This window comes from Pseudochaenichthys georgianus, chromosome 11 (genome assembly GCF_902827115.2).
Source record: "Pseudochaenichthys georgianus chromosome 11, fPseGeo1.2, whole genome shotgun sequence".
NCBI classification, from domain to species: Eukaryota; Metazoa; Chordata; class Actinopteri; order Perciformes; family Channichthyidae; genus Pseudochaenichthys; species Pseudochaenichthys georgianus.
In genome coordinates this window covers 10,560,377-10,704,555 of record NC_047513.1, presented here as the reverse complement: position 1 = coordinate 10,704,555, position 144,179 = coordinate 10,560,377, and the positions used below count along the sequence as shown (strand labels likewise).

Here is a 144,179-nt window from a genome sequence, read left to right as displayed (position 1 = left end):
CCTGAGTCAAAATTGTTTGACTAATTCGTCTAATAAGCTACAAGGTCTTTATACACTACGGAAGTAATACATATCAACCTAAAAATACATCCAAACTAATGATTCAGTAGCAATGTGAATTTGTAGCCACTGCAACATTTGTTTAAAAAAAAAGGCTGCAATAGATTTGTGAACAAATAAATGATGGATTCAACATCATTCTCTATCTTATTGAGTATCTTATTAACCACAATGTTAGTGCATTTGAGTTCTCTTTGGTAAAGAGTTAGCCATAGTAAATATCTAGGGATTTTTTGCTAAAGGGATAGGAATGGATATTGTGGAGCTGGCATGAGTTGCCTTTGTCAAGGTTGAAAACAAGATTAACATGTTCAGTTTTTTGCCTGACAACACACAGTGTGTTATCATAAAGTCATCAAATGATAACACTATCCTACAATACTATAATTAATGTTTTGTTAAACCGACATCCGCAATGTGCAACGTGATTGGCCGATGCCTTCATTCGTAATGCAAAAGATAAAGAAAAATAGACCTTTTTCCAGTAGAAGAAAGTTGCTTTTTGGGTTAGAAGAATGCTAATGCAGAATTCTAAAGTTTTTTAAGAAAGTATTCATATTGAAGTGCAAATTATTGACTCAAAACCCCCCGCCCTCTGTGTGTATAGGCAATACAAGGTAATAAAAAGAAAAGGTACAAAAAAAAAAGATTCAGCTGTGTTTGTACATACTGGATCTCTTCTACAAAAGCATACCGTATGTCTTACCTGCTCCTGGCCCAGGATGAAGGTCCCTCCTGATTTGATGGGTTGCCAGCCTGACAGGTTTTGCCCCGAGCCTTTCTTCACCCCGTCCTGGTAGGCCTCCCAGACACCATCACGTGTCGTCCACGTTACGCATAAATGATGCCATTTCCCATCCGTCATGCTTATGGGCAACGTCACTGCCTAAAAACACAGGTAAACAGAGACAAACATGCCATTAAAGGTGAGGACAGGGAACGTTCCTCTTCTTCCATCTGTAGGAGTCTTTTGGTAAACATCACTAAATCATTGTGAAAACTAATTTCCATGACGAACCTTTATTGGATGAGCCCCATAAAAAAACTCTTCATCTTCGCTGTTCATCCTCATTAACTATTACGATCAATTGCAGACAGAGATTAATCTGCATATTGTGTCATTTATCTGATTGGGAAGCAAACATGGCACTGTATCCCTCCTTGTAATGTCACTCCTACAGAAAATTAGGCCAATCAATTACAGTAATCAGATGACCTGCTTTGCTGATTTGTTTGTTTAGCTCACAGCAAACAGAACTAGGGCAAGGAAGGAAAAAAAAAGCTGTCCTCCGATATCAGTTTAACCGGGAATAAATGATAAAAAGCCCAATAGAATAATTTCATAATTTAGTTAACGTTAGTTTGTAGGTTTGTAAAACGGGTCAAATGTTATTTTTTTCTAAAATCATATTAATTGGAAATTGAATATTTGTTGCCTCTAAAGCATCAGATGGATTCAATATTGGTGAAAAAATGTATTATAACATTTGTTTCAACATTTACATTATGTGTAATTTCTCATCTCTCTCTCTCTTATGTGTTATGAACAGTCTGAACCTCACCATCCCTTAAAATAAAGGATATTTAGGCTTCTTTTAGCAAAAGATTCATACAGGGCCTAATTGTGATACTTCCCTTTATACACAGCGCAAGTTCACCATCAATTGGTTTTGAAACGGTAGCCTCATGTTGTTATTTATTTTCTCTGAAATGTTATTGTGCTTTGGCAGTAATAAGGTCTGTAGTAGTAGAGTGTTTTTATAGCAATTGATCGCATCCGCGCTGCTGCGCCAGAGCGTGCGTGTGACATATTTATTAACAGGATGTGCATTGAAAAATAGGGCTCCCCCGAAAGCAGATGGGTAATTCGAACACTGCTGTTGACTCAAATCACAAACTGTAGCTGTGCCCTCATGAAAATAAATTAGCTAACTAGCTGGCTAATGTTTTCACTAACAGTGCTTAATCATTACAGACCGCTCATATAATCCAATTAAATGAATGAATCAGAATCAGAATGGTGGATTATTTCCAAGACAGTAGTTGTACATATATTATAAGTAAAAGAAAAACACTAACAATGTCTACATTTTAATTTGTATAGTGCTTTGTCCATCATATCATTCACATGTGTGGCTGGTAACACCTGTAACATAGCTAAGAGTACTTTTCCCCGTACTTTTCCCATTTAGTTCAGTTACCCCTTATTTTGCGTTCACACCAAAAGGAGTACTTAGTGCCTGGAACTTTTATCCCCATTTTTAGTGCCTGCTAGAGAGGTGGTACTATCCTGGGGAGAAAAAAGTACCAATTTCTATTGGCTGGGCGAATTGCAAACCACGCCCCATAAAACTCTGAAAAGTTTAGTGAAGCCGCCATTGTATTTGCTGGCATTAGCATTATTAGCATTAGCCCCCCGCACCAACGGAGAGAGAATAACTTATTGCAACACAAAAAAAAACATGGGAGCGGTGGAGCGATGAGGAGGTGTCGGCGTTCTGGCAATTTACTCGGAAGGCTTCAGTAGAAGCTGCTGGGAGTCCCAGCAGCTTCTACTGAAATTCTACTGAAGCCAGTCCCCAACTCCGGGGACTTCCGGCCGGGGACTTCAGGTGGCAGTATACGCCGTGAAGTTGTTTGCGGCCTGCCAGTAAACCCAAAGCAGAAGAAGAAGAAGTGACGTCAGCGGCTCATTTACGTAATCTTCCCTCAGGGAACTTATTCCGGTGTGAACGTGATCTGTACTTAGTTCCATGGGCGTACTAAGTGCCGGGGCACTAAGTGCCGGCACTAAGTGCCGGCACTAAGTACGGCAAAGTACTTGGTGTGAAAGCGATTTTTAATCCAAAAATGCAGCACCGGTGTTTTCTCATAGCAGAATCATTAGGGACCACCCGCCACAAACAGGCGTGAACTTTAATTTGCTACAATGCTTCTCAGCTTCCTTCAATGGCTACCACTGGCTGCCCGAATCCGCTTCAAGTCACTGGTACTGGCATACCGTGCTGTGAAGGGATCCAGTCCTTCCTACATGCAGTTAAACAAAAACTCAATTTCATCGCGGGCCACATTAACATTATGGTTGCATTCAAAAGGCCGGTTGTAACTTTAAGACTATATAAAAATACATGTCACTTGTTAGATGCTTTTATCCAAAGCGACTTACATACTCAATACTGTGGACAATCCCCACAGGAGCAATTTGGGGTGAAGTGTCTTCAGGGACACAACGACATGCTGACTGCAGTGGGGTTTGAACATGTGACCCCCTGATCCCAACACCAATGCACAACCCACTACACCACACGCCACCAATAACGTATCATATTACATTATTGCCTGTGTATTGCATTATTTTCGGATAGGGTAATAACTTCATAATTAACTACGTCTGAAAGAAGAAGCCTAGGGCAAGTATTTTCAGTAAGAATGTCACAAAATGATTTAAAAAGAAAAGCCAAATTCTGGAAAAAAAGGAAGTGACATTTTTGAAAAAAGCAAATTCTGAGACATTTTCTACTAGGAAAAAAGGCATATTTTGAAGAAAGAAAAGTCAAATTCTGAGAAAAATGTAAAATTTGAGATGCATTGTGGGACATGTAAATCGGCCTGTAACCGTATAATAAATATATTATATTCTTTGCAAGCTCTTGTGGGGCCACAGAAAATGAAGTCAAGGGCCGGATTTGGCCCCCGGGCCTTGAGTTTGACACGCCTGCCCTACACTCAACCACATGCACTTTGCTCCAATATTCAGCCAATTGGCTTGCTACTCCCTCACTGTGAGATGGACCCAGGTACCCCTCAACTAAAATACGCCTGATTGCTATCCTGGCTCCAAAATGGGGGCACAAGCTCCCCACTGACATCAGGAGCACAGAAAGTCTACATATCCTCCATCGCAAACTGAAACATCATCTGTTTCACTATTACCTTAGGCATTAAACCGAACCATGCAACAAAGCGCATTTGAAACAAATTCCCCCAGCAAATATGAGTGCATTTTCTTGTTGTTCTGAGTTTTTATCTTTGCGGTTTATTGCACTTTGTTGCTTTGGAATGTAATGTTAGAAGTTACAAAGAGTTTCTAAGTGTAGGGTTCTCAACATTTTCTGTCCTTCCAACTGTTCAGGATGTATATGTTGTTGCTTTTACCTTGTCGTTGATTAGCAACTCCATTGGGTTGGTGCCCCATTTGATGAGCACAAGCTCGTTGGCTTGTCCAGGCACAGCGTAGGAGAAGGGAGTACCGAGGCCAGGCCCTTCTCCTGCCTTCAGCCACAGGCAGATGGTCATTGCGAAGACTTCGTTGACCACCGCCCGCTTCATCCTAGCATACATGTAGTTTGTCTTCATGGGAAAGTCGAGCATGAAAGCGCTGGGGCTCTTTAGCTTTTTGCCGTTTGCTGGTGAGACAGAAGGTGCAACATTTAGATCCAGTTAGGACTACATGTACCTTTCTCCTACCAGCGCTTGGTTTCATTTGAACATCCGTTTCATTAAGTAACCGCTACAGGCAGATTTCTATAGCAGTTTCGTTACACAGTTCTCATTGACTATACAGTATACTTGTCTTACTATTTATATTTATCAAGCAATGACTACAACAGAGCCTAAACTGTACAGTGTGTGTGTGCCTGTGTGTACCAAGATCAGTGTTGCCATGGTGTAGTTTGTTGAGCACTGCCTCCAGCTTGCTGTGGCCCGCGCCCCGCAGAGTTGTCTCTTTGCTGCTGGAGGGCAGCTGCGGAGGGTTATGATCAGTATCATAATGGTCGTCGTGATGGTTGGTGCCGTGGTGGTTATCATGGAGATCCTCATGGTGATCATCGTGGTGGTAACCAGGTCCGTGGTGATACTCATGATGGTCATCGTGGTAACCAGGTCCGCGATGATAGTCATGGTGATCATCGTGGTAATCATCGTGGTAATCATCGTGGTAATCATTGTGGTAATCTTCGTGGTAACCAGGTCCGTGGTGATCATTGTGGTGATCATTATGTTGGTCATTATGGTGGTCACCATGGTGGGTGCTGCGATGGGAGCCAGGCTGCCGATTGTTCGATCGCCTGTTGTAGTGGTTGTTATGGCGATAATGGGGACCAGTGTTCCTGTGGCTACCATGTTGGTTGTAAGGATGGCTGCCGTGGTAGCCGTCAGAGTGACCGGTACCATGACGGCCATTATGGTGGTTATCACGGGGACCAGTCCCACGGTTGTCATTGTGGTGGTCGTCATGGTGGTTATCACGAGGACCAGTCCCACGGTGGTCATTGTGGTGGTCGTCACGGTGACCAGTACCATGGTGTTCATCGTGGTGGTCATTACGGTGACCAGGGCCTTGGTGGTCAACGTGGTGGTTGTCATTGTGACCAGTTCCATGGTGACCAGTGACGCCATGATGGTCATCATGGTGGTCTTCGGTGTGGCTGCTGCCATGATTGTCGTCGTGGTGGTCATCATGGCGATCGTCATGGTGATCCCTGTAGTAGCTGTGCAGCTGCTCTTCCAGGGCGGTGATCTTCCGCTGGAGGAGTTCTCTCAGGGAGCTGGAGTAGGAGCTGGAGGAGTTCCTGGCCTGCAGAAGTACAAACACATAAGTCAGAATATCTGACTGTGCATACAGTGGATGCAAAAAGACCCCAAATCTGATGTATTTCGAGTCAGAAAGTTATAAAACTGTTTGTTGAGCCTTTTCGGCACTATTTTAACTTTTTTTATCCACAAATTCTACTTTCTTACTCAGCTGTAAACCCCCCAGAATCGGGGGATTTATTTAATGCAAAATACAATTTCTACCACAGGAATATACAGCAGTAATGTATTTTAACTTTGTTTGTTTGATGTCCTATGTCACTCACGTCAATAGTTGTATCATGATGCAAATACATGCTAGACGCAGGTGAAGATCTCCACTATGGCTCTAATTGCAGTCAGATTGTCCCAGTTAGGATTCCTTCTTTTGTTATTTGTTTATAGTGGCGGCTAACTTATCCACAGAGGTCTTCTGATATCAGAAACATTTTGACCGTGTTATTATAAAACTAAAGTAAAGCAGTTTCACATTCAAAGTCAGTGTTTTTTAAATATTGAAAGAGAGTGATAAGGAAAGCTTCCACCATAGATCAAATCCTCCCCTCCCTCTTTAACATCATCATCATCATCATCATCATCATCATCATCATCATCATCATCATCATCATCATCATCATCATCATCATCATCATCATCATCATTAATATGGACTTTCTCTAAGGAAGTAACAAGAGAAGAAGATAAATGCCTTACAGTACAGTACACAACATCTTGGTCATTGTACATTCTTGGAATTTGAACTCTTATTGTTGAATTTCAAGCCACAATGTAGATATCCTACAAGTGACAAGACAACTGAGCAAACATGATATGCTGATGAAAATGTTGGATAAAAAAGAAAGGTAGAGGACGATGAGCTGTAATTGTTTTGTTTACCACTATTTTCCAAGGTGAAGGATAAACTCTCATGCTTCAATAATTGGCATATTTGACAAGCTCTCAGTTTGAAGGAAATAAAGAAGAACATATGTTTGCAATACATTTAGTTATTTGCATTTGAAAGTAGAAATATGGAATAATTTGCAGGAAAATAGTTTCTGTCCCTCCCTCTTCTCCTTTGCTCATCCTTGTCTTCATCACCAACGAATCCGGCTTTGTTCCCTGCCAGCGCACACTGATTAAAAGCCTCGTCAGGCAGGATGAAACTAATTGAAGGGGAGGTTGGCTAGCGCCCTTCGGCGCATAGCCAGAGGCTAGAGGTGTAGACATCCTGTTAGAGGGGGGAGTGACGAAAGCTAAATCTTGGCTCCGCTTCTGTTTTGTCTCACACCTTCTCAGGAAGATTGATAACATGGATTTCACAGGCCAGCGGGCAGTAGGGGTTTAGTCTCGCTGTATGCCACCAGCATCATTAAATGTTGTAAACTAAGCAAGACAGAACCACATGCATCCCTTGTTATAGGTGCTGAAACTCAAATTATTGAGAATGTACCACTTTCTTTTGTAAACTATGCGATGTTTACAATAAAAATACCAATTCTTAGAGAGAAATGGAAACAGCTACAGTACTAAAGTGCTTCTGTCTGTAAACGTTTTTTTAGATGTCTGAAATGGTGGTTTTGGCCTGTGACCATTTAAAACAACTTAAAGTTAACTTACTTAGCTTGGTTTTGCAAAAAAAACAAATACTTAACCTCATGCGAATGAACAAGGATGTATCAATAGTAAGTTCATGTAGAGATAACAATTTCTCAGAACCTTCCCTATTCCTTTTCTGAGCTTTACTGGTCTCACTCCAACACGTGATAGATACAGTAGTTTTTTAAAGTCAGGGGTGAGGGCTAATTAATTTAGATTAGCCTCCTGTTTGAGCTCTTGCTACTGATATCCAGCAGGGAGATCAAGAGTCGGAAGTCTTATGGGAGAACATGGCTCAGAGACAACAGACAAACAGCTGTGATATTTTCTTTGGTGGTCTGACAATGACTATCATGGATTGGTCTTCATGTGTGTTTCAGAGGTTTTCCCCCAACTTCTCAATCTTACTAAACATTTTAGATTTTTCCAAAACTACAGATTATCCACTTAAAGTGAAACTAACAATTAAAAAAATATACCACCAAACATTTAATGCATTATACTCTAACTGTATCCAATGGGTTACCATGCCTTGATGAAACACTTCCTCTTTACAGTATTTTGGCAGCAGCAGGCACAAACAGCTTATTCAGCAACTGAGCCTTGACCCTTAATGACGCAAGATTTGACCCCAATTAAGTCAAACCTTTGATAGGCTTCCCTGCAGACTTCTCAGCCTCTCCTGGCTTACAAATTACCAAGCATCTCAAACATGTTTGAATGCGCAGGTGGAGTAAGTCCTCCTTCCGGAGCTCTCACAGAATGTTTACCCTTTTCACCTGAAGCATCACAGCTTTAATTACAGCCATATGAATACATTTAGATAGGAAAGATCGCTGTGCCTTGCTAGCCCTTCAGCATGTTTGTATAGTTAAGGAAAAAAAATATTTTACTAATTAAAAAATATATATTTAACAACTTCTGTAGGAAGCAACTTGAGAAAGAGCAGAACCCTGGAGCACCAACGTAAGGTTCATCAAAATACATAAATAAATAAGAATAAACTTGACCTTTCTGCAAGCCTATGTAGTTGATTAACTTTTTAACTGATTCAACTCTTTGTTGCCCATTACAAAAGGGGTCCAAAGTAGTTTTTTTGGTAAATATGTTAAGATAAATTATATTAGCGACATGTCTATAATGCTAAAGTTTGTTTTGTTTGCAGATGACACCCATTTATTTACTTCTGGTTGACATTGTAAACAGAATCGAAAACTTTAAAACTCTACACAAGAGGCAACCATATATATATATATATATATATATAAACCTGACTATCCAAAAGGTAGCCAACTAATTTCTGTGTTTATTTCCTACCTGTGATGCAAAAAATACCTCTTTGAATTGCAAAGCATGCATTTCAGATCTTTGCACTCACCTGCAAACTTTCAAGTCTTTCCTTCAATGTCTGCAGTGTCTTGCCCGTCTGCTCAGGGGAGAAGGAGCTGTGTTTTCCATACGACATACCCTTCCTGCTGTGGGGGTCTGATCTGTGCGGGTCTGATCTGCCATGGGGGTAGTGGTGATCACTCGGGTGATACGTCCCATGGTGTGACGATGAAGGCGTGTGGTGGGTGCTGTGAGGCCCATGGTGATCATCATGGTGGTCATCATGATGGTTGTCATGAGTATCGTGATGGTTGTCGTGACGGTTTTCATGGTGATCTGTGCCATGGTGACCACCAAAGGTCTCGCACAAGGTGAGCTTGGCGGTCAGCTCCCTGATGGTCTCTCGCTGGTCCAGGATGGTCTCCTTTTGCCTCACTAAGCTCTCACGCAGGTGCAAGATGGTGGCTTTGGCCTCGTCGGACATCATGCCTCGCCGGCTGCTGCCATTGTGACCATTAGTGTTGCCGTTATTGCTTGGCCCATGGGGAACACTGGGTGGGGAGTAACAGCTGGGGTCTGCTTCTGGGGGAATTGGGGTGCAGACAAATTTGGGGCTAATCCCATAGTCATACTCTATACCAGGCAAACTTCCTGTTGCTGCTACTGCACATGACAGAAAGAAGTAGACAATTAGAAGACGTCGAGGGAAGAAGGGGAGGATACACCCCAGAGAAGGTCCAAGCCATTTCTGGTGTCTTGCAGACAGAGGCCTGAGGCTCAGAGGACTCACGTCTCTGGCCATTTTCGGCCGGAGTCCAATTTATTCCTTGACAAAAGACAATCCTCCCCCGCCTTAGCTGTGTTTTGAAGAACACCATGAATGGAGGTCATTAACGTTGGATTGAAAGATGGTTGGGCAATTCATGTCAACCCTAAAATCACTGATGAAATCTCCTCCCAGGCTTACTCCCCAAATGTATTTTAGAAGTCAAGCAAATAAACTCAAATGGTAGTATTCTGAAACCGCACAAAGGGTGATGCCAAACCCATAAGCGGTTTGCCTACAACAATGCAGCATTACCCAAGATTTGTTGGCTCCATGGTAAGTTTACAAGCCATGAAAGCTGGACCGATGTATCTTGATAGGTCCTGCTGTTTGGAAAGAGGTGTTGGGCGCCAGCCAGGTGATCCCTTTTGAAACTTCTGTGTCCGACAGCCAAGAGTAACCCCTTTAACTTCGGCTTCTAACCGCCCATCAAATCCTAGGGTGCTCTTACCTGTGGGACAGAAAATCGATTACACTCAGATAAGAAAAACTATGATGTAATATATCATAAATGGCTTAGTCAAACTTTGGTTGGTTAAAATGTTGGAGTATATTGCTGATTGTTTTGAACCATCTATAATTTACATTGCTACCAATAAGAACATACTAAAACAACAACTAGAGATAACATTAGATAAACTAGTCAAGATGTGGCTGTCTGTCATTTGATGATTGAAACTTGAGGTAGACAATGAAAATTGATTAAAGGGTATTTGGGTCATGACGAATTATAGATAGATACAAATATAATTAGATAGAAAACAGGTAAGTGCGTAAGTGACAGCTGATCTACATCAATAACAACTCAACTCCAATTATGAAATCACTCCTTCACTCCATCAGCATTTCCTTCCTGAACTGACCTGGCAGACTATGCTCAGTGACGATAACAGGCAGGTAGACCACATTAAGGGGAGGGTCAGTAGCTTAGCAGTTCACGTAATAAAAGCTTACTTCATTTAAAACATTGGTGATTGGGCAGTCACATCAGGGCCCTATGAATCAGCGCCAGAGCCTGGGGTCAGCATGTTTATTGGTTATTTTTAGACATTACAGTAAGGGAGAGTGTAAAATGGGAAGGACAAACTCAGACGGATGATAACGCATGATAACAAACCAAGAACCAAAACTAAATATCCAGAAGTTGTACATAGCTGGGTCGTTTAACCACTGTATGAGTTTAAGACACTTTCTATGAATATGTCATATTTACCTAACTATAACAGAATATTGTTCAGTTCAACTTTTCCCACTTGCAAGTCCCCATCTGGCAAGTATTATTTCTCATCTGCTCCACATATACAGTCAAAAAACCCTAAATAATCACACCATTCTAACCTAATTTCGGAAGTTTTCTTGACTATTATAGCTATTATAAATGTGTCCGTGGAAAGTCAATTTCATTGTAAGTGGTCAAGGAAATCATGTATTCTAACATGACTGTCAATTCACATTTTTAAGGGGGAACATTATATTTTACTATTATTTTAGTCTTTATTTGACAGAAGACAGTGTAGAAATGGGAAAGCAAGAGAGAGGGCCATGACCTGGATAAAGATGACCACAGGCCGAATTCAAACCAGGGATGCTGAGGTTATTAGGCATGCGCAATAACCACCATTTTTGAAAATGTAACGAACGACAGCTATTGAAGACACCAATACTATCTATAACAAGTGAGCACAACCAATGTTATTAAATGTTTCCAGCTTAAAAGTAACTAAACATCCCATCTGTTTTAAAGCATATGGCAAGTTTTGCATGTCGGGTCAGCCAAAGAACAAGATGCAAAGCCAATAAGAAGAACACACAGGTACCGTTCACTCTAAGGTCATAATCTACACATCCTAACACCAAGTGCATCGCTTCTCAAATTCGGAGAAAAAAACGTTGCTGGGAATTATAAAAACTGGAAACAATGGGAAACAGCTAGCCTGACTTTGTGAAAAGGTGAACAATCCACCTACAGGGCCCCCTTATATTGACAAAGCACATGTGATACCTTGTCGGTTTAATCTGTACAGAAAGAAAGTGTCAAATTAAATATTGAGATTGTATGCTGTGCTAAAATATGTCATGGGAAGTTGCCAGTTTGGAGTGTCTGCTTATTTCCCTGACAATCTTACCAAGATAACATGACTTAAATCTCACATGCTGAAGAAATTACCTATTTTTTCTCATTTAATAAATAGACCCAACTAATTGCTCTTCATTTGGGATTTAAATAATGTAAGGAACGTGGTTGTTATGTTGCATACATATAAGATAATCACTATTAAAATCGCAGAATCAAACCAACATTGATTGACCTTCCTTATCCACCCTAAACACAACAAGTTGGTTCAATGAGTGCAGTTTAATAAGGTGTTCAATGCAATGCAAGCGCAACAGATGAAAGCCTTAATCTTACAATGAACCCTGCTGTCTGGTACTTAAGGACAACATTAGTGGACCATATGGTTTGTGTTTATTCAATACAAAACATATATAGGTCATGATAGTAGGACACTATATAAATAATGTTAATAGCTTTTTCTCCTGGGCAGTGAGAACAATAGCCTATCAGACCTTTTTGGTTGTTTCAAACTCTTTTGGTGTTTATATGTATTTAATGTCAGTTTCTCTAATATTATCTTGATATCTGTTTTAAATGTTGACCAAAAGTAAAAGGGACTAAGCAGTGGGATGTTGTCCTAAGCAGAGGCAGAGCTGACCACAGGAATACATTGAGCCTTACCCCCTCCTCTCAAGGATGACGGACTTAAAGGATTGGTTGGATTTAGTGCTATTTAACGAAGGATTGACTGCAGGGTCTTTGTTCGGCTAGAGCAACATGCCCTCCACTCAAAAAGTCAAGTCATTGTTGTCACACGTGTCACTGCAGAAAAAGAACATGTGCGTGACATGCAGCAGCCGCTGATCATTATGAAGCAACCAACAAAAAAAACAACACATATCTTGTAAACATTGAATAATGTTCAGATTGCATGAATATTCAGCTATTTAAATGATTACTATAATTATAATTATTTAGCTGTCTATATTATCTGTTTATACTACATAAAGAGATATCCTCATAATTATATATTTCATTTTATATCCTGTTTATCTTATTACATCTTATTTTATATTTTTCCTATTCCTGCAACTTACTTGTTCCATTAAGTATCTTGTAATATTTGATTGCACTATACTATTTATTTTTGTATGAAGTATATTGTATGTTGCAATGTTTTAGGAGCCAAAACTAAGATATTTTGCATCCACCTTAATAAACTTAAGGTAACATAATAATAATTTCCAACTCCTGCTTGCTTTTGTTTGAGTTTATCCAAGCTAACATAGAGTACAGTGTCCGGACATGGTTCAGTTTTCAAAGCCAATCCCAGCCCCCTCACATGGATCAATTATCCAGGATGATTGGATGTACGTCCAACAGCTCCTCCTCCTCCTCCTCCTCCTCCTCCTCCTCCTCCTCCTCCTCCTCCTCCTCCTCCTCCTCCTCCTCCTCCTCCTCCTCCTCCTCCTCCTCCTCCTCCTCCTCCTCCTCCTCCTCCTCCTCCTCCTCCTCCTCCTCCTCCTCCTCCTCCTCCTCCTCCTCCTAACCTGATCTCACCTTTTCCCTCTCGCATCACATCACATGAGTCAATCTGCCCTCCCCCTGTCAGGTGACCCGGCTTGATGGGGAGTCATGTCAGTCTCAACGTGACACTAAAACCATCGGCCCCTCGAGGACACTGTCAGAACTAACAGTATTCATTTCTTTAAAGACTATGGGAGAGCGTTTTAACACCTACAGTAGATGGACATTAAATCTCACCTAGGCAATTAAGGAGCACAATGTGTTAAAAAAAAACGTTTTTTCATGGAACAATAAACAAAAGGAGAATACATTTGATTCATTGTGTAGAAGTTGTTGAATATATTTGTTAATGTTTTCACAATTTCGGATACATTTAGCGGCTTACGTTTAATTTTGTATTCCTTTTAGCAGATTTTAGAAAATTCATAGACGTGGATTTATGTGATAAAATGTATGAAAACATCAATTATAATTGATTATAATTGACCAGAAAACACTTCAAGGTCATACATATTTTTAAGATAAGCTTCTTTAAAAAGAAAAACCAAAGAAAAAGTTCTGAGTCAACCTTTAGCACAACTTCATTTTAAAAGGTATACCGTGACATGGCGATTTCTACTGATCATAATTCCATTGTTGAGGTCTACTAGAATAGATTTACATTCTTCAATGTTCCAAAATCACATTCGTTTTCTCATACAGCATCTCTGGATAGTATGTGTATTCACTCTATCCTAAACGGCTTGTTGGAGCTCCTGCCCCTCCCCTCCCTATGAGCCCACTGTGCTCCGATTGGTCAGCTCGCCCACTCTCTTCTGATGAGTCCACCACCGTTACAGCGGAACATCAGTGATTATGTGTTACAATGGCGTGTGCTAGCAACCAGAAAAGGACACCAGTAAGGACAAACAGATGGGAATGCTGCGTGGGGTCTGGGTGCCGTGTTGGCGGGACGTTGCGGGGCTCGCTGCTGCGCCCTTTGAGGCTCGAGGAGCGGACAGTGTGAGCTGGATTACTGGTGTCGTTTCCTCGTTGCTGCGTGGGGTCTGCGAGACAGCGAGGGTGTTTCTCAATGTCAGGGAAGGATCCCTCAGAGCCACTATTTCAAGGATGCTACGTCATCGAATCCCGCCGAAGGACTGTTCCAATGTACAGGATCCTTGGAATTCTACCGAGGATTGAGTCCTTCATTGCGGGAAATTTCGAGGATGCACATGTGTATCCTCGGCGGTCTTAAAAGACCCACAATGCTTTGCGCATGGACCAATTTCCAAAACCTTTGGCGGAAAATGGCTGAATTCAGGCAGTACACATTTAAATGTAAGTATCAGGTGTCTTCACAGGTCTCACTAAAAAATCTATTAGAAAGCTGCAGCTGATTCAGAACGCCGCTGCTCGAGTCCTCACTAACACTAAGAAAGTGGATCACATCACTCCTGTTCTGAAGTCTTTACACTGGCTTCCTGTGTGTCAAAGAATAGATTTCAAAATATTGCTGCCGGTTTATAAAGCACTGAATGGTTTAGGCCCAAAATACATTTCTGACCTCCTGCTAAATTATGAACCATCCAGATCTCTCAGGTCTTCAGGGACTGGTCAGCTTTCTGTCCCCAGAGTCAGAACTAATCATGGTAAAGCAGCGTTCAGTTATTATGCTCCAAATATCTGGAACAAACTCCCAGAAACCTGCAGGTCCGCTGCAACTCTTACTACTTTTAAATCCAGGCTGAAGACTTTTCTTTTTGTCGCTGCTTTTAATTGAACTATTCATATCTTAAACTGCACTGTAACTTTTATCCATGTACTTTTTCTTTTAATGTTTAATTGAACTATTGATATTTTAGACTGCACTGTAACTTTTATCCATGTATTTTTCCTTTTAATGTTTATTTTATTAGCTTTTCTTTTTTAATGCTTAATGTCTTTCATTTTTTGTAAAGCACTTTGAATTGCCTTGCGTTGAAAATTGCTATATAAATAAACTTGCCTTGCCTTGCCTATGTTCAGTGGCGTAGTAAATGTGCGCATGACTTGTGTTTAAAGTTTATAGTCCGTTTGAGTTTTGCCCGTGTGAACGCAAACCGAACCTTCGGAAAAATGAAACAATGTAACAAACTGTCGTCTGGTGTGCACCAGAGAAGCGAACTATTAGGTTTGAATGAGACCTTAGAGCGTTTTGCACCTAAATAAATAATCAAAACGAACCTCGATGTGCACCAATATGTGTAAAAAAGGTTTGCAGACATCAAGTATGATATGAATACACTAGGGGTGTAACGGTTCACAAACATTTCGGCTCGGTACGTACCTCGGTTTTTAGGTTACGGTTTGATACGTTTTCGGTACAGCAGAACAAATTATCAAAAAACATAAAATATTTGTTGTTTTTTTTTAATTATTATTAAACTAATAATAATGTATTCACTCAAATACAAAATATAATAAAATAAACATTAAGGTGCAGCATTTCGATGAACTGAAATAATCTGTATTTTAACTTTACTGTAGGCCTACCAGTAGGCTACTCACAAAACATAAACTATTAGTTTTGGGTTTTTAATTATTATTAAACTGTGAATATTCACTCAAATAAATACAAAATATAATAAAATGAACATTAAGGTGCAGCATTTTGATGAACTTAAATAATCTGTATTTAAACTGTACTGTACTAGTACCTAAGCAGCCAGTTTGACATTAGGCTTGTCATTGTATTTTCATGTTTTTTTTAAGAAAAATTAACTTGTCCACATTGCTTGCCGAAAGGGCAGATCTGCTGGCACTAACAATGTCTCCTGCTGTGGAGAACACCCTCTCACAAGGGACAGAGGTAGCAAATACAGCCAGGTAGCGCTTTGCTAACATGGCAACACAAGGATATTTGGCGTTTGTAATAGCTTTGGCTCGGTCTGAACTTTTTGCGAGTGGTGGAGGCTTAAATGCTAGTTGGGTTTGCACTTCAGTCTTTTGGTACCGGTGATATAGAGTTTGGCAAAGTCCCTCCCCTTCCGGTGGACCTCCATGGGACCTTATTTTGAAAAAAATATGTATTGAAGTCAATGGAGAGAGAAAGATTATCTTTCGATCCTGTTTAATTGTGCTACGAATTATGATGTTTGTCAATTTAAAAGATAATTTTGCAAGTCAAAAAAAAAAATAATGTGTTGCAAAACTGTGAAGTAACACATTTGTTTGTGTGAAACGCTGAATGAACTACATCTCTGGTCTCACAGAACAACACATGTCACCAAGATGGCCGCACTACTGTCTTGTCAACCAAACGATTGACTACCCTCACTATCACCACAAGGAAACACATCCAGAAGAATGTCATGCAAAGCTGCCTGCCTGCCTTCCTTTGATTCTCTCTGAACTGCCTGGTCTTTTTTAATGTTTAATGTCAACCATTTGTGCAGATAGCATGAAGTAGAAAAGATCGGCGATCGGCGATGCTAGCGTTAGCATTTCTCCCCGAGCTTAAATTGTGTATTATAGAATGAACACACCGGTGACAGTACTCTTCAAAGGGTTCACGAAATATGACTACTACTCTTACTGTTTAACATTTTGGGTTACTTGATGTTACTTCATGTTAAGGCTAATACAAATGACAAGGCTGTAATGCTAACTAACGTGCTAGCTACTAGCTAGGTAGCTAACTTGATCCAGCCACTCCTGGTCCTTTCATCAGACGGGAAGTGAAAGAATGAGCAATTGCTGGTATGATAACAACCTGGTACTAAGCACACAGGCATCTTGATGTTAAAGTTATCTTATTTTAGCCAGCGCCATATAGATAGATTATATCTATATGGCGCTGATCTTAGCTATCTCTTAGTGGAGGAAAACAATTGTGACATCACTTACGCGACTCTGGGATTTGTAGTCTTTCTAGTTGCGTACTTTTCATAGTCTTATATTTCAACAGTTTTACGACAAACTGTGACTTTTTTGACATGGAAATTATTTTTTAAGATTGACAAACATCACGTGTAATTCATGGCACAATTCAAACGGGATCGAAAGATAAGTTTTCTCTCTCCATTGACTTCAATACATTATTTTTCCGAAATAAGGTCCCATTGACCGGAAGTAGATGGGCGTGACTTCGCCACTCTATTCGCTCTTGATGATGCCTTTTCAAATGAGTGTGCAAGTTTGATGTATTGCCAGCCGCGTAACCCATTTTAGTTGAACAATGCCGACAAACAGCTTTGGTTCGGTCCACCTCTCTTTGTCCGTCATCCTTGTACGTAACTGCGAAACCAAAATGTTCCCAAACCGGAGACTTCAATGATGCTGGAGGATTTTCGAGCTCAACTTTATCTGCGTTCGCCATTTCCTCAAATTACTGACTAAATTTCAACGCATCCCTGTGACCAGCTCTCATACTGTAGTATGCCCCTTGTCCAATGAAATGACTTGGTCGCTCTATGACGCGTCGAACCCAATATGAGCAAATTACACCGAACGCTGCGACGCAGCACCTGAGATTACTTCCAAAAAGTTGTTCACGTTCTTAATTTTTTACGTTTAACGTTATATTAGTTGGGTACACTTCGGTACACACGTGTACCGAACCGAAGGGTCCATACCGAATAATTCCGGTACGAATACGTATACCATTAAACCCGTAGAATACACATTTTATTATTGATTGGTGATGGTGATTCTATGATTTTCTTATGGTTGCTTATCCTCCAGGACTTTTTCAAGGCTGCAAACAGAAGGAGAACGTTTTATGTTAGTTTAGCGGTTCTGTCCTGGAGAGATGATCATTTTACAAAATACAGTTACTCAAGTACATCTTTGATCTTCATAAATCAGTTATGAGGCTTCAAACAAATCACGCTAAATAAGGCGGGGCCTCTCACATGACGCACACCTGCTAGCCTGTTCCATTCTTCGTTCTCCGAATGCCAGGAAGGATTCTTGCCTAGCCTAAGGACCTGACTCGGAAGACATGTCCTACCAAAGAAGCGTCCTCGACATTGAGAAACACCCCGAGACAACTCAAAACTCAGCCTGAACTCAGGCTGAGTTTCGCTGTGTCTCGCTGTCTCAGGCTGAGTTCAGGCTGAGAAATCCGCGGAGTGAGTGAGTGAGTGAGTGAGTGTGTGTGATGAAGTCCACGGATTTGTCCATTTGGACCAGTCCGCGGAGCCGTTACGTGACTGTGACCCTTACGTCGCTACGACCTGGAAGAAAAAAAATGAAAAAAGAAAAATCTCCAACGAGGCGTTCTGGGGCAGCATAGACAGGTATTTTCTGTGTTAGAGTTTTACTGGCTACATGGTGTACTTTGAGGGTTTGTGACGGGTAATAACCAGAAAAGCATGTCATGGGACCTTTAATGCACTACATTTATTATAACTATATTTAATCGATAAAATACTATATGAGATTAAACATGTTTTTCCCACGCAAACAGCATGAGAAAGAACAAGCTGTGTCACTATTTCATACACTGAACAAAATGTAAATGCAACACTTTTGTTTTTGCTCCCATTTTTCATGAGATGAACTCAAAGATCTAAAACATTTTCTATATACACAAAATAACCATTTCACTCAAATATTGTTCACAAATCTGAAAAAATCTGTGATAGTGAGCACTTCTCCTTTGCCGAGATAATCCATCCCACCTCACAGGTGTGGCAAATCAAGATGCTGATTAGACAGCATGATTATTGCACAGGTGTGCCTTAGGCTGGCCACAATAAAAGGCCACTCTGAAATGTTCAGTTTTATCACACAGCACAATGCCACAGATGTTGCAAGTTTTGAGGGAGCGTGCAATTGGCATGCTGACAGCAGGAATGTCCACCAGAGCTGTTCCCCGTCAATTGAATGTTAATTTCTCTACCATAAGCCGTCTCCAAAGACGTTTCAGAGAATGTCAGTTTTATATAATAATAATAATAATATATTTTATTTATAAGCGCACTTTTCATTTGCGTAAACAAAACTCAAAGTGCTACAAAATAAAAAATTAAAAAGGGTGAAACAAAACAACAAACACAATAAAAACAATATGTCTCTCTATTCACATAAAACCATCACTCTGCACTCTCTATAAACACACTAATTGAGTGCAGAAATGTCAACATTTACATACATTTACATTCAATCCTTTAGGAAAGAATAAATTAAAGAATAAATTAAAGTATTTTATTTATCAACAGCATAATTTGTGTCTTTAATTTGGAGATTTTTTGTATTTGAAAATGACCTTTCAAATATGGTGGCTTTTAAATGCCAAGTTTTTTAAATAAAGTACGTTTATCCTGAGAACTTTAGCTTGAGAGAACTTTTAATAATACAATTTTAGATGTGCACACTTTAATTAGGGGGCATTATAGCTGTGAGAATCTTTAGTTTAAGTGCATTTTTCTAAATATATTTTAAAAGTGATCCTTTTTATGACAATTGATTGTCAAAAGGACCAATAATGGTGAAGACTTTTGGTTGGTTTTCGGTTTAATTGCCTACATTTTTTGTCGTGAGGGCAGAAAAAGCCATCTTCAATCATTTTTCCATGATAAAAATGCCCTTACATAAAGAACGTCTTCTGTCATGTCGGTAATTACCACGGCCCTGTGCGGTCCATCAAAGCTAAGAGGGCGATGAAATATGACCTAATTTAAGAAGTCCATATGCAACAAATTAGTGTGATGATTTATGACTTGGTGTCATATTGCCTGTTTAACATAGCTGTCCTACATATTTCAGTATTGTCAGAAAAGCTAAACCAAATGATCACATGATGGATCCAACACGGTTTACCAGCATAATAAAACAGTAGTTTATAATTAATTTCAAGTTATAAAACGTGCAGTACTCCTTTGGTAGAAATACTTCTTAAACACACCTTGTTCTAAGATGGCTATAATACTGAATAAATGCTATTACTCCTACTTGATTAGTTTTTTCGCAGTGTTTTAGCACCTAAGCTAATACATTCTATATATTTTAAAAGTGTTCTGTGTACCAGAGAAATCTAACACACTGTAACATATCTCCACTATCTCTGATAAGAGTTTATAACCAGCTGAAAGACAAACAAAAACTATCAAGAATGACAATATCCGCTTCTTATAAAAAAGAACAAATTAGAAAATTCAGTATATAGCAGGAAAAGTGAAAAAGGACGATTTACCTATTGTTTGGAACCCAATCTCGCCCAATTACTAAATATAATCACAGTGTAGAGCAAGGGTCAACAGCTTTCAGTTGTCAAGCCGCTAAGTGCCATATTTGGTGAGTGCTTTTACTACACCTTTGCACTTTCTTATTTTAGCACATTTGGATGAGTAATTGGGTCTTTTGTGATTTCACAAAGTGTTGTCATTCACTTCACTTCATCCATTAGCCTGAACAGACAAAAGCAACAGAAGCAGCAGACAGTAGTTCTCTGAATGGTAATAAAAAACGCTCAAATGTCTCTTCACCTCCTGGCTTTGCCATCCCTCTATAACTGTCTGAAGTTACATAAAACAAGCAAAGCAAGACCTGACTGTAACCCAAACCTCGGCATAACCATTACCATTTTATTATTTATTTAAAAAGCAATAGAACATCGGGATATTAATACATGCTTTATCACGAGGATCCCAATTCACTCATTTGCAATTATAAAGCCAACATAAATAAATATTGTACAACTTAGATCGTTCTAATTATCAAAAATGCATTTTCACATTTTCATACATACACAGAACACAAATCAGTTCATCTAAAGTAATAAATAAGGTACTGCTAGTTAAAATGTTGTGCCTACAGCAGCTTTTTTAGAAAAAGCAGTAAGAATTCAGCTTTTTCTCTGGAAGCACATGTGGAGAGATGCTTTATTGCAAATGTGCACTTGAACTCAGGTTAAATCCTGCTGCTAGTTTGGGTGAGGCTGAGGTCAGCGCCCTGCCCTTACCCTGAGGTTAAGACAGCCGTGAGTTTACACACTGAGGACTACATCGCAGACCTTCCTGCCTGGGGAAGCTCTCGCCAATCCGGTTGGGAATACTTGTGATGCTGTTGAAGTGTAGCGGCTAATGTGACAATACGCTGGCTTAACGCAGGCAGCTCAGGTTTCTCAACAGGTTCACACTTTCTATTTCAACAGAGAGACTTCAATGAGTCGTTATCCCAAAAGGGTTAAAAGTCAACAGCTTACTAACAGTGACACAGAGTTTTGCTTCTTTCACATTCTGAACACAACAAGGGACTAATCATGATGTTTTTATCCATTGTATCGTTTTGTGAAGCGCTCTAGTTCAACAGGCCCTTGGTGTGAAGTTGCAGCAGCCACTTAAACATGCATTAGTCACATATTTTACTCTGCAAACCCAGAATTAGAAAGTACTCATCCTAAGCATGTTGATGACTGATGGTAGTGCTTAACATTTGGTCAGTTGTAGAACCTACAATACTGGAAATAATCTTTGAAATTATACCATCCTTTATGCAAATGATTGGTTGGCCGCCACACTTGTCAAGATTTCAGATGTAAGGGGTGATGGATGTCACATTTTGTTTGTATCCTGTAAGCTGTCTCTGGCCTAGCTGCAACTGATGAAGAGGAGTCAGAGCAAGGTCCCAGCACTGCAGGTGATCCCAAGTCCATCCGCTCTGCGTCCACTGGGCCAAAAGCTCAGCAGGATATACAGAAAGGGAACTAGAAAGGATGCTAGGGTCACCACAACAAAAGACTATGTATGTGTGTTTGACCCATATTGCTAATTTAACGTTGGTTGAACATTTTAAGTGCAACAAAGGTAGATTAACTCAAGCATTACAGTTTGTTTGCTAACACTAAGGCAAATTCTGAGAAAGAATTTTGGTGGAAAATGAAAAAATACCATAACATTGGATTTCAAATGAATACATTTGCTACAGTACAGTCTTTCTGAGTGTCAGTACTACACATAATGTGTTAATACTTGTGAATACGGGAGCTAAAACACATAGGGTGATAGCATGAAGGCTTAATGACGAGGTGTCAAACACCTGAAGATTTAAGCAGCATGTCATAGAAATCAAAGGCATTGAATACAATGGTGTTGCACATGTAGAGATGGGGATATTTGTTGAATTAGCCAGATAAATCAACAATAAAACAAAAAATTGCTCCTGTTTGGGTAATCCAACTAGGGAAAAAAAAGAAACCCACCTTATAAAAATGAGACAATGCCAATAAACGCATGTTTATGATTATCTGACTCGGAATCCAGTTATTAAAAGACCTTTTAAAAGTACATCAAAAGTACACAGAGTTCAGAAAAAACGCAAATGCATTTACCTTTTGCCAGTGTTTTCTCAAAAACTACCTTGATCGCCAAAAGTTCAGTGTTTTATTTTATTTTAGAGAAAGTTCAGATGTATTTCCAGGTGCAATTAAATCATTATCGCTGCTTTACTGTGCTTAATATGCAGTATTTACATATAGCACATAAGCTCACAGCTTATGGGCGACTGTCAACTTGGTCCACTTGAGAAAATCCTTGAGTGCATTACATAATAAATGTTTTTCTTACAATATTGAACAAATAGATGAAGAAGTTTCCCTTAAAAGGGGAGCTGATTTGAACATATTATACTGACATCTCATTCAGTCTGCCGGAGCATTATTTACATCATGTGGGTCACTGTAAACAAACTACCTTTATGAGTCCCAGACAAGCACTGCTGAAACAAGTTTTAGCAGTGCAATTACAATTCATTCAATTACATGTTTCCCAGATCCAGAGACTTGCTTAACAGGAAATAAGAAATTATTTTATAGGAAAGAAAAACAAATGTTTCTTACCTGCCTGCAAGTTTGAGGTCCGCAAGCTGGTTAGTCCATTCAGCACACTTATCAGCTTGAGAGGGATTGGCTTTAGGGTGGATACTTTTAACTCTCCCTCTCTCTCCCTTTATCTCTCTCTCATCCACTCACACCTCTTAACTGTATCTTCAGTCAGACATGCTCATAACTGCCATTTTGTGTCAGGCTTTCTTACTTTTTTTAATGACTTGTTTTAATGCAAACATGCAGTTCTGTACTTCAATTAAAGGACATTTGTCCTTCTTTCAAAGAAAGTTAAACATGCTTTCAGCAGAAAAGTACTCCGTGAATGAATTAGATTTATTTTAGGAGCAAGTTAAAGACCTAGCAAGAAAACCAAAGCAAAAACAAAGCAAAAAAAAGGTCTCAAGATGAATTGACCACCAACAGTTGTTGTACTTATACAAGCTGCTCTAAGTAAATCTAGTAAACTGACATAGGTCTCCAGATGTTCAATACTTTTTTTCAGTTTCTACTCAACATATTTAAACCGTGTTAATTTACCATAAATAAATTGCAATGTCTTAAACTGTCAGTAAGTGCTTGCTGTTAAACACCTAGTTTAAACTGGGTCCAACTGTATTTGAAGTCACTTTGGCATTTGAAGACCTTTTAATTGAAGATTAGGGTTGAGTCTTTAGCCTGGATCCAGTCACCTTGAAGGTCAACTACGCCCATCTATTTACATTTTTGAGTGTATCCCAGGAGCTGGACCGGCCCACTGTCACAGATGTAATCCTGAGAAGACCCACGTCACTGATTGGCCGAATGACAGAGCTATAGTCATGATGCCACCAGAGTACATGCATGCAGCAATTTGTGTGACAGTTCATCTTCTCATTTAGGAGAAACAAGGTTCGACTCAATTTGACTTGCTCTTAAGACATGTGGATTGTATTTGGTAAACATTTTTGGTACCTGTGTCGATGTTTGCTGTACAATTCAAACAAATGCAGAAACCGTTGCTGATGACAGCGTTCAGAGAGTGTTGCAAAGCAGGACTCAACAAGCATGGCGTTAAAGATGATGTAACAGTAGTTAATGCAGTGTGCATCAGCTGATCAGCGGTGTTACTATCTGCATTGAAAATAGAAACGGAGAAAAGGACGTGGTACCTATATAGAGTCGAGTCAAGTTAAGCCAAACCATGCATTGGAAATGAAGTATTAGTTACTGTGATCAGGATGGGGGCATCGAACAGGAGGAAGAGAGTTTGAGGTTCACCCAACAAGTCATCCAGATTAAATAACAAAGAATTTGTCTTACAACATACCATGATTTCCTATCTATAAATGATTAGGGGACAATCATTGTAATGACAATTGTTATGGAACAATTATACTCATGGTTTAAAATACTTTTTTGGTCTCTTTCCGCTTTGTAATGTTACCTGACTTTCTCCTTTTATTCTGTTGAAATTACTACAGCTTCTATACAGTAGGGCTTTCTTATTTGAACACAAACATCTTTCATTTTGGGGAACTTGGTAATACAACTAATGGTGTTTTACTTATTGGAATGACTGCCTCAACTCTTCTACGACAAACCATCATTTAATAGTTTAAGGAATAAAGCATAGGACAGAAAGAGACTGGCTGAGTAGTGGTTAAGTAGATGTAAAGTAGCTACCTTGTGCCCTTCTGCAGCACTTTAGATTTTCTAAAACTCCCCAGCTTTTACATGTGTTGCATTAGGTTGTGAGTTTTGCATGTACTGTAGGTGAAGAGGCGTATTGATAGTAAGAACTATGAAAGCCTATTCCAACTCCACAAAAAAGTGAGAGCTACACAAAGAGGTATTGTGTCCTTCTTCTTGTCTATTTTCTGCAACGTGAGTGTAGAAAAAGCTTTCTGTGTTTCTCAAAAGGATCTCTCCCTGAAGATCTGTATTAGCTGTAGAAGGAAACAATGGTTTTATTTGTGTGGGATAAACACTTACTGTACTTTCATTTAAGCAAAGGCATATTAACTTTGATGCAGTGACTTTAATGGATAGTGAGGTGGGCTGAAGATCGGAAGGTTGTGAGTTCAAATCCCGCCAGGATTAGTGTGCCCTTGAGTAAGGCACTTAGCCCTCAGTTACTCCAGGGAAAATGTCCCGGTAATCGGTCATTGTAAGTCGCTTTGGATAACAGCGTCAGCTAAATGAAATGTAATGTAATGTAATGATAGATCATGACCACTGGAAATAAATATAAGTCTCTCAGCCTGTCCTTCTCCAAAACAAGACCAAATAGGTCGATTGTTCAGCAGCTTATTACGACCTATAGTCACGTTTTAAAGTTTAGCACCTCTAGTGGTCGTGTAAGAAACAACAATTTGCGGTAATTGGGTTGATGCTCCCATTGATTGCAAACGCTCCGGAGGGTCGTTTATTCACAAATAACCCTCTCTGGAAAATCCTAAATTGTAGAATAGTTTGGCCATTAAAATGCTTTTTGATTTGATTTCTAGCGAGAAGTGTATATTGTACTTTTAGAATCCAGGTCCAGCAGATGTGTAGGATCTATAGTTTGATAGATATTACGTGGATGATTTGAGGTCTCGCCAGGAGAACGTGTACATCTTTCCCCTATTCATTTCTATTGATGGCAGCGTCCATGTAAAGTTGGCGTCAACCCTCACGGGGTGAAAACAGTATTTCCGGTCTCGAAGTTTTCATAATAAAACCGGAAGTATTCCCCTCACTGTCAAATGATTACACAGTGATATCTGCTGTATTCATCCACTAAAAAACATCAGTTTATCCTTGTTAATTACACAACATTGGTTTAAATTGTGTACAATGCTTTTGTGTTTTTAACCTTCGATTTGGAGAAACAAATAGTTTTTTCAGAGTTTAGGATGGCCGAAGACACTACACTACCCATAATCCTCAGCTATCGTTTGGGATTACAACATCCGCTTTGCTTTACAAACCCAGTGATTAGACCTCAAGCTCTGTGATTGGATGTTGGAGTGGCTGTGCGCCAAGGTTACGCCGAGTGTCAAACAGCTCTTTGAAATGGAATGAATTATTAAAATACATTGCATTTAGCTGCCGCTTTTATCCAAAGCGACTTACAATAAGTGCATTCGACCAAGAAGATACAAACTTGAAGAAAACAGAATCATATAAGTACATCAGGTTTCATAGAGCTAAAACATTTCAAGTGCTACTCAACTGGCTTTAGATAAGCCAGCCCTTTATTAGTATATAAGTGCTTTGTTAATAATTCTATCGCTCGAAGTGGAGTCGAAAGAGATGAGTTTTCAGTCTGCGCCGGAAGGTGTGTAAGCTTTCTGCTGTCCTGATTTCAATGGGGAGCTCATTCCGCCATTTTGAAGCCAGGATAGCAAACCCACGTGTTTTTTCTGATGGGAACTTGGGTCCCCCTCGCAGTGCGGGTGCAGCGAGCTGTTTGGCTGATGCAGAGCGGAGTGCACGTGCTGGGGTGTACAGTTTAACCATGTCCTGGATGTAGGAAGGGCCAGATCCATTCGCAGCATGGTACACTAGTACCAGTGTCTTGAAGTGGATTCTAGCAGTTACTGGAAGCCAGTGAAGGAAGAGGAGGAGCGGTGTGGTGTGGGAAAATGTTGGAAGGTTGAAGACCAGACGAGCCGCTGCATTCTGGATGAGCTGCAGAGGTCGGATGGCACATGCAGGCTGGTCTACCACGGCAGACGGCAGACTATCCAGAACTGGACTTTAACGGGTCCAGCCCCACCCCCCACCCCACAGAACTACACATGCTGGCCAATTGTGTTTCGCAACATGTTCTATGGCACGTCTCTCCTGGGAATTGTAGTTTTAAAAGACGTTTTCGTATTTCCCATAATTAGAAGTTGCCAGAATTAAACTGTGTACATCCCTGGAGTTGTAGGGGATACGAAACACAGTGGTATTATCGAATTTAAAAGATAATTAATAAATGGCTGAAAATGGCTTGTGTCCATAATGGGCAGCATTAATATATACCCACATGACAGCTATGGTCAGAATAGCCTTATTTAACCAGTTAAGCCCCATGCAATATATTACGTTAAGTACTTTGTCAGGCTTATTTATCTCTAGTTACCCCCAAAGTTTTTTTCTTATTCAAAAGAAGACCTTAAAGTATTCTTTAATGTTTAAATAAATATTAGTTTGTCTGTTTTGCACATCTTTGGACGTCCTGCACTAGCTGTTTTATTGTTGAGATCACTACAGTATCTTCTTGATATTTTCTATTCTATATTTCTATCATTGACCTTCTACTTTCCCCCTATTTTGTATGTAGGCTACTCTTAATATTTTCATCAAATATAACATTCAACAAAAAAATGCAATAACGTGTTTTAACCACAAGACAGTGCAGGTTAAAAAACTGTCAAGTTTTCAGTGTTAAGGCAATAAATTATACTTTCCACTATAATTTCCAGTTTAGTTTATGACGGATTTATTTTGTTATCCACATATATTGTTTTGATATTTGTAACACCAAACCGACAGAAAAGATGGTCTTAACAACATGACCCAGTGGTCTAGTTAAAACATAATAATATCAAACATAATATTACTATTAACTTTATTGTGAAATTAAAACAGAACGGTAAAGAAAAATACAGTTTCAGTCTCTCGATTTGAAGCTTATGCATTGTACCATGAACCTATATCGACCTGTAACAGTCAACTGGTTGCAGCACTGCTGTTGCCTTATCTTATACCTAACCTTATCAACAGCCCGAAAATGCATGTTTTTGAAGATAATCTGACAATTATTTCATGCTGATATCTACAGTTTATCTTGACATTGTGTTTGAAAACCGGGTTACAAGAGTATGCTGAATAAATTAATGTAAAATATGGGACAGGCATTACATAAACATTTAAGATTTGTCTTACAATAAAGGTAGCCATTTTATTATGAAAGTTTTAGCACCTCTTTTCACCCTCTGTCTGAAACCAGAGCCCAGTCTGCTCCGATTGGATAGATGGCTGGCTCTGTTGTGATTGGTCAACTGCTTGCAGATGTGCCACCCGTTAGCCTATCATGTACAATTTGTTGGAGTGCTAGCCAATAGAAGCACAAGTGTTACATAGTGATGTCACTACGTTACGGTAGTAAACAAAGGACTACAATGGAGGCATTGCAGGGCAGGAGAGAGAACATCTCTCTGGATGGAACTTTGGGATTTTTGCCTTTACAGACAATTTACATGCACAAAAAACATTTTAACACATTGCATGAAAAGGGAAACTCAAAAAGCATAATAGGGCCGATTAAGAATTATCCATCAGTTTATATTATACACTGTTTCCTCATAGATATAGTGAAAATACCATTGATTCCTTATATTCCCAATTTGCAGTTATACTTAGGCCGAAATGTAAAACATTTATTAAGCCAGAAACCATCACCATCATGTTTTTTAACCATCACCGTCCCTCTTTTCAAGTACGTGTGCAAATCAAATGACTCTTGTGGATGATAGATTCTCTATGTAGGGACTTAAGTACGGTGGCCATGAAGTGCAAGACACCACAGCATTTCACAAAACACTACAGCATTTCACAAAACACTACAGCATTTCACAAAACACTACAGCATTTCACAAAACACCACAGCATTTCACATTGGACGGAAAGGGTATTCCTTTAGGGAGAACACTTCTTGTTTGTGATTGGACAGAGCCAGCCAGAGAAGCACTGCTGTGATTGTTTGTTTTTGCTGCCAGTCAATAAATGACGCTTCGTGATTGGTCAACGCCGACAGCGCAATATGTCCCAACCGGTCCCAACCGGTCCCAACCTATGGTCCAACACATCAGCCGTTAGCACACACTCAGAGCTCACAGCTCAAACCACAGACTGTCTATGTCATGCTTTATTTATGTCTGTATGATGTTGTTGTGAGTGTGGACGGAGCAGCTACAGGTTAGTTTAGCCTGATGGATCCGATTCCATTCAGAAAACACGCATTTTAAAAGCTTTTCGCCTGCCGTCTTGTCTGCAGACTTGTTAAAGCGTTAATTCGTGGTTTTTACTAACCGTTATCAGTATGTAGTTGCTTCAGCATCACTTTGAAACATGTATTACAATTAAATCACGGTCAAATTGGATTTACATGGAGATACGCCCCGCCCCCTCTCCAGCGTTTCTTGTTTGAATGACAGGAGCAAACACAGCCGACAGCCTCGGTGAAACTCGAGCAATGCGAATATTGGGTGGTCTACCACAGTATTTACATGGAGATAAGCCCCTTAAAAACCATGAATTAATAAAGCATTAATTCTGTGTTTACTCCTGTGATTCAAACAAGACGCTGGAGAGGGGGCGGGGCGTATCTCCATGTAAATCGGAATCGGATCGATCAGGCTAAAACTAACCTGTAGCTGCTCCGTCCACATTCACAACAACGTCATACAGACATAAATAAAGCAGCAACTGTATTCACCATGACATAGACAGTCTGTGGTTTGTACATGTTTAACTTTTGTCCAGTTTCTGAACAGATATGAGGAGCTGTGAGCTCTGAGTGTGTGCTCACAGCTGATGTGTTGGGCCAATCACGAAGTGTAATTTCTTGACTGGCAGCAGAAACAACCAATCACAGCAGTGCTTCTCTGGCTGGCTCTGTCCAATCACAAACAAGAAGTGTTCTCCCTAAGGAATACCCTTTCCGTCCAATGTGAAATGCTGTGGTGTTTTCTGAAATGCTGCGGCGTTTTGTGAAATGCTGTTGTGTTTTCTGAAATGCTGTGGTGTCTTGCACTTCAGGGCCACCGTACTTAAGCACTCATACTTATAATTGTTCTCCAATAGATAGTGTAAGAAATTAAAATCAATATTGAATGACGTAACTTAGTTTAAACAGAGTAAGCTTAAAACAGTTTTATTCTGAAAACATTTCCGGTTAGCATTGGCTTGTGGCTAACGTTGTTGCTAAAGGAATGTACAGTTTCTTTTGAAAAGCTTTATTGAAAGGAGTCTACATTGAGAACAGTGACGTCACTTCGGGTTTTACGTTAACAACGATTACAGCCGTTAAAATGCATTAAATAAAAAGTCATGAATGAGTGTATAAGGAGAAAAGGCGTGTGGAGTTATACAATGAACACACTACGTCTAAATCCTCAGTTTTACGCGATATCGGACACAGAAGAAAGTGGTGGGAGGACCCCCATCGTCAGACCCGCCATTGAGAGGATGAGCCAAGGAAGAGATATAGAATGAGAGGCAACGTTATCTCGGCCTCTCTTCACCCCGACCACAGCTGTGTCACTGTATCGCTCTGTTTGTTTCAAAACCATGTTACTAAGAGTACCCATTTGAACCTTTTCTGAGACTACATAGTCTCTTATTTAACTTCCTCCTGGACGCGAGAACAACGAGCACAAATCAACAATAGCCGTTGAGTGCCTGGTTAAAAAAAATGATGCTGTTATTCTACTCTCCCTTTTGTTAGATAATATTTTAAGGATGTCTCTTTGTATTTTAAGATTCTCAGTTCTTCTTGCCTGTGCTCTGTCTGTAACTAGAGGAGGACAAAGGTCAAAGAGGTCTTCTGCTTTCCTGTGGGTGAGGGGTTTGAAGGCGTATATAGAGATGTCTATGTTTTTGGGGTCTGGTGTTGATTACCAGAGGCCGAAAAATAGGCCACTCCTTATGGTTATACAGACCATGTTTTTGTGCTATGTCTTCAGAGATTGCAAGGTGGCCGACATGAAAATGTGACTATGCTGTGTAATCTCTCCCGGCCGTTGGATCTCTCAATAAATCCCAGTGTTTGACATTCAGAATTCCTGCTCCTCCCGTGTCTCTCTGAGTGCTGATTTCCATTGCAACAGAAGTTTCTCTTACACCTTTCTCTAGTGCTTTTTAACGAGATCATTTTAACCGCAAAATGGAATGGAACAAAGCTCTTTGCGTGGTAAAAGCATTCCAGTCGCTATACGACTGACAGATACATTAAAGGTCTCCTATTATACTGTTTTTTATCAATATATTATAGGTCTCAGATATGGGCGGTGGTGGCGAAGTCCATAGGGACTTGGCTTGGCAACTGGAAGGTCACCAGTTCAAGTCCCGGAAAGACCAAGTGCTACCGAGGTGTCCCTGAGTAAGGCACTGTTCCCTACACTGCTTCCCGGGCGCCGTACATAATGGCAGCCCACTGTTCCTAACACTAGGATGGGTCAAATGCAGAGAAACCGTTTCGTTACATGGTACCTGTACTGTTTGATGACAATAAGTTGAATCTATATACAAAACATGTCCTTGTCCCCTCCAAACAGATCATTGTAGCATCCCATAATCCCCTCTGTTTCCAAAGTGCTGATTTTCTGTCTGTTACTTCATATGAAAATAAGGAGCCCCTCCCCACGCCCCTCTGAGAGATATGTGGTTAAAAAGGTTACCTTGGTTGGTGATTGGCTAATGGTTACACAAGCCAAAAAATCTTTTGACATCATAATGTAGCCAAAATCTGATCAGCTCATTTTCAGACAGGTTTTTATATAAATGGATCAGGACAAAAAGAGAGAGAATCTTTGTTCCTGAAACTTTCAGAATCTCTTGAGGGGACACATGTTTATGTATAAAAGACATGAACAAGTAGATTTTGCATAATAGGTGACCTTTAATGTTTCAGAATGAGAATGAGCACATTCCAAACACAACCACACAGAAATATAACTATGAATATATTAAAATATTTCTCTTCAAACCGTGAAATAGAAAACTGTATGATAAAACATTTGATTGACAGCTTACACAAACTGCAAAGCTATTAAAAGGGCATGACCTCTGAGAAGCTCAGCCTGTAGATAAATGAGAGAGAATACAAGTTCTTTATGCATACAAATGCGTTTCATTAGGGCTATGTGATGGCAAAGTTGTAAAATAACAAATGTTATTGTGTTGTTGCTCTTGGAAAATAGTTGTTACTTTAATGATGATGTGTTCTTTATTGCTGCTGTTAACATATTTTGTTTCATTCACAAAATACATTTTGAGTTCAGAAGTGACTTGTCGAGTGTCTGAGGTATTAATAAAGTACAACCATTTGTGCTTCTCAGAAATTAACTTTGTGTGATGGAAAGACTTTGCCACTGCTGGTTAGGGTTGACCCCTAACCCCTAACCCTAACGCAACAATATGAGAGTGGCTAAATTAACCAACCATCTGACCAGGTATACTCTTTTGTAATCCACATTACCAGCGGTTTAAGACACAAAGGATCAATGATAATCATATTGTGCTCATTTTAGTGGCAAAGGAGACATATCATCAGGGCATCAGCTTGGGAAAATAACACAAAAACAACTGTGTGCATTGTTTCTGTGAATTTCTTTCCTAATTGTAGTTTGTGTTACAGAGACCCAAAAGCATGACTCACAGACAGGCAGGTTAAGATAACGCTTTACTTTGACACTCACTGCAAACACAATGCCCCCTTTGTCTTGTTCTGCCATAATGACCGTATCACATGATGAAGACACTGGAACACTTCCACATTACGGTTATCAATACCGTCCATCTCTGACGCAGATAGATAATTATGTCTAATTATCTTTTATACGTGAACCGAAGACGAGGAGCGCAGCTGATTGAAGGGGTGAACAGATGAATAACAAGGTCACAAAGAAAATGAAGAACAACATCAGAATAGGTTATATTACCTTACACATACGAGGAATTTGCTCTGTTATATGTTTATATATGTTTGTTCAGAAAAGTTCTGGTCTGTGTTTGTGTGCAGTTGCTGCAGTTATGATCATCAGAAATCACAATTTAGGTGATCAGGCATTAGAGATGTGTTTGATTAGACATAACAGCCGGCAGTCATTATCTCCGTTTGTTTCTTCAAAAGTGCTCTTTTCATATCTCTCTGCTTTTTCCCCAATTATTTTCTTTGATGGCAATCTCCTTTTCTCCCTTCGCATCAGCAAGTGCCTTAACTCAATCTGAGAGGCACATGAAAAGTAGCTGACACAGCTCTGCTTTCACTGTGGTAAGAATACGATATGACTTCTTTGGAAAAAAACACGAATATACAAATTCCTCAGCAATTTGAGCTTCATAATAATAATAATACATTGGATTTATATAGCACACTTTAAAGAACACTTTGAAGATGAGAAATGATTGTATATGTATGTATAAATGTAAATGTATGTAGGAATAACTTGCATAATGATTTAAAGGATAATCATTGATCAAGTAAGGGGTGGGAATTAATAAGCATTTGCTTCCTCTTACTCCCTTTCGGACACATATGATTTATTATTATTATTAATATGAAGACATTTGTTTTTTTTGTTGAATATACAAATTATTACCATGAATGTGGATAAATACTGTATTATAACAATACGGTATTCTGTTTTTCACATTTGTTATTTTTTAATCTGTTCGAAATAAAGACTGAAAGAAAGAAAGAAAGAAAGAAAGAAAGACAACGTCATCTCAAGGGGCTTGAGACATTTTGAACATTGAGTTTAAATCTGTAAGTCTAGTCTGATTCAGTTCTGATCCACAGTCTATTTAAGGCAGTTATTTTATATTAGTTATTTTCATGAAATGAGTCTGGTAAATCGATAGCTGTGGAATTGAATGTCCCAATTCTTAATCCTACCTACACAGCTGTTTAGTATCCAATTGGAAAGATAGGCAGCAATTTAGCGGTATAGAGCCAGGCTAAACCTTAGATAACCTGCTTTAACCTGCCAGAAAAAAAAAAAAAAAAGTGTATTTCTCAAAGCATACACAAAGAGTTAAATGTACCCTTAACTGCTTTCTCTGCACTCCTGTGCTTTTTGCATATAGGCAATAATGCAAATAATCCTCACTGAAAATATAATCTCAAATATCAGTGCAAATTGACAATAAAACATTTTTTAATTCTCTGATTCTGTTCTGCCTACGGTGTTTGCCGATTTGCAAGATTTGTTTCTTGCCACATGGATAATTTCAATCAGATGCCAAAAAGGGCACATTACACTCAGCTACAAAAGTCTACGGCCAGTTTGGGATTTAATTTCATTAGCTCAATATCTTTGTTAAATCAGAGTATGAAGCGGTTGCAAATGAAGAGGACTTCATGGTGCTATCAGCAGCCGCACTCCATTCTTTGTGAATTCACCCCTCAGTTGGTAAACATGAACGACAGTGCGCTTCACCCCCAACAGCTTTGTGTAGTTGTAATCCCATCAGACCTCCCTGATCTCTCTGCACGTCTGAAGGATCAGAGCAGCTCAACTGCCACACCCCCCCCCCCCCCCCCCCCGCTTGTGAGGGAGTGCCATCTTATGGTTCAGGCTCACTACTGCATTGGGGACTAGTGCACAGGTGGATTTAATAATTTAAATCTTCATAAAAAGAGAAGTGACTTTTTTTAATAAAACATTTCTTATAAAAAACTAATGCTGATTGGGACACCAGAACAGGAAGTTAATTACTCTCTTTTTCCTGAACACTGAGGCCGTTTCTCAATCGCGACGATGCATGCTTGGTAGCACATGTCTTCTCCGAGTCACTTCCTTCAGAAGCTATGCAAGAATCCTTCCTGGCATTCGGAAAACGAAGAGCGGAACAGGCTAGCAAGTGTGCAGGTGTGCGTCATGAGAGGCCCCGCCTTACATTTTCCGCCACAGATTTGGGGAAATTGGTCCGTGCGCAAAGCATTGTGGGGATTTGAAGGACGCGAAGTCTACCCATGTGCAGCCTCGAAATTACCCCCAAACCAAGGATGCGGCCTTGGTAGAATTCCAAGTATGCTGGAGATTGGAACAGTCCTTCGGCGGCACTCGATGACGTAGTATCCTTGAAATATTGGCTTGGAAGCCAGTTTCCTCATGATTGAGAAACGGCTTGATTGTCCCATTGTCCTTGATCAAAGCACCCAACCTCCAGTCGCTCCTGTAGACCAATAGCTATCAAGTATGTTGTAAAGGCACATGTTCTGATTGAATAAATGGTCAAAAACAGTAAAGTACGTTTTTCCAAATATAAATCTATTGCTTGTTCTTCAATTAATACGGTCAAACCTTTTTTATTTTCAGCAGTGACATTTTCACCAGTGACAGTGACAATCAGAACAAGGGTTAACTTGTAAAAAACTAGTATTTTAGAACAGCTGACTGTTAATCAATGAATTACTCTGAGCTCCTCTACATTACTCTCCAACCTCAGCATGCTGTGCATTTTAATTTGGCCACTCCTGCTCAGCAGTGAGGTAACTGTCTGATGCTGTGTCCGTGTGTCCATCACTCTCTGGTTCTTCTCTTGCCTCTGTGTACTTGTCTTTTACTGATTTTCTCTCTCTGTCCGTCTTTGTGTGTCTGACCTTCTTGTTTGCACACAGGATTTATCACAATGCAAGGCACACCTGACTGCAGTATTCTCTCTCTCACCCTTTCTCTGCAGGTGTCAAGCATGACCCTCTTATCAGATGGAATGAGAAATGACATGACTCATATTTTTATGATTGTGTAAAGCCAGTGTTTTAGGGTTTATACTGTAGGTGCTATATCAAATTAATTTAGTAAGTGAATGCTAGGATTGCATAGAAGCATTGTAGCTGTTGTTTATGGTGATTTTCTTATCATTCCTCATGGTAAAGTTATCTGATGTTGGATATGACTGTCAAGAGTAATAATGATGAGCTGCAATAATTGTCAGACATATTGCAGTTAAACAATGAACTAAAGAAGTGCTCCTTGGTGCTTGGTGGACAGACTACAGTATGTAATCGCAGCCTACTATTGCTACTATATCTTTGACGGTCTACTTTATTGCTACTTATTGTTAACTTAATATCTGAGATTGTTTTTTTATATTCTTGCCCTGGAACATGAGCAGTAAGTAGCCAACATGGATTTGGCTCTGCTCCACATTTAGTTACAGAGGTAGATTGTGAACAGCGCTAAAAACAGCCTGTGATTGGCTGCCAATATGACTGGACATGTAGCTTTTTTCCCAATGTGACCTTCCACTGAGGGTCGCGGCTTATTCAGGTCATGCAGTTTCATGGCATCAATACATTTTTACATTAAAAACGATCTTACCTTATTGAGCACAAGACTATGGCCCAAAACACTGCAAAAACTTTTTTTTACGATGTAAATATAAAAAACAAATGTGCCAAAACACATGCAAATGAAGTTACATCTTCACCAAGTGACAACACATGCGCAGCTTTTAGAAAACATTCTGTCAGGGTTCAAGCAGTAAAAGTATTACGGCAGGTATTTATGACAAAAAACAAGCTTTTCTGAACAAACAACAAAAAATCAAAAAACAGGGGAACAAGCCAAGATAGAAAAACTACGGAAAACTGAACATGTACAGACCAGGGAGGGCACGAGGAACAGGATCTCAGGGAAACCAGACACGGCCATAGACAGGAACGAAGATGACGACTCAACAAAGAACACAAGGAAAGACAAGCCTATATACCCAACCCAAGACTAATCACAGTGATAAAACACAGCTGGAGAGGGGAGGTGAAACACAGGGGCAGCAGGTGAACCAATCAGACAATCACACAGGCGGGAAAACACAGAAAGTGAAACAGGACAAGACACAAGGAGAAAAGTCATTTCAAAATAAAACAGGAAACATTAAACACAAAAAAACACAAAATTCATGACACATGTCGCCAGCGTGACGGACCGCTCCAAGAATCTCAAAACACAATGGAAACGGTGATATTAAAAAGGGATGCACACAGCTGAGATCGGAACTGATTTTGATATTATTATTATTAGGGCTGTCAGTCGATTAAAATATTTAATCGCGATTATTTGCATGATGTCCATAGTTAATCGCGATTAATCGCAAATTAATCGCACATTTTTTATCTTGTTCCTTAGAGGGATATTTTTCAAGTTTGTAATACTCTTATCAACATATGAGTGGACAAATATGCTTTATGCAAATGTTTGTTTATTATCATTTGAACAATGACAAATATTTCCAGTAACCCTAACCCTTATGGATTGTTTTGGAACGTTTGCATTTGTCGGCCCCCATACAAGTGTTAACAATTGAAAGTTTAGTTTTAAGAGTTGCTGCTTAGTAGGAAAAAACTGCAGATACATTTCTGCATTGCCTATGTCAGCAGACAGTGCGGTGTCTCGGGTTTCAGGTTAGGATTGTGTGAGCCAAGCAGCAGTGTAACTTGTTTTCGAGGTGATGAATCTACAATTCCCTCTTTAATCAGCGGGATGGTAGACGGCTGCAGACAGGAGCCTCACAGCCAGAGTGGAGCTGACACAAGGCCCCCACCGAGCCCTTTCCCCTGGGTCGGCTTTAATGTCATTAACAGGTGTGGGGCAAAAATAGATGTAAGAGAGGCATAACATGCACATACACACACAGAAAAGGAGTTAGGGTTGTGTGTGTGTGTGTGTGTGTGTGTGTGTGTGTGTGTGTGTGTGTGGTGTGTGTGTGTGTGTGTGTGTGTGTGTGTGTGTGTGTGTGTGTGTGTGTGTGTGTGTGTGTGTGTGTGTGTGTGTGTGTGTGTGTGTGTGTGTGTGTGTGTGTGTGTGTGTGTGTGTGTGTGTGTGTGTGTGTGTGTGTGTGTGTGTGTGTGTGTGTGTGTGTGTGTGTGTGTGTGTGTGCGCGTGCGTGTGGTGTGACACATTTCCACACCGGTACATCTTTTTCACCTCCTCCCACCCGTACACTTTCAGACCCCCCCAATCCTCCCTCGGGACGTAACACCGACTACGACCTCCGCCCTCTTTTCCCCTTCCTCACCCGCCCACCTCTCTTTCTCTCTCCCTCTCTCCCCTCTCACTCCCTCTCCTCTTCTCGCCTTGCGCTCCGTCACTTCGAGCAGAAGCACACACACAAAAACCAGGTCAGCAACTTGTTAAAATCATTGTTGTGATATTTGTGAAGTGGCGACGAACGTTGTGAAGCACACGTGCAGCACCTGATATGGAGAAAAATAAATAAAGCTAATGTTTCTAATTTCAGCATGATATTCAATGGCTACTGTTTGGGGGGGTATGGGCTGGTGGGGGGTGTGGGGAACTCTTCAAACACTGCCTGCACAGAGTGTTTATGGAGTCCAGTTTGTTTTGATATAACGCAATAACTTTCTCCTAAGGGTCAATGTCATGTTAACTGATTTTTGACGACAGTAAGACGTATTGTTTTCACATTTTTAAAAGCATTTGTCGCTGCCACTGTACCTTTCTCGTGTTCGATGCATCTGTTTCCATTGAGACCAGTTGTATGCCTAATAAAGCCAGCCATGTTCAGATTTCATGACTAGGGGACAGCAGAGTTTGCTTTATTTCAAGTTCCATTTTTTACTGCTAACACCAAACTTTAACTAACCAACTTATTCTGCAATGGCAGATGTAAATGTCTTTTTTTGTTTGTCGTGGTTTTAGAAATGTATGTCCATAATGATTAAGTATGCCATTTTGGCGTTTTGCATGTACTCTTCTTTTAGGTATAGATTATTTGTTTGTGTGACATTTTCATCACTGTTTCCTTACCGTTGTCATATCAGGAACTAATAAACCAGTAGTAAAACATTTTGTGAGTATTATTGGTAATATCAGTATGGCATGTTATCTCTTATGTAACATAAAGGTTGCAAGTTCGATGCTGGCATCTGATGAATGTGCCTGTCAAACTGCCTTTGAGCAAGATGCAAGATGTCTGCCTGCTTCTCCATATCTCTTTGGATTACTGCAACTGCCTGGACCTACAAAGTAAAATATACTACAACTAACAACTAAATACTATACATTCTACCTCTAAGCTTCTTCTTATGTCAATTACCATCCAATATGTCGTTATTTATTCATTACTTTGGGTTGTCATTTCATATTTGTCTTTGGTGTAATCGAATGACTTCAATTCACTTTAATATCCCGTTAATTTCCAGATTTGTTTTGTTATTTATTATAATTAGTTGTGTCATCTACCCAACCAATATATGACCTTTCTTCCTTTAATATGTACGTAAATATAACATTTAAAACATCAAAATCAGACCTTTTCCAACCCTGCAATGTCATAGAAAAAAACACGAAACAATGAAAATAACAAGTATAATCTTTACATTTACACAGTTTCTGTGACAAATGTACATTTAGGGCTTTTGTATACACTTAGACTTTAAGACAATTGAAACCTAAGTTGTTGTCTTTTACAGTTTCTGTATGCATTATCATTGAACACCAGTGTACTGTGTACTGCTGCAGCATACAAATTATCATTCATTTTTTTCTTTTTGAGATATTTGGTGACTGAATCCAAATAGTATCGTCAAGTGTTTCAATTAAGCTGTCTATATAACGATATGGTAAAAAAGTGTTTTGGATGTATTGTAGTGTGCATTTTGTTTTATCAGAGCTTTGCGAGACAACAAAGCTAAACTTCTACTGTGGCTTGTTAACGAGACAGACGCTGATGGGAAAGTAAAGCCATAGGCGCATTAGGCGCATTCGCACTGCGGTACTTTTCCCACAAAGGTTCATGCGAACTTAGTTCATGCGAACTCTTTAGTTCGCATGAACCACAGAAGTACAGATCGCGTTCACACCAGAAAAAGTCCCTGGGGGTGGATTAGGAAAATGAAGCCGCTGACGTCACTTCTTCTTCTTCTGCTTTGGGCTTACTGGCAGGCCGCAAACCACTTCACGGCGTATACTGCCGCGCAAAGTCCCCGGCCGGAAGTCCCCGGAGTTGGGGACTGGCTTCAGTAGAAGCTGCTGGGAGTCCCAGCAGCTTCTACTGAAGCCTTCCGAGTAAATCGCCAGAACGCCGACACCTCCTCATCTCCATCGCTCCCATGTTTTATTTTGTGTTGCCATAAGTTAGTCTCTCTGCGTTTCTGCACTGGGCTAATGCTAATGCTAATAATGCTAATGCGAGGATAATAAAATGGCGGCTTCACAAAACTTTTTGGGAGTTTTACGGGGCGTGGTTTACAATCCGCCCAGCCAATCAGGAATATAGCTCTTTTCTCACAAAAGAGCCACTCGAAAGTCCCTGCTCTCTAGCAGGGACTTTCGAAGGGGTAAAAAGGTTCGCATGAACTAATTTTAGTACCGGCTCTTTTTGGTGTGAACGCGATCATGAACTAAGTTTGCATGAACCTTTGTGAGAAAAGTACCGCAGTGTGAATAGGCGCATTCACACTGCGGTACTTTTCCCACAAAGGTTGCTGGGAGTCCCAGCAGCTTCTACTGAAGCCAGTCCCCAACGCCGGGGACTTCTAGCCAGGGACTTTGTGCGGCAGTATACGCCGTGAAGTGGTTTGCGGCCTGCCAGTAAACCCAAAGCAGAAGAAGAAGAAGAAGAAATGACGTCAGCGGCCCATTTGCCTAATCCACCCCCAGGGACTTTTTCCGGTGTGAACGCGATCTGTACTTAGTTCATGCGAACTAAAGAGTTCGCATGAACTAAGTTCGCATGAACCTTTGTGGGAAAAGTACCTCAGTGTGAATACGCCTTATGTGTCCTCCCCAGTGGATGTGTTTCATTTTTTGCTAACAAGAGGGGGGGCATGTCTTGTCTGTTGTCACCACTTCCTGGTGGAACGCAGCAGGACAGCTGCTTCATTCACCCTGCAGACATAAAGAGTTTAAGATTCGATTCATCTGCATTGTATCTGCGTGACTTCTCCATCACAGAGCTTCCTGGAATAGATAATTGGTTATGGTTTGAACATGAGTGTTTTTGTGCCGCTGATGTTCCACAAAGCGTCTCAGAATAGATAGCAGGTTGTGATTCCAGCAACTGTTTTCAGTTTTCATAACATCTCAAAATAGATAATTGGTGGTGATTTCACTATGCTAAGTGTTTAATAGGTTTTTCTGTCCTAATTGAAAAGTAGAACCGACAGCACAGATAATTGTTTATATTCGGAGGAAGCTCTCTCCAGTTCTGAGCTTTTATTCCATCACAATCCCACAGCCATGAAGCTTCTGAATTCGGGATAAACGTGCACTTTAAAATAAATACTTATTTTGTTGTAGTTTTAGATGTGAGTTGTTTTTGTTAACTCAGCACCAATGCTTTTTAATCTTACGTTACTTCGCAGCAAGTCCACCTCAATTGTTGTTACAGATGTGTGTTACAAATGTTTTCTGTTACATAGGTATAGTATTATGTAACTTAACTTAGGTGGCAAACACCATTTTGAACCATACCATTTGAACCATGATATTTGACTAAATCTAACCTTGTTGCAATTCAACAGTACCCAGTGTTGTAGTGGGGATTTTTTTACTGGGGGGACGCTATTTTAAATTAGGTCATCCCAAACAAGTGCGCACGCGCGCAGTGCACTCACAAAACGGGCAGACAGGTCCACAGAAACTACCGGTATGCTTAGTCCTACTTTACTTACTGTACTGCAAAAAGCAGACGGCGCTGTGCTCAACAGACACACACAGACTCAAAACCATGGACACACTGGCACATAAACAATGTATAGGCCTAAATTGCATAAACTACAGTATTGCAACTAAGCAGACAGCGCTGCTTTTCTCTCTCTCTATCTCCACTTTCAAAATCTATTTAAAACTCATAACAAACAAACAAAATTCCCAAAGTTGTCCTGAAATTAACTTATTAAATAAACAAAACGAAAAATATATATAGCCTACTAATGCAAACATTGAATCTGGACTGGAAATTATTCTGATTAGGCCTAGCCTACATTGCAAATAAGCAGACAGCGCTGCTTTTTTCACACACACACACACACACACACACACACACACACACACACACACACACACACACACACACACACACACACACACACACACACACACACACACACACACACACACACACACCTTGCGTTTTGAAGACTGAGTTTCGCCCAGTTTCCCAGCTTCCCAGTTTCCCAGTTTCCCAGCTTTGCAGTCTATCCACGGGTATGCCTCTTGTTTCCTCCGCCACATCTCCTCCGTCCATACCTCTGGGAAAGGTGAGCTTGAGCTAGCCAGGGGAACGTTGCTAGCGCAGCTAACGTGCACATTAGCTAGCATTATCCACGTCTTTAGGCGGCTCTTGTGATGATGTACTGTAGTACTAGTAGCAGCTTCACTTGTAGCTTCGGTGCTGCTAGACTCTTTCTTCTTGTGAATTATATTCTTTTTAGAAAAGAAGTCAAGTCAAAAATGTTTGCCTGCCATTATAGAGCTTTTTCGTTAGCGTTCTTGAGGGAAAGAGCTGCCGCAAAATCGGCGGGCGGTAAGCTGGCCGCGGGTGTGTCACTGACACACCCCCAGCTCGCCGCGGGTGTGTCACTGACACACCCCCAGCTCGCCGCGGGTGTGTCACTGACACACCCCCAGCTCGCCGCGGGGTCACGAGCCTGATGACTAATCATAATTCTTTAAGGAAATGGTTTTTATTTTTTATTATAATTGCTGTGAAATGTATTATGTTTTTGTCATTATTACAACAAATACACACTTGCAACTGATAAGACTGGCAATGATTTTATATTTATTAGACTATTACAAAAAAGATCATGCTCCAAATAAGTGGGGGTACGGCGTACCCCCGCGTCCAACGCCCACTACACCACTGACAGTACCCTAATGTTTATAGTTGACCATAATCCTGGAGGAATTCCCTCGAAATGTAATTGAGAAAGTAGTTTCATTTGATGGGATCATAACATATTCAGAGTAGGGGTTCCTTTATAAAACTGGTAAAATACGTCAACCTTGCCAGGTCAAGGGAAGCGAGGTGTCTGAGAAAATAGTTAATCTTTCTGTCACGGATGAGTGAAGGAAGCAGGACCCAAATGCAGATAACTCTGATAAACCTTTATTTCAAGGATAATGAAACTAATACAGACAAAACAGAACACTCACCGGTGAACTCAGTCACCAACAAAAGACGAAGCGACAAAGACAGACAGAAAAACCAGAACTTAAATACACACAAGACTAATCATACAAACAAGACACAGGTGAGGAGGGAGGAGAAAACACGGGGACACCAGGTGAACACAATCGGGTAAATTAGACACACCAGGGAAACACAGACAGATTTAAACAAGATACAACGCAGACAGAAAACCAAAAATAGATCTAGACAAGACACCATAGAGACAGATCGTGACAGTACCCCCCCCCTCAAGAGACGGATCCCAGACGTCCCAAAAAAAGAACACAAAAGTCGAAAACCTCAAGCAGGGTGGGTGGAGGGGGTCCAGCGGAGGGACGTATCACTAGGCCACCAGGGTGGGTGGAGGGGGTCAGGAGGACGGGACTGAGCTGACCGCCAAGGAGCACAGCAGAGGACCAGAAAGGGATCTCGGGCGGACGGCCCGGGGGCAAGGCAGAGTTCAAGGTGGGGGTCTCAGGCGGACGGCCCGGGGGCAAGGTAGAGTCCATGGAGGGGCGAAGACCACAGCGGGCAAACTCAGGGGGCCGAGCAGGAGGGCGAAGACCGTGGCACTCAGGGGGCCGGGCTCGAAGGCGAAGACCACAGCTCTCAGGGGGCCTGGCTCGAAGGCGAAGACCGCGGCTCTCAGAGGGCCGGGCTCGAGGGCGAAGACCAGACAGCTCCGGAGGCCGGGCAGGAAGGCGCTGATGGGACAGCTCCGGAGGCCGGGCAGGAAGGCGCTGACGGGACAGCTACGGAGGCCGGGCAGGACCCGGTGTCGGCCGGACAGGAACCAGAGCCGGTGGAACAGGCTTCGGCAGGTTCCCCCACGGAAGAGGACCAGGAGTTGGCAGGACCCCCGGCGAGACAGGTAACGGCGGGACCTCCAATGGAACAAGACATGGGATTGGCAGGACTCTCAGCGGGTCCTCCAATGGAACAGGACATAGGGCTGGCAGGACCCCCGGCAGAAGAGTCGGCGGCGGGACCCCCAACGGGACAGGACACAGGGTTGGCAGGACCTCCGGCAGGAGAGCAGTCGTCGGGACCTCCAACGGCACAGGACACAGGGTTGGCAGGACCCCCGGCAGAAGAGTAGTCGACGGGGCCTCCAACGGGACATGACACAGGGTTGGCAGGACCCCCGGCAGGAGAGCAGTCGTCGGGACCTCCAACGGCACAGGACATAGGGTTAGCAGGACCCCCAGAAGAAGAGTGGTCGGTGGGACCTCCAACGGCACAGGACATAGGGCTGGCAGGACCCCCGGCAGAAGAGTAGTCGGCGGGGCCTCCAACGGCACAGGACATAGTTGGCAGGACCCCCAGCGGAACCTCCCATGGCACACGAGTAGGGACTTGAGTGGAGACTCGAGAGGAAACTTGAGAGTCGACTTGAGAGATGACTTGAGAGGGATCTTGAGCGGGATCTTGAGCGGGAAGTTGAACGGAGACTTGAGAGGGGACTCGATAGGGAACTCAAGAGGAGACTCGAGAGGAGACTTGAGGGAACTCGAGAGATGATTCGAGAGGGGACTCGAGAGGTGACTTGAGAGAGAACTCGAGAGGTGACTCGAGAAGTGTCTTGAATGGGAACTCAAGAGGTGACTCGAGAGGGGACTTGAGAATAGACTCGAGAGGGGACTTGAGAGGGAAGTCGAGAGGAGTCTCGAGAGGGAACTCGAGAGGGGACTTGAGAGGGGACTTGTGTCGGTCGGTACGCCGACAGGACACAGGGAGCTGGCGTCGGCTGGAGAGCCAGCAGGAGACGAGGTGCTGGCGTCGGCCGGTACGCCGACAAGACTCGGGGAGCTGGCGTCGGCTGGGGAGCCAGCAGGAGACGAGGTGCTGGAGTCGGCCGGTACGCCGACAGGACTCGGGAACTGGCGTTGGCTGGAGTGCCAGCCCTGTAGCCGAAACTGGAGTCGGGCCCATGGCTTCTGGGACCGGTACTGAAGCCGGAACCATGGCTGCTGGGGCCGGAACTGAGGCCGGAACCATGGCTGTGTCGGCCAGTTCTGTTGCCGGAACCATGGCTTCTGGGACCTGTACTGGAGCCCGAACCATGGCTGCTGGGGCTGGAACCAGGGCTGGAACCATGGTTGCTGGGGCCAGGACTGGGGCTGGAACCATGGCTCTTGGGGCTCGGGCTGCTAGCTTGGCCTTGCGACTCCTCTTAGCAGCCGCCTGAATACTCCGTGGACCTCCATAAGCCAGACGAGTTCCAGAATACGACTCCTGGACAGGAGCAGGAACTGGGGCAGAAGCATGGGTTGACTCCAGACGGAACACACCGAGACGTTTGTAGTCAGCAGGCTGGAAATTAAACACCCAGAGGAAGTTCAAAATCCAGCCAGGTAAGAATTTCACCAAGTCTGGTTTCTCCATAGCCAACCGGTGCGCCTCTACCAGAGCGGCCTCCTTCTGCCGAACACTGGACGCTCCCTTCCACCAATCATAGCAGCAAGCCAAATAAAAGGAAAAATGTTGTAGTTCTACCTCAAAAGGATCATCTGCTGGGTCCATTTCTGGTCGGTTCGTACTGTCACGGATGAGTGAAGGAAGCAGGACCCAAATGCAGATAACTCTGATAAACCTTTATTTCAAGGATAATGAAACTAATACAGACAAAACAGAACACTCACCGGTGAACTCAGTCACCAACAAAAGACGAACCGACAAAGACAGACAGAAAAACCAGAACTTAAATACACACAAGACTAATCATACAAACAAGACACAGGTGAGGAGGGAGGAGAAAACACGGGGACACCAGGTGAACACAATCGGGTAAATTAGACACACCAGGGAAACTAACGACAGGGAACCACAGACAGATTTAAACAAGACAAAACGCAGACAGAAAACCAAAAATAGATCTAGACAAGACACCATAGAGACAGATCGTGACACTTTCCTTTCCACTATTCCTTTACTGCATGGGCAAACTGTACAGATTCACAACCAAGATCTAAACTAAACATTTAAGTCACACCACCAGCTGTACAGGGCAACAGGGCAATCCAGTCTTGTTTGATCAATACAGCTGCAATAGCTTGGTTTGTCCATATATAGACCATAAAGATGCAGATTGAATAATGCCAGGTTTGAATAAAGGGGGGCGGGGGGGGGGGGAATCTTGATTATAGACTCTGATAGTTGTCTAGAAGTATTTTCACTTCAAGATGTAACCCTGGATTCATCTATATTTCCCTATATTTACCTTTCTTTTGTCCTTTCTTTTTCCTCTCTAGGAAGCACCACTTCATCCACTCCTTACTTCTACCTCTACAGACTCTCAGTGGCATTATTCTTCTAAACACATTTTCCTGTCTTTTGCTTTTTTTCACTATGATACATTCATCAGTTTTGCATCTGTTGTCTAAGCCGCCATTTCATCTGGGGCTGTTTTACAAGAGAAGGCTGATTCCTGCTGGTTCTTGCTAACGTTTTCAGAGACATTGCTTGTTCAGTTATTGTTAGCAAAGACTTTGGGTTTAAACTTTTTATTCTACTTTTGTATAACACTTTTTTTCACTCAGTTAGTTCTCAACACAGAGTCTTCTTGCTTTTCTTCATTCTACCTCCTGTGCTTGCTCAGCAACACCAGTTATTTCTTTATTTTACTTTAATATTGTCTCAGGTGTTTTTCCTGTTTTCTTTATGGGCACAAACTGAGAACAACAACATTTTTCTTCAGGTTTTATTTACGTCTGTTTTTTTATTTTGCTCAAATTTGAACCAACCCTAGCGAGGGGAAAAGCCCAAGGCATTGCTCCCAAAACATGTGGTCTACCTTTATGGTGACCGATGAGGAGGGCCGCACAGTGGGTCCGGCGGCGTCAGGAGGAGCGATGATTGCACCGGGAGGAGCACCCCCGGGGCCCGCCGCTCTAACCGGCATGATGACTGGACGCAGTACATTCGGCGGGAACAAGCGCCGCAGGAAAACATCAACAGGACACGCCATGAGTGAAGCCCAGGAGGGGAAGGTGACTGCTTTCATATTGTGTGAATGTGTGTTCTTCCTCAGGCAGTTTGAAAGTACTCTGGGGCTCTTGGAACCAATCAGTCATACAGTAGCTCTTCCACTGAAATCTGGCCTGTCCACAGGGAGGGAAACACTCAACAAGAGCAAACCTCTAATGTTAAAAAAAAAGTTTGCAAAGAATCAAATGCAGTTATTTGACAAAGTGGAGACACACTTTATAACCATGACAGTAATCTGCAAGTAGGTTATAATTGTTCAAAGGTGACTTAATCAGATTAAATGTCATCCTCTTCAATGTAATCACCTTATTATTTAGAGGACCTTAATTCCCTTCCATAATATTCTAAACCTAAAGGTTTTAAAAGGCCAGACACAAACATCTTCATTCTCAAGTACCACCCACACACCTGCTTGTTGGGGGTTGATGTTTCATCTGTTGAGGACATTACAAATAACAGATTGTTTCTTCCCTTTGGTGTTGCTTACCTCACAAGAATTCAGGATATCTCCTCTTTGCTTTTATTAATTGCAAGTAACGTGGCTCTCTTTGGATATATCACAGCACACTGGCCTAGGTCCAATGCCCATGTGCTGAACTTAACCTGTTAACCCCTGAGCCTGTTTTTCAGATCTAAGGCTCGAAAATGACATTCCCAGAACAATTGACTATATCTTCACATCTAAAATGGGTAAATTAATAATATTATTTCTCAAAGCAAGGTTACACCTGTGAGTTGGATGTAGAAAAATCTGAATTAATATAAAATGTTTTTATTTTAAAGTAAATTCAGATTGAACATGGTAAAAAAATGTAAATTATAGTGTCCGTCCAAAAAAAAAACATTACTTATAGTGAAAAGCACCCTTGAATGATGGGATAGTAGACTAAAAGCTTTAGGAATCCAAATAACATATAATAAGTACCCTGTATCAAGATTGATGCAAAACAAGTGACATTTGACCTTTATAGAGAGATTTAGAAAAAGTCATTTGGGTGCATTTTCCACATCTTTGGCCCCCCTCGGTCGATTTTGACGATTGGCACCTCTTTTTAACCGTTAGAGCCAATGGAATCGAGGGGAAGTTCCTAAAATCCATCTAAACATTACCCATTGGTGAATGAGTGATGCGTAGCCAGAATGCCTCGGAACCGGAAGCTGTCATACTCTCGTAGCTATCGTTAGCAGCTATGAAAACGCCGGTATTGACATAAAAATGGAATGATGGATTATCAGTAATCATTTCAAAGTGACACAGACACATTGGATTAACCTTCAGCAGCGTTTTTATTGTTTTAATGCCATTGAACACAACTTTTGATCAGAACAACAGCAACGGTGAGACTCATTTTCCGATTTGGTCCCATAAAGCACATTTTTTTGTTGTTGTTTGTTGTCGTTTCGCCGCGAGAAAATTGATACTTGAGATCAACTTATTTTTGTTACAGCACATTTTTTTAGTTTATTCCAAATACATTTTTTGACCTCAAAAAATGTATTTGAATTAAGTAACAAATATTGCTTCCATCTGAGATATATATTTACATTCACACAAAGTAATAAGATAATTAATTCTGAAGATCGCACAAAATGTATTTCCTTTTGGACTAGCCTCATATTTATTATTAGATCTAAGTAGAGGTTTTAAGTTGGAGAAAAAAAAAATTCTTCATTTTGTTGCAGGCAATATTTTTTATCATAGCTTAATATATTTTCTTTTATTACAAAGAAAACACTTAAATGCACATCTACAATACTGTGTTTTGTTTACTGTAAACAAATTACATTTTGACTTAAACTTATAACACTTTGTTTAGCTCAGTTCACATAGACAGGAATATTCTCTTCAAAAGACCTTAACATTTATTGGGATGTCTTTAAATTATGTATCACCTATTCTGTTTTATAATAAAATTAGGGCTGTCAAGCATTAATATGGCGTCAACATTGTTTTAATGCCACTAATTATGTTAACGTGCGTAGTTTCAGAGCCCAAAGGCTTGACGTTGTTGTTGTTAGTTGGATGGTGGGAGATTCTAGCGAGACATATGGATACAAAAAAGGTGTTTTAAACAGCAAGCCAAGCACACAGCTGATGCTGACAGCCCCACTCCTGCCGCTCGCTTGCGGCAGACCACGCTTGACAATTTGCCGGGGAGACGCCTGGACAACAACAGTGAATGCTAAATGGGTGGCTACAGCTTAAAGGGGACCTATCATGCAAAATGCACTTTTGTGTCTTTTATACATAAATATGTGTCCCCGGTGTGTCAGGGAACTCACCAAGTATCAGAGAACACAACCCTCTCTCTTTTCCTCCATACCCAAATATCTAAAAACGGGGCTGCAACGGAGCTGATACAGACGTTAATTTTTCTGACGTCAGGAACGAGGAGCTCCGCCTATATGGGCAACTCTCCACCTATCAGGGGAATGAGAGGTTGGGTCACGGCCACTGCCACTGGAAAGCACTGGAGATGCTGTAGTACATATGCCAGGCCTCTAAGTGGCGCTGTAGTCTGCCACAAAAGCAGCGAAGAAGACTTCCCGCGGATGGTTTCCATGGTTGCCCTTCTGTTTATTCTCCGCTGTGGACGCTCTGGCTCTTTTTCTCCCTCCCCGAGGCAAGCGTTTGCTCCTGCTGCTGTAATTCAATGCAATCCCTTCCCGTCGAGGCAAGCGCTGTAATTCTCTCCGGTAGTCCACCAGCAGATGAAAAACACCCACCTCTCCGCCTCTTCCAAGGAACGAGGGGACCGTGCGGTAGAGTTTCAGTTAGATTTTTTTCCTCCGGTCAACATTTCCGTTAAAGTTTAAATCTTCCGGACAAAATTAGAAAAGTGCCGGTCAAAGGTCTTCTTTGTTATTTATTGAGCTTTAAAACAAATGCATAACAATTCTATATAATAATATAAGAATAATACACGGAGGACAGAGCCTCTCTTTTCCTCCCCCTCTTCTGAGAGCCCAGCAGCTGATCTCCCTCTCGCCGACAGGCTTGTCTGTTTGAGCAACTAGCTCAGTGCAAAGAAGTACACAGGGTTGGAGAGAGTGTAAGAGAGAGAGAGAGAGAGTTTACCAGGTTGTTGTGTTGAAAATATTTAGGAGAATATTTGTCATTGTTCAGAGGTTGTTGTGTTGAGAATATTCAGGAGAATATTTGTCATTGTTCCAATGATAATAAACAAACATTTGCATAAAGCATATTTGTCCACTCACTCGTAGTGATAAGAGTATTAAAGAGTTGAAAAATATTCCTCTAAGGTACATTTAGAACAGATAACAAATGTGCGATTAATCGCGATTAACTATGGACATCATGCGATTAATCACGATTACATATTTTAATCAACTGACAGCCCTAAATAAAATACAATATTTTTTAATAAAAAATCCTCCTCCTTCGCGTCGAAAGGAGCCAGTTGAGGTGGTTCGGGCACCTCTTTAGGATGCCACCTGGGCGCCTCCCTAGGGAGGTGTTCCAGGCACGTCTAGCTGGGAAGAGACCAAGGGGTAGACCTAGGACCAGGTGGAGGGATTATATCTCTTCGCTGGCCTGGGAGCGCCTTGGGATCCCCCAGTCAGAGCTGGTTGATGTGGCCAGGGAAAAGAAAGTTTGGGGCTCTCTGCTGGAACTGCTACCCCCGCGACCCGACCACGGATAAGCGGGAGAAGATTGATGGATGAATGGATGGATGGATGGATAATAGAGTAAATTGTGCAAGCAATTTGCAATTATGTACAAAATAAATAAAAGTATAAAGTAAATCAAGATCACAAAAAGAAACCTTTACAAAACTCTCCTTAACCATATACATCAAAAATATGCATATGAACATGTTAAAGTTCACATGTCATGGCCATTTCTACTGATCATAATTGCATTGTTGAGGTATACTAAAATAGATTTATACTGTGCAATTTTCCAAACTCACATTGGTTTCTCATACAGCATCTCTGTAAAGTATGTGTATTCACCAGTATTCACTCTCTGTCCTAAACGGCTTGTTGGAGCTCCTGCCCCCCCCCCCCCCCTCCCTGTGAGCCCAGTGTGCTCTGAGAGGCTCATTGCTGCTCGCTGCTGCAAGGAGCAAGGCTTCCGTGTCGGCGATACAGGAGAACAAGCCAAACTCATCCTGAGCACACACAAACACTCACAGCCGAAGTAAAAACATTAAGTGTGGCTTGATATTGAGTAAGAAAAATGTTTATATCGTTGTGAGAATGGGTCTGCGGAGAGCATTTCTCGATCCCAACGTAGTAGCCCGAAACGTTCACCCATTTAAACAGTCGTGGTAGATACCTTGTTTGTTTTAAACATCATAAATACACAAACAACAATGAATAGTTTACAGGTTGTGTACCCAAATCTCCCGCTGGTCCAAACAAAGTAGGAACAGCATCGTTCTTCAGTGCCCTACGCTGTACATATCCGGCATGAATCGCTGAAAGGTTTGGGAAGCTTTGTTTCGTGAAAGGCTGGCAGAGGGTGCGGCCATAGCTCTGGGCGTGGCTACTGGGTATCCCTACGTAGTGATACTGTTAAACTCAAAGAGCGCTACAGGCGGAACCCTCAATACAAGCACGGAAGAGAGGAGACGTGAGTATGGAAGTAAAATGATTTATTTCCAATTCAAAACTCACACCATACTGCTGGGGAATTACTAATCCGGATCTGGGAATTACTAGGGGGGGGAGAGTGGAGGTCCGTAGTTGATGATCCGGAGGATGTCGGAGAGAGCAGGCTGGAGCCGGGGTTCGGAGATTTGCAGCGGAACACGGGTGAGATGAGCCGGGGAATCAGAGTTCAATAGAGTGAGCAGGCTGGAGCTGGTAGTGATAATAATCCGAGGTTCGCTGACGAGGTGGTGTTGGCTGGACATGGCAGGCAGAGTAGTTGACGGATTCTGGGCAGAGAAATACAGGTTTTAGTATAAAACTTTGACTTGGAAACTAGGTTTAGTTTTCTAGAAATCACTACGTGTTACCAGTGTATCTTTCACGACGAACTGGTGAATACTGGATGAGGAAGCCGGGTATTTAAGCAGGTGTGGGTGAGTAGATAATCAGGAAGATGAGTAGCAGCTGCGGAGGTGAATTGACGGGAACCGACAGTAGGTCAGCCACGCCCAGCCAGGAAGACAGACAGATAAACAAACATGAAACAAAAAGAGAAGCAGAAGAAGGGAAAACTGCACATCCTTACAGTACCCCCCCCCCCTCAACGGGAGCCTCCTGGCGACCACCAGGCTTTTCGGGATGAGCCCTGTGGAAATCCCTCTCCATAACGGGGTCCATTATCCGAGATCGAGGAACCCAGCAACGCTCCTCCAGGTTGTAACCCTCCCAATCCACCAAGTACTGTAAGCCCCTACCCCGGCGTCTAACATCCAAGAGTCGATGCACGGTATAGGCAGCATGATCATCAATGACTCGGGGGGGGGGGGAGGGGGGAATGGCCGGAGGGCACAAGTCACTGGTGTGAACTGGCTTGATTTGTGAAACATGAAAAGTGGGATGGATCCCGATGATCCTGGGGAGCTTCAGGCGGACAGCAGAGGGGTTGATTATGCGCTCAATGGGGAAGGGGCCAATAAACCGGGGAGACAGCTTCTTGGACTCGGTAAGGAGGGGGATGTTCTTGGAGGACAACCAAACCGATTGTCCAGGGGTGTAAAGGGGAGCAACAAGTCTGCGGCGGTTGGCTGATTACTGGGTCTTGGCGGAAGTTCGGAGGAGGGCAGATCGAGTGTCTCTCCAGATCTTACGGCACCGACGAACATGATGCTGGACAGATGGAACAGCCAACTCAATCTCCTCTTCGGGAAACAAGGGTGGCTGGTACCCTAGAGAGGCTTCGAAAGGAGAGAGTCCTGTAGCTGATGACGTGAGGGAATTGTGAGAATATTCCACCCAAGGCAGATGAGAGCTCCAGATCTTCTGATTCCGGTTTACAACACAGCGGAGGGCAGATTCCAGGTCCTGATTGGCCCTTTCGGTTTGACCATTAGACTGGGGGTGGTACCCGGAAGTTAAACTGACCGACGCACCCAGTGAACGACAAAAGGTCTTCCAAACTTGGGAGGTGAACTGAGGTCCACGGTCGGAGACGATGTCAGCCGGGATTCCATGTAGGCGGACAACATGCTGGGTGAGAAGTTGGGAGGTTTCCAGGGCTGAGGGGAGCTTGGGTAGAGCAACAAAATGAGCACACTTAGAGAAGACTTAGAGGAGACTTTCATTGCCCTCTCCCGGTTTCCTCCCGGGGTCATATTTCTCCCGATTTCTGACAAAATCAGATTTACTCACGACTGTTTCCACTCGGACTTTAATACAGCTACACCATTGTTTGGTTTCCATGGTACCGCGTCTCTTTAGCAGCGCACGCAACTCAAAGTTTGAGAGGGTGAGGAAGATGAAAACTGAACAAGAATCGACAACTCCACCCTCTGCTCACTCCTTTCCTGTAAAATACAGGTCCAGCCCACACATATGCTCCATGGAGCTACAGGCATTGCCCTTACAACTACAATAAACATGAAAATGTTAATCTAGAGCTCCGGCGATCCACTAGCACCGTAGTCTCCACCTGCAGACAACTACTGTGGCGTCACCTTGGATACGAGTCCAAACAACTCACAGACACACAGGCCAGGGCGCTGACACGGCGCCCTTTAAGCATCAGATCTGACGACGCTGATTGGCTGAAATTATGTTTCGGCGGCATAGTATACAGATAGCAACAGTCAGCTTGTTGGCTGCTGCTGCTCTGGCTGAGGGCTCCTTTCTACCGCCCGGACGAGAGAGGGTAATGATACACGCTGCGGCCAGGCAGGAAACATGTGACTTATCAGTAACTTTAGACATCGTAAAACAATTTTAAACGAGATTTTATTGTAGATTATACATTTTACTGATACCAATTATATAATATTTACCTTGTAGAAATAAAATAAAAATATATTTTTTTAAATATATTTTTTTATTTATTTTTAATTTTTAATGACAATCAAACATGTGGGAAGAGGGTGGGCGGCGCCCCTAGCGCCCCTATGGGCCGGCCGCCACTGCCTGAGACACAGTTTTGTGAAAACCCCCCCCGGGTTGAACAGGTTAATGGTCACATAAATATGTGTCCCCGGTGTGTAAGGAGACCCATAAAGTATGAGAAAATACAACCCTCTCTCTTTTCCTCCTTACCCACATCTCTAAAAACGGGGATACAACGGAGCTGATCCAGATTTGCTGCGGTCATGATGACATTACTAAAATGTGGGCTGGCATTACATTGAACTCCTGCCAACATTCCGCTCTGGGCCCAACCTATCGTCCCCTATCAGTAACGTCGCTGTATCAGAAACAATGCGTTTTGGAAGTAATATGGTCTGTGTTTACATTAGCAAGCATCGCTAACACTCAGAGCTAACGCTGTACTGGAGAGAGTATGTGTAAAAAAGCAGGATATAAAAGGTACTCACCTTGTGGTAAACCCGCGACAGAGAAAGCGTTTGAGCTCCATGCTGTTTCAGAAATAATGCTTGATGTGGTTTCCAACATAATATGGCGTTAAATCACGGCAGCGTTTAGCTGAGTTTCTGCTGGTAGACAGCCTTCTCTTCACAGCGCTCACTGCTTGCCTGCGTGCTCCAAAGGGGCATGGCCAGCAGCAGATCGGTAACATTTTAAACTACAGACCCAGAATTAGCACTTTAGTAAAAGGGCTGAAATAGAGGGTGATTAGACAAGCTACAATGGGTTATCTGTTTGGTATTTTTAGCAAAACACTTCAGAGACATGTTTTGTATAATTATGGCCTTATAATATGTTGTTCAAATATAGCATAATAGGTGAGCTTTAAAAACAGACATTCAATGACGCCAAGGGCATCGTTGTTGGAAGTGCCAGAGAAAATAATATTGCAAGCAGGCTATATAAAATGTATTTTAATAAAGCTTACAACTATGAGCATGTAATATTGCAAGTGTGTTATTTTAAATGATTCCTGCATATTCATTAAACATGGCACACTGCTTGGTTTTGTGTTCTGTCACCAGATCAAGTTGGCTTTCTTCGTGGCCATTGTAGGCGTTGTGCTGACTGTCCTTGGGGTGGGGACAGAGTTCTGGGTGGAGCTGTCACCGTCAAAGAGTTTCTATAACAACCAGGTGAATTATTGGATTTACTAACCAGGGCCTTTGTTCGTATCCTTAATCCAGAATGCTGCTATTTCACTAAGTTCGTTTGAGTGCATCTGTTTCTATGTGCATTTTTACCTAATATAAAATACCCTAAGTAGAAGGTTTTATTTTCTAAAATATTCAACAGATTTATGCTTGGTTGGTATTTAGAAGCAAAATGCATGTATAGGAAACAGACTAAGTTATTTAAGATGTCTTACTTGAAGGATGTGACTTCAGCATCCAAACAATATATATATACACACAACAAATAGAAACATTAAAACGGGCTTCTCTTTTGCTACAATTTTGAGAGGGGTCTGCCTGCAGGCCTCCACTCTCAGGACAGTTCCGGTGCAGGCTCCACTCTCAGTACAGGAGGTGACAATTCTGACGAACAAGTTTTTTTCCTCGCCCCCCGAAGGACTCGTCTGATGGAATTTTTAAAATCACAATGGAGACTCATCACGGAGGTGATGAGTCCGCTCACCATGCACTTTGGGTCGGCCTTGGTCAAGCCCTTTTGACCCCCCCAGCCTGGTTCTCGTAAAAGTTGACTTACCCCTAGATTCCACCGGGTCCGTCTGCGTTGCGTTACGGCTACGCCGCGGCGTTCGCAAAGATCGCGGCCACTCTAGTCAATGGGTGGGCCGCATTACGGCTCAGAAGCATCCCAGAAGCGTCTTGGCGCTGGGCTCCGCTCAAATTAGGATTCAAGTCTATTTTTCTACGCGACACGAGGCGTTGCAGAGGCACCGGGCAGGAAGTGGACCGGTCAGAGCTTCCGGCCCATCCCCAAAATAAACAAATGTTCCAGACCCTATCCCTCCGTAGTCTTTCAAGTAGGAGGAGAAATGCCAGCGTTCTCCGGTTGCCGGTTTACAGGCACTGTGTAAATTAAATATATAGAATAATTATGATGATGATGAATGCATTTTTTTACCACTAAAATACAGCAACACATCTTTGATTCATGTCGTTTATAACTGGAATATTACAATTATTATTAACTTTGTCTGTACAAATTAGCTTGTCCTGGAAATATGCCCAAATCAACCAAAACTGCGAGCCGGCAGGCAAGACGCTCCGCTTCTGAAATGCTTCTGAAACGCGCCCGGTAGGGTATGACGCGGGAGGAGGTCAGACCAAAACTGCGGCGCAGCCCTGACGCGATGCAGACGGACCCGGTGGAATCGAGGGGTTAGCCATTTTCCACTCAAATGATAACATGGAGGAATGTAACAGGAGTTGACAGGGGACTCTGCCTGCCTCACGAGTGCCTATTTTCGGAGACTTGTTTTTCACTTTTCCCCCTATTTTCCTATTTTTTGGCTATTTCACCCGGCTACTTCTACCGGGGACACTGCTCGGTCTCGGGTGTCCCCCCACGGCCTGTGTCCAGCCGTTCACCCCCACTCATCCATATATTAACGGATTTTGACAATTTTTGTTGCATTTTTCTCCTATCCTCTCACTGATCGAATAGCAAACACGACCCCCCGTCGGAGGGCCTCCGCCGGACCGGCCTAGTGCCGGTGCTCTGGAAGTCGGTTCCTCCGAACTACGGGTTCGACTCTGATGGCCGGGAGGGTGTGCTGCGTTGGGGTGGGGGACTTCCCCCACTCTGCGTGTCTCTTCCTTCCCAGGCCGGCCGATATTAAGCGTGACCAAGACGCACCGTCTGACTCAGGGGTCCCACCACAGGTCCCGCAGCGGGGTGGAGGTTCCGGGCTGGAACCTCCCCACCTCCGCCGCGCGGCACCCGGCAAACACGGTTGTTTCTCGAACCCTCCACTGTTGTCTAGCGCAGTGGTTTCCAACCTGGGGGGAGCACCCCCCTTGGGGGGGGTGCCAAAGATTGCAGGGGGGGCTCCAGGCCTCAGATGATTTGAGGCCAAATATCATATTTAGACTTTATTTTTACACATAATTTTAACGCAATACATGATTGTCACTACAAGCCTTGTCTCTACATTATAATAAAATATAAAAAATAATTGATTAATTAATTTGAATACAAATTCAAGTTAGTAGCTATTAAAGGAATAAAAAGACAGAAATATATAATTCTTTCTTTAATATAAATGTTTCTTCTGCCCGTAAAGTGTCCAAACCTGGCTTTTCTGGATAAGAGCATTTTTAAAACATAGTCATTGTCCATGCCGGTTTCAGTTGGATTATTTGTCACAGTTATTTACGACTTTTGAATCCACATCGGCAAAATCTGGCTTACTTTGAGCATGTGTTTTAAACAGTTTAATCCCTTTGTGAATTGTTTCCACTTGCGCCGTCCTTTAATTTCTTCATACAGCGGGAATCCAAATGAATTAAGCCTGAGTCCAATAACCATCAAAGTCACTCCAATAGTGCTCCTTAATTACGCTTTCATCCTCCTTTAACAAAATACTTCACATTCATCCAGTTTGTGACAGTAGTTGTAGCATTTTTGAGACTTTAATTACCGCTGTTGCGCCCCCCCCCCCACCCCCCCCACCCCCCTTGTGTGTGGGGGGTGGGGGGGGGAAACTTCCAACAGGAGTAATTTGGGGGGGCTCCTGGGAAAAAAGGTTGGGAACCCCTGGTCTAGCGGGTGTAACTAAAATACAAGATGTCGTTGTTTATATATATATATATATATATATATATATGTTTATAATAAGTGTCAGTACGATTTTATTTTGTATTAGTGTGCATTTCCTGTTCGGAAATTGGCGCTGTACTGATTTTATTTTGTAATTCTTAGCGTGCACAGCTTCCTGTCCTGAGAGTGGAGGTGTCCTGAGACTGGCTCCCATGACAATTTTAGCAAATTTATATTCATCATTTTTAACAGTTTGAGGTTTGACTATTGTTGTTTTGATCACGTCTTGTTGTAAATTCTTCTTCTTCTATGGTTTCCAACAAAAGATTTGCACCATCAACTGCTTGATGAACCAACTCCTAATATTAAAATACTGGTAGTGGATGGAAACAGGTTCATTCACATTGCCAATTTTCCTCAGATTTCAATTTAAAAAAAAAAATTTGCTGATTACTAACTGTCCCTTATATTATCAACCAGACCTGACATGTTTATGCAGATAAAAGACATGGGGACAAAAACACAAATAAACAGTGTTTCCTCTTAGAAATGAATCACTGGTGTCTCGATGCACCATGAGGGATGGTAAATAATTATTCATAATATTAATATGAATGCTGAAAAACCTCTTTGATCTTTTTTGCAGACATGTCTGACAGCTCACTATGGCCTGTGGAAGGGCTGCACAAAGTCTTTGTGGGTGTCCGAAATCGACCCAAATAGAGAGAGCTGCGGACCTGCTGAACTACCCGGAGGTGACTCACAGAAACAGTGACCAGTTGGGTGGATGACTCTCTAAGTTTGATGATAGCTGACTGGTCTGTGTGAGGGATGGAGTTCTTATTTTTTTTTTAACATTTATATTTTATTAGAAATGTTCAAAGACAAAAACATAAGGACAAGGACATAGCTCAAACACATCACAAACAGGACAGGACAATAACATGAAGGGTGGGAGGGTAGGGGGATTACATTGTCATTTTATGTATGCATATGGCGTTGTATTTATGCATGATTTGCTTCACAATATAGATATACTTTATTGTTTCCTCATTATTATTATAAAACAAAAAAATGTATAATAGATAAATAAATAGATAAATAGTCAAATAAATAAATATATATATATATGCACACATACACATTCCTTCCATTTCTGATTAATTCACCTCTTCATCCATTTCCCATTTAATTTCACTTCTTTCATTATTATTACCATTATTTTTCTGTTTCTTCATAGCTTATTTCTCTTTATTTATATTTATTTATTAATATTATTATAATTATTTGTTGTTGGCTGCCGAGATGGTTTGAGTCCAGGAAAGCCCTTATCTTATCCCAAAGCCTGTTGTCTGGCTTAACCAAATATAACAGGGAGAAAGCAGCTTCTTCCATACTTAAGATGCTTAGGAAGTCCTCCAGCCATATATTTAAATTGAAGCAGTTGGGATTTCTGACTTTCCAGGTCATAAGAACGAGGCGTTTAGTTGAAAGGCATGCTAGGGCTATGAGTTTACTTGCACATTTTGATTTTATGCCATTGAGCGGGATCTCAGCGAGTGTATCTCCAACTACGTCCCAAAGAGATTTTACAGCCGGACAAGACCAAAGACAATGTAAAAGGATACCCACTTCCGCACAACCATGCCAGCATAGGCCCGAGAGTGTTTGATCCATCTTTTTGAGTCTACCTAGCCTCCTTTGTACATATTTAACCACACTGATAGACAATTTAATTAATTGATTATTCAGACTGGATTTGGAGCAGTACCATAATGAATTTAAAGATATTGATTTATTGTTTTCTTTAATTATTTGTCCTTCCAGCCAATCCCAGTTAGCTTTTTTCGGTGTCGCTCCATAACCCCATACTATAGGGAATCTGGAATTATATGAGAGATAATATAAGTATAAATTGGGTACCCCCAGTCCACCTGTTCTCCTCGGCATAGACAACTTTTTATGGTTGATTCGTGGTTTTTATCCTTCCATATGAATTGAGTGAATATAGTGTGTATTTCTTTAAACCAATATTGTGGGATTTGAAGGGGAATTGAGGATATTATATGGGCCAATCTTGGTAGGACATTCATTTTTAACACATCCACCCTTCCCCACAGCGATAAGGGTAAAGAAGTCCATCTTCTCAAGTCATCTTTAATAGTTCTAAGTAAGCCTGGACCATTAATTTCGAAAGTCTTGTTACAGTAATTGGTGATCTGATGTTTATGCCCAAGTATCTCAATCCATCAGCTTTCCAAACAAAAGGAGCAGAGCTTAAGTGATTAGAGTGAGTCTGACAGTTTAGTGGCATGGCTTCACTTTTACTCCAATTTATTTTATATCCTGAAAATAAGCTAAATTCTCTAATAACCTCTAGCACCTAGAGATTAGAGGAGTTCTTATCTGATGATTGACAGACCAGCGGGCTGACTGGACGTTTTTCAAACTCTTAGGCTTGTTGGACTGCTCTGTTTGAGGGAGTGAGTTAGCATGAATGAGAGGTCTACCTGATTCTCTGTCTGAAAAACAACCTTGCTTCACTGGTTGATGGATTGCTGAGTGACAGCTCTGACTGACTTACTCACTGAGTCATTGATACACGAGTGAAAGAGCAAGTCCACACATTTGATGGGTCAAGTGAAAGGATACAGCATTTGGATTTCGGAAGTACTCTAGGGAATCGACAGCCATATTTCTTGGTGATTTGTCTTGACGAGTATTTTGTATGTGTATTCACAGTTGTCAAAGTTCTGCTTCTTGATAAACTTTATTTTACATTTAGTTTAATGGAGGTCAGAAACCTACGGAGCCCTGGAGGGTTCATAGAGAGAAAAATAAATAAAACGTGGCCACGCTTTAGTAACTCGTGCGCACGCTTTAGTAACTCGTGCGCACGAGTTACTAAAGCGTGCGCACGAGATACTAAAGCGTGCGCACGAGTTACTAAAGCGTGCGCACGAGTTAATAAAGCGTGCGCATGAGTTACTAAAGCGTGCGCACGAGTTAATAAAGCATGGCCTCGTTTTGTGTGTGTGTGGGCATTTGTTTATGATAGTATTGTACGTTCCGGTGCACTCCGGCAGGACTATAGAACATCGAGATTAAGATTAAACGAATTTTTTTCACTTGGGAATACACATATAACTATGGAGAACCAGATTTGTGTAAATTACTGTTCGTGGTAATTTGAAAACAAATGCCGGGGGTGTCGGACACACACACACACACCGAACACGCACACACAGAGCGGAGCTGAGCACACACACACACACACACACACACACACACACACACACACACACACACACACACACACACACACACACACACACACACACACACACACACACACACACACACACACACACACACACACACACACACACACACACACACACACACACACACACACACACACACACACACACACACACACACACACACACACACACACACACACACACAGCATGCGCCCCGGTGACAGGACATCTCCTTCATAAAACGAGGGGGAATACTCTGGTAGTTCGATGTGTGTAGAGGTGTGTGTGGTTAAACGTAGCAGCCTCGATCTCTATTCAGCGGTTCTAATGCAAGTGAAGAAACGCAGTGAAGTAAACAGTAAAAGGCACCGCTCTTTGCAGCTGGTGCTGCTCTTCTCAGATTCTGCTGAATTACACATTACTGCCTCCAGTGCCCTGTACGACGAAGCCAGTTCAACAGACCCTGGATATGTTTGATTTACCCGGCTTAACTAACCCTAACAAACGCGATGTCGCTAAACGGTCCTACGAAGCTGGTTATCAACTCAGCAAATCAACCAGGGTTTCTCTGTCCGGTTGAGAGTGCGTTCACGTGAAAGGGACGGGGCAGAGCCGTATAATTGCCCGCCATGAACTTCCGGGGAACGATCCTCGTCTACATGAACCACGTGACGATAACCGTTTTTTGACTTCCGTTGTCGTAACTCTTCTATTATACGGCTCTGGGACGGGGACAGCGTAGCGTCATACTTCATGAATGAATAGTGTAAATAGCAAATCCTGCTTCGTAGTACAGGCCACTGGTGCCACAGAGATTTCATAAAGTGAAGGATGTTTTCCTTCTATAAAACAGCTGTGGGCAGCAGATTCTGTGAGTCACGGACAGGAATCCCTCAATTTAAATAAAACGAGGCCATGCTTTATTAACTCGTGTGCACGCTTAATTAACTCGTGCCAACGAGAAAGTAAAACGTGGCCACGTTTTATTTATTTTTCTCTCAATGAACCCTCCAGGGCTCCGTAGAAACCGATAGAAGAAGGAAGAAAAAGGATAGAAGACCTGGCCAAGAGGTGTACTAATCATAAAACAAAGACAAACCATATTTAAATATAGAAGAAGTAGAAAATGGTATTTCACAATTAATACAATTATAAGCTATAGAAAAAGATTAACAGTTTGAAAAAGTTACCAAAAAAAAAAGCACTAACATGATCTCATCCCCTCACGTCATATTTTGTAGCATAGTCCAGTGTGAAAAGAGATTATTAAAGCAATTTGCAGTTTAGTCAGTTTCCATGACTCACCTGTTCGAGCTTCCCTTCAAAGAATGACCCATCAAAAACAGAGTCAGACTGGGAAATGTCCACCAAGAGATCTGTGTATGTTTATCATAGGTTTCAGACAGGACACCCATTTGATTTGCAATCACTTTCATCTACAACAAGTCAGAGAGACTCAGAGGGTTACTGGCTTTGTGGTTCAATGTGTGAAATAGTCAGTGTTGGGAAAGTTCACTTTCTAAATGAACTAGTTCAGTTCACAGTTCACACATTTTAAAATGAACTAGTTCAGTTCATAGTTCATAATTCCAAATCTTGAACTAAAGTTCATGGTTTCAAAAATGAACTAATTTATAGTTTATAGTTATTTTTTCAATACGTTGCTGCGAGCTATTATTTGTCTCCTGTACGATGTTAATGGGATTTGGGTGGTAGTGGATCTGTTTTGGCTCTCTTTTTTATTCGCCACTCACACATACCGTGAAAGGCTAGTCGTGTGCTTATTCTCAATGTGCCGTTTGAGGTTTGTTGTTGACGTCGTCGATGTACGGACTTGCTTTTTCAAACCGGGTGGACACAGTTTACACACAGTTTTTTCCGTCTGAGTCAGTACTGACTTTAACGTAAAACTCTTTTAAATGCTCATACGCCGACGCCGTAGAGCAGGGGTCTTCAACTAAAATTCAACGAGGTCCAGTTAGAGAAAATCTCCCCATGCAAAGGTCCGGAACATCAAAATGTCTAAGTTGCTTCATGAATTAGTGTGATATATATTGAAGTGACCTGTAGCTTTATCAACGTCTGCATGTAATCAACAACTGACTGCCAATCAAATAAAGAAAGTACAATTAAAAAAACAACAATATTTATTGTCAATTAACATTACTTAAATACTGTGGATATGTGTAATGTTTAAATATTGAAGTTAAATGCATCACTTTGAGAGCAACATTAAGAGATCTATGGATACATCTCTCAACACCCATATGAAACAGAACTGTAGCATATTTTCCTTTTTGGATATTTTACAAATCACTCCCCTTTTAAACTAAATTTTATACCTGTTTTTCATTTAGTCTCATTAATAACTATAATGATCATATCAAGGTGTGCCTTAACCTCACTGAGCTGAGGTTATTTGAGCCTCTCAGGAGATAGCTCTCTTCCACCTGGTTGTAGAAAAGTACGGTGGCCCTGAAGTGCAAGACACCACAGCATTTCAGAAAACACCACAGCATTTCAGAAAACACCACAGCATTTCAGAAAACACCACAGCATTTCAGAAAACACCACAGCATTTCACAAAACATCACAGCATTTCAGAAAACACCACAGCATTTCACAAAACACCACAGCATTTCACAAAACACCACAGCATTTCACAAAACATCACAGCATTTCAGAAAACACCACAGCATTTCACAAAACACCACAGCATTTCACAAAACACCACAGCATTTCACAAAACACCACAGCATTTCTCATTGGACATAAAGGGTATTCCTTTAGGGAGAACACTTCTTGTTTGTGATTGGACAGAGCCAGCCAGAGAAGCACTGCTGTGATTGGTTGTTTTTGCTGCCAGTCAAGAAATGACGCTTGTGATTAGCCCAACACATCAGCCGTTAGCTCAGCTGTTAGCACACACTCAGAGCTCACAGCTCCTCATATCTGTTCAGAAACTGGACAAAAGTTAAACATGTACAAACCACAGACTGTCTATGTCATGGTGAATACAGTCGCTGCTTTATTTATGTCTGTATGACGTTGTTGTGAGCGTGGACGGAGCAGCTACAGGTTAGTTTAGCCTGATGGATCCGATTCCGAAATGTGAAATGCTGTGGTGTTTTGTGAAATGCTGTAGTGTTTTGTGAAATGCTGTGGTGTTTTCTGAAATGCTGTGGTGTTTTGTGAAATGCTGTAGTGTTTTGTGAAATGCTGTGGTGTTTTCTGAAATGCTGTGGTGTCTTGCACTTCAGGGCCACCGTAGCAGCTCTTTAAATTCGTTAGCATAGCTAGCTAACCAGATGCTAATAACAACAGATCGCCACTGTGCTTACAACTAAAGACACAGCCACGCAAACACTGCGGCATGTGTACGGCTCCTTATGGGTACTGCAATATTTTAAGGGCTGGAGCGGCGTTCCGGTGCTCAGCACTCCTTTCAGACGAGACATATACCACGTGAAGACACGTTACGCTCGTGTTGTGTTCATGAACCTGTCCTTGGCCAGGAAAAACAGGTACTCGCTTGTTTAATTATTTTTGCGGTCTATATTTCTTCTTCTTTTTTGAAGTGAGAAGTTGTCCGTCTGTCGGACTGACTCCCTCCCCCCCCACCCCCAAAACGAAAACTCTTCGGTTCTCCATGAATTACACAAGTCACCCAAATCAGCGTCCCTATTAATGTATTGATTATAGCTCCGGGTCCGTATAGGTCGGCGTCTGGGTCCGGATCCGGACCGCGGTCCGCCTGTTGCCGACCCCTGCCGCGAGTGCTGCTGCAGCTGCTCTCGGCTTCGTCCATACTAATTCATTCATTCATTCAATGCTCGCCAGTTCCGCGGTTCCACATTGTTTGTTGTGAGGAGTCTGATATATTTAGTATATTTATATTTTAGTGCGATAGCCAGGGCTGACAGGCGCGTACGCGTCACAGGCAGCTTGCTGTTGCCAGATTGGGTGGTTTTCCGCATTATTTTGAAGCCTGTTTACGGTGTGTTTTAACTGGGTTTTCGGCTGAAAGGCATATGAAATCTGGTACACTTTTGAACGCCATTATAATACAGTGCTGCGAATGAACGCACTTTTGAACGCCGTTATACAGCGCTGAGAATGAACGCGTTCTCAATTACGTTCATCTAGCGGAAATACAGTACGTTCAGTTCACGTTCGCCCAAAATATGAACGCGTTCATGAACGATCGTTCATTGAACGCGTTCAGGTACATCACTGGAAATAGTGTCCTGTAGTTGGATGTGATCAGTCCATTAAATTAGTATTATACCAGTGCTAATCATTGGTTGGAAGAGGCCTGCTGCTGTTCTTTTAACCTAATTAAAGAAGTATAGATTGACAACATCTACATATTATCGTATTTGGTCACTAGTAGTCATTCATTCAGAGCAAAGTGGTAACTGTTTTTGGGTGTAACACCTGTGTGTTAATAGAAAATCAATTTAAGCTACATTATTCAGTAAAGTGACATATCCTCAGACTATTCAGTTGAGATTTTACACTTTGTCATTCTTACCTCATTCACATCACACCAACGGTGTTTCAGGGCCGGTTCGGAGCTGGAGCTTGAACACCGCAGCGGAGCAGCCTCTTAGCTCCGGAATCCGGTTCGTTTCAAGCACCAACAAATTGTCCGGCCAGAGCAGGCCCGGTTCTACGGGGGTGCATAAGGGTACGTTGCACCCTCAGTTGAGTCGTTATGCACCCTCATTTGAAAAATGAAAAGTGAAAAAAAAAAAAAAGTGAAAAAAAAAAAAAAGTGAAAAATATTACATATATAATAATAATAATAATAAGAATAAGAATTTAGTTGAAATAAAATAAATTGTAATTGTGGTTAAATTACATTGTCTGCATTTATTTGGTCAATTTTAACGGTAAGTAACATTGTTATGTCAGGTGTGCGTGACCTGTGCCGCTGCGCGTTCGTCATTTGCAACAGCAAATCACTTACACAGCAGTCAGTGATGGACATCAGAAAATGGTTAAAACAACCAGCCCTTATCGCCAGCAGTAACACTGCATCTACTGCAGGTAATAACAGTTCAGATCATGGGGACATTACGTTACCCGCGGCCACTGTCGTGGACACTAACGCCCGACTCGCCGGCTTTGCCCGCCTCGCCCGCCTCGCCCACGGAGGCGGAGCAGCCGCAGCCGTCTATGTTGCCCCAAACACCGCCACCCCACAGCGGCCGGCAAGTGCCAGAGGACCTCAATACAGAGCCTGCCCAGGTATATTTAAAAAAGTACCCAACTCGCCTGTACAGTGGGGTAAGGCGCTCATTTTGCAGCTCATGGTTTCAAAACAGAGATTGGCTGGAATATTCATGTAAAAAAGATGCCATCTTCTGCTATGCATGTAGACATTTCGGTTCAAGTAAGTCAGATGCCTTCACCACAACTGGCTACAACAACTGGCGCCATGCTCTTATAGGCTACGTAATAGGGACTGGGAAGGCATGAATCAAGCAAAGAGCACATAGATCCATCTCTTCATTTTGCTCTCAAAGTGCACCAGATTGATGCTTTTAACTTCAACATTTAAACAAATCTTCCCGGGGGAGCATGCCCCCGGACCCCCCTCGAGGAGGTGAGGACCCCCCTAGAGGATGTTAGGTCCACTCACCACTTATAAAAATAGCACTTTACCACTGCACCCTCTCTAATCTCAGATGCACCCTGAGTCATTTTGTTCTGGAACCGGGCCAGAGCAAAAGCACCACATACGTGACGTCACGCTTACGTCGAGGCGGGGGCAGGGGCAGATCAACTCCTGAACAACAACAAAAAGCCCGCGTTTTATCCAGTTTGTACACAACGATGGAGAAACTCAACAAGAGTTTCAGAGTTTCGGTGTTTCTGCCATAGACTGTATATATAAAGGTTTCTGCTCATGGTGAAGCAACGTGTCTGCGTGTTAAGGTGGAACCTGAGCAGTCACATTGATCACCTCTCATTATAAATCTATAAAACTATAAATATTAAACTTTACTTCACGTGTTCATTTGAGAACAGCTGTTACCTGGGTGAAAGTTACAGTTCATTTAAATGAAAGATACAACGTTCCTCCACACCTTTATACAGTCTAAGCTCCACACTCATGGTTCAGTCCACCTTAAGAAATAAGACCGACCTCGGAAGCAGTTGTGTTTTAAAAAAACCTTTATTGACACGAGTACACTTTTTTATAAGAATATAACTAAACCACAGAAATGACTCCGGAAAAGCTGCAGATAGAGCCATAAGAAATGAATGCAACTGATTTCATCCGCGCGGTTTGGCTTTATGAAGCAGGCACGCAAACGGTTACGTCATGACGCAAACGATGACGCAACGACGCAGCACCAGTCGGACTCTGGCCGGTGTGAAAAGAGTCAGAGCTAAACCGAAGAACTGGTTCTGAACCTCAAAAGCTCTAGCACGGAGCTTGAACCGGAGTTGCGTTGGTGTGAATGAGGTATCTGAGTGGTTGTTAATGACTCAGGGGCCCACGATAGAACAACATGAGCCATTCATAGAAAGAGGTGTACAGAGAAAAGTCAAATGATTGTATGACTGGCCGGTTGCAGAGACCCCTCATTTGATTTGAATATGTGTTGAAAGGATTTGTGCAGAGCCCCTCTCAACGCTGTAACACTGATAGCTGTTGAGGGCAAGCAAACAACCTTTGAATACTCTGAGGATGTGGCTTTGATTACACTAATTAAGAGTGACGTGTGTGTGTGTGTGTTTTGCTTGTGCTTGTGCAAACGTGTGAGGGGAACAGATAGAGGTGTCACATTCCATTTGACGGCCAAAGTCTAATTACTGTAACACATCAACAGGACGGCACAATGCGATTAGTGCAGGAAGCATTGGATTGTCACCTTGAGATTGTCATTGTGATTCACGGCTGATTATGTTTGATGAAGAATTTCTGAAACAGAGCTGAGAGAATTGGTGACTTGAATGCTAATATGCTTTTCATCAAGATTATCTGCAACTACAGATTTTTGATTGATTGATTGATTGATTGATTATCTGACAATGAATGTTTATTTATGGTACCTGTTTCTTTCCTGCATCTTATTCCCTCTAGCATCTAACTGCACCTACTTCAAGTTCTTCACCACGGGGGAAAATGCTGTGCTGTTTCAAAAGACAACAAGGAAAAGTGAGTCATGCTGCTCTTATGGCCTTTTTGATCCGCTGTCCAACCTTTCCGCCCACTCCCTACTTTCTTTATTCCTTTTCCTTTTCCTCTTCTCCACCTCTCCTTTTCGCTGCCTCCCTGCACCCTCTTTGCCCTTTCCCTCGTCTGATGCTCTTTCTTTGCTCTTCAGTCCCCTGTCTGTCGTCTCTCCCACGATCCATCCCTGTCATTTTCTCTCCGTCCCTCACCTCCTCGCTGCACTCTTTCAGGTTGGCCATTGTCTGCTCTGTTTGTGTTTGAAATCTATTCCGCCTACGCTGCGTTCAAGTGTCTCCGAGCTGCCGTCTAACCTCTCATTTCACTGGCAGCTCTATAATGTATTAAGATCCCACAGTACCCTACGCTGAATGAAGAAAGACAGACTACATTAAAATGTCATTGTTTGCTGGTGCCACATCGCTGTCATGTTGGATTTCATTTGTTATAATTGATTGTGTCTTACTTTATTTAAATCTTCTTTTAAGATTGAAATTACACACTATCTTATCCGATAAAATACAACGACAACATTCTTGTTACTACAGTATAATAAATTAACTTTCAAAAATGTACTGTGGTGGGAGACCTTGTCAACAACCAGCTGACATCATATTATTATTATTATTATTATTATTATTATTATTATTATTATTATTATTATTATTATTATTATTATTATTATTATTATCATGAGTTCTGAGGGCAAGCTTTTCACATGAGTGTCATTCAGGGTTAGGGTTAGCGATTCTCTTTTGTCTCTTTTTCATATGATTGGACCAACCCATTTTGATTTTGATTGTTAACATTTTAGAAGCTTTGTGCATCAGCTCTTCTGCGAGCGTCCATGGCCAATGGTTACCTATAATGCTCTTCGATGCGTAGATCTACAGAGATGCTTAAATGTATCCTTACATACAGTAAATATTATATCTGTTTTTAGCAACTTTCAGACTGAAAATATTGAAAAAAGGGGCAGGATATAAGGAAGTCCAGTTAAAATATATCTTAGAGATTTTAAGTTGATCAAATACCAAAACTGAGCAGAGCATAGTTAGCACATTTTACAGCTTGGAATTATTACCTTTTTTATCTTAACAATTGCAAGCTTACCAGTTGTTATACAAATGAGTCCACCAGGAATATGCATTGGCTCATATTTGATTGGTCAATGCAATGCACAAGATTTATGTTGAATTGTGTAGCAGCAATTCAGAATCCGAATCTGAATACTTTTATTCGTCCTAAAAACGGCTTTCTGTTTTCTATGTTCCTTATACAGTACAAGGAATGTAACAGTTTATGATAACAACACTACCTTCTTTCCCATGCAGATCTGAACGTAGCAGCAGCCATGTTGGCCCTGTTCAGCCTGTTCCTGATGGTGATGGGGGCCATATGCATCACTATGGCTCTCAGTAAAGAAATCATTTTCTTCCTCAAACCAGCGTCTGTCTGCTTTATTATGTCAGGTCAGTGATGGCATCAAAACAGGGCAACCTTGGGGATTTTAGTACACAAGATCTTTCTTGTTTTGAATGCTAGAGGTTGCTAATTGTTTGTTTTCCGCAGGTGTCCTGGTGCTTCTCTCTCTGATTGTTTTCCACCAGTCTGTCCTTGCCTTCCTGGCCAGCGACCACACGGTCCCACTGCAGCACAACCTCTCCTGGTCAGTGTCGTGTGTTGGCTGTGCCGGGGTCGTGCTAATCGTGGGTGGGATCCTCTTCCTGCTTCTGGCGCTGCCCTACAGCCCCTGGCAGAGGTGTCTCCCTCAGAAGAACAGCAGCAGCTAGTGGCCTGGAGGTGGTGTTTGTACAACACAGTCTCACTCCCTGATAGTCCAATAGCGACGCTTGGTCAGGGTCCTTTGGCGTGCAGTTGTGACGCGTCAAGTCTCCTTCAGCTTCATAGGCAAGGCAAGGCAAGGCAAGTTTATTTATATAGCACTTTTCAACGCAGGGTAATTCAAAGTGCTTTACAAAAAAAAAAAATGAAAGACATTAAGCATTAAAAAAGAAAAGCTAATAAAATAAACATTAAGGAAAAATACATGGATAAAAGTTACAGTGCAGTCTAAAATATGAATAGTTCAATTAAACATTACAAGAAAAAGTACATGGATAAAAGTTACAGTGCAGTTTAAGATATGAAAAGTTCAATTAAAAGCAGCGACAAAAAGAAAAGTCTTCAGCCTGGATTTAAAAGTAGTAAGAGTTGCAGCGGACCTGCAGGTTTCTGGGAGTTTGTTCCAGATATTTGGAGCATAATAACTGAACGCAGCTTTACCATGTTTAGTTCTGACTCTGGGGACAGAAAGCTGACCAGTCCCTGAAGACCTGAGAGATCTGGATGGTTCATAGTTTAGCAGGAGGTCAGTAATGTATTTTGGGCCTAAACCATTCAGTGCTTTATAAACCAGCAGCAATATTTTTAAATCTATTCTTTGACACACAGGAAGCCAGTGTAAAGACTTCAGAACAGGAGTGATGTGGTCCACTTTCTTAGTGTTAGTGAGGACTCGAGCAGCGGCGTTCGGAATCAGCTGCAGCTTTCTAATAGATTTTTGAGTGAGACCTGTGAAGACACCATTGCAGTAGTCGAGTCTACTGAAGATAAAGGCATGGACAAGTTTTTCCAAATCCTGCTGTGACATTAGTCTTTTAATCCTAGATATATTCTTTAGGTGATAGTAGGCTGATTTAGTAACTGTTTTAATGTGACTGTTGAAACTCAGGTCAGAGTCCATGACTACACCTAGATTTCATAAACGGATGCAAAGAGCTTTCAACTGATTGCAATGTATTCCCATCGGCGGCGGTATTTGACGCTCAGGGAAGCACCGCATCGGTCCATGTCGGCGGCACTTAAAGGCAAGTATTCTCCTTACTGTCGATTGATTTTAGAGTGATATCTGCACTACTCATAAACTGAAAAACACCAGTTTATCCTTGTTAATTACACAACATTGATTGGTTTAAATTGTGTACAATGCTTTTGTATTTTTCCCCTTCGATTCGGAGAAACAAATATATTTTCGGAGTTTAGGATGACAGAAAACACTACACTACCCATAATCCTCAGCTATCGTTTAGGACTACACCAGCCATTTTGCTTGACAAACCCTGTGATTAGTCCTCAAGCTCTGTGATTGAATGTTGGAATGGCAGTGCGTGTGGCTCGAACGTGTCCACCCCCCCCACTTGTATTGGTCATGGTACATAGCTGTGGGTTTTCTCTGGAAGTTTTTCCTTGTACGATGTGAGGGTCTAAGGACAGAGGGTGTCATTTTTCTCATACTGATATTCTGAACAATCTGTGTTGTTGTATTTGCTGTAAAGTGTCTCTACTGTAGGCTAATTCTATTATATGTACAGCACTTTGGCTCGACCAAAAATCGTTTATAAATGTGTTATATAAATAAAACTTGATTTGATTTGATTTGATAGCTACAGCGTAGTTATGACAATGACATCTTAGGTCACAGGCTCCTGCAACAGTGCAACACAATAAAACAGATAAACAGAAACAAATTTGATTTTAAAATTGCAGGTGTTTAATAGTCTGTTGGATTAAACTGTCCCTGAGTCTGGTGGTCTGTGTCCACTCCGGATGCTGCGGTACCGCCTGCCAGGCGGCAGCTGACAGAACAGTTTGTGGCTGGGGTGATGGGGGTCTTTTATAATCCTGAGGGCTTTCTTTAAGGTTTACCTTGTATTTGTACTCCACTACATTTATTTTAGTTACTTTGCAGATTCTGATTAATGATGTGAAATATAAACAACCCTTAAATAAGTAGAATAAAATTCAGTGAAGGTGATTGTCAAGTGCCAACAATCAGGCGAGATATTTGATAGTGGGTGCTTGAAAAGACTAAACAAATGTATCTGCAGATCTCTATAAAGCATATTCATTACTCATTATTCTCTACTAATAGTTAATTAAAGACTGTATATAATGACTATTTTCCACATCCCTTTCAAGATTTCAAGATTTTCACAGGTTTATTGACATATCATATACACAACTACGGTGTAGTTATGCAATGAATGAAAAACTTGGGTCGCAGGTTCCTCAACAGTGCATTAAAAGACATCTATCAATATGTGTGTACCTCCACCATTAAACTGTCATATTCTGCACATTTCTTATTCTATCTACATACATCTTATAAGAGTATAATACATATGTATAATATCGGTTAAAACAAGTGCTTAAACATAGTTAACATTGCAGGAAAGTTGATTGTCAAGTCCCAAAACAAACCATGCAATATATTAGATTTTAAGTACTTTGTCAGGCTTAATATCTATCTGTAGATAGATATCCTCAAAGCTTTTTGCTTACATGTATTTGAAAGAAGACCTTAACCTAAAGTATTCTTTACTGTTTAAATAAAGCCTAATTAGTTTGTCTGTTTTGCACATCCTCCTTTTAATATCTTTGTACATCCGGCACTTAACTGTTTTATTCTAGATATAATGTACAGTATCTTCTTGATATTTTCTATTCTATATTTATGTCATTGACCTTCTACTTTCCCCCTATTTTGTATGTACTCTTCATATTTAAATGTTTTCATCAAATATAACACATGCAACAAAAAATGCAACAGACCTTAGGCAAGGCAAGTTTATTTATATAGCACCTTTCAACACAAGGCAATTCAAAGTGCTTTACAAAAATGAAAGACATTAAGAAAAAGGCATTTGAAAACAGTCATTATAAAGCAACACAATCTACCTGCATTGCAATTACTCTAAACGTGTAATAACGTGTCTTAACCAGTAGGTGGTTTCGGTTAAAAAGCTGTCAAGTTTACAGTGTTAACACAATAAAATATACTGCTGTTTCCGGTTTAGTTTACGACGGATATATTTTGTTATTGTTTTGATATTTGTAACACAAAAGTGATGGAAAAAACCCACAGCAACACAGAAAATATGGTCTTAACACGACCCAGCGGTCTAGTAGTTAATAAAAAAACAATAATATCAATACAAAATATTACTACTAACTTTATTGTGAAATAAAAACAGAACGGTAAAATAATAGTTTCCGGTCTATTCTGAAGCCCAATCTCTGTAGATAAATAAAGAACTATGACAGATGTTTAATATTTAATGCAGCCAAAGCATTTATTACAATGCATTCATGTGATGACTTTCAAAGAGTAAAGCAAGGACTAGCTGAATAAAGTATGATTTTATCTTTTACGAAACTTTTTTTCATATGGAATGCAGTTGGAGGTCAACCAATCACAGAGCTTGAGGACTAATCACAGGGTTTGTCGAGCAAAGCGGAACGATAGCTGAGGATTATGGGTAGTGTAGTGTCTTCGGCAATCCTAAACTCAGAAAACATATTTGTTTCTCCGAATCGAAGGGGAAAAATACAAAAGCATTGCACACAATTTAAACCAATCAATGTTGTGTAATTAACAAGGATAAACTGATGTGTTTGAGTTGATGAGAAGTGCAGATATCACTTTAAAATCAATCGACAGTAAAGAGAATACTTACTTCCGGGTGTAAAATCCTCCTGCCGCCGACATGGACCAATGCCGTGCTTCCCTGAGCGCCAAATACCGCCGCCGATGGGAATAGCTCTTTGCGTCCGTTTATGAAGCTGAAGGAGACTCGGAGCGTCACAACTGCACGCCAAAGGACCCTGACCAAGCGTCACTATTGGACTATTAGGGAGTGAGACTGTGTTGGGTTGTAAGGAGGGAGGCTCAGAGGGGCGAGGGGGTTTCCCAAAGACGTCTTAGCAAAGAGATTGCTTTTTATGTGAACTAAAAAGGAATCAATATCATGTTCATGGGAGATTTGGTAGGTTCAGTGACGTGCAGAACACCTGCTGTCTGTCTTGTCGTTACAATATTCTTGGTTAGATGAGTTTCTTTGTCATAGTCATTGTGGATCACTGTTGCCCATACATTGATTAAATATTGTTGAAGTTCTTCCTGTTCCCCAAAATGGAGACAGCTACCTTCCAAGTTACAGGGTTTGGAGGAAATTTACTGTAAGTTCATTCAAGTCCTTTGCAAAATGCTAACTTTTTTTTGAATTTCTAGCTATTGCACCCTACTTCACTTTTGGGTTTTCCCTTTCCTGTAGTGTGTTATAGGTTTTGTTTACATGTACATGGCCAAAGTTCCCTCCTGAGAGAGTTTCTCTCCCAAGTTTCATCGATTAACTATATTCACTGTCTTCATGAAAGAAGAGTTATGTTAAGGATGAAGTAACACAGTGTTAAATCAGCTAATATTGTGAGCAGCAGCAGGCTTTTTATCTTCAGTTTTTTCTTCAGTGATTTATGTTAGAACAAAGAGCTTCTCCGTGCCTGAATGGAAGGTGAACTGCCTCTGTGACTTTTTTTGATCTGAATCGATTGGGTATGAATGACTTCATTTTATTATTAAACACGACATGAATAATTAATGTCATCCTCTCTCAGGTTCCATTTCTCTCTTATTCTGCACTCCCAACACGTTCACAGCTTACAGTTCCTGCATCCTAGCTGTTTTTATGAACCATCACACTTTAGACCTTGTGATAAAACACTATGCTAACAAGCTACATACTGTATTTTGGCTGTTTCTCATACACTGTTCTGAGCTATACAAAAGGCGATGCACTGTTATTTGTAAAAATCAGTATTGTGTAATCCATGTAATAGGGAACTAGAAAGTATAAATCCCGAAAAAGTATATGTAGGGTGGCAGGATGTAAAAAATACACCAGATGTACACCTAGTAGGCTGCTGTTTGTGTCTAACATGAACATTATTGGGGAAGCAATATTAAATGAAGTGCAGGTGTGGCATTAAATCTTCATCATCTTATACCCTAATGGTTGGGCTAAACTTTACAAAGACGGTACAGTACAAATCAGTTTAAATTCAGACACAACAACATTTGTATACAACGCCAACCCGGCTCAGACTGGCCCGGGTTTTTAAGCGCACCCAATGCTATTTTCTTTGTATTAAATCAGGCTAAATGGCATAAGGAAACAAAAAAGGTGGATAATACATGTTGTGTGTACCATAACTCTGTCACACAGGCACACTTACAACCCATGCACTGCCTATATTATACAAATAGATTATGCATTTCATTATTACCATATACATTTTTAAATGAAGCTACTACGTTCCAAACAAACTACCCATTTCATTTTAAACCGTGATTAAATACACTAATAAAGAATTGTCTATAACAGTGGTTCTCAACTGGTCAGGCCTCAGGATCCACTTTTTCCTTTGTCAATAAATCGCGACCCGAAATTTGAACCACTCAAATCTATTCAACCAAAAATCGTGCTGTAATATATACGCTTTTCAGCATACAATATTAATTAAAGTGAAGTACTTTTTAGAAATACTAAAATATAAACTACACATTTTGGTACACTCTGAGAAGAAAATAGATAAATCTATTACTACCCGACATATTAATAATATTGCATTCCATTGTTTATTCTGACAGCTGAACTTGCTGCTCCACACAGAGAGAATGCAGAGAGGAGAGAGTCTGTGTGAATTACTTTAAATTGTGGATAAGGGTAGATAGCTCCCATTGTTCTGTGACCGTCAATCATCAAACCGGGGGTCATATTTCATTAGGTATTCATTTTGATCTGAAGTTGTACCCATGAGGCGCTTTCACACCGGAGTACTTTTCCCCATACTTTTCACTTTTAGTTCCGATAGTTCCTGGGATTTTGCGTTCACACCAAAAAGATCTGGAACTAGAACTTAGTTCATGAGAACTTTTCCCCCCTTTCCTGGGGTAGGAAACGGTTCCTATTTCTGATTGGCTGGGCGAATTGCAAACCACGTCCCGTGAAACTCGGAAAAGTTTTGTGAAGCCGCCATTGTATTTGCTGGCATTAGCATTATTAGCATTAGCCCAGTGCACCAACGGAGAGAGACTAACTTATGGCAACGCAAAAAAAAAACATGGGAGCGGTGGAGTGATGAGGAGATGTCGGCGTTCTGGCGATTTACTTGGAAGGCTTCAGTAGAAGCTGCTGGGACTCCCAGCAGCTTCTACTGAAGCCAGTCCCCAACTTCCGGCCGGAGACTTCGGGTGGCAGTATACGCCGTGAAGTTCTTTGCGGCCTGCAAGTAAACACGAAGAAGAATAAGTGACGTCAGCGGCTTCATTTGCGTAATCCTCCCTCAGGAACTTATTCCGGTGTGAACGTGATCTGCTCTTTAGTTCCGGGAACTAAAGAGTTCAGATGAACTAAGTACTGGGAACTAAGTATGGCAAAGTACTTGGTGTGAAAGCGCCTATTGATGTATAAAGAATAGTTCTACCGCAAAGTTATTCTCCGTGGGGACTTCCGGCAACAATCTTGATTGAGCCAGAAGACTCGAAAAAACATCAGCAAATATGTTTTATTGAGAAGATGATCACTACGTGACAGAAGTTTTCAATACCGTTTATGGTCTCCGGTACTTCCAGTCCAACGCCTACTGCATGCACAGCGTTAGAAAATCGGGCCTTCAAAATAAAAGTTTGACTTTTTTCCCAAAAAAATAAAAGAAGATATATATTTTTTCTTCACTCACACATCTGTGACCCACTCGAAACCACTCGTCTATAACAATGGTCATCTACTTCACGCCAAAAACATTCATATCTCAGCCACTTCATGGTCATAGTACACTCATATTAACGTTCTCAAGGAAGTACATTTTCTACTATAAGAACTGTGGAGGGCAGCAGGAAATAAGAGGAGGGAAAAAGGCCTATGACATACAACAAAGGTCCAGGCTAAATTTGAACTTGGGATGTTGCAGTAGGCTAGCATGTTAAATGCCGTTATACGATACAGTACATAGTTAGACTGCCAGACCACTGGCAGGGCCATTTACTTTCTTTGAATGTTCATAGTTCTGATCTTTCCGACAGCATCTGAAGGCAACATGAAAAAATAGATCACGGGTATGTGATATCATCAATCAATAATTTCATCAGTCAACTTTTTTGACAGAGTTACAAACTGTGTTTAGATTGCTTTCACTCAGGATTTCTGCCCCCCTCTCCCTCCACAAACTATTGGTTTGATTCTCATTATCTTGCTCACTGCACATCTCAGTCACAATGCTGACCTCCTTCCAGGCTCACATCTCTCTGATGCGTCTCCCATGCTGTTTTGGCTGCAACCTCCTGGTTAAATATATACCGTGGCCAATAGGACTGACATGGAAGAAGAAACACAAACCTGGAGACATGCTGTGCACAGAAAAGACTCTCAAATTCACTTGTTCAAACATGTATGTGTACACTCATTTTCATTCACACACATGATGTCTTTCCTGTGTTTGCAGGAGGGTACAAAGGTAAGGGAACACCCTGATCATGTTCACAGTGGTAGCACAATCTAAACCTGCTTTAAACTGAACCTTTACGTCATACATTCCCAGCGTTATCCAATCCACCGCAGAGAATCAATCCTCCTGAAATGGATCTGAGTGTGCACGGAAAGCTACAACTTGTGATACAAAACCTGCCTCCTCCTCCCCCGCGTGTTAGGTTGGTTTTTAGTCACAGCCCCTGTCACTCATTTTGATGTGCTGCCTAAGAAACTCTGGGGATAATCGGACACTGATCGTGTGCTAAGAGCGCCTAAAAAAAAAACTGGCTTGCTGCCCTGAACTGCCACTGCGTCGGCCATTTTATATCAGTCATCTTGTCTCTTTTTGATGGCACCAAGGGAATACATCAGTCAAGCTTCAAACGATGTATTTTTCTGAATGTCTACGTGTTTTACCGTTGTTTTCAACTCCCTATACCTGCTAACATCCTAACCTAACCCCATCTATATGTCTCAACATCAACACATTTCCTGTAAACTGTTGCACAAAAACCAAAGAGCCAGGGGCGGAAACATATCTTGTTGAAATTTGTAACAGCTGCCATATTTGCCAAAACCCAGTATTTCTTTAACCATACCAAATCAAGATCTCTATGTTCAGAAATAAGACGATCATCATTGGCAATGGGGTGGTATCGTTCATTTTCTTTTTGCAACATGTTTGAAATACCAGAGAGAGAAAAAATCAACCTGATCTCACCAGAATGCGTGACTCCACCACGACTTCTTAACACCACAATGCGTGGTGGAGTCACGAACTTTGTTACATTTACGTGTCTGCACCACGCAAACAACCCCAATGTAAAGTGAATGAGGCTCCTTTGTCGTGGTGCACACACGCATTTCTACAACGTCCCGCAGTGAGCTTTTATTCTATAAAACGTTTTTTTAAATCTACTTTATAGCTTGTAGTAACTCACGGGAGGCTTCTTTTATTTGTATTCATAATAATTAAAAAAATTCGTCAGAATGTAAAAATTACATTAGTTACGAATTTGTGTTCTCAAAAAACAGTGCATTGTGTGTAATGCAACTGTGATTTTTATTAAATTAGTTAGTTTTTAAGGAAGGCCAGAGCTTCAGCTGTGTCAAATAGATTGTTCCCTTTAGTTAACGTTATTTAAAAGATAATGATCATGTCCCCTGTATTGTATTACGAGCGTCCATTCCCATTGGATAACGGAGAATTGTACACCCGGAAGTAAGAATTCTCCTTACTGTCGATTGATTTTACAGTGATATCTGCACTAATCATCGACTAAAAAACACAAAATTGTCCTTGTTAATTACACAACATTGATTGGTTTGAATTGTGTACAATGCTTTTGTATTTTCCCCCTTCAATTCGGAGAAACAAATATTTTTTCGGAGTTTTTGGACGGCAGAAGACACTACACTACCCAGAATCCTCAGCTATCGTTTGGGACTACACCATGTGCTTAGCTTGACAAACCCCGTGATCAGTCCTCAAGCTCTTTGATTGGTTGACCTCCAACTGCATTCCATATAAAAAAGGTTTCGTAAAAGAGAAAATCATACTTTATTCAGCAGTGCTTGCTTTACTCTTTGAAAGTCATCACATGAATGCATTGTAATAAATGGTTTGGCTGCATTAAATATTACACATCTGTCATAGTTCTTTATTTATCTCCAGAGATCGGGCATCAGAATAGACCGGAAACTATTCTTTTACTGTTCTGTTTTAATTTCACAATAAATTAGTAGTCATATTTTGTTTTGATATTATTGTTTTTTATTAACTACTAGACCGCTGGGTCATATTAAGACCATCTTTTCTGTGTTGCTGTGGGGTTTTTCCATCGCTTTTGTGTTACAAATATCAAAACAATAACAAAATAATATTCGTCGTAAACTAAACCAGAAACAGCAGTATATCTTATTTTGTTAACACTGTAAACTTGACAGCTTTTTAACCCAAACCACCTACTGGCTAAAGCACGTTATTGCACGTTTAGAGTAATTGCAATGCAGGAAGATTGTGTTGCTTTTTAACGACTGTTTAAAATGCCTTTTTCTTAATGTCTTTCATTTTTGTAAAGCACTTTTGAATGTGTTATATTTTATGAAAACATTTAAATATTAAGAGTACATACAAAATAGTGGGAAAGTAGAAGGTCAATGATATAAATATAGAATAGACAATATCAAGAAGATACTCAAATGATATCTAGAATAAAACAGTTTAGTGCCTGATAGGAGGATGTGCTAACTAATAAGGCTTTATTTAAACATTAAAGAATACTTTAGGTTAAGGTCTTTATTTAAATAGGAAAAAAGCTTTGGGGGTATCTAAATATTAAGCCTGACAAAGTTTAAATTGCATGGTTTGTTTTGAAACTTGACAATCAACTTTCCTGCAATGTTAACTATGTTGAAGCACTTATTTTAACTGATATTATACACATTAATTATAATCTTATGTATGTAGATAGTATAAGAAATGTGCAGAATACGACAGTGTAATGGTGGAATTATACACACATATTGATAGATGTCTTGTAATGCACTGTTGAGGAACCTGTGACTCAAGTTTTTCATTCATTACATAACTACACTGTTGTGTATATGATATGTCAATAAACCTTAGAAAATCTTGAAATATTGAAAGGGATGTGCAAAATAGCAATTATATACAGTCTTTAATGAACTATTAGAGAATAACGAGTAATGAATATGCTTTAAACGGATCTGCAGATAAATATGTAGTCTTCTCAAGCACCAACTATCAAATATCTTGCCTGATTGTTGGCACTTGACAATCACCTTCACTGAATTTCACTCAGGTGTAACTAAAGTCTGATTTAAGGGCTGTTTATATTTCACATCATTAATCCAAATCTGTAAAGTAACTAAAATAAATGTAGTGGAGTAAAAATACCAGGTTAACCTTAAAGAAAGCCCTCAGGATTATAAAAGACCCCCATCACCCCAGCCACAAACTGTTCTGTCTGCTGCCGTCTGGCAGGAGGTACCGCAGCATCTGGACAAAACCACCAGACACAGAGACAGCTTCATCCCACAGGCTATACGATTATTAAACACCTGAACTTAGAAACAACATCCATAACATTCATCTGGCTGCTACTCAGAAATTATTTATCTAATATATCATATTCCAATCACTTGTAGACTCTTATTGCACTATTTCACTATTTTTTCTGTGTAGGCCTATCTGTTTTATTGCGTAGCACTGTTGGAGGAGCCTGTGACCTAAGGGGGGGGGGGGGTAGGACACGTTCGATTCCTGTTTTGAATAGTGTGCCGTCGATGGGTTTCATTCCATTTCAAAGTCCTTTTTGACGCTCTGTGTAAACTTCGCGCATCCAATCACAGAGGTTGAGGACTGATCACGGGTTTGTCAAGCTAAGCACATGGTGTAGTCCCAAACGATAGCTGAGGATTCTGGGTAGTGTAGTGTCTTCGGCCATCCTAAAACTCCGAAAAAACATTTGTTTCTCCGAATCGAAGGGGAAAAATACAAAAGCATTGCACACAATTCAAACCAATCAATGTTGTGTAATTAACAAGGATAATCTGGTGTTTTTTAGTCGATGAGTAGTGCAGATATCACTGTAAAATCAATCGACAGTAAGGAGAATTCTTACTTCCGGGTGTACAATTCTCCGTTATCCAATGGGAATGGACGCTCGTAATACAATACAGGGGACATGATCATTATCTTTTAAATAACGTTAACTAAAGGGAACAATCTATTTGACACAGCTGAAGCTCTGGCCTTCCTTAAAAACTAACTAATTTAATAAAAATCACAGTTGCATTACACACAATGCACTGTTTTTTGAGAACACAAATTCGTAACTAATGTAATTTTTACATTCTGACGAATTTTTTTAATTATTATGAATACAAATAAAATAAAAGAAGCCTCCCGTGAGTTACTACAAGATATAAAGTAGATTTAAAAAAACGTTTTATAGAATAAAAGCTCACTGCGGGACGTTGTAGAAATGCGTGTGTGCACCACGACAAAGGAGCCTCATTCACTTTACATTGGGGTTGTTTGCGTGGTGCCGACACGTAAATGTAACACAGTTCGTGACTCCACCACGCATTGTGGTGTTAAGAAGTCGTGGTGGAGTCACGCATTCTGGTGAGATCAGGTTGGAAAAAATATACGGAAGGGGCTGATCGCCAGACATTTACTTTAGCTGCTAACTGACATTCAATCTCATGTGACTTCTGCACAGAAGCATGGTTTAAAAACGTTAATTTAGTTACTTTTAGGTTAGGCTTTTATAATCACTGCTTACACTATTGACTGTTGGTTCACAGCAGGCCCGGACTGGCCATCGGGAGCACCGGGAGGTTTCCCGATGGCCTGGCCTGCTAAGTGGCCTGCTGGCCTGAGGATTTTTGCTATGTATGTATTGTGAACGCAACGCTGCGCAAATGTGCGTCTGACTCTGCCTCACAGAGGGTGACTGGCTGTCTACATCATGTGGCCTGCCCACATGGCCACTTTCATACAGACCATACACTAATGCCCTCGATTGGTCTCTGTGTGTCATTCAAGCTCGGGAGGGTGTGTGTGTATGTGTGGCGCAAGTGAGCAAGAGAGAGAAAGCGCGCGCATCGGTTACATGTAGGCTATTGTTGTTGTTAGCATCTGGTGCTAGCTAGCTGCGCTAATGGATATAAGGAGCTGTTTCAACAACAAGGTGGAGGAGAGTCCTCTCCTGTCAGACTGAGAGGCTGATAACTACAGCTCAGGTGAGGTAAAGGACTCTGCTGAGTGTTTAGATAGTTCACTTAGTTCTCAGTGGGTCTCACGGTTTGGTCACCATTCATGTAAACACATATTTCCATTTGAAGGGAGAGTGATTAGTAAAATATGCATGAATAATAATAAAAAAACGTTAACTAGGTGAAAAAATGTAAGATAAACTTAAAAAACTTGTTGAGAGCTAAAACTAGTCTTTGCTGCTGCCTCAAAGAGGAGAAGGGGGAGACAGGTGAGGCTGGTTCAGGAGCCCAGACACACTCACAACTATAAATGAACCAAAAATAAATAAATAAACAAGTTTCAATGTTTTATCATATTGGATATGGTATGTTATTGGTTATGGCCATGTTATTATGATTTTATGATTATTTAAATGTATAGAGTTCTGTTTCATGTGGGTGTAGTCTCTCTCTTTATTTCCCCCTCAAAGTGAACCAGATTGATGCAGGTGGGGTAGGTACGTTTGAGAAACCGGCTCAAGATACACTTTTTGTTATATTCCATGGAATGCTCTTAACATCTCGATAGCAATGAATATCTGAAGTGCTTTGACAAAAAATCCATTAAAAAATATCATCTGTGGAAGCCGTGGCGCTGTAAAAAGCACGACCAATCATCTGAGCCGGCCCGGCTAAAGTAACTGGAGGGCCTACCTGCCTGTCAGCCTTCCATCTGTGCACACACTTATCTCGTGCCCTCATTGGTCATGTGAGCGTTCGTGTGTGTTGGAGGAGGGGCTCTGTGAGGAAGTGGCAGATTTGTTCCGGTTGTGTATTTTCAAATTCTAGTGCACTCCAGCTGGTTTCTCCAAAATGACCTACCCCAACTTTAAGTCCAACATTTAAAAAAAAAAAATCTTACCGGGGGAGAATGCCCCCGGACCCCCCTATAGGATTTGAGGTCCACTCCCACTTAAAATATGTTCACATGAATAGGTTCCTAAATAGATTTGCACATTTGTTTAAATAGTAACCCATCTCCATGTTTATTTTTTGGAAGTAGATTTAGAGGGCTATCACTACGGGCAGCAACGCTGTAAATATTGACAAATAAATCCAGCAAAATGGCACAAAAAACTGGTAGTGGCCTGGCTGGGTGTATAATTCCCGGCCTGACTTATTGTCCCAGTCCGGCCCTGGTTCACAGTCAGACCTGGACATCAGCAGGACCACCACAAATAATTTGCTGTCAACATCATTCAATCCACCGGAAAGAAAATACACTCTTCCAACAACCCGACAAGAGAATAGTGTACTCAACGGAAACTGATATTAAGCCGTTACATATGTGCAGCTCGAATGGCTTAAACTCAAAACAGAAGTGTGTGGGAGACATTAGTTGGCCTGGCCACTCCTTACTTGTCACTCGACAGTAAACACAAAGCCAAGGCGGATATTTAAAAGGTCCAACTCAAACAGAGCAGAGTCCAGCTCCAACACACTACACTACACTACACACTTTGGCAATATCCACAACACATGAAACTAAGATATCAAGAGTTCCACACATGTCTAGATAACTATCGTAGATTTTAAGAAACATAAGTATTGAATCAGACTTTATTGCACCTACAAATACAGCTTCATGTGTCATCAGATGTGTTTATAAATAACTATGGCTCTAACCACAAACCTACAATAGAAGGCAATAATCGTACAGTATATTGACACAGTACATGTTAATACTCTCTGTGGTTTTAATTAAACTATCCTTCTTCTAATATTCTTCATGCAGTTTCACGTAAGGCTTGATGGTACTTGAATTAATTAAACTTTCCATGACATTGTGTGTACTTTAATTTCCTGGATGATCACAGTAACCCAGGCCACTGCATGCATTACCCTAAAATAAAAAAAATGTAAAACCTTGTGGGGACCACCTACATAAATTGCAGATAATCCCCACAATGACACTCTATATTTGTATTTTTCTAATATGTATGCTAATTTTAGACTTTATCCATTGTTTTTTTTACAGTAGTTTGTATCAACAACCCATGTCGTACTACATTAAAATTATCTGAGGCCTGAACAAGCTTCAGGCTTCTCTCCAATGCCACTACCCTAAACACACACACTTCAAACGGAAGATAATAACAAAAACAACGTTTGTTAATGGAATCATACAATATGAGTCTCTTTGGATTATTTTTGTAATTTAAAATTCATAGGGGTTTGACTTTTTAAAGTGCAATATTAATTTACATCTTTGTTGAGAAAGGAATCCGTATGACAAAGAATGCCTCTAGGAAACCATTTACCTTGATTGTTTCTGGTGTGACAAGTTTAAACAAAAGGAAATAAAACCTCTGCAATACAGGAGCACTTTAAAAGTATTGGATTTTATGATTGTATTTATCAGTTAATGTCATGTTCTAGTTAAACGTCAAATCCTAGTTTAGCCTAGTTCCTGCAGTTTCAGGTTGAATTCAATATTCTAACAATAACAACAGATATTCTAATATTTGGTATATAGAGTATAATATATTAGTAGAGTACGAACCATCACTATGAAATTCAATGTGTGTTTCAATTTTCATGAAAGTCAGTGTTAGCTTAGAAAGCTCGGGCTTCCTGTCGTGGGATGTCCCTCTCTGAGTGAGGAAGGATTTGAGCACAAGAGCAAATGAGAGCGTAATCTTGACTGACAGACCTCCCTGCAGCGACGCACTGTAGGACGTCTGTCAACATGCCTGGAGCTGTTATCAGAGACTGCAGGCATGCGCTCTTTACCACCAAAGAGCCCTATAGGGGAGACAGCCGGACTGCGAGCATCAGGCTGAATGAGGAGAGGAAATTACAATGCAGCATGTCTTCACAGGTGGCAGACTCCTGTTGACTCATGAAAGCTGACACAAGGCGGTAGCTATTATCATATTTGACTGTGTGTGACAACAGGGATTATAGCTTTAGACATAACACAGGAGAGCCAAGTGCACCATGGAATGCCGGTGTAGACTGCTGTGAAGGGTTAAACTATATTGGGCTATCATCTTATTCTCGAAATTGGCACATTGGTCATGATTTGATGGAGGTTCTGGGAAAAATGTAATTATTTGTTCCCTTGTATCCACCAAGCCATTCTTTGTCCGTGTTGTGTGCAATGGATTATTATAATACCCAGATGCGCTCCATTAATCCATCAAAGGTACACTGTAAAATGTTTGGCTGTAAAATTACAGTAAATTACTGGCTACTAGTTGCATGGATTTCACAGTAATTGACTGTAAATATTTCACAATAATTTACTGTATATATTTGATAGTTAATTAGAATAAAAGTACAACTAAATACTGTGAATTTACAGTTGCCATGCCCATGTAATTACTGTGAAATAGCAGTACAGAGCTGTGGTATTATGGTACCTTGCTGTACATAAATTACAGTAAATACCTGTATGTTCACACTATTACTTTAGAAGTAATGCAACACAGTAGCCAGTAATTTACTGTAAATATACAAATCTAAATAATACGATAATATATTGTAAATTTGACTGGGATTGTACCATAATTCAATCAGCTCAATCAAGAAAGAAAATGTCCATTTTAACTTTGTATTACTCCATTGAAGTGCAAAGTACATTTTACAGTGTCTTGGAAATGTTGTTACGGCCCCAACCTCTACTCCGCGGTAATGGCTTGTGCTGAGACCCGCAACATGAAAGAATACACGCAATAACCGGTACTTGGTAACGAGCATTTATTGATAATCAGCCGTTTGCTCACATAAGCGAAATGGGAAACAAAAAGAGGTCTGGAGGACTGGCCAAAAGGAACAAACAGAAGGAAGGAACCCGAGCCAGCCACACCACGGGCCGTAGGACCCAGAACTCTCCCGCCTAACCAAAAATCAAATATACACCCTATGGGAAACAAAATAAAGCCGCAAAAACAAGACTACCAGGTCCTCCAGGCTAAACATAAACACATCTGCAAAAATATGGCCTACAGCTCAGAATGGCAAAGAGGTATTCTAAGGACAGTGTCTCCGGCGTTAGGATAGGCGAGACATCTCCTCCAGCTTCTATTTATATATACACGGCTGAGTGGAATTTGGAACACCTGGGCAGAGGCGGAGCCAGGGGCAGACCAGGTGCACCTGGGCAGAGGCGGAGCCAGGGAGACAGAAAACAAGGAGGGGAGCACTTAACACATGTCTACACAGACATCCACTCAAAGTCAACAATTTTTCTGAAGAATGTGCTGACATGGGGGTTTAAATTGCCATGCCTCTTTTTGGCTTTCCAGCCCGTCTCAGGATTAATGCCCAGGAAGCACCTGAAAACAATAAGCCAAGACAACAATTTCAATTTTACATAGATGTATATGTTGCCTCATTTATTTTAAAGCACATGCAGCGGTGCCCCTTTCAATTTAAGTAAAACCTGCACCAAAGAAAGAAATTAGTATTTAAAGCCAAGCAAGAGCGATAAAAGCAAGAACATTACCTAATTTGTTGTGTTATCACAGAGGATGGTCTGAATACAGTATTTGACTATGAAATAATACAGTAACATGTTGTGAAATCCTGGTAATCATTGATCCTGTACATTCACAGTAATTAACTGTACCTGTATTAATTTCACTGTGAAATTCTAAATTACAGTGTTATATTGTGAACATTACAGGTAAAGACTGTAAAGTGGTAAAACAGTAATTTATTGTAAAATATTACAAATACATATTGTGAAATCATGGTCATATTTTACAGTGTAGCTGATCCATTGCAAACACCAAGAAATTATTTTTTCTCTTTGACTTTTTCTTCATTGTTTCCATGCCCATTAGTGTTTTCTTTCCCTGACTCAGCATCCTCGTTCCATATTCTAAACATTGAGATAATAACTCGAACACCATTATGGAAATGTCATAGTTTTAGAATTCAATTTACAGAAGAAGAATAATTGACCTTGTTTGCATTTTGACAACAGTTTAACTATTGCAAGAAGAACACATTTGACAGCAAGGCAGTACACCATGTTGTATCTAGATCTCTTGATCTAGACCTAACAACCTTTATGAAATAAAAAATGTTCATCAATATAGAAACCAAAATATTAATTTGCATCTCAACAGTTCAGCGTTTGTCAGGATTCTTGATTTATTTTATAAATGTTGAAAATACATAGGCTTGATCCTGTCATGGCCTGGACTTACAGAATCAATTTGTATCTTCCACAAGGGGCTTTTCTTTTCTCTAGAGAGAACACGAGCCTCTTATAAAGTATTGTATAATACAGCTTGTAAAATGCTTGATCCGTCTTTGAGATTCTGGTATAACATTTGAGATTCTGGTATAACATTCATCATATATTTAAGCTACTTACATTAAAAACATTTTACAATTTTTCTTCACAAAATATCAAATACGGGGAATGTGGATAATAGTATTACATGTGGTATGCTTTTAACACCTGTTGCTATTACCAATGTTGGTTTATGATCTGCCATTTGAAATTCTCTATGAATAAGACTCTTTTGGGCAAGGTTTTAGATCATTTACACAATATTACTCTTTTAATATATTGTTCTCTTTTACATTATTCCTTAGGCATATGTCTTTATAATACTACCATAACACATCTCATTTTGATGTCTCCCTGGATAGGGGAACCTTTGAAGTCTTTCTGCCATCTTTTTGAAACCGCAGGTATCCCAATCACAAGATTGATAACGTGCCCAGGATTTCAATGATACAGAAACCCAATTTGTTAATGTCAGACCAACATGTCTACGGGTCTGATGTCTGTTTTCTTCAAGTTGAATACCTGTCCTTTTTGTGAATGTATTTTGTAAAAACTGTATCTTTTTATCAAACCGGCACAGATAATTCTTGAATGCTTCAAATTATTTCTTCCTTTTATTATCATTACCTGAACAGTATGGAAACATATTTCTAGTTTCTTGCAGGAACTGGTATAATTCTCCTAATTCCTTAATTCAGTTTCTTGTTAAATAGCTTCCCCATATATATATATATATATAAATATATGGGGAATATATATATATATATATTTATATATGGGGAAGCAATTTAACAAGAAACTAAACGCTGAACACTAAATATATACATATATATATAGATATATATATATTTAGTGTTCTTATGTCTTTGCAGGGTTACAATGAACTGCAGAGGCTGCAGACACGGTAGAGTATACGATTCCAGACAGAGAGGCCAACTAATTAAAACTTTGACACCGAATCACATTCCTCACGGCTTCAACCAAACACATCACCATCTTCAGTGTGCTCAGCGGTTCTATTGTCAGCGGGATTAAAAACGGTCACATTACCCCTAGGCTGCTGACAGTCCCTCCCTGTGTTTTTCTCCAAGGAAGACATCTCAATAGAGACGGCAAGGTCTTAATTACTGCCTGTCAAAGTTTCCATTTTTAGGTCGGATTTGACAAATTATTATTATCTTTTTCAGATGCTACTATCTATCTATGGATCTATCCATCCACATATCGTTCTGTAAGAGCAATGGTTGTTTGTTAATTATAACTGTCAGTAGAAAAGGTTGAAGGATAGTACGTCTACAAGCCATGCACAAAAACGGATTCGACATAACATCCATCTTCCGCCACTTCATGCTTGTCAGTGTTGACATGTTGACACTAGCAAACAGCAACTATCTTCAACCATTTACATGACTCTTTTTCTGAAGTAAGGACCATATAAAAGGGAGGGTCAATACAGTGATCATCATCTTTTCTGGAGACATTCATTTATCTTTGCAGATTCGTAAACTTCCTAGTGTAATGGAGAATGGAGAAGGTGGACCCAAATGCAGGAGACGGTGAGCCAAAGATTCCAAAAAGACTGAATAGGACTTAAATACAAACTAATCTGACGAGGGGATGAAGTGTGGCTGGACAGAAGCTCAGCTGAGAGTAATGAGGTGATCAGGCTGTGAGCATGCAGAGATCCGATTGGCCTAGGACCTAGAACTAACAAGGCTAAAGAAGGGAAGGCAGGAAGGCTCCTAAATAAGTGAGATCAATGTTTAGGAAAAAGTGTTTAATGTGTTCTTCCTTATTTCCTTAAGCCTATAGGGGCTGCTTCTCAATGTCAAGGAAGGATCCTTCAGAGCCTCTATATCAAGGATGCTACGTCATCGAATCCCGCCGAAGGATTGTTCCAATGTACAGGATCCTTGGAATTCTACCGTGGACTGAATCCTTCGTTACAGAACATTTCGGTCTTAAATTACCCAGAATTCTTTGCGCACGGACAGATTTCCGCAGACTGGCACGGTGGCATAAATAATCCAGTAATGATGGGCCTGCACAACATAAAGAATAGACAGCCTGTCCTCCTACAAAAAACGACCATATAGGTCGATTGTTCAGCAGCTAAATACGACCCAGAGGCACGTTTTAAAGTGTAGCACCTCTAGTGGTCGTGTAAGAAACAACATGCTCCTGTCGATTGCAAACGCTCCGGAGGGTCGTTTATTCACAAATAACCCTCTGTGGAAAATCCTAAATTGTGGAATAGTTTGGCCATTAAAATGCTTTTTTATTAGATTTCTAGCGAGAAGTGTATATTGTACTTTTAGAATCTACGTCCAGTGGAAGTGTAGGATCTACAGTTTGATAGATATACGAAGATGATTTGAGGTCTCGCCAGGAGAACGTGTACTGTATATGGGGCAACTTCCATGTAAAGTTAGCGTGGGTGAAAACAGTATTTCCGGTCTCGAAGTTTTCATAATAAAACCGGAAGTATTCCCCACACTGTCAAATGATTACACAGTGATATCTCCATTACTCATCCACTAAAAAACATCAGTTTATCCTTGTTAATTACACAATATTGATTGGTTTAAATTGTGTACAATGCTTTTGTGTTTTTAACCTTCGATTCGGAGAAACAAATTGTTTTTTCGGAGTTTAGACACTACAGAGTTTCCGAAGACACTACACTACCCAGAATCCCCAGCTATCGTTTGGGACTACAACATCCGCCTTGCTTTACAAACCCCGTGATTAGCCCTCAAGTTCTGTGATTGGATATTGGAGTGGCAGTGCGACAAGGTTATGCTGTCAAACAGCTCTTTGAAATGGAATGGAACCACGGCAGACTTTCCAAAACTGGACTTGGACGGGTCCAGCCCTCCCCCCCAGAATTACACTTGCTGGCTATTGTGTGTTTCGCAACATGTTCTATGGCACGTCTCTACTGGGAAATGTAGTTTTAAAAGACGTTTTCGTATTTCCCACAATTAGAAGTTGCCAGTATTAAACTGTATACATCCCTGGAGGTTTAGGGGATACGAAACACATTGGTGTTATCAAATTTAAAACATATAATTAATACATGGGTGAAAATTGCTTGTGTCCATAATGGGCAGCATTAATACCACATGACAGCTAAGGTCAGAAGAGCTTTATTTAACAGCTGGTCTTATGTCTGTGACCCCTCCTGTTGTTAATTGATAAGCCTGAAACATGCACTTGTCAAGGTTCAGATGCACATTTAGCAAATATGGCAGTAGCCATCGATTATCTTAAGTTAAGATACTTTATTGATCCCAAGTTGGGAAATGTTTTTGTTACAGCAGCATGTACTACTTTGTTCTACTCCACTACAATTCAGAGGTTAACCTGGTATTTTTACTCTACTACATTTATTTTTGTTACTTTGCAGATTCTGATTAATGATGTGAAATATAAACAACCCTTAAATCAGACTTTAGTTACACCTGAGTAAAATTCAGCCTTATCAGTTTGTCTGTTTTGCACATCCTCCTGTTAATATCTTTGGACGTCCTGCACTAAACTGTTTTATTGTAGAGATCACTACAGTATCTTCTTGATATTTTCCATTCTATATTTCTATCATTGACCCCTATTTTGTATGTAGGCTACTCTTAATATTTAAATGTTTTCATCAAATATAACTTATTCAACAACTAAATTCAATAACGTGCTTTAACCACTAGATGCGGTTTAGACCAGTAGTCTAGTTAATAAAACATAATAATATCGTACATAATATGACTATAAACTTTATTGTGAAATTAAAACAGAACGTTAAAGGAAAATACAGTTTCAGTCTCTCAATGTGAAGCTTATGCATTGTACCATGCACTTGTATAGACCTGTAACAGTCAACTGCATGAGGAGTTGGAAAGGTAGTTCAGAAAATCAGTAATATCTTTAAAAACTACAAAAAAGTCCCTTTCTATCAGCTGTGCACCGTTATGGTGTAAATACAGACTATCTACTAATTGGATCAAATATAAAAGTCAGCCGAATTAGTGTTGATACTGCAAGGAGACGTATTGTGTGAAAATAAATGGAAGATGTTGTTTAATTGTTAATATATTTATGGTCCACGTCACGTATTCAGTTTTGGCGGCATCTCTTCCAGTTTGTCAAAAGGTCTTCTGATCAGGGCTCTATAAATACATATCTCGAGCAGATATGTAATATGTAATGCAGCCGAACCGTGTATTGCAATGCCGTTATGTGATGACTTTCAAAGAGAAAAGCAAGAACACTCGGAATAAAGTATTATTATAATTTTTTTAATGTTTTCCGATTTCATATCACATAAACACCATATCCCGACGTGCATTGCGGCGTGATTTTAGCCTATCAAAACCTCTGAAAACAGAAATGTGTCTCTCAGAATCGAAAGAGAAAAACCTATGGGAAAAACACAAAAGCATTGTACACAATTTAAACCAATTAATGTCGTATAATTAACTAGGATAAACTGATGTTTTTTAGTGGATGAGTAGTGCAGATATCACTGTTAAATCATTTGATCATTGGTTTTATTATGAAAACGGCGAGACCGGAAATACTGTTTTCAACCCGTAACTTTACATGGAAGCTTGCTGCATATACACGTTCTCCTGACGAAACCTCAAATCATCTTCGTAATATCTATCAAACTATAGATCCTACATATCAACTGGACGTGGATTCTAAAAGTACAATATATACTTCTCGCTAGAAATCTAATCATAAAGCGTTTTAATGTCCAAACTATCCTACAATTTAGGATTTTACAGAGAGGGTTATTTGTGAATAAACAACCCTCTGTAACGTTTGCATTGAACGAGAGCACTAGAGGCCGACAATTTTAAAACGTAATTATAGGTCGTATTAAGCGCTTGAACAAACGACATATTTGGTCGTAATAAGGGCTTAAACAATCGACCCATTTGGTCGTATGAGTTGGAGGACTTGTTGAGAATAGAGGGCAGTTTCTGTTTACTTGACATTTATTAATTGTTAATGGTTATTTTTTTCAAATTTGCAATTTGCTTGTGTGCGGGTATACATTATTAAAAAAACTATTTAAATGTGATTACACATTTTCTCCGCATCGATAAGTGTTAGAACGACTACAAACATGCACAAACTATGTATGCAAAATGTACACGGGAGAAAAGTGTTGCTTGCTTATTGTGCGGGAAGCATGAAATATAGGGAATAGAAAGGGGTGTCTACCAAGGGTGATTTAAACCATCATGACAACTCACAAACTAACTATGGAGTAATTATGGATGCTTCATTTACTTGATTTAAATTAGAGAATAAAACTCCTACCGAAGGCAAGCAGGAAGACATATTTAACTAGAACATCCTCCTCCTCCGAGCAGACAGACGCCAATGGTACTCCCGCTCTATCTCTTCCTCCATCTCAAAGAATTAATGGATAAAAGACAAAAACAAAAACGTGTCCATCTTCGATCTTCGCAAAAGTTATGAGTCTTCAAACTAATTGTGCTCAATAAGGCGGGGCCTTGCATATGACCCACACCTGCACACTTGCTAGCCTGTTCCATTCTTCATTCTCCGAATACTAGGAAGGATTCTTGCCTAGCCTCTGAAGGACCTGACTCGGAAGGACATGTCCTACCAAGGAAGCGTCCTCGACTTTGAGAAACGTCTAGGGTCCAATTAACCATCATTTGTCATGATTTTAGTTTTGTGTGTCTAGTCATGGTTTTATTTTGAAGTTGTGTTCTCAATGTGTCTTGTCTTCCTTCCTGTGTTTGATTGTCTCATTAGAGGTTTCTCAATACTCAAATTTCTCCTCCCCTCCACTCCTCGGTCCTCCGGTAGTGACCCGGAAATGAATTTCAGCATGCCATTTTGAAGGACATCTCATTTCTCTAAATGCACATCGAGGACCGAGGATTGAGCGTTGATGAGGCTCTCTGGAGGAGCTCTAACCGAGGAGACACTGATGGTTCCTCCACGGCTCCTTCGCGGATGCATTTCCTGGAACGGTGGAGGCGTGATGCACAGCCGGACTTATCTCAGCCAATGACAGCTCTGCATGCATCCCCTGGATATTATTTTAGAAACTGCTTTTATCGCGTCGCGATGTTTCCAGAGAGAACAGCTGTGAGGTCCGTGCAGAAAGCAGAGCAGTGTGTATAATATCACTCAGTATAACAGGCCTACTCTCTTTATTTGCTTTAGTTTAGTAGATATCTACAAACAAAGAGTCCATCTTTTTCTAAGACCATTTAGTGCTTCACATAATAAAATACACAACGGCTGTAGCCTGATTATGCTTTAGGAGCTGTAGGTGTGTGTGGTACAGTGTGTAGGTGTGTGTGTTGTACAGTGTGTAGGTGTGTGTGTGTTGTACAGTGTGTAGGTGTGTGTGTTGTACAGTGCGTAGATGGGGCGGACAGACGGGTCTCAGTTGGTTTGGTCTCCTCTGCTTACTTTTAATACTTGAAAATACAACTTTTGGCCCATAATTTCAATTCCCCATTTCAGCGACCAGAGAGAGGGGGGGGGGATATATCCAGTCTCTGATTGTGTTACGTTATTATGAGAGTGCTCTCATACTTGTTTGCAGAGCCGGCCCGACCCATTAAGCGACATAAGCGGCCGCTTAGGGCCCCGCAGCCACTAAGGGCCTCCTAGCAACAAAAACAAAAACCCCAGTACACCGTCGCCGTGATAAGTCAATCAATCAATGTTTATTTTATTTAATCAATCAATGTTTATTTATATAGCCCAATATCACAAATGTTATATTTGTCTCAGTGGTCTTCACAGTGTGTACAGAATATCAGTATGACAATACGACACCCTCTGTCCTTAGACCCTCACATCGTACAAGGAAAAACCCACAGTTTAAAGGGGAAAATGGGAGAAACCTCAGGGAGAGCAACAGAGGAGGGATCCCTCTCCCAGGATGGACAGATGTGCAATAGATGCCGTGTGTAAATTGAAAAGATAATACATTCGCAACATAGGTAATCCAAATGTTTGGAAATGCATGTGTGTATAATAGGAAGATGAATCCACGAGGATATCCATCCAGGACCGATGATCCAGGACCACAGCCACGACTCGCGATCCAGGGCTCGCGATCCAGGACACAGGACCGCAGGATCATCCATGACTCCGGATCCCGGCGTATATAGACACCAAAAAGAAAGACATTTGGGGAAGCTGGGTTAATCGGAACATGAGAGTTCACAGGTATAGACAGAGAGAAGGAAGAAGTAAGATGTCCCCCGACAAACTAAGCCTATATCAGCAAAACTAGGGGCTGAATCTAATCAGCCCTAACTATAAGCTTTATCAAAAAGGAAGGTCTTAAGCGCACTCTTAAAAACGGATAGGGTGTCTGCCGCCCGAACACAAACTGGAAGCTGATTCCACAAATGTGGAGCTTGATAAGAAAGGCTCTGGCTCCCATTGTACTTTTAGAGACTCTAGGAACAACCAACAACCCTGCATTCTTGGAACGCAATGCCCTAGTAGGACAGTAGGGTATAATGAGTTCTTTAAGGTAAGATGGCGCCTGCCCATTAAGGGCTTTGTAGGCGAGAAGAAGAATTTTAAATTATATCCTGTGTTCTATAGGGAGCCAGTGTAAGGCAGCCAGAACAGGAGTAATGTGGTCCCTTTTCCTAACTCTGGTTAGTACACGAGCTGCAGCATTTTGAATCAGCTGAAGCGACTTGACTGAATTCTTGGTACTCCCTGATAATAAAGAGTTACAATAATCCAGCCTAGAAGTAACAAATGCATGGACTAGTTTCTCTGCATCGTTTTGAGGCAAGATATGCCTGATTTTTGTAATGTTACGTAGATGGAAGTAGGCGGTCCTTGAAATTGATTTTATGTGGGCGTTAAAGGATAAATCCTGATCAAATATAACACCAAGATTCCTTACAGTCTCACTGGTGGCCAAATTAATGCCATCCATAGTTAGTATATCTTTAGATAATTTGTTTCGTAGATTCTTCGGGCCAAGTACAATAACTTCAGTTTTGGTCGTGTTTAACATCAAAAAGTTTAAGGTCATCCACGTTTTTAAGTCCTTAAGGCAGTCTTGAAATGTATTTAGATGATTAATTTCATCAGGCTTGATTTATAAATATAGTTGAGTATCATCCACATAACAATGAAAGTTTACAGAATGATTCCTTATAATATTGCCTAACGGATGCATATATAATGTGAACAAAATAGGTCCGAGCACTGAGCCCTGTGGCACTCCATGGCTAACTTTGGTTTGCGTGGAAGATTCATCGTTAACACGTACAAACTGAGAGCGTTCAGATAGATAGGACCTAAACCAGCCTAAAGCAGTTCCCTGTATGCCAACTAAGTGCTCTAGTCTTTGCAATAGGATATCATGGTCGATAGTATCAAATGCAGCACTGAGATCGAGCAAAACAAGAATAGAGACAAGTCCCTTGTCTGAGGCTATTAGAATGTCATTTGTGACTTTAACCAGAGCTGTCTCTGTGCTATGATGTGTTCTAAAGCCAGACTGAAAATCTTCAAATAAATCATTGTTCTTTAAGTAATCACACAGCTGTTTTGCGACCGCTTTCTCAATAAATTTTGAGAGGAACGGAAGATTAGAAATAGGTCTATAGTTGGCTAAAACCTCTGGATCGAGGTTGTGCTTTTTAAGAAGCGGTTTTATCACTGCTACTTTGAATGATTGTGGAACATAGCCTGATAATAAAGACATATTCATAATATTTAATAAAGAAGTGCTAATTAATGGAAAAACTTCCTTCAACAGCTTAGTTGGAATTGGGTCTAACATGCACATTGATGGTTTAGAAGAGAGAATCATTGAATGTAATTGTTCAAGGTTTATGGCTGAAAAGCATTCTAGTTTACTATCTAGTGTAATATTAGAACTTACGTTTCCGGGAGCTGTTGATAACACTATACTGGTCAAAGGCAAGAGGTCATTAATTTTGTTTCTAAGAGTAACAATTTTATCGTTAAAAAAGCACATAAAATCATTACTACTGAGTGCTATGGGAATAGAAGGCTCAATCGAGCTGTGGCTCTCTGTCAGCCTGGCTACAGTGCTGAAAAGAAATCTTGCATTATTCCTATTCTCATCTATTAATGAAGAGTAGTAGGCTGCTCTCGCTTTACGCAGTGCTTTCTTATATTCATTGAGAGTAATATGCCAAATTAAACGAGATTCTTCAAGTTTAGTGGAACGCCATATCCTTTCAAGTTGTCTAGACTTTTGCTTTATTTTGCGGGTTTCGGCATTATGCCATGGAGCTAATCTATGTTGTTTTATTTTCTTATTTTTCAAAGGAGCAACAGAGTCTAATTGTATTCGCAGCGCATCTGTAGCACTATCAACAACATTATCAATTTGGGGTGGTGTACATTTTGTATAAGTTTCCTCCCCTACATGCAGACATGCTATCGAGTTAAGTATTGGTGGAATCTCTTCCTTAAATTTGGCTATAGCACTAACAGATAGGTTTCTGCTGCAAGAGCTTTTGACTAATGCTTTGTAGTCTCGTAATAGTACTTCAAAAGTTACTGAGAAATGGTCGGATAAAGCAGGATTATGCGGTTCGACTAATAGTTGCTCAATTTCAATACCATAAGTCAGAACAAGGTCGAGAGTGTGATTATAGCAGTGGGTTGGTTTATTTACACTCTGACAGAAACCAACAGAATCTAATATAGAGTTAAATGCAACCGTAAGGCTATTTTTATCATCGTCAACATGAATATTAAAGTCACCTACGATAATTACTTTATCTGTTTTAAGTACCAAAGTTGATAAAAACTCAGAGAATTCTGATAAGAATTCTGAATAAGGACCTGGTGCACGATACACTGTAACAAATAAGATTGGCTGCAAAGTTTTCCAGGTCGGATGCGTAAGACTAAAAACGAGGCTTTCAAAGGAGGTATAATTTAATTTTGGTTTAGTATTGATAAGTAAACTTGAGTCAAAGATTGCTGCAACTCCACCTCCTCGGCCCGTGCCTCGAGCAATATGAGTGTTGATATGGCTGGGTGGAGTGGCCTCATTTATGCTGACATATTCTTCATGTCTTAACCAAGTTTCAGTGAGACAGCATATATCAATATTATAATCTGATAATAAATCATTTACCAGTATTGCTTTAGATGCTAGAGATCTTATGTTTAAGAGACCACATTTAATCTTCCTGTTTTGTTGCACTGTAGTAGTTGTTACATTTACTTTTATTAGGTTATTATGTATGACACCTCTATTAGGTTTTACCTTAAATTGTCCTTGGGCAGACACACACACCGCTAATATTGGGTATTTTATTGGGTTCGGGATTCCTATGGATGACTGCCTAGGAGAGAGCGCAGAGAAGCGTGTAAGACTGCGACTCCGCCTCCTGGTCTCAACTCCAGTTTGTCATGGATTAAGTCCACAAAGCCCTGAGGGACAGACAGAGGGCTGCTGTGCCTCCTGTCATCATTAATGGACGTCTCTTTAAAATGACCGCTCAGAGGAGAGGAGTTCTCATTTCTCTAACCGCCTGCTGCTTCCCCTCCTCAGTCCTCCGCTCACATCTCCTGTGGGCGGGACTAAGTATCGAGGATAGGAGTCGAGGAGGGGACATTTAAGAATGAGAAACCTCTATTGTGTTATGATTCTGTTTAGTTGTATTTTTGTTGTGTGCTTTTGTGTGCTATTTCCTGTCTCACCCCTCTCTTCTCTGTTTTCCTCTGCAGGGCTGGTGTGTGACAGGGAGTTGGCTGGCTCCTCCCAGTAGCAGACGAGGCACATCTGTTTCCACTCACCTCTTCACCTGTAGAGATAAAAGCCCGGTCCTCATGCCACTTCCATCCATCCATCCATCCATCTTCTCCCGCTTATCCGTGGTCGGGTCGCGGGGGTAGCAGTTCCAGCAGAGAGCCCCAAACTTTCTTTTCCCTGGCGACATCAACCAGCTCTGACTGGGGGATCCCAAGGCGCTCCCAGGCCAGCGAAGAGATATAATCCCTCCACCTGGTCCTAGGTCTACCCCTTGGTCTCTTCCCAGCTGGACGTGCCTGGAACACCTCCCTAGGGAGGCGCCCAGGTGGCATCCTAACTAGGTGCCCGAACCACCTCAACTGGCTTCTTTCGACGCGAAGGAGGAGCGGCTCAACTCCGAGTCCCTCCCTGATGACCGAACTTCTCACCTTATCTCTAAGGGAGACACCAGCCACCCGGCGGAGGAAATCCATCTCGGCCGCTTGTATCCGCGATCTCGTTCTTTCGGTCATGACCCATCCTTCATGACCATAGGTGAGGGTAGGAACGAAAATGGCCCGGTAGACAGAGAGCTTTGCCTTCCGGCTCAGCTGCCTTTTCGTCACAACGGTGCGGTAAAGCGACTGCAATACCGCTCCCGCTGCTCCGATTCTCCGGCCCATCTCACGCTCCATTGATCCCTCACTCGAGAACAAGACCCCGAGATACTTGAACTCCTTCACTTGGGGTAAGGACTCATTCCCTACTTGGAGTGGACAGTCCATCGGTTTCCTGCTGAGAACCATGGCCTCAGATTTGGAGGTGCTGATCCTCATCCCAGCCGCTTCACACTCGGTTGCGAACCGATCCAGTGAGTGCTGAAGGTCGCAGACCGATGAAGCCATCAGAACCACATCATCTGCAAAAAGCAGTGGTGCAATCCTTAGTCCACCGAACTGCCGACCCCCCCCCCCACGACTACGCCTCGAAATCCGATCCATGTATATTACAAACAGGATTGGTGACAAAGCGCAGCCCTGGCGGAGGCCAACCCTCACCGGAAATGTGTCCGACTTACTGCCGAGGACCCGGACACAGCTCTCGCTTTGGGAGTACAGAGATTGGATGGCCCTGAGTAGAGACCCCCTCACCCCATACTCCCGCAGCACCTCCCACAGTAACTCCCTGGGAACCCGGTCATACGCCTTCTCCAAGTCTACAAAACACATGTAGACCGGATAAGCGTACTCCCAGGCCCCCTCCAGGATCCTTGCGAGAGTAAAAAGCTGATCCGTCGTTCCACGACCAGGACGGAATCCGCATTGTTCCTCCTCAATCTGAGGTTCGACAATCGGCCTGACCCTCCTTTCGAGTACCTTGGAGTAAACTTTCCCGGGAGGCTGAGTAGTGTGATGCCTCTGTAATTGGCACTGGTGTGTGACAGGGAGTTGGCTGGCTCCTCCCAGTAGCAGACGAGGCACACCTGTTTCCACTCACCTCTTCATCTGTAGAGATAAAAGCCCGGTCCTCATGCCACTTCCCTGCCAGATAATTCCTCTGTGTTTCGACCCTCCGGTGTGTCTCGCTGCTCTCCTTGTTGTTTGGATTATTGTTTGGATTTTTGCCAGCCAACTTCCTGACTCCACTGCCGTATTTTTTGTTCTCTGCTTGAATAAAGCTTTTTGTTTATCGACCATCTCTCTCCAGTCTTTTGCTTTGGGGTCCAAAATCCTATAGGCCATAACAGAATTATCTGGCCAAAGCATGGACCCCGCAGAGACTGAGAGATTGAAGCAAGCTATTTCGACACAGGGAACTCATGTGGGGCAGCACGAACAAGCCCTACAAAGTATCATGGAATCCCTCCACAACCTTAATACCGGTTTCACTCAACTCAGCGGCCGCTTGGACCAGTCTTTCACCCAGCTCAACACTCTGACGGCTCCAGCTCCTGCGCCACCGCCTCCAGCTCCTGAGATTCCAGTCATTCATCCCGGCCAACCCCGTGAACCATTCATCCCCACCCCTGTGAGGTATTCAGGTGATTCAGGGACATGCAGTCAGTTTCTTCACCAGTGCTCCATAGTTTTTGATCAGCAGCCTTTAACTTACTCCTCTGACAGAACTAGAGTAGCTTTCGTTATGAGTTTGTTATCGGGTAAAGCAGCTGCATGGGCGGTAGCCATAGCCAAGAGTAACCCAGCTATCTATAACTCCTTTCCTGTGTTTGAGACCGAGATGTATCGAGTTGTTGACCACCCGCTTCAGGGTAAGGAGGCTGGTAATCGGCTCCTTTCTTTACGCCAGGGTTCTGAGTCAGTCTCCACTTACTCAATTGATTTCCGCATTCTCGCAGCAGAGAGCGGGTGGGATGAGACGGCTCTACAGATAGTTTTTTCCCGTGGATTAAACGAGGAGTTAAAGGACGAGCTAGCTGCTCGAGATGAGACTTCGTCCCTTGAGGAGTTCATTTCTTTGGCCATTCGCTTAGATAATCGCCTCCGTGAGAGGCGTAGGGAGAGAACAGACAGGCAGAGATTCCCTCTCCCCTTTTCCCAACCCAAGTCACCATGTCCGCCTGGACAGTCTGCACCTCCTCACCAACGCCTGGAGCCTTTCTCCTACCGGGACCAACCCACCGTCTCCTCATCCCTAAGCCCAGAGGGGAGAATGAGGCTTTCACCTGCTGAACGGGAACGCCGTTTCCTCCAGAGGCTCTGCATATACTGTGGTCAGGCTGGCCACATTCGAGCCAACTGTTCCGCTCGGCCAAAAGAGCAGGCTCAGCAGCCGGGGGAGGGGCGCTGGTGAGCCATACTTCTGTCTCCCCTTCCCACGCTAATCGTCTCCAGTTAAAGGGTACGGTTTCTAGTTCTCAAGTTTCCCTTCCTCTCCAAGTCTTAGTTGATTCAGGGGCTGATGAAAATTGTATTGACTCTGATGAGTTGGTTGGTGGTGAGATGGTTTTCCAGTCTAATCTCCCCTCAGAACTCCTTCCTGAGCCCAAGAACATTTTTTCCCTTGATGGTAGGCTTCTTGCCCGTGTAACTCACCGTACTGCCCCAGTGTCATTGTTACTCTCAGGTAATCATCACGAGACCATTTCCCTGTATCTCATTCCCTCACCCCTTTCTCCGCTGGTGTTAGGTCTCCCCTGGCTTAAACTCCACAACCCACACATAGACTGGGCCACCTTATCCATCGTCAATTGGAGTTTGTTCTGCCACTCTCACTGTTTACACTCTGCCATACCCACCACTGTTACTTCAAAACCTGTTCCCCCCAGACCTGTTGACCTCACGTCAGTTCCCTCTGAGTATCATGACCTCCAGGAGGTTTTCAGCAAGGATCGTGCCCTGTCTCTACCACCTCATCGACCTTATGACTGTGGCATTGACTTGCTCCCCGGTGCTCCCTTGCCTTCGAGCAGACTTTATAATATCTCCAAGCCGGAGAGGGAGGCCATGGAGACTTATATCACTGACTCTGTTGCTACTGGTCTCATTCGCCCTTCTCGCTCTCCATTGGGGGCAGGGTTTTTTTTTGTTGACAAGAAGGATAAGACTCTACGCCCCTGTATTGATTTCAGGGGCTTAAATGACATTACTGTAAAGAATAAGTATCCTCTTCCGCTCATAGACTCAGCTTTTGGTTTCCTCCATCAAGCCACCATCTTCTCTAAGTTGGACCTCCGAAATGCCTACCACCTAGTTAGGATAAGGGAGGGAGACGAGTGGAAGACTGCGTTTAAGACGCCCCTGGGACATTTTGAATATTTAGTTATGCCTTTTGGGTTAACTAACGCCCCTGCTGTGTTTCAGACACTCATTAACGATGTCCTTCGTGATATGCTTAACAGATTTGTCTTTGTGTATCTTGATGATATCCTCATTTTCTCTCGTGACCCCCAAGAACATGTCCAACACATGAGGTTGGTGCTGCAGAGACTCCTGGAGAACAGACTTTATGTTAAGGCTGAGAAGTGTGCCTTTCATGTTTCCTCTGTTTCATTCCTGGGTTTTGTGGTGGAGAAGGGACAGGTCAGAGCCGACCCTGCCAAAGTCATGGCAGTGGCCGAATGGCCCACTCCTACAACGAGAAAGCAACTCCAAAGGTTTCTTGGTTTTGCCAACTTTTACCGCAGGTTTATTCGTGACTATAGTCGAGCAGCCGCCCCACTCACCAAGCTCACCTCAGTTAAAGTTCCCTTTGTGTGGTCATCTGAAGCTGAGGCTGCTTTTGCTATGTTGAAGTGTTTGTTTTCCTCTGCTCCTGTGTTATCTCACCCTGATTCTTCAGCCCCTTTCGTGGTCGAAGTGGATGCCTCCGACACTGGTGTAGGGGCAGTCCTCTCCCAGCGCTCAGCCTCCGACCAGAAGTTGCATCCCTGCGCCTTCTTTTCCCGCCGGCTCTCCCCGGCAGAAAGAAACTATGATGTGGGAAATCGGGAGCTTCTGGCAGTAGTCTTAGCCCTGCAGGAATGGAGGCACTGGCTTGAAGGCACAACTCATCCGTTTGTGGTATGGACGGACCACAGAAACGTAGCTTATCTCCGTTCTGCTCGCAGGCTCAACTCTCGCCAGGCTCGATGGGCACTTTTTCTGGGCCGGTTCAGCTTCACCCTCACCTATCGGCCAGGCTCACGGAACATCAAGGCAGATGCCCTGTCACGTCAGTTCGCTCCTCCGGTTGAGGAGCCATCCGCAGGAACCATTCTTCCATCCTCCTGTGTGGTGGGAGTAGCCAGGTGGGAGGTTGAGAGGGTGGTCCTGGAGGCACAAGAGGACCATCCAGCTCCTGAGGGTTGTCCACCGGGTCGGCTGTTCGTTCCACCGCACGCCAGATCTTCAGTGCTCCAGTTGGGACATGATTCTAAGATAGCTTGCCATCCAGGAGCACTTCGGACTCTAGGCCTCATCCAACAACGCTTCTGGTGGCCCTCCATGTCCTCTGACGCCAAGAAGTATGTCGCCGCCTGCTCCATCTGCGCCCGCAGTAAGGCATCCCACCGCGCCCCTGCTGGTCTTCTCCGCCCTCTTCCCATTCCTCATCGGCCTTGGTCTCACATCGCCATGGACTTCGTGACGGGTCTTCCCCCATCGGAAGGAAATACAGTTATCCTGACGATTGTTGACCGCTTTTCCAAGGCCGTACACTTCGTTCCCCTACCTAAGTTACCTTCTGCTCTGGAGACTGCTACACTAATCACCCAGCATGTTTTTAGATTGCATGGCATTCCTCTGGACATTGTTTCTGACAGGGGTCCGCAATTTGCCTCTCGAGTCTGCCTTTTGCCAGGCATTGGGGGCGTCGGCCAGTCTGTCATCAGGTTACCACCCGCAGACCAACGGCCAGACTGAGTGTGCGAATCAGGACCTGGAGGCAGCCCTTCGCTGTGTCTCTTCTCACCATCCAGTCTCCTGGGCCTCCCACCTGCCTTGGGTTGAATATGCCCACAACTCCCAGGTTTGCTCCGCCACAGGAATGTCTCCATTCATGGCTTCTGTTGGGTTCCAACCCCCTCTCTTCCCCGCCCAGGAGAAGGATGTGGCAGTCCCCTCAGTACAGGGGCATCTTCGGCGGGCCCGCAGAGTCTGGCATGAAGCTCGGGCAGCTCTCGTTCGCACTGCTGCTCGCAACCAGAGGCTTGCAGACCGCCATCGCACTCCAGCCCCGGACTACCAGCCCGGTCAGAAGGTCTGGCTGTCCTCCCGTGATCTGCCACTCCAGACTGACTCCCGCAAACTGGCACCCAGGTACATTGGCCCGTTTGTCATTGAACGGATTATTAACCCCGCTGTGGTTAGGCTCCAGCTGCCTGCTGCCTTGAATGTCCACCCATCATTTCATGTCTCACTTCTCAAACCAGTTTCCTCCAGTCCTCTGAGCCCTCCGGCCGAGCCCCCTCCTCCCCCCCGGAGTATTGACAATCATCCTGCTTTCACCGTCCAGCAGTTGTTGGATGTACGAAGGCGAGGCCGGGGGTTCCAGTACTTGGTGGATTGGGAGGGGTACGGACTGGTCAATGGCCAATGGCTCTCCCGCTCCCTGATTTTGGACCCTGCTCTCCTTAGGGACTTTTATGAGAGGTACCCGGACAGGCCTGGTAGGACACCAGGAGGCGTCCGTTGAGGGGGGGGGTACTGTTATGATTCTGTTTAGTTGTATTTTTGTTGTGTGCTTTTGTGTGCTATTTCCTGTCTCACCCCTCTCTTCTCTGTTTTCCTCTGCAGGGCTGGTGTGTGACAGGGAGTTGGCTGGCTCCTCCCAGTAGCAGACGAGGCACACCTGTTTCCACTCACCTCTTCACCTGTAGAGATAAAAGCCCGGTCCTCATGCCACTTCCCTGCCAGATAATTCCTCTGTGTTTCGACCCTCCGGTGTGTCTCGCTGCTCTCCTCGTTGTTTGGATTATTGTTTGGATTTTTGCCAGCCAACTTCCTGACTCCACTGCCGTATTTTTTGTTCTCTGCTTGAATAAAGCTTTTTGTTTATCGACCATCTCTCTCCAGTCTTTTGCTTTGGGGTCCAAAATCCTATAGGCCGTAACATATTGTGTTCACCTGTTGCCCTTTTGTTTCTGCCTTCCCTGTCCAGCTGTGTCTTGTCCTGTGATTACCCTTCTGTGTATTTAGTCTTGTCTTCCCCTGTGCTCCATGTCCGATCGTCTTTGTTGTCACCCTCCATGTTGGTTTTTCTGGTCTGGATATTCCTCTTGCTACGAATTTATGGATTTATTTGTTCATCGTCAAAAGCTTTTTTTTAATTAAAGCTCACTTTTTGTTATACGGTGTACCTTCTCCTCATTCTGCATTTGGGTCCTGATTTTCCCCAATACCTGACATCATTTACCAAAGGAAAATAGATAATGCCTATACCCATGATTTCATGCGGCCGCAACATTTAAGGCAATGCACCCTTGGGCCAATCGAAACATTTGCCATTGCTGTCCTTATGAATTATCTTTCATGTTTATTACTTTAGTATTCAAAAGAAATAAAGTTGTAAATAACATAGCACGTTATTATTTTTGACATTTTGACTGGAGCCACGTCTACAACACAATTCTGAGAGCAGTTGGACCTAGAACCCGACTGTGACACCAACAGTATGGCCTACAATCACTTAAGTCTTCTACCAAGTAAACCTCACTCAAATCTGCATTAGTTAAACCATTAGTCAACTTCTTTAAAACCATGGACAGGACCACTGTATTTGACAGACCAGAATGAATCATTCTTGTAATGGTCATATGGGTCTGCTTGGTAGACAGACACCTTGGAGTTTATGGTGCATCAAAAAATCAAAGCTGTATTTCATTTCTTTCACTCAATAATTCACTTGACAAAACCACATTTTCAAATAGAACTTTAATGAATATATCTATATAATTTTATATATGTATATATATACCTTTTTGTATTTTTTGTCTTTACTAGCGAGGATCAGTATTTTGTATTGCTTCCCCTTTTCCTTATGGTCCTTTAAATGTATTGGTCTGCTGATTTGAAATATACTAGTTTTCAATTTGAAGAGTTTCAGGTCTGACTCTTGTCAGTGGCCAAAGTGTTGGGAAAAGGAGCTGGTGGCTTTTAAAATGGCTTTTTTTCACATCAGGATATTAACTTAAAACAGAGAAACAGAACCTCCACTTTTAAATATACTTTACAAAAGGTAAAAAAAAAGATTTGGACGCCTTAAGTAATTTTTGTCTTACTTTTCACATATCTCAGAAGCATCATGTTGATGCTTTTTGTTTTTCTCATTTGTTTAGCATGTAAACACCACTGACAACACCAACACAGACCACATTTAGCCCACTGTCCCAGCACTTAGGCTACTGACAATTTGTCACAGGCAGGCGTGAAGCCTTTATAGCCCAACGTTACAGGTGTAGGAACTCTGAAACAATATAACAATATCAATACATACCACCACTAAAATAAATGGATTAATATACATTCTATCGCCAACACTTATACACTGGTCAGCACATTAAAAAACACTGATTATTAGGCTACGTTGGTAATGTTTAGAGAAAAAAGAAAAGAAAAGCTAGGGAAAATGTCAAATTAAAGATAAAGTAGGGATGGAAATAGAGAAGAGTATTAACTAGGACAAGAAAGACAATTGATTTTCCAAAAATAAGTAAGAAAATAATTTCCCAACAATAAAACACGAAATAACATTCACAGTATATGACAACTAGCAATGTACCGATGAGCAAGGCACGTAGCGCCCAGTTGTTCCAGGGAAGCAACTCAATTACCAGCGACTACTGGGCGGTTGCCATTGACAATGTGAAAGTAAATGCGAGGTGAAGCAGAGTGTTGCTGAAAAAGAGCATGCACGCTCAGTCAACTCTCCCTACACAGATAAATGCGATGACATAATAAAATAGAGCATAATGTAAAGATGAATTTACACATGATCACCCTCTCACATTGTGCACATGCGTTCCACATAATACCACTGACTTTAGTGTACATAAGCAAGATAAAGACAATTTAAAACAGGAATATAAAAAAATTACAAAAAGAAAAATATTTCAAAATGTATAAATACCCTGCAATAACCATTACGATCATAGAAACACCAGCAACGTGATATTAATACGCAAGGAGTTACAATCTCATTAAACCGAGAGATGATAATCAATCACTGAGAATGAAAAGACAACCAAAGGATTACCATTTACAGACATTATGTGCTTTTGTTGAAGTAAATGGATTGATAATACATAATACATTTATTTTTCTAGTTTGTCAAATAGTAGATAGTTATAGCTAAAAGAGAGATGGAGGAAAGGGGAACTGAAGCTAGCAGATGTGCTCTTTCCTCTTTCCCTCCTCCTCCAACTTGTCTTCAACTAGGGTTGAATTCAACTTGCCAACGCAACTGGTCCAAAAGTGCATTCAGAGTTCAGTTTGTTAGTCCAAAAGTCAGATTTTGGACATGTGTATAGGTTTCAATTCAAAATGTCACGCAGTACATCTATCACAAAGGTTTATTTTCTCCTTAAAGCCTCTAAAATATATGCTGTTCACAAAATGTGACTTTTTTATAGAGATCATTTATAACTTATTCAATAATCCATTATGTGCTTGTGTTATAAGATAGGAACTTGGTTGGATAATATGGTTGATATTTCATATTAGCGTAACACGATTTAAATATTTAGCTAAGTTCTAATTAAAACACCACCCCCTGAGTGTAAACTGAATTGACCCCCACCCTGTGGCCTGGTTGCAGCCCTTTGCAGGAACACTCAACTGATGCTGCCTTGTAGCCTTCGGTATCACATTTTTTTCATAAACAGTCATACAAAGCCTGAAATACATTTTTGCAATTAAACATCACAAATATCTCGTAAAGTCCATCTTTACAAGTACATCCTTTGACATAGAAGGAGCATTTAGCAACATTTCTACTCTCTGCAGTGATTTAATAATACCTCGGCCAGCTATTGAAATATCTGGGTTTGAAACCATTCTCCCAAACCAAAGCTAAACCACATTTTAAGTAATATCTTGCAATATAATTAACTGTTTGCAAAACGTTTCTGTTGTAGCTGTGCTCCAATTAATATCTTTAAAGAAAACCTCTTTATGTTGCACTTTTTGCAAACAAAGGGATGTTCACTTAAGACAACAACTTTCAGTAAGTTGTTAACGCAATTCCTACTGTCAAGTGAACCAAAAACTAGTGAAACAATAATAGCAGTCTACTTCCATTTGGACAGAGCTCAGCAAATATTTGACAGGTTTAATACAAGTCTCAAGCAATTTATTGCCAGACAAAGTAACTTGTTCAGATGGACATTTGTTACAGTGTTTGCCCAAACTGTGACAACTGGCAGTGGTGTAATGGAGGCGAACAGGGGAATCTAGAAGTCTATGGCAGTGCCTTTCTCTTGGAGTGTGGAGAATGCCCACCTGTTACTGTAATTACTTTGAGGTATGATGAAAAATAAACAGTGTGTCAGCCTCTTCTCATGTGTGCGTGGGTCAGTAGGTTCAATATGGCTATATCCTACTCTTGGGCCTAGAGGTTAAGTAGCTACTGTTGACCTTGAATTGGCAATCAAGTCATCACTGAGCAGTTTGTTACTTGGCTGAATGTACCCGTCTGTGGCTCTCTGTTCTTTTTAAAACAAGAATGTGTGGCTTGAGCCATTTGGCCACTCTTTGCTTTTATTATTTACGATGCCTTAAAGTTTCAAGAAGTATACCGGAAATAATACCAGAAGGCATAGATTTGTTGGTCTGTAGGATTAAACTGAACGTCTAGATGTGAAAAATCTCTAACTCTAACCCTGACATTAGATTCAGTTCAGTTTAAACAGGGTTACTAGCGCCTCACAACTCTAAAGCTGTACCGGTTCTTCTTGTTTGAGTTGTAGTTTGTATTCCCACAGCAGCTGATTCAATGTAGAAGCGGAGAGAAATAAATAACTACTAAGCTTCCCTACCTACTCAGCAAGGCACTTACAACCAACTGCTGCACCGAACCTTGTGTTAGTGGGAACATCCCAGTTGTGTATGAGTGACGTTGTAAAATAATTAAGCTTCCTTTTTACTGAAGCCTCCACTGCACCATTGCTGTATAAATTGTTGACAAACAATGTTTTGCCTCTTAAGTCATGACCATTTAAAGCCGTTGTCTAGAAGTTGTATATAATCTCAGGTGTTATATGACTGTTATGATATTGGTAAGTAATTATGGCAGTTAGATACCCCAGGCTCAAAGACTCTCCCTATTTAATCTTAAATACCTCTAACATCTCAACTAATGTATTCCTCCTCTTTGAGTTTTAGTTTTAAACTGGCGTAGTTTTCCTGTTGAGTGTATCCGAGTTGCTATCCCTGTCCCTTTTGGCCGTCAGTCGGTCCAGGGTCCCCATGTTGCCCCTGTCCCTCTCCATGGTGGCTGTAGATATTGGAGCTGTCTGGGCTGGTGTGGTGGCGGATGTGGAGGTATTCAGCGGTGCTGCATTCTGGGCTACAGCCGCTGCTGCCGCCAAGTTGGACTTGGAGTGGGATGGGAGTGTGCCGCTGCTTATAACCGCTCCTCCTCCTCCTCCACTGCCACTGGAATCCTTTGGGAAGTAGTTGTGGAGCTGGTACAAGGTAGCGCGATCCACCGTGCCATACAGTGGTGGGGCGCCGCCTCCTAGGCTGCCAAGCTTGGAGTCCCTCGACAGGGTGTACATGGAGATGTCGCCGCCGCCTCCACTTCCACCGCTGCTGGTGTGGTGCGGGTTGGGCAGAGTGGCCACAGAGAAGGGTGGAGCAGAGGGCGGCAGGCTGAAGGTCTTGGACGTACCAATGGGAGAGTTCTCCTGTGAGTGTGGGGGGTCTGTCGAGCGAGAGCTGGAGCGAGAGCGCCGTCTGAAACGGTAGCTGGGCAGTCGCAAAACGGCGTGAGTGGTGCTCTTGAAAAGGTCGCTGCGAGATCTGCAGCGCAGCTCCTTGTTCTTCTCGATGTAGATGTTGACAGCGAGGACACCCACCATCTCAGCCAGGATGAAGGACAGGCCGCCAAAGTAGAAGGACCAGCCGTAGGAGTAGTGCCACTTCTTGTCCTCATCCTTCTTGGGGGAGATGTCACTTAGAGCTGCTGAGATGTACACGATCACTCCAATGATATTGCTTAAGCCTGAGGAAATATACAAGTCTTTAAGTATAATTGCTCCTCAGAGGCACATTAACCTGCAGCTTCATTAAACTGTTTTCCAAGCAGAGATATTGGAACTGTTTTATTTTTATTATACCGTTTAGACGCAGGCACCATATACAAATCTATCTGCATATCATACATACAAATTCTCATTATGTTTGTATAAGCAGATCTGAAACATTAGAATGTATGTGAGAAGCACATTACATTTCGCTTTGAGTGGAATATGACTGAACATTTTCAACTATGGCTCAAAGTAATGAGTACAAGAACAATGGTTTCTGCCAAAACCAAGATAAACTGCAGTCTTACCTGCAGCTACAAAGAGAATCCCTCCGCCTAGAATTATGTTTCTTTTGCTCTTGTAGAAGCCGCTGGCAGCAACACACACTCCACCCAGCAGAAGCAATATGGCGCTAAGGATGGGGAAGATGCTTGAGGCGCGCACCACACCTGCAGGAGAAAACATTATCAGAAACACATCATGTGTGTACTGAAATATTACTTTTTCAGGACATTGTTGTGTGTAATAAAATGATTAATTCTATATGTTTTAAATGAAGTACAACTAGTGAGGAGACTTTTTGGGTTCAACACCATTTGAAGGTGCAAAGTTAACAGCCTTGTGAAACTCCTGGGAGATGAGGTGTTACTGTACCGATACGTGCTACACAGCTGACACTACAACTTGGCTCTCGAACAGTAACTATGTTTAAGTTTTCTACATAATATTCATAAAATGATGTCATTTGGGCTCCGAGGAACAACACATTTTGAACAGAATGCCTGGATTTAAAACTGGTGGTAGTAATTGAAAGATGTGGGGAAACCTGTTAAGCCCGAGAGACCCCGGTACCGGGGCACTGCCGCAACATCTTGCAGGAAACAGTGTCTGAGGGCATGTTCATTTAATAAACTATGAATGTTTTATATCCATGTAACGGGAAGAAACTCATCTAACTGATCATTATTAATTTTTTTTCAAAATAAAACCCACAATGCTAACGCTGAGCATCTGAATTAGCAACGAGCGAAAAATGCTAACAGATTACTGCACCGAAATTATGTATCTTTTCTGCAGATCCATGACATCGTTTCACATCATGAGGTGACACAGAATCGAAGGGTACCCTCATTATCACTCAATTGTACGAACTCGCGGAGATAATAACAAGAACGGACATCAAAACATGTGGCGCTAGGTAGCTAAAAACGCTAACATGGTTTACCTGTGTCGTAGTCTGGTCAAAAGTGGTCTTCAATGGTATTAAAACGATAAAAACGCTGCTGAAGTTAATCCATAGGTTAATCCAATGTGTCTGTGTCCCTTTGAAATGATTTCTGATAATCCATAAAGAAATAAACCTGCTTTTCCGTTTCCAGATGTCAGAGCTAGAGCTATAGCTCTTCATTTCATTTAATTTCAAACCTTTATTTATCCAGATTGTCCCTTGAGATCATAGATCTCTTTTTCAAGGGAGACCTGCAGCAATTAGGTTCCACATGAAACATAAAACAACATAAAACAATAGAGGATATCATTCAACATATTTACAAGCTACATTTACATACCTATCAACATTTACAAATACCCATAGTTTCAAAGATCATTTCACTTAGACTTGCTTTAAAAACATTCAGAGGAATACAATTGCTCAGTTTCAATTGTAGCTGTAGACTGTTCCAAGCAAGTGGTGCTGCGCACATAAAAGCTGTCTTACCTAAGACAGTCCTTGCTCTTGGCACATCTAACAAAACTACATCATGCGATCTCAGACAATAGCTGCTTGCAACTCTCTGTGTTATCAGTGAACATATGTAATACGGGAGTTTACCCAACATGGCTTTATAAATAAACATGTACCAATGACTGAGCCTCCGTACAGTAAGTGATGGCAAACCTGCCTTGGTATACAGGGTACAGTGATGTGTAAGTGCTTTACAATTAGTGACAAATCTCAGTGTGCTCACCAAATCACCATAGTCCAGCACAGGTAAAAAGGTCACAGTGACTAGCCTTTTCCTGGCCTCAAAAGAGAAACAGGACTTGTTTCTGAAAAAGAAACCTAGTCTAACCCTTAGCTTTTTGAGCAGGTTATTTACATGAAATGTAAAAGCGAGACAGTCATCAAGCCAAATACCTAGGTATTTATAACGGGCAACCACTTCAAGTATTATTCCTTGCGCAGTTACAATATCCAAAACAGGCTCTGGTGTCTTTTTAGCTTTTGAAAAGAGCATTACCTTAGTTTTATCAACATTTAAAATAAGCTTTAGTTCAAAGAGCTGAGTCTGAATAATGTTAAAACAGCCTGCAATTTAACAACAGCCTCCTTAATGGAGGGACCTGCACAGGACATCATGGTATCATCCGCATAACAATGTAAAGTAGCTTCATCGACATTTTCACCGAAACTGTTGATATATATATATATATATATATATATAAACGCAACACTTTTGTTTTTGCTCCCATTTTTCATGAGATGAACTCAAAGATCTAAAACATTTTCTATATACACAAAATAACCATTTATCTCAAATATTGTTCACAAATCTGAAAAAATCTGTGATAGTGAGCACTTCTCCTTTGCCGAGATAATCCATCCCACCTCACAGGTGTGGCATATCAAGATGCTGATTAGACAGCATGATTATTGCACAGGTGTGCCTAGTGCTGCGTACCGGTACGCCGAACCGGTACTGGACTTGTAAAAAGTTTCGGTTCAAGTCCGGTTAAAACCGGAACGTCGGGAACCGGTACTTGGACTCGCAAAAAAACTAGCACTTACGTATATTCTGTTGTCTGTGGTTATTTAAACATTCCCTGATAAACGTTATTCAGCGTCAATAAATGAGTGCTAATCCCAGTGTGCTCAGTGTACAACATCACATGTCATTTCACCTTCGATTCACGGTTTGAAAACGTAGCATTTCGCCACATGCTAATGCTAACCGGAAGTGAATACTTTTCAGAATAAAAGTATTAAGTTAATAGTGTGAACTTCTGGTTTTTTCAGAATAAAACTGATTTAAATTAAATAGTGTATTTAATTCAAAATTACGGTTATGGTATGGGCAGGCGTATGTTATGGACGACGAACACAGGCCACTCGATTCACAACATTACCCTAACCCTAACCCTAACCCTAATCCTACCCCTCACACCAGATACTGACTGGTTTTCGGACCCCCCCAGACCCCCCAATAAAGCAAAAATGCACGTTTCAGAGTGGCCTTTTATTGTGGCCATTCTAAGGCACACCTGTGCAATAATCATGCTGTCTAATCAGCATCTTGATATGCCATACCTGTGAGGTGGGATGGATTATCTCGGCAAAGGAGAAGTGCTCACTATCACAGATTGTTTCCGATTTGTGAACAATATTTGAGAGAAATGGTTATTTTGTGTATATAGAAAATGTTTTAGATCTTTGATTTCATCTCATGAAAATGGGAGCAAAAACGCAAGTGTTGCGTTTCTATTTTTGTTCAGTGTATGTAGAGAATAAAAGTAGACCTAAAACAGAACCTTGGGGAACACCATTAGCAATGTTCAACCACTCAGAAGTGAGCCCATCAAAGTGAACACATTGGGACTTTTCAGAGAGGTAGTTCCCAAAGGCTGGATATGCCTATACTGGCTAGCCTCTGCTTTAAGATGCGATAATCGACGGTGTCAAACGCTTTGGAAAGGTCAATAAATAGAGCTGCAAAACTCTGCTTATTGTCTAAGATACTCGTAATGTCATTCACCACTTTCATTGTCACAGTGATGGTGCTATGTTGCTTTCTGAAACCTTTTTACATAAAAACTCCTTTACTTGTTCACTCACTAGGTGTTCGAGCACCTTCGCCAGAACTGACAATTTAGAGATTGGCCTATAGTTAATTAAAATAGTTTCCTCCCCTCCTCTTAGCAAAGGCAAGACATAAGCTGACTTCCATACTTTTGGAATTGCATTTGTGCTGAGGGAGAGGTTAAAAAAAGCTCTATATCTTCACTCTCATGCAAAACTGCGTCCGTGAAGCCCCCACCTTTTTGTTTTACCGTGTGTGTGTGGGGAAATCCCCCTTCGATTCTTTTGTCTCTAACGGTCAGAAAGAGATGTCAATCAGCAACATCGACAAAGGGGGGCCAGAGATATGGAAAATCCACCCAAATGACCCCAGAAGTGTTTTTTTGTTGCTAAATCTCTCTAAAAAGGTCAGATTTCACTTGTTTTGCATCACTCTTGATACAGGGTACTTATTATATGTTGTACTTTGGATTCCTAAAGCTTTTAGTCTACTAACCCATCATCCAAGGGTATTTTCACTATAAGTAAACAATTATTTTTGGACGGACACTATAATTTACAGTTTTTTTACTATGTTCAATCGGAATTTTCTTTAAAATAAAAAACATCTATATTGATTCTGTCTTTTCTAAATCCAACTCACAGGTTTATCATTACTTTGAGAAAAAAGATTATTAATTTAACCCTTTTAGAAGGGAAGATATGGTCATTTGTTCTGGGAATGTCATTTTCGAGCCTGAGACCTGAAAAACAGGCTTAGGGCTAAACAGGTTAAAAGAGGCAAGGAATATTTAACCAAAGTGTGATATTACGTAATTTATAAAAAAATTATTTGGAGGTTGGAGCCATATTATGCAACCAAAGTCACAATGTCCAGCCCTAACCCTAAGCAGGCTTTTTCTTACCCATGCAAGTCCCCAAACCGAACAGAACTGCAATGTTAATTTGCTAGAATACTTTGTGAACTGTGTTTGAGTCTATAGATTTTATAATAGATGGAAGCAGGACAATCTCAAGCACCTAAAACTACTCTACAGTAGTTTATTCTAATCTGCAGACACCTTGAACTTTAAAGCAGTAGTGATAACGTACGAAACATTATAAAAGATTAAAATGCTGCAGCTGAATAGTTATATCTCTAGCAGGAACATGTGGAAAAAGCAGAGTCTTCAAGTTTTCAAGGTGACTTTTCCAGCTGCATTATATTTTGTTTGCCTCTGAAGAGAGAAGATACTGCAATGATAAGCATATACTCAAATAAACTTCTGTCAGACATGTCATACAGAGGTTGCAAATGTATTGCTATGTCATACATACTTGTGTATTCTGCTCTTGCTCTTTGCACTTTTCTTGCATTTCATGTATTTGTATTTGCTATGTTTGTAAATGTCATGTTCTTAAATGTTTTATGTGGGACTGCGGATGGAAAGCAGCTCAAAGCTAAATCCGGCATATTTACGCTTGGCACATGTATTGTTTTAAGTGTTCATTAATGTGCAATGTCCCTACCAAATAAATAATTACAAAAAAAATAAAAAAATAATAATAATTATTATTATTATTCTCTGCATTTGTTTTTAAACGGAAAGGGGCTCTGTGGCTCGTGTGTGAGTCTTCCGCATATTTCATTGATTATCTGGATAAGTACCTGATAAGAAAGATTTCTGAGCTTTTGGGTTTTTGTGGTGATTTAGGGGGCAAATCCCTAGTGTGTGGTTCTTAACCAAAAAGTGTATCAAATGATTATTACCTACTCCTATGAGGTTGATCTTTTAGTCCTATCATGTAAGTCAAAAGAAGAGGCAACATTATTAGTTGACTAAAATATATGTAAAACAATGGAAATATCATACATCTGCAGCTATTTTGATGACTGCTGATGACAAATTGGTTAGAGCTCCTCAATATTTAGCTTATTTTCTCAAATATAATTGCCCGTTTAAAAGCTTTTGTGTTTTTGTTGGACCGAACAAAAAACTTGTCATCCAAAGCCACCTATTACATTTGATTTTATTAAAAATAAATTAAAATACTTTGAAAAAACTTAAGATATTTAATTCAGTCAATGTTGCAAAACAATACAGACACAAAAATCGTAGGTAGCATCACAGCTTCCTTCACATAAATATATATCTTCTTATGATATATGGATTGTGAAGCATACAGTTGGTAAACCAACAGGTTCAGGGCTGTACGAACAGGATTTGCTATCACAATGAAAGCAGGATGTGAAACCAGAATCCTGAGCTGAAAATAATCCATTAGTGAAGGCTGTTCTTTCAATCCATCTGTGAAAAAGCTTTCTGTACACCCCCAGACTCCCAACCCCATGCACCTGGGCATTTATACACACACATACACACAAACACACAGACAAATGCACACAGATTTACACACACATTTACACACACCTCCAGGAACACTTTGCTTGAATCTGACATCCGTGCATTGATGTCCGCCCACCATCCCCTTCTGTCCTTTCTGTATCCGTGTGTGATGGAAACTGTGTGTGTGTGTGTGGTGTGTTCTGTTGAGATGTGTGCGCACACAGTGTGTACTATAGGCTCAATGTGTGTGTGTGTGTGTGTGTGTGTGTGTGTGTGTGTGTGTGTGTGTGTGTGTGTGTGTGTGTGTGTATGTGTGTGTCACTCACGCAGCAGATACTCTGCAGAATCTTGGTCATAGTCTACATCATCTGGGAAATGATCTATCTGGGAACACACACCTTGCTTCAAACCTGAAAAAAGGCAGAGCGGAAGAGGAGAAGAGGGTGAGAAGAAGGTAGAAAAACCTGCAACTCACAAGGAAGAGAGGATAATTGATGAAATACAAGATTGCCAGAATGGTAGAATAAAAAACGAGAAGACAAGAAAAACAATGAATAGAGCGAATTAACAAATTCAACAGACGTAGAGGCAGGAGAGACAGACAAATTGATGAAGCAAAATCAAAACATTAGATATAAAAGGGGACAATGAAAAGAAGAAAGACCATAACGTTATTGAACAGAAGAATTCAATATGATGCTTCTACACTGGCCAATCAGATAAATAGTTGTGGACTAAATGTGTACACCTGTGCTAACGACTCTATGAGTTAAATGCTACAGTTAGCCTGCTAACATACTCGAAATCACAACGTTTGGCAGGTGTATTGCTTACCATGTTCAGTATCTTATGCTAATCCGCAACGATACAGCTAAGGCTGATTGTTCTTATATTTTGGTCAAATGTCAGCCTCAAGGTGGTGAGGGGAAAAGTCTGAGTATAACCAGTCCTTGAGGACACGTCAGAAAGATTCAACCCTAGTGGACCATGAATGTGTGTGCATTCCAATTTTTGGTAATCCTTGTTGAGATATTTCAGCCTTGTATAAACACACAACATATGATTGTGCTAAAAAAACTCTCAGGAAAAGACCTATAAGATATTTTAAAGACATACAGAAATTTGACAGAAATAACAATCTATTAGCAGGAATCCACAATTTGCCCAGTGGACAGCAGATTGGGTTGAGAGGGCAGAGCATCTTTCTAACACCTTGGATGATTTATAAAAAGCTTGGAGGGATACATCTAGAGGTCAATGTTTTGTTACCTTCGCTATAGACAACGTGGCAACTCAGGTCATATCACAAACAAGGGTCTTTCAGATGTAAATGGTGGCGTAAAATAAACATTACATTTGATGGATATCGACAACATTTTGTTGTTGATTTGATTGGAAAAGGCAGTTAAAAAATGCTGTCCTAATGCTGTTTTACTGGTGTTGAAATGCACATGATCACACCTTTAATTTAAACACAATAACCGTACAATAGATACCTGCGTCATGGAAGCCTCATCTTGCATATGTGAGTGTTGTGTGTGCTCTGTCTGCCAGCTTCAGTAATGCAAGGAAACCACTTTATCAGTCACTGCATGAGCCACCACTCAAGTATGAATTCAGGGGCATTGTGATTGTGAGTTTTAAGTTGAATATATAATGAGTGTAATTATTTCTGCTTGTCTGTTAACAAAAAAGCGCAACGAGGGAAAAATGAAGCAAAGTACAGATACTGTTTATACATATGTTCTTAAATGTTCTTATTTGAAGTTCGCAACAATGCCAAAAAGTTATAATTTTCTGTCTCACTGTGTCATACGTTTGAAAAAATGTAACCATCAACAACTCATGCAGAAGTGACAATTTGAAGCCTGCACCTTACTCACTATGAGATGTTATTCTCATAACTGACCTCATATCCAAATCGAGAGCAAATCAGCAAAACACACAAATGAGTAGGGCAATGGGAGTAAGAGAACACCTATGTATGTCTGTTCTAATCACACTGATGATCACATTGACATTCACAAGACCCTCCAGTGTCAAGCACACGTATTTTCTGCCCAATTGTGGGGTCCACACAATCAGCTTTACCTTCTAGGCAGCAGATCCTCCAGAGACCAGAGTGGGTGAGTGCCCCTGGGTCTTTCTTGTCCTTGTTGTTGGAGTCCTCCTGGGACGAGTTAGCCGTGCTGTTGCATATGAAGGCACGGGCGTACAGCCAGTAGTCTGTACCGATGGCCACCGTCATCAGGGCGAAGGCCGCAAACGCCCCCATGGTGGTCAGCAGCACCTGGATGCCCCGCTCACACCACACCAGTGCTGGACGGGGAAGGAAACTAATATCTGAGAAGAAAAAAGACATGAATATCAGATGTACCAGAACACATGATAATACTTTAGATCTTACTCTGCCTGGTAACTGTAGGTTACTAGACTTGATATCAACCTTTAATGTTCAAGGTGAGAACTGATTTCTTCTTCACATTCTGTAAGTTTACTGAAATATTTAACTTAGTTGTAATCATTAAAAAAATATGTTTATTATATGCATTTACCAGAACTAGCTTAGATTTTCTGAGGGAAACATCGGCTTGCATTCTTTCCTCTTAGCACAGAAATCATGAATGTGCCAACTTATGTGACTAAGATGTGTTTGATGTAAACCAATTATGATAAAGGATACCACCTATTTATGAATTCCACATGGATTTCTGAAAGATTATTGTTGAGCGAAAGCTGTGGCAAGATGTATACTCTTATTGATTTCAGTCTCAGGTATCACTTGTAATGAGTGATATCTTGGTCACAAGTTTGATTCTTTTACCCATTCAAACGCCATAGTCATCCTCTGATTATCACTGATCACAACCATTGTGCTTGCATACAGGTTACAAATTGATTTTGAGAACTGACAGCCAAATAAAAACATAATGTATATATTTATATGTGAAAACTAAAAGCTTTTGTTGAAGTCGTCCATTTCCAAGGGTTTCATGCCACCCTGTTCACAATTCATTCATGGACCTATCGGATATGCTATTAATGCAATAATAGAACTACTGTCCCCTATGGGTGTTCTGTGTGTGAGTGGTGTGAGCTCGTGACTTCTCTTTGAGTGACGGCCTAAAGCTGTGAAGAAGAAGAAAATTGGAAGCACGCATCAGAGAAACAAAATGCCAATCCGATGTATCAACATCAAATATAACATTAAATATACCTACACAAACAATGTTAAGTGGAAGATGGACTTCTTGAAGACATACATTCCTAATTGTCAATGAGTTTCCTAAGAAAATGTAAATGAATACAATCCATTCATTGATAGATTAGTGGGTTCCTTCAGCAGGAGGGAACATCTGAAATGTTACCTTCCTGTCAAAACCTGCAGTTCAAAATGACTCACTTTTAAAATGCTTTCAAATCGACAAGTTGCAGGTATGGAGAATAATGAATACAATTATCAAAACACCGAAAGGCAAATGCAGATAAGCAAGACATAAACGGTTGCAGGGTCTTTAGGTTTACCTTCACATTAATAAACATAGAGGGTCAAAGAGACAAGAGTGTAGTGGATGACAAGACAAGAAGAGATGAGAGGAGGAATAAGAAAAAAAGAGGAGAACAGTGAGAGGGCCGACAAGACGGAAATTGAAACACAACACATATTGTGCTTCAGGAAACATCTAAGGGGACGGAGGGATCTGCAGAGGTTCTATTTAACCATGTAGTGCCTCAATAGGATTTCAACTATTTGAATTAAAATGTATTTAGCAACATGATTTCCGTAAATGCATTATATAAATGGTAGGTTAATGTAAACAATTGATCGAACATAGAATATTAATCCCACTGTGGGTTAAACTATTCAGTACATCTGCTGGCATGAAGGATGTTTCTATGGCAACACAAACCCAAAAACTCAGACCACAAGTAATCTGACCCTGAAACGGACCCTTCCTAGGGTTAGTCCAAAAAACACTGAAGGACACGGCAATCATTATTTTTGATTGATTTTGCAGGATTGTGCGCGTTAGTTTCTATTACATACTCTATACATAAGTCTGTGTTTGCAATTTATCTTAACATATTATTTTGTATTGGTTGTGAAAAGAAACATTTAACAACAAAAATGTTTGAGTTATGGTAATAATAACCAGTAAGACATTGTTGCTTGATTTGATTTGCACAGCAGTATTGTTAAAAAAACATCAAGGAGATGGTGAGGAAAATCATTGTTACCATTGAATCTTTCTAGTTTAGGGCAGAACAAATACTCATACGTTAATTGTAGATTACAAATGTCTACCTTGAAATTAACAGCTCATTTTGAAAACAGAATATTAAAATGTATTATTTTAGAGAATGTTTTATCTTTCATCTACATTTGAATTCAGAACTCTCATAAAGACAACAATCTTAGATTTTAAATTTTCGATCAGTCAAATACATTCTAATCAATTCAATTGATATACTATTGTGAAATATCACGCATTGTTTTATCCATAGACACAATCAAGGATTTCTTTTTTTTTACCTCGCTGTTTCATGGTGAGATGAGGAACAGTATAATACAACATGGCAGCAACATGTGTCCTCCATGTTCCCACTTAAAATATTTCCTGCAATAACAAATAATACCAACACGCAGTTTCTTCCTGTGTAGACAATAAAACACGTGACATTTATTATTTTACTTGATACTGATTGGTTAACCTCGACAAAAATGTATGGGATATATCAAATCAAGGCTGATTTTTGCATTTGAAATGAATAAATATATCTGTCTTCCAGAGCCAAACTGCATGTAAAAACAACACCATGAACACCAAAAGCCATTTCAGAATATTCCAGTATTGCAATTGCTTTTAATTTATGCCATCACTGAATATAAATATTTGAAACAACATGTGCTCTTAAATGTCATACCTGCTTATACAGTATGTCATCACTCCCTTTAATGATGTCCATTCTACATAAAAGCTCGCTAAAACCGATGCCGGGGAAGATTAATCAACGCCACTTGCCCTCTGAATCCATACCTCTGTACATCTACTCCAAAGTGTGTGTGTGTGTGTGTGTGTGTGTGTGTGTGTGAGTGTGTGTGTTTCTGGTTTCCTGCAAGATTTTTTTCATGTGCTCATTTGTGTGTTTGAATGTTTCTTAAATACCTATAATCATGTTTGGATGTGTCATGTATGTGCATATAAAAATACACATGTGCATCTCGTGGTTTGATGTGTATTCACTTGTATGTGTGTGTTGGTGTGTGTGTGTGTGTGTGTGTGTGTGTGTGTGTGTGTGTGTGTGTGTGAGTCTGTTTGTGTTACCTGAGGGCATGTTTCTGCCTTTTGCCTCCATCGCTTCTCCCCCTTGCTGCTGCAGTTCTTCTTCGTCGGTGAAGAGCGCTCCGTAGCCCCGGTCCGAGCCGCCTCCATCCACCGTTTATCCTTCGCACTTCTCCCCTGCCTCTCCCTCTCCTCTTATCCCTTCTTGTTTTTACTCCTCTTCTCCTTCTTCCTCTCTGTAACTTGAGCACTCCTCTCTGTTCCAGCGAGCGGGGGGCGATACTTCACTTGGTGTCCTCTCCTCTCATTGAATTGTCATGGCAGTCATCTTAGCTACTGAGAGTAGAAAGAAAGAGGCGGAGGGGGGTAAAGAGCAAATGAGAGGAGTGACAGAAAGGGAAGCAAAACAAAAGAAGATTTGAAAGAGTGAGAGAAAGAGGGAGAAAGGATGGATATGATTAAATAACGTGACATGGGTTTAGAAACCAGGGGATGCTCTTGCACAGAAGCATCTCCGACACAAACAATGTTTTCTACATGACGATGATAATATGTGTTTGAGTAAACAAACAAACATCCATAACCTAATGCCGACGGGAGGAAACGAGCCCCCTGTCAAACAAGAGAAGCTGGTCTGCCTCTCCACAGAGAGCGATATAAAGCAATAGAAAAGAACAGGCGATGCGAGTGAGCGTGCTCTAGTCCATTGCCATGGCAACAGTGAATTCCAAAGTCTATGGCGAAGCTGGCGAGTGTGTATGTGTGTAAGTGTTTGTGTGTGTGTTGGGGGAGTAGAGGGATGGATCAAACAGTTGAGAGGATTTTGCAAGGAATACCAAAAAAAAAAAGGTGTGTAACTTCCATTAGTCTGCAGAGGAGCCTGTATGTCATACATGAAGGATGCAAGCTTACACACACACATACACACACAGGTTTATATTCTGATATGCAGAGTAGCATATCGCACATGAGGAATGAACATTCACAGGAGAGATGACAGACTTGTGAGTCATTAGCATCGTGGTCACAGTGTCTGGGCATGTTTCACCCATCCAACTTTCTCCCTGTCGGTGCGATGGCTAATTCTCACCACTTGTGCTGGTTCATGCTTTGAAATGCACAATGCAGATGTCTCAAAGCTGAAAGATCCGAAACAAGTAGGGAATCGATTCCTTGCTTGAGGACATTTCAGCAGAGCGGCTGCTTTCCTCCTTGAACTCACCTCCTACATTTCAACAAGGAGAGTCTTTCAGAAGAGAACATCCCCGTTAGCACTGACATAGGGTTAGGTTTTTCCTAGATTTTCTGCAAGATGTAGCCAAAACTGTGGAGCACTAAAAAAATCCACTTCATAGCTAATAACAGAAGAACAGCAGGGAATCCCATCAACAGTGTTACTAAATGACTCTTTCGCCCACATTTCATTGACAAAGGTACACTATCAGATTTAGAAAATGTGTCTGTTATGGAGCCCAGTTTTAAAACTACAAACCATCCTCTTTTCAAGTTGTTCTACTGACAAATACCTGACATATTGAGAAATTGTGAGAATGGATCTTTTGTAACCTCAAATGGTGATTGTTTTGCAAGCAATATTTTGCAGATGAAGGGTTCAGGTGCTATGGGTTGCTTTTTGAGGCAATTGCAAACCCTATTGTCATAGTTTGGAGGAGAAGTTAAGTGTTGGTGAACATTTTCCCCAAAATATGTCCAATGGAGGTCTTCAAATGTTGGACCCTACACAAAATGAAACATGTATATACACTAAAAGGGGCAATCAGAACATGTCAGAAATAGATATCAGGATTATTCAGGCAATACACGTGATCCAAGCTTATATAGCCAAAGTGGTATTACACATATTAAGCTACAAACCATACCCATGGTAATAGAACAGGAAACCTCCAAGGACTTGATGAGACTCATAATCATTTGGACCTGGTCCCAATTTGGTTGTTTTTTTGTTTTCTTGGTTCCTAAAAAACAGAAGGATACATGAAGACAAACTACAAGTCAACCTTCATGTTGTGCCATGTGTTTGTCATACATCTAAGTCACATGAAGCTACCTTCACATGATAAGAGATGTTCTCTTAGCCTGTGCTGCTTCATTCAGCAATCTTTAGGTTTGTAACTTTCTCTATGGAAAACAAAGCCAGCAGAGCCGTTTACGATGGCTCATGTAAAGGCAGCTTAACTCGTTTTACAAAGTTATCGTCAACTTCGTCAACAATCACCAACTGTTTTTTTTGCCTAAACCCAAACTTCCTCACAAAAGTTAACATCAACCACAATATTTTCCTAAGCTGAGTTGTTGTATTGCCTCAGCCTAAACATGCTGAAAAAATGTTTTTATTATGAAATGACACTACGCAAGTACCGAAACCAAAATAGACACGCAGTGCCTGACACTTCAATAGTAAGAGGGGTCCATACAGCCTTATAGTTGGAAGTGAGAATGTGTTGAAGATTAACAGCAAGAGGAGTGTGACATCTGGATACATTCTCTGCCAGTGCAGCTGTCTGTCCTTTGATACAATATTAACATTGACATTCCTGTAGGAAAGATTTGACTAGATTGTAATAGTTTAAAATAAATGTGATGCAGTCAATCAAGCTCTAAATCACAAACTGTGTGTTGCAACACAAAGGGTCTCCCATCTCATTCCTTTTAAAATAAATCCCATATTCTGCTGTTGTGGACAAACAAAAACAGGAACTGTTCTCAGTGAAAGTAAAGAATCAAAACAGTCAGAAACTAAAGGCTTTTTTTTAAGAAAGCAAGCAAAGAGTCCATCTAGAAAAAGCTGTACAGACTGGCTGAAACTCTTCAACACCTCCACCCCCACCAGAGAATAATAATAATTGTTATGCTGCCTTGCATAATTTTTGGCAGATTTTCACCATTTCAACTTTCAAAATGTCCTAGTGGAAGTGTGAAGTTTGCTCATCCATCATTCATGTTCCTCTATTAGGGACCCATAGACTGAGAGAAAAGCATTGATGTGTCATCTGTGATGTCAATCTTGGGTTTCTAAAGAGAAGCTTTGAAGATGGAATTTTAGTTGCCTGCTCAGGGACGAGCCTATGAAGCAAAACGCTGGATGAGCAAGCAACAGAGTCACAGGATGTCAATTAGGCAAACATGCTCCCTAACATCTAAGTACATTTCTGTTAGAGAAAAATGCTGGTGATTTTTTTGCAAGCTACTGAAAGCACAAAAATTAAATCATGTTGAAATTCAAAACTGTGGCTCATACTTTGGGTCACTGCAGCATCCCACCATCAGCCATACCACCAGTATACTGTACACAATATTTCAGGACCAATATTTATTTTCAGGCAGACAGCAGCCAACCTTGTCAATTTAAGGCTGACAACTGATAGGCTAACACCTGATGTCAGACAAATTGTCAATATAGGTTTCTATCTACAATCTGACATTGGACCATTCTTACCAATTTATGTGGGGGGGGGCATACTTTTTCCTAATCACTAAAGACCAATGTACCCACCTGAATCTAACAGCACTTTGGTTGGCATAGCCATGACAACATAATGGTTTTCCTGGGGTTTTATAATGGAATTGTCGAATTGTCCAGACCTTTGAATCCGCCCACTGGTTGAGTTGAAATGGAGTGTAATGTGTAGACAATGTTGTCTTCCAACGTGCAAAAAGACGACCATAGCAAAGTAAAAACAAACTATGATGTTGGGCCATAATGCAGTCAAGGGAACACAGCTTGTCAACTAAATTAATCCAGCCCACACAACACTGATTGGCTAATCATCCGCCACACCTGCAGTGCTCATTGATGTAGCTTCATAATTATTACTTTTTGGTCTTGTAAATGCAAATCCTTTAACATTTTCAAAAGTGATCTCTCCCTCAATTGCAATGCATTGTGTTAAACAATTATAATGATATATTTTTGGAGTAAATGATACATAGTGTTATTGGATAACAGTGGTCATCGGAGGAACTGCAGCTGGAAAAGGATTTTACACTTTGCATTCATGTGATTGCTGCTTTTGAAGCCCTGGAGGACCCCTGGGAGGGCCTGCAATCATAGACAACAAACAGTACAAAAACAGGAACTCAGACATTAGTTATTTTTGTAACTTTAGGCTTTCAGTGTAGATTATTAGGAAGGTTCAGGCAGCACAACAAAAACAAATGAGAAAATACAAGAAAAGCTGGCCAGTGGATGCACAAAGCAGATGCTGAAAGTTCAAGGACAAATAATCCATGGACTGCATCATGAACTCAGCAACAGTCTGAATCCTGCCGTGAATACAGAGCAGCAGCATAACATGTCATTGGTGAAGATTATAATTGCAGTGGTTGTGAGCCACCATCAAAAACCAAATCCACGGAGAGTAAAGGTGCGATATGATGGAACATGCTGTGGTGTGTGAAAATGTACCCGTGTGGCATGTTAGAATTACACAACTTTGCTATAAATACTTCACAAAATGTGTTTTTTCAATTGTTTATAGAGAACTTTTCAAGGTTCTGAAATCAAACAAAGTGAAAGTGGATAGGTATGAAGCAATATCAGTTTGCTTCCCTATTATTATTCAATAGTCAAATCGAAATGCAGACTTCCCACTCTCTGTATAGTAGCTACATCCCTCCTGCACAGTGGATCCTCTACTCTCACAAAGGATAGGACAATACATTCTAATTTGTTATAATAAAAACGGGTTAAACATTTCCAGAAGGGATAATTACTGCATCAATCATTAATGAAGGGGTCTGTGGTAAGAAGTAGGCACCTTATTGTCCTAAGGTTTTCCGTTTACTGTTAAATATTTTCAAACAGGTAACAGTTATATCAAATATTTACAATTATTTCCTCTTACCTTTCAAAAGCGTTTTCACCCTCTGGACTTCAGCGTTGTTTGATTAAAGCTTTTTTTTGTATAGACTTTTTAAATGGACAAAAAATGCAAAGCGCTGCATGGACGTTCACTTCCCAGAGGATTACATCAAGAGTACAATGTGTACATGTAGGTGAGGTTCGCTCCTCTCCAGCGCGCACACGCGGCTCCCACTGATGGGCGTTCATGTAGTTAATGATTGATATATGGCAGCGGGGTATTGGCGATCGGTTTGATAAATATGTCGATCAGTTATGAGCTTACCTTAGAGAGAGCAACTTTTGCAGACGGTTCTGCAGGTGGTGGCGAGGCGCGTGCTGGTTGTTGGAGGGAGGGAGAGAGAGAGAGTGAGAAAGAGAGTGAGAGAGAGCAACAGGGAGAGAGATGGATGCGTGTCACGGAAGTACTGTGAATGTGGCATTTGTATTCATAAATGGTAAATATAATACATTGGTTTTTACTTACACACACTCACATTAATTATTATTAATAATGGTAATTTTTTAGTTATGCTATAATTATACTTTATTTTAAATTAGGGCTGTCAAACGATTACAAATTGTAATCAGATTAATCACAGCTTAAAAATTAATTAATCATAATTAATCACCATTCGAACTAAGTCCAAAATATGCCATTTCTTTATGTATATTGCTGTGGGAATGGAAAGATAAATGAAAGAAGGCGGATATATCCATTTAACATGTTTATTGTAAAAAATGTCTGTGTGTCAAAATGAAAGAGAGCACATATCAATCATCAAACCGTGGGGTCTTAATTCATTACGTGTTGATTTCTATCAACGGGGGAGTACTTCAGGAAAGTCGACGGGGGGGGGGGCTAGTGGAGTACTTCGTGACCGCAGAGCGTGAATGTTGTGATCAGCTGTTTTAGCAGTTCTCCAGTGAAGGGGGGGAGTCTCCCTCCGCAGCTTTGGCACAATTCCGTTGTACAGACCGACGTTAACAGCAACCTGTCTGTGCACACGGAGACCGACTCTGTCGTCCGGTAATCTAACCGCCTTCTGGAAAAGCTTCACAAGTTTTCACATGCATAGCCGCATGCAGTGGCGGATTTAGGATTGTAGGAGATCCGGGGCTTAGCCCAGGAGTCGTTGGGTTGGGGGGGGGGGGGGGAAGATTTGTTTTTAAATATTGAAGTTGAAAGCATCAATCTGGTGCACTTTGAGAGCAACATTAACCCTACCTTAATAACACCTTAAAGCGGACAAAAGGCACTCATTAACACCCTTTAATGAAGCAAACTAATGCCTTAACTCACTCAATTAGTCGTTTACTTATTAAGGTGAAACGAATGTGCGTAGAGTTTTAAAGGATGCGGATAGTCTCACCTTGATTCTGGCGCATTGCTTATCGTTTTATAGATCTATTCTCATCCACCATCTTTGTTTGTGACGTAAAGAGTGATTTGATTTGATTTGATATTCTTTATTAATCCCGGTGGGGAAATTGTTTCTCTGCATTTGACACATCCTAGTGTTAGGAGCAGTGTGCTGCCATTTTGAACGGCGCCCGGGGAGCAGTGTGGGGAACGGTGCCTTGCTCAGGGACACCTCGGTAGCACTTGGTCTTGCCAGGACTTGAACTGGTGACCTTCCAGTTGCCAAGCCAAGTCCCAATCGACTTCGCCACCACCGCCCCAGTGTAAGAGTCACGTTTCTGAATCGGACACTCTGAGTGGATGCAGTCACAGCCAATCGGAGTCTGATTCAGAGGGTTGCCTGTCAGTTCTGTTGTTATGTGTACTGAAACGAGAGCCGGTATAATTCCACGCGCGAAAACAAAATCAAAATTGGAATACGTTATTTTAGTGTCTTAAAAGTAGACTGAGGTATGAAGGGTTAACGTTACATCTTAGGATAATTTTTCAGTCATGTTCTGTATACATACTAACATATAAGGGTATACTTAGTGTGGTTACTCCATGTTTACTAGCTATAACATTAACGTTACATCACTCTTTTTCACTTCTTACTCAGTCAGCCAGAGTGCAGATATCACCATTAGATTCACAAACCTGAAACATCATCCATTTCTTGACTGCTGGTGATGACATTGCTGTCAGCTGCTGATACTGCTGCTGCTGCAGCTTGTGGCGCCTGCTTCGATGACAATAACTTTCTAATATCCATAACTGTATAGGCAGGCTATTAGCTTAAAACTCGTCAGGCAATAGGAAGGATCACTTCTTCTTCAGGGCAGGCTACGCAGTACGCAGGCTAATGTCCCACAGTGGCTGCCTCTCTGGTGGACTCCGGTACTGCACATTACTCCCGAGACGTTTTTTTTGTTTTTTAAAAAAAAAAAAAAAGTTTTTAAGTGAAACATCCGGGGCTTTTCAGAAAACATCCGGGGCTTGAGCCCAAGTAGCCACCCCCTAGCGCCGCCACTGGCCGCATGTCATCATTTCAGCGCTGGTTGTCTTGGTGGTGCCCAGCAAACAATGTGGGCTTCGTAAATAATTGGACAGCCTTCTGGGGAAAACCTGGTCTGATTAAGAGAGACGGCATTCATCTTACTTTGGAAGGTGCAGATCTCATTTCGGAAAACATCTCAGGGCTTTGTGGACTTAATCCATGACAAACTGGAGTTGAGACCAGGAGGCGGAGTCGCAGTCTTACACGCTTCTCTGCGCTCTCTCCTAGGCAGTCATCCATAGGAATCCCGAACCCAATAAAATACCCAATATTAGCGGTGTGTGTGTCTGCCCAAGGACAATTTAAGGTAAAACCTAATAGAGGTGTCATACATAATAATAACCTAATAAAAGTAAATGTAACAACTACTACAGTGCAACAAAACAGGAAGATTAAATGTGGTCTCTTAAACATAAGATCTCTAGCATCTAAAGCAATATTGGTAAATTATTTAATATCAGATTATAATATTGATATATGCTGTCTCACTGAAACTTGGTTGAGACATGAAGAATATGTCAGCATAAATGAGGCCACTCCACCCAGCCATATCAACACTCATATTGCTCGAGGCACGGGCCGAGGAGGTGGAGTTGCAGCAATCTTTGACTCAAGTTTACTTATCAATACTAAACCAAAATTAAATTATACCTCCTTTGAAAGCCTCGTTTTTAGTCTTACGCATCCGACCTGGAAAACTTTGCAGCCAATCTTATTTGTTACAGGGTATCGTGCACCAGGTCCTTATTCAGAATTCTTATCAGAATTCTCTGAGTTTTTATCAACTTTGGTTCTTAAAACAGACAAAGTAATTATCGTAGGTGACTTTAATATTCATGTTGACGATGATAAAAATAGCCTTACTGTTGCATTTAACTCTATATTAGATTATGTTGGTTTCTGTCAGAGTGTAAATAAACCAACCCACTGCTATAATCACACTCTCTACCTTGTTCTGACTTATGGTATTGAAATTGAGCAACTATTAGTCGAAACGCATAATCCTGCTTTATCCGACCATTTCTTAGTAACTTTTGAAGTACTATTACGAGACTACAAAGCATTAGTCAAAGGCTCCTGCAGCAGAAACCTATCTGTTAGTGCTATAGCCACATTTAAGGAAGAGATTAATACTTAACTCGATAGCATGTCTGCATGTAGGGGAGGAAACTTATACAAAATGTACACCACCCCAAATTGATCATGTTGTTGATAATGCTATAGATGCGCTGCGAATAAAATTAGACTCTGTTGCTCCTTTGAAAAAGAAGAAAATAAAACAACATAGATTAGCTCCATGGCATAATGCCGAAACCCGCAAAATAAAGCAAAAGTCTAGACATCTTGAAAGAATATGGCGTTCCACTAAACTTGAAGAATCTCGTTTAATTTGGCATATTACTCTCAATGAATATAAGAAAGCACTGCGTAAAGCGAGAGCAGCCTACTACTCTTCATTAATAGATGAGAATAAGAATAATGCAAGATTTCTTTTCAGCACTGTAGCCAGGCTGACAGAGAGCCACAGCTTGATTGAGCCTTCTATTCCCATAGCACTCAGTAGTAATGATTTTATGTGCTTTTTTAACGATAAAATTGTTACTCTTAGAAACAAAATTAATGACCTCTTGCCTTTGACCAGTATAGTGTTATCAACAGCTCCCAGAAACGTAAGTTCTAATATTACACTAGATAGTAAACTAGAATGCTTTTCAGCCATAAACCTTGAACAATTACATTCAATGATTCTCTCTTCTAAACCATCAACGTGCATGTTAGACCCAATTCCAACTAAGCTGTTGAAGGAAGTTTTTCCATTAATTAGCACTTCTTAATTAAATATTATGAATATGTCTTTATTATCAGGTGATTACTTAAAAAACAATGATTTATTTGAAGATTTTCAGTCTGGCTTTAGAACACATCATAGCACAGAGACAGCTCTGATTAAAGTCACAAATGACATTCTAATAGCCTCAGACAAGGGACTTGTCTCTATTCTTGTTTTGCTCGATCTCAGTGCTGCATTTGATACTATCGACCATGATATCCTATTGCAAAGACTAGAGCACTTAGTTGGCATACAGGGAACTGCTTTAGGCTGGTTTAGGTCCTATCTATCTGAACGCTCTCAGTTTGTACGTGTTAACGATGAATCTTCCACGCAAACCAAAGTTAGCCATGGAGTGCCACAGGGCTCAGTGCTCGGACCTATTTTGTTCACATTATATATGCTTCCGTTAGGCAATATTATAAGGAATCATTCTGTAAACTTTCATTGTTATGCGGATGATACTCAACTATATTTATCAATCAAGCCTGATGAAATTAATCATCTAAATAAAATTCAAGACTGCCTTAAGGACTTAAAAACGTGGATGACCTTAAACTTTTTGATGTTAAACACGACCAAAACTGAAGTTATTGTACTTGGCCCGAAGAATCTACGAAACAAATTATCTAAAGATATACTAACTATGGATGGCATTAATTTGGCCTCCAGTGAGACTGTAAGGAATCTTGGTGTTATATTTGATCAGGATTTATCCTTTAACGCCCACATAAAATCAATTTCAAGGACCGCCTACTTCCATCTACGTAACATTGCAAAAATCAAGCATATCTTGCCTCAAAACGATGCAGAGAAACTAGTCCATGCATTTGTTACTTCTAGGCTGGATTATTGTAACTCTTTATTATCAGGGAGTACCAGTCAAGTCAGTCAAGTCGCTTCAGCTGATTCAAAATGCTGCGACTAACCAGAGTTAGGAAAAGGGACCACATTACTCCTGTTCTGGCTGCCTTACACTGGCTCCCTATAGAACACAGGATATAATCTAAAATTCTTCTTCTCGCCTACAAAGCCCTTAATGGGCAGGCGTTTCCAAACATTTGGACTACCTATGTTGCAAATGTATTATCTTTTCAATTTACACACGGCATCTATTGCACATCTGTCCGTCCTGGGAGAGGGATCCCTCCTCTGTTGCTCTCCCTGAGGTTTCTCCCATTTTTCCCTTTAAACTGGGTTTTCTTCGGAAGTTTTTCCTTGTACGATGTGAGGGTCTAAGGACAGAGGGTGTCGTATTGTCATACTGATATTCTGTACACACTGTGAAGACCACTGAGACAAATGTAACATTTGTGATATTGGGCTATATAAATAAACATTGATTGATTGATTGATTGACAAGTACGTCGGTACAAAAATGCGCTTTGTGACACAAGTGCTGGTACGCATTTCAGATTACGCACATAACCTACCAGTTATGTGCACCCCTGTACTACAGCAAAAGTATTCTCCGTCGGGACTTCCTGCAACAACACCACGCCGTTATCTTGATTCTGATTGGCCAGAATTATTATCAAAGATGTTCTATTGAGAAGACGATCACTACTTCTCAATAGAACATCTTTCACGTGTGACAAAAGTTTTCAAAACCGTTTCTGGTCTTCGGTATTTCCAGACAAGTGGCGACTGAAATCAATGTTACTAACTGCTGTCTTTGCAATTCTCGGCCCGAGTTGGCGGACTTTATTTTGCTTACTTAACATCATTTGTCATGATGGGGCTAAGCCATTTCTTGGTATGGGTGTAGCCTACCCCAGCCATACCCTGGCGCTGCCACTGGTGGGATGTATGTGGCGGGCCATTCTGCACATGCGTTAAATGCGTTAAATATTTTAATGCAATTATTCAAAAATGAATTACCGCCGTTAACGCGATAATTTGGACAGCATTATTTTAAATACATGGCTGTGGTTAATTATAACATGTTAAGCGTCCAGAAATTCCTCATAAAACATTGATTATCATAACAAATGGAGCTGTTTGTCTAATCTTGTTTATGGTTAATAATTATTTTGCAAACTGTCTTTAGATTTATTGGATGAATGGATAATTATTATAGAGTTGCAATTAGTTTTTATAATACCATGATAAATGGTTCATACATATTTATAAAATCTATACACAATATTTTATAATACTTACAATACTTTGTAGACAGTTAGTTCGTTTTTGGTCCAGCAACTTCATGTGGTTATATGTTTTTTTAAAGTAATTTGGTTATCAACCCATACATTAAATAGTACATACAATGTTATAATGTCTGCTTCATTATTATAAGGATTTAAAGTCCGATTTAATTTATTAGCCTAGACTTTTATTTATAATGTTTTTTATACAGAGTTATGGGATCTCATTGTTTCTGCTGATGTAACCACATGGAACAAGTTGATATCTTTCTTGAATATCTTCAAAAGCTTTTGTAAAGGTTTGCCCCAGCACAGAGAGTCCATTGTGGACCATTGGGTCAAATCAGAAAGAGTAGCAGGGGTGTGCTAGAACATTAGGCCCCCCAAAAATAGCAATAAACTCCAGCAGGGGACTATCATATTTTGCAGAGACCACAGCCCCTATTGTCTCTGCATACTTCTTAATAATTAAATATTTTAAATAAAACACACTTATTAAATAAACATCCATATCATTGTCTAAAATCAATATTGTGCCCGATTAATCAACAAGTAAATTATTTATTGTAAGCACCACATCAAAACAAAAGTCTTTATTACTACTTTTGGACTTCATCGCAGTAGCAATACTAATGTGTAGTGAATAAGGAAATGATAGCTGTGGTATTATCACTATTTCAGTATTATTAAATACATATTTCTTCTGCCATCACAATACATTTAGGTGTAGAGTGCTGCCTATAGAGCGAAACACTAAACAAAGGTTTAAGTCTGTTAGAACAGGGTACAAAAATACTGGACTCAAATGCGACGGCTCAGATTTTAATGAAAAAATAAAACAAAGTTTTAACAAAAAAATCACTCAAGCGAGGACAAAACAAAACTTCTCGATTTTAAACAAAACTCTTCTCTCTGGTTTTAACGCTGGGTCTCTGGACATGGAAGCACACTGAAACAAGACGAACTGGCACAAGACAAAGGGAGACAAGGACTATTTATACATGAGGGAATAGGGACCAGGTGGGAACAATCAGGGGCGGGGCAGACACTGACGAGGACGGAAAATTACCCAAAGTGAGGAATTAAAAGGACCTGAAAGGAAAGACAAGAGGTAAGTACAAAATAAAACAGGAAATGGGAAAACGAGACATGACATGAAATAGACAGACAAGACATGAAGTAACAAGAAAACGTGACTCTACATAGAAACCTTACTAGACTTGGAATTACATACCTGACTAAACATGAAGTGACAGACATAAAACAAACACGACTAACACAATTGACGAGACACCACAAAGTCCACAGTTGATCTTAGAGGCTTTTCCTGGAGGAACATGAAGATGTGACAACAGTGTTAAGAAACAAATACAATCAATATGAGTCAAAATATATATATAAAAATATGTAAAGGTTTTAAAATTAATTAAAAATAATAATGAAAATGAAATAAAACAATGAAACTGAATTCAGAGGTATACATCGATTTAATGAAAACAGACACTCACACTGAAATGACAAAGAAATCACCAATCAATAATCACAAATACGTAATAATAAGAAAATTCAGTAAAACAAGATACTTTGGTGGGTATGTAAAATATTTGTGTCCATATTTGACAACACAATCTTATATTCCGTCAAATTGGTGGATGTTTCAATGTCAGTCAAATTGCTAGGAAGCTATTCCATTAGGTGTTGCTATAGCAACATACTTTTCAAATGAAACCAAATGCTGGGGGCAGAAAAAAAAAAGATCAGAGTAGTCAGAGTTGTACATGTTCACTCTTTGACTGTCAGTCAGCAGGGTTTGGAGAGAGACTAATCAAAGCCTTTATTTTACAATTGTTTTATTGATAAAGCTGTTTAAAATGACACCCTTGTATGTATGAAATATTTAGGAAAGAAGTATAAGAGTGGTCTCAATTTAACCTTAGATTCATATAATATGTTTCTGTTTAATGCCATAATCATAAGACTATTGTGATGCTTTCTGTTTCTCTGTTGCTTTCCAGCGAAGGAGACCAAGGCCGAAGAAAGAAACAAGAAAGCGAGGTGACCAGGAGGGAAGAATGAGTGTGGAAAGCAGAACAGACAAGCCTTTACAGGTTTAATAAGGAACAGAGAGGGATCTAAACGAAGACGGATAGTCAATGTGGATCAGAAGGCTCAGGGGAAGGGGAGGGTTAAGATGTGTGTGAGTGTGTGAGTGTGTGTGTGTGTGTGTGTGTGTGTGTGTGTGTGTGTGTGTGTGTGTGTGTGTGTGTGTGTGTGTGAGTGTGTGTGTGTGTGTGTGGCTGCAGTATAGAGGGGAGCCAGAGTAATAAAGACAGACGGAGAGGAAATCAATGGCCGGGCCAGCAAGACAAACATTTAGAAATGAAGTGCAGTTCCCGTCTGTAGCGACAGTAAAAGCCAGTCAGCCAGAACCTGCAGTGACATTCAGAGTCCAGTCACACAGCAGGCAGCAGCAGATTACACAAGACCCCGGACACTGTCAGAACATGGCAAGCACTGGAAAACTTCTTTAAGTATCTTAAAGATGAACTAAGACTGTTGGGAAGAAGAGTAAAGTTTTGTTTCAAAAGTTTGGAATTATTTCCTGTTCTTGCAAAGCAGGGACCACCACATTGAGTAGGACATACATGGGTCTCATGGACACATAGGAATTAAGGAGCCAATAGGCTACATTATATCAGAAATACAGTATTTATTTTCAGCATTATCATTTATTAAACTAGCCAAGTAGTTTTCTTAGACTTTTGATTTTGCATTTTGTTTTGATTATTGCATTTTGTTTTTGCGTTAACGTTAACCCTATTTGGAGAAAACATGCTTGCCTTGCAACATGATGGAGGATGCAGTAAGTTGTATGGGAAAGTACTTTTTTAGACAACTTGGTGAGTGAAAACTATAAAGAGAGAAAGAAAAGTATTTGTGTTGCTCATAGTTTATTTTATTTTCGTTCCTGGGTTATGGATAGTTGTTTGCTAGCCAGCTTTTTATACTGAAGTCCATATGTTTTTCATCTGGCATTAATACAAGTAACCACACAGCTTCAGCTGATTTACAACATTATGGTCTGGAATAAAGAAGACCATGATTTGAAAATCCAAGAATGATACAATTATAAATCTGTAACAGTTTATGTAATGTGCAAGCCCGCCTTAACCTGCCATCAGGCCCTGGGGCTGATGGTTTTGTAGGCCCCCTATTTAAACAACAAATCAAAGTCATTTATAGCCTTGACAGGCTCTGTGATCGCACTTCTCCACTCTGCTCTACGCGCGCCTGGTCCTCTCCTCCAGATGAGTGACGTATCGGGCCTCCCTCATGTATTTGTCCGGTTGCCGTTGGCTCCCCTCCACGTAGCAAGTCCTCGTCGTCCTCTCCATCTCCTCCAACAGATAATGTCCCTCCTGTCTGTTTTTCCTCTCCCGCTACTCCATCGCTATCAGAACCAGACGGCCTACTTGGCTCCGAGGCCCCGCTACCGCTCGGTACATAACTCATCTGTCCTTCCTCCTCATCCTGGCCTACAGGTTTAAAATAACCTGTAAGCTTCGGCATTTTTTGTAATAGCTGCTTGTCTCGAAACTCCTTTTCCCTCAACAATTTCCTTTTCCGAGCGCCACTCTCAAACTTTTTCTTCTCCGACATTTTCTCCTAAACAACCTTCATCTGTCACTCAATCACTCTCAATTTGAATAAGTCACATGGGAAACATATTCTCATTCTGATTGGCTGTTAAGTGGTGCCCACTGACTGTTACGGAGTCATCATGTTTGAGAAAAAGCTCTGGAATCCATCGATCTGATTGATTAGCGGAGCAAATGATCAAAATACTATGGAGGGAAGATATTTTCGTTTGGATTACTGGTCTGGGGGAAGCTCACGAGTGTGTGTATACGTGTGTGTTTGTGTATTTTTGCGTTTGTGTGTATTGTGTTTGTTTCCCAGAGAAAACACTCACCAGAAACACTGGCTGTTGTTATGCCTGCTGTGACGTCAAGTTACTCCGTTCTCCGCTTGTAATTATGCCGTTACAAGCTTCAAAGTTGTATTTATCATCTGAATTTGCCGAAACAAGTTTAATATTCTGAAAGCCAAGATTTTGTTTATTTGAAACCAGATGAAAACAAACTGTAACGGACCCTGCCGTGTTATCTATGATTACTATACGCATTACATTCATAATTTCAGCGGAGGAAATTAGGAAGCGGAGGAACAGCAGATTGGCGAGGGAGAGCTGTCTTCTTCCCTTTACAAGCTTCAAAAATGTATTTATCGTGTAATTTTGGAAATAAAAGATTCATATTCTGAAAGCCAAGACTTTGTTTATTTAATTCTTTTTTTAAAAACATCCGAAATTACGGAGCTCTGGAGGGTTCATTGAGAGAAAAATAAATAAAACGTGGCCACGCTTTAGTAACTCGTGCGCACGAGTTACTAAAGCGTGCGCACGAGTTAATAAAGCATGGCCTCATTTTATTTAAATTGAGGGATTCCTGTCCGTGACTCACAGAATCTGCTGCTGCCCACAGCTGTTTTATAGAAGGAAAACATCCTTCACCTTATGAAATCTCTGTGGCACCAGTGGCCTGTACTACGAAGCAGGATTTGCTATACACTATTCATTCATGAAGTATGACGCTGCGCTGTCAGCACGCGTCTCCATGTTTGTGATTGGTCAAATGTTGGTAACCCCGTCCCTTTCACGTGAACGCACTCTCAACCGGACAGAGAAACCCTGGTTGATTTGCTGAGTTAATAACCAGCTTCGTAGGACCGCTTAGCGACATCGCGTTTGTTAGGGTTAGTTAAGCCGGGTAAATCAAACATATCCAGGGTCTGTTGAATGAACTGGCTTCGTCGTACAGGGCACTGGAGGCAGTAACGTGTAATTCAGCAGAATCTGAGAAGAGCAGCACCAGCTGCAAAGAGCGGTGCCTTTTACTGTTTACTTCACTGCGTTGCCCTTCATTAGAACCGCTGGATAGAGATCGAGGCTGCTACGTTTAACCACACACACCTCTACACACATCGAACTACCAGAGTATTCCCCCTCGTTTTATGAAGGATATGTCCTGTCACCGGGGCGCATGCTGTGTGTGTGTGTGTGTGTGTGTGTGTGTGTGTGTGTGTGTGTGTGTGTGTGTGTGTGTGTGTGTGTGTGTGTGTGTGTGTGTGTGTGTGTGTGTGTGTGCTCAGCTCCGCTCTGTGTGTGCGTGTTCGGTGTGTTTGTGTGTGTCCGACACCCCCGGCATTTGTTTTCAAATTAACACGAACAGTAATTTACACAAATCTGGTTCTCCATAGTTATATGTGTATTCCCAAGTGAAAGAAATTCGTTTAATCTTAATCTCGATGTGCTATAGTCCTGCCGGAGTGCACCGGAACGAACAATACTATCATAAACAAATGCCCACACACACACAAAACGAGGCCACGCTTTAGTAACTCGTGCGCACGCTTTAGTAACTCGTGCGCACGCTTTAGTAACTCGTGCGCACGAGTTACTAAAGCGTGGCCACGTTTTATTTATTTTTCTCTGTGAACCCTCCAGGGCTCCGTACAAAATAAAAAAGTTTTTTTTTTTTTTTTATTGGGTCATGATAGGCCCCAGATCTCCGTAGGCCCCTGGAGTGGAGTGCACCAGCTGGGCGTAACTCTACGTCCGACGTAGAACCGAAGGTTAAGACCAAACTAAAGTTATGACTAGTGTTACTTATGACTAGTGCACCACTTGGGCTTAGACACCCTGTATGCGTTGCGCCCGGGTGTAACTTTTACGCCTAGTATGGAGCAGGCGTAAATCGGAAAGAGAGACTAGTATCCATGGTAACGTAAAACAGGCAAGAAGGAAAATAACTATGGCAGTGTGTCTTGTTTACATGTTGTAACAACGAAAGGGCATTAAGAAGAGAAAGAGTCGTCCGTGTTCGAACAAACCCACTGGACATCTATTCAGTGAGCTGATAGAGGTTTCGTTTCGGCAGACAAGCCCTTTTTGATTTAATCGAGGAGATCTCCCCTCAACAACAGAACGGATCAGACAGAAACGCTGCACTCTCCCTAACCTTGCAGGTGCTGATTGCGCTCAGATATTACTTTAATACTGTGGGAGACATGATTAATGTTCATCGCACAACTGCATGTCGGGCTATTAGACACGTTTCCTTGGCTCTCCAGCGCCGCCTTAGGAATTATATTCACTTCCCAACACAAGAAGAAGCAGCAAAATCCGTGAAGATATCGGTGGACGAGTTAACCGCAATGACATAATAAACAACATATAGCCCTGTATATTTGTAATATGAACGCTGTTTTTTTGCAATTGCATTTCAATAAGCTCCCATTGTGACCACATATTTGCATTAGGCCGTTTTATAGCCTATTTTATTCAAAAAACACACACAAGAACATTAGATAACAATATTTGGAGAACTGTTATGGCCCGTCCACACAGCGGTGTGCGTTGAAGCTTCCAACGCTTCTGCCCATTCACTTTGAATGAGGTGATGTCACTTTTAGCCGAACTGCATCGTGGGAAGCGACGCGGAGCTCGCTGCAAAAGTTGAGCAATGTTCAACTTTTGACGCCACAGCAGAAGCGTCAGCCAATCGAATCATATGCCAGTACAAGTTCTAGCCAATCAAACCGCTGCTTGTGTGTCAGGGGCGGGAGATTCATGTGATTGGTTGATGGTCGAGTGTCAGACACGCCCGCCGGCAAGCGTCAACGCACGCCGCTGTGTGGACGGGCCGTTAACATGAAATTGAGATAAAAAACAAGTACAACAAATATGATTAGAGAATGGTGAATGACAAATTGTCTTCTTCAGTGATTCTTTGCTGATTCTTAAGAATTATAATTTTGAGTCTTAATTTCTCCTTCTCCAGCTCAATTTTGTCATGTTCCGCTCTCAGTTGTGCGGTCTCCACCTCCACATGAATGATCTCTTTCTCCACCAGTTCACGCTGTAGCTCTGTAAATCCCTCTTTCTTTTTCGGGGTGTGGGCGTCATTTTTCTCTTCTTTTGGTTTCCATTATCCTTGACTTCGTTATCCAAGTACACCCTCAACACTTTTTATTATGGGCAGTTTATGCGTAAGATTTCATTTAAAATACAATTTTAATTCATAGTTCCTCACAATTGCTTTGCGTGTTGTATGCAAAAAAACAAACTTTGAATCCACTTACCTTACGAAACATCTTCTTTATTCATCATGACTAATTTCTGAAAGTGGAGTTGAGTAACATCAACCCCTTTTTGAAAGCTTTAGATGAATTCAAGACTTTTACAGCATTGTTTCATGAAACTTAAGTAATTTCCCTTGATTTCGAAGACCATCTTCCTTCATTCAATAAAAGTTTACAACCCCGAACTGGAATGAGAAGCGTTATATAACAGGCCGCCCAATCTCATCTCCCATAACATAACACCTACAATTACAGCCACTATGGCCTTTTCTCATTTCACTAATTTCCCCTCCTCGAATCCTCGGTCCTCCGGTAGTGACCCGGAAATGGAATTCAGTGCGCCATGTTGAAGGACATCTACTTTCTCTAAATGCACTTCAAGGACCGAGGACCGAGCATCGAGGAGGCTCTCTGGAGGAGTTATAATTGAGGATACACTGAGGTCCGCTGCAACTCTGACTACTTTTAAATCCAGGCTGAAGACTTTTCTTTTTGTCGCTGCTTTTAATTGAACTATTCATATATTAGACTGCACTGTAACTTTTATCCATGTATTTTTCCTTTTATTCATATCTTAGACTGCACTGTAACTTTTATCCATGTATTTTTTCTTGTAATGTTTATTCTATTAGCTTTTCTTTTTAATGACTGATTTTAAATGCCATTTTCTTAATGTCTTTCATTTTTTGTAAAGCACTTTGAATTGCCTTGTGTTGAAAAGTGCTATATAAATAAACTTGCCTTGCCTTGCCTTGGGTTCTCTGCGTCAGTCCGCGGATCCTCCGCGCGTCCGTGGATGTATTTCTGGCAACAGTGCAGTTAAAAGAGTCGTGGCACACGGCCGGACTTATCTCAGCCGATGACAACTCTGCATGCATCCCATTTTATTAAATATACATACCAACTACAAAATAAGCGGGTATTAAAGTGTAAACGGACAACAAAACGGAAATGGAAATGAAAAGGCCTGATGGTGGTGCTAAATCAGAGCCTATTACCTGTTCTCAGTCTTTTTCTCATCATGCATCTTCTGTGTCGTGATCCAATATCGTTACCATAGCCTTGCCCTTTAACAGTTATCACGAGCCCTGGCTCAGCCTTACTCACCAAGAGCCCAGCGCCTAGCCTTCTTACAGGTAAAGTCACTGATCAAGTCCTTGAAGTCCAGCTTTCTAGCCAACTGGCTTTCAATGGACAGCATGGCAAGACTGCAAAGCCTTATGGGGGGACAGGGCTGCAGAGCCTAAAGATGGATCTGTTGGTCCTGGCACCAGGGGGAGGGACAACTGGTTTAGTATGAATAGCTGCTAAAAATGTACCTGCATTTATTAAATGTCAACTAAAAGAGGAGTGAAATGAAAAATCTCTGAATTTTCTTTGAAGATATTAACAGCAAAACATTACAATTATTATTTACAATGGACTACGCTTAGCTAACAGACTAATTTCCACCACTCATGGACCACACCCACCTTTTCTTTTGAAAAACTTGGTGACATACTGTCACCCTTTAGTCCCTCTCTCTTGTCTTTCTCTCCTTTCTTTTCTTTCTTGAAAGCCTGACTTTGTAAGTCGTTGAGACATCGTACACACGTAAGTACTAGCATCCCTCCTCACATGCTCTCACTAGTCTCTCTCTCTGCTAGAAGGGCCCGTGCTGCACACTGCACACAGCGTTTGGAGGCAGGACCAAACCATTACATGTAAATGGAGGGGGTGTTCGATGCTTTGGATAATTAACTTTTGGAAGAAAATAAGTTAAATGAATCATAAGTTTAGTGAGTACATCATCAATATGATGTTATATTAATGTTAATTATGGATGATTGATGAAAGGTTACTTAACATTTTTTTCTTAATGTTCTAACATTTTTTGGGGCCCCTGTCAGTTAGAATCATCCTAACCTTTCACCCCCTTACGGCGCCCCTGGCTGTGAGGTCTGTGCAGAAAGCAGAGCAGTGTGTATAATATATATCACTCAGTATCAGTGTTGGGACTAACGCGTTACTTTGTAATGCGTTACTGTAACGCCGTTATTTTTGGCAGTAACTAGTACTCTAACGCATTACTTTTTAAATTCAGTAACTCAGTTACCGTTACTACATGGTGCATTACTCCGTTAGTTTTTTTATATAGTCAACAGCCAGGCGAACAGAGATGAGAACTGTACTTAAGTACAGTACTTGAGTAAATGTACTTAGATACTTCCTGTGTCACATGCGGAGACGGGCTGCGGGCGTGTTTGTGTTGTTTACTAACAAGACTATCATGGCGGCGGCGGAGCTCAAGTCTAGTTTCTCCACCTGGAGATATTCTCACTATTTCACTTTTGTCGAGCACAAAGAAAAGAAAGTTTCTATTAAATGTAAGTTGTGTCCTGGCGGGTCAAAGAGCCTATCTACTGCCCAAACCAGTAATTCAAATCTCTTAAAACATCTGCAAAAACAACATGCTGGGACGAAGCTAGTAACTAAGACCAGCACAGACCCAGACTCATCCAACGCCACTCCACCTCCACCTCCACCTAAGCAACAGCGGCTGGATTTTAACCAAGGGACTGCTAGCCAGGGAAAAGTCGATAAAGCCATTGCACGGTATGTTGTAGAACACATGCCGCTATTGCTACAGTGGAGTCACCCGCTTTCAGGGAGCTAGTTAGCATGATACCACCACTACCTGGAGAAAGAATATACAAAAATGGAAAGCCAGCTAATATCGATGCAATCCAGATTGCATATAATGCATGTCAAGTTGATCAACAAATTGTATTATTCTCCAATGCAATAACAGTACTGAAATGAAGGCTATAAGGGCATTAATGGGAGCCCTTTTTTAAGTAACTAAAAAGTTACTTTCTACAGTAACGCATTACTTTTTGGTGTAAGTAATCAGTAAAGTAACTGAGTTACTTTTGAAATGAAGCAAGAAGTAATGGTAACTAGTTACTGGTTTTCAGTAACTAGCACAACACTGCTCAGTATAAACAAAGAGTCAATATTTGTCTAAAACCATTTAGTGCTTAAAGTTTACATGATAAAATACACAACGGCTGTATCCTGATATAGGCCTATAATATGATATGCTTTAGGGGCTGGGGTTACGTACTGTAACCCAGCTTCTATGAGTATAGGCGCAGCCCTCTAAGGCTATCGCTATTGGGTAATCCCTCTGCACGTGTGCAGCACTGACAGACTTAATCCACGCCCACCTATGACGTGGGCCCCACCTCCAGGCTCACTTCCGTATAAATAGGAAGTCCCTAGAATCTGCTCCCACACAAACAGATTTTTTTCAGCTATTCGCGGAGCCAGTGGGGCCCGAACCTTAGAGGGCTGCGCCTATACTCATAGAAGCTGGGTTACAGTACGTAACCCCAGTGTATTTCGTATAAGTCTTCGCCCTCTAAGGCTATTGCTATTGGGTTAAGGGCGAAGCAGGATGTAGTCTACGCCCCACTGGTCCGTCCGTTACCAGAAGCACAAAAACACACCTGCTCAGTTAATAACCCATGTCCATTTCGCCATGCGTAAATGGAGCATCACATTCCCAGGGAATATAGCATTTAAAAAATGAATATTCTCCATACGGGAAAGAAGGTAGGCTAAATAGGCTACCTGTCGTTTATAGAAAGTAGAGACCAAAGTCCCACTTGTTAAAACCATCAAATAGGGGGAAAAGGGCAGCTCTCTAAGTGCCGACAGGCTGGAGAGAGAGCATGCAGTTGAGTCCCCGACATTACTCACTCTGACAGGACACTCAGTACTGAGTGTGTCAGAGAGGAATGGGAGACATCCCTCAAAATAAACATGAATAAAAGAACAGGGGGAAGACCAAGATGCAGCAGTGCAAATGTCTTCCACTGTCATTCCTCCGTGCAAAGCCGTGGAGGAGGAAAATCCTCTGGTGCCGTGCGCTTTGATGTTCTCCGGGGGATCCAACCCAGAGGAGAAATACGCCTGTGACACAGCCTCACACAGCCCGTGTGACAGGCGCTGTGCCGACAGAGGCTGCCCTATTGAGCGCTCTCTGTAATGCACAAACAGACGCTGGGAACTGCGTAAAGCAGCCGTGCGTGCAATATAGCATGACAGCGCGCGCACGGGACGGAGGAGATGAGATGTGGCTTCCTCCTCTGATGTGTGAGGAGGAGGAAAGAAGCCATCCAAGGGTATCACTCTCGATCTAAAAGAGCTTGTGATCACCTTTAGCATAAAAGCCGGGTTAGGGCGCAAAACAGCTGAGCTGCCATCTCCTTGGATCTGGAGACATGACGGAGCCACAGAGAGAGCAGACAAATCACTCACCCTTTTAGCTGATGTCAGAGCCAAGAGCAGAGCTACTTTGGCTGACAAGAACTTTAGGGGGACCTGATCTGTTTCAAATGGAGCTTTACTCAGTGCGCGTAACACTAAAGCCAAAAACCCATTGAGGCGCCAAAGCGCGTTACACATGTCTGAGTCTCTGTGCTCCCCGTAGAAAACGTTTTGTCAGAGTGTGACTAAACACCGTGCTGACCCCAAACCTACGTGGCAAGATGAAATGGCAGCAGCATATGTTTTTACCGTGCTATAAGTCAATTCCTGTCCAGCAACTGGA

The 144,179-nt window shown here is 41.2% G+C and overlaps 2 protein-coding genes across 8 annotated transcripts; one reads left to right on the top strand and one right to left on the bottom strand.

Annotated features, from left to right (window-relative positions):
• The first annotated feature begins 37,533 nt into the window (after positions 1 to 37,533).
• Positions 37,534 to 98,245, top strand: LOC117455492 (voltage-dependent calcium channel gamma-6 subunit-like). 4 transcript variants are annotated; one of them, XM_071204728.1, is made up of 8 exons: positions 37,534 to 37,624; positions 45,894 to 46,631; positions 54,684 to 54,794; positions 58,034 to 58,142; positions 67,750 to 67,824; positions 69,174 to 69,311; positions 69,412 to 69,508; positions 97,987 to 98,245. In XM_071204728.1, the coding sequence occupies exons 2-8, from the start codon at positions 46,425 to 46,427 to the stop codon at positions 97,997 to 97,999; spliced, it is 750 nt and encodes a 249-aa protein (XP_071060829.1). In that variant the 5' UTR covers positions 37,534 to 37,624; positions 45,894 to 46,424; the 3' UTR covers positions 98,000 to 98,245. The 4 variants fall into 4 exon arrangements, with proteins under 4 accessions (XP_071060829.1, XP_033950896.1, XP_033950898.1 ...); XM_034095005.2 differs by lacking the exon at positions 97,987 to 98,245 and having other exon boundaries at positions 69,412 to 70,715; XM_034095006.2 differs by lacking the exon at positions 97,987 to 98,245 and having other exon boundaries at positions 37,576 to 37,624; positions 46,391 to 46,631; positions 69,412 to 70,715.
• A 7,158-nt stretch (positions 98,246 to 105,403) lies between these two features.
• LOC117455625 (voltage-dependent calcium channel gamma-4 subunit-like) lies at positions 105,404 to 126,314 on the bottom strand. Of its 4 annotated transcripts, none has more exons than XM_034095193.2 (6): positions 126,229 to 126,314; positions 121,124 to 121,417; positions 117,888 to 118,139; positions 116,123 to 116,206; positions 109,982 to 110,122; positions 105,404 to 109,648 (listed from the first exon to the last, which is right to left on the bottom strand). In XM_034095193.2, exons 2-6 carry the CDS (start codon positions 121,152 to 121,154, stop codon positions 108,810 to 108,812), a joined length of 1,347 nt encoding a protein of 448 aa, XP_033951084.1. In that variant the 5' UTR covers positions 121,155 to 121,417; positions 126,229 to 126,314; the 3' UTR covers positions 105,404 to 108,809. The 4 variants fall into 4 exon arrangements, with proteins under 4 accessions (XP_033951084.1, XP_033951085.1, XP_033951088.1 ...); XM_034095194.2 differs by lacking the exon at positions 126,229 to 126,314 and adding an exon at positions 125,947 to 126,216; XM_034095197.2 differs by lacking the exon at positions 126,229 to 126,314 and adding an exon at positions 122,962 to 123,033.
• Between the last annotated feature and the right edge of the window lie 17,865 nt (positions 126,315 to 144,179).

Excerpts from the sequence above, each read along its gene's own strand:
- LOC117455492 (XM_034095005.2), top strand. The coding sequence starts at position 46,425 with ATGTGGTCTACCTTTATGGTGACCGATGAGGAGGGCCGCACAGTGGGT. Across the intron at positions 46,632-54,683 it reads GTGAAGCCCAGGAGGGGAAG|ATCAAGTTGGCTTTCTTCGT; the intron begins GTGACTGCTTTC and ends TTCTGTCACCAG. Across the intron at positions 69,312-69,411 it reads TGTCTGCTTTATTATGTCAG|GTGTCCTGGTGCTTCTCTCT; the intron begins GTCAGTGATGGC and ends TGTTTTCCGCAG.
- LOC117455625 (XM_034095193.2), bottom strand. The coding sequence starts at position 121,154 with ATGGAGGCAAAAGGCAGAAACATGCCCTCAG. Across the intron at positions 118,140-121,123 it reads AGGCAGAAACATGCCCTCAG|ATATTAGTTTCCTTCCCCGT; the intron begins GTAACACAAACA and ends TTTTCTTCTCAG. Across the intron at positions 109,649-109,981 it reads GATTCTCTTTGTAGCTGCAG|GCTTAAGCAATATCATTGGA; the intron begins GTAAGACTGCAG and ends ATATTTCCTCAG.